The 144,179-nt window shown below is 42.1% G+C and overlaps 1 protein-coding gene across 1 annotated transcript; it reads left to right on the top strand.

Annotated features, from left to right (window-relative positions):
* The first annotated feature begins 67,245 nt into the window (after positions 1 to 67,245).
* LOC126126130 (protein angel homolog 2-like) lies at positions 67,246 to 120,868 on the top strand. The gene is made up of 5 exons (XM_049915139.1): positions 67,246 to 68,034; positions 73,317 to 73,341; positions 73,786 to 73,799; positions 83,794 to 84,042; positions 120,569 to 120,868. The coding sequence occupies exons 1-5, from the start codon at positions 67,246 to 67,248 to the stop codon at positions 120,866 to 120,868; spliced, it is 1,377 nt and encodes a 458-aa protein (XP_049771096.1).
* The last annotated feature ends 23,311 nt before the right edge of the window (positions 120,869 to 144,179 follow it).

Raw genomic sequence — 144,179 nt, 5'->3', positions numbered from 1 at the left:
AAGTGCTTTTGAGTAACACTGTTTTACACGCATGTGCTTGAAACAAAACAGTAATGCTCCCACGAATTATAAACAAATCAATTCTCAATCATCCAACTGCGAGTTTTAACATTTATCCGCTAACGTCTCTAGCGAGCGAGGTGGCGCAGTGGCTAGCACACTGGACTCGCATTCGGGAGGACGACGGTTCAATCCCGCGTCCGGCCATCCTGATTTAGGTTTTCCGTGATTTCCCTAAATCACTTCAGGCAAATGCCGGGATGGTTCCTTTGAAAGGGCACGGCCGACTTCCTTTCCCGTCTTTTCCTAATCCGATGAGACCGATGACCTCGCTGTCAGGTCTCTTTCCCCAAACAATCCAATCCAATCTAACGTATCTAATAACTGTTCTGCAGTGCTCCTGTATTCAACAGATCTCGTCTTTCCGTTGCAACTGAGTGATCAGCAACATACGAAAATATTTCGAAAAGCAATACTGCTATCCTTGCGGAGTACAATGCATGGACTAACTGTAACAATTACCACCATACTTTTATACATAGAAATTGAATGACCAAGAGAGTTTTGGTCAACTAACCTTCAACGATGGAAAGAAAAATGAAAGAAACTAATAAAAACTTTTAATTTACTGTATTTCTAAAATTGATGATTTTAATGCTGACAAGCTTTACACAGACATAATTATTTCACAATGTCTATACTCAATAAACACGTTTCATGACACAACAAAGATAAGAATATGACTCTGAGAGTATGCGTACATAAACGTGACAAAATCCCTCCAGCGGCACTGCGCGGGGTACCCGCGTGGTCTTCAGCGCCTTGTCACGGTTCGCGCTGCTCCCTCGGGCATGGGCGTGTGTATTGTCCTTAGCGTAAGTTAGTTTAAGTTAGATTAAGTAGTGTGTAAAGTTAGGGACAGATGACGTCAGCAGTTTGGTCCCATAAGATATTACAACAAATTTCCAAAATTTTACCCACAGTGTGCAAGCAACCAACAACTAGGCGCAGTGAAAAGGCAAATTATCGAAAAATCTTCAGTTAGTACTAACACTCCTTCAGCGCTTCTAGCACGATTACGGCACACTGCGACCTTTCATGTCGTGTGGCTTCTCTCCACCGCAGCATCGTCCGACCGCTTCTGACTCCCCTCGACAACTGCTCGCTCGCTACTACTCACGATAACAATATGTCAGAGTTTGTGTTTTCACACCGCAGAGTCATAGACGTCCAACTTACATACTTTAGAATCTTATACGTGACTGAAATATAGGCGATACATGCTGATGTAAACGCAAAGATTAACCATATGCTTCTGCGAAAATAAAATAATGTTTGAAATAAAATTGTTTATTGATTTACAACTGAGGCCGATCTTTGAATTACGAAACCAAATAATACTCGCCTGTCACAGAGGCCAAGTTTTAAGATAAATCAATTAGTCCCGAGGAATATCCAAAATTTTATTTAAAATTTTCTCAAAAAACCACGTTCTACAGTACACATCAGCAAATATCTGATTCGGGAAATAACATATACGTCTGTGAACCTGACAGGCGAAAGAAAAGAATGTAACATCTGTAAACGCAAAAAAAATTTAAAAAAGTTACATACCCAGCATACGAAGCAGGAAAAGGGAATCGCTATTTCACTAAAATGCGTTGGCAAAGAAAGCAAAAAATCTGTGAAGTAGACTGAGGACGTTACCAACTACACTTATGAGAAACCAAATCCCAGGCAACCGAAGGGCTTAGAGCAATTACAGTAAGTGTTCACTTAAGGCCTACCTTTCAGACAGTTGAGCAGAAAATTCTAGGACATATGCACGGAGTACAAATTAAATGTGCACACCAAGTGAATGACAGATAATGCACGGACTCCAAGCCACAACAGAAACATGAGTGCATACAACTATGTCCATGTGGCCTGCCAGTATAAAAATAATAAACTATATATAGAAGTCCCTTAAATACAGGAGATAACAGATAGAACACGCATATGCCTTCTGAAATTAATACACTCTTACAATTAATTTTTTTTTTCGCCATAATGCTGAACCACATAAAGGTATCAGGCCCTGTAGAACGATCAGAATAAGTTTACTGTCCAATAGTAAACGATGCTCAGAAGTCAACTGTACAAGGGGACTGTTTCCTTGCAAATCAGGAACAAGACTTAATGTCCACAATACTGGAGCTCATCGTCGTTCATGTATCAAGCCAAAGGGAATCATGGACGGTGTATCAGGCCACGTCCACCAGCCAAGACAGCAGGAACACGCCCGAAGTCCAACTCCAGGACATGACCCCGTCACCGCAAAGACAGCTGTGACTCCCAGAAAACCACTTGTGAGCAGTGCGCTCGCTGAAACCATTCTCGAACCGCCAAATCGCCACCGCACGAGACGCCAAGGAAACGGCAATTAAGAAACTCTTGGCAAAGAGTTTCTGCAAGCGTAGGAATCGATATTACACCCCCTAAGGCTTAAGTACTAACATGTAGCATAACTCGAACCTGTTTCCTTCGACTCCGTCGCTCGACGTCTCTACCCGCAATACCACGCTAAAGAGATGCACTTTGGCACAAATGAATCGCTTATTTGTTAAAGGACGTAAGTCGGTAAAGTAAAGTTTTGGGAAATCAGAAAGAAATTTGAGAAATCTTTCCAGCTATAGTGGGTCAGATATTGGATTCATTAATTTATTTGTCCATGTACAGTAGCACTCAAAAGTGTTTTGACAAACATATTAATAGGAATAAATAAACACAAATGAAAATCAGTAATTTATTTCATTGATGGACATTCAATGTTCTACAGAATAGTGACAAAGTAGCCCTTGTTCGCAACATAACAGAGTGTAATTTTTTTAATGAGGACAATGCTGGAGCTAAGTAGTTTGACATTGTTGAAAAATTATTTTTAGCACATAATTATCATCTAACGTAGTAATAAAGTCAATATTTTGTGGGATATCCCTTGGCATTCATGATAACTTCACATCGCGCCGGCATTGAGTCAACGAAATTTTGGAATCTATCCATCGCAATTTTGTCCCACTCATTTTTTAGAGCTTCAAAAAAATCGTCACTGTTCGAATAATTTTTTATTCTTATTCTGCGATCTAATTCCTCCCACAGATATTCTAAAGGATTCAAATCCGGACTTTGACTTGGCCATTCCAAAATATTGAGATACGCTACGCCATAATCTTTTCTTAGCTTTGAGTGGCTTAACAATAATTTCAGGGCTGTGGAGTCTTTGTGTTAAAAGTAGCGTTCATGTATAGTCTTGAATAAATAAGGTATAGTGTAGTAGTGTGTAAGGTCTTTTCCGTATCAAATATTGTTAGAACAGTCGTTAATAGAACTACGGTAAATACTTTCCAGAGAAAGTTTAACACAGTGCGTCGCTCAGGCATGGGTTGAAGGATTCAAATCTAGCTATATTACACATGCTGTGATGAAAAGTTTGACGTAGGATGGAAAGAGATGTGGGGTCAGAATTATTGAAGACAAATGTCTGTATTGCGTTTTACAGCTACAGTAAAGCACACCTACAAATCAATGCCTCTTTGAGCTGGCGCTAGGCATGGTTGAGTCACAAGTCTTGCGCACTCTGCATTGTCTGCCGTTTCGGACGCAGCACCCTTCGTCAGCAGAGTGGGCCGAATGTGCCGTAAAGGCCACGCCACGCGCCTTGCGCCGCGCGCCACCATGCAGATATTCGCCCCTTATGGCCGCTCGTAACTGGGGCAGGCGCGGAATCCCGAGGCAGCGGCGGAATGAAAATCGTCTCCGCTCTGTCACAGCGGAAGCTGGGAGCTCTTCGCCTTAATGCAGGCACAGCACTCATAAGCGCGCAAATTTCACTGACAAATCGCTGCGCTTAACGATTCATCTACCTGGATACCAGTACCGAAAGGAGGATAGTCTTAACAGGTACAGATGCTGGTGCACTAAAGTAATGTTTAATACCGTAATTAACGCGTTTGAAATGTTGCTTTGGACTGGTGGTTGTGTTACAAGTCAATGTTCGTCCAGTGTGTGAATAACATGTTGAACAATTTGAAATGTGGCTGCTGGGCTCATTCGTCACTGTGATACGGTAGTTGTGCTCACGTATTTACTGGCGAAGGTTTATTCCGAAAATGCACGCGATGGTTTCGACTAGTTGGATCTCGACGTTGCGAGGATTTGCATCTGTATCTCGGCTAGAAAGTTAGCTGATAAGATACGGTCACGTTCGTGAGACGCTCGGCTTACTGAGAAGTCACGTCCAAATGACTTATCATGCGCTGCGAGCGCGGCAACCGACTACTTTTTAGACGACACATGAATTTCCTTATTTCTGTTAATATAGCTTGCGTGTTATGAAGTATGCCATTTCAAAGCAGCGGCGAACTGAAGGTTATGACCAAAACGGCACTCTTGGTACGATTTCTTACAACTAAATTTCATCTAATGGCACATCGGTGGTAAAAGCCTTAACCTAGCATGAATGATAATAATTGCTTATTCGTGAAAGGACATAAATCAGCTTTTGATGAAAATGCGTTACTGGCGGAAACCGTTCCTTTGATTGTAGACACATCGTTTGGTATTGAAAGAAACTACGTTTAATTCTTACAATGGTACGAACAAGCCTGATCTTGTTTTCATTTATTTATGATACATCTTAAATCGGCCAACTTATGTCGCTTCATAAATAAACAACAAAGGTCACCTTTCAAGTACCGTGTAAAGAATGGAGATCACAGGCTGAACTGCACAAAAACGCGTTTCTTCAATTGTACCATGTGGCTGATAAGAGGGTGAGGAGAGTATAGACTTCATCATTTGTGGGAAAATTGCCAACGGGCAGATGCAGTCAAAGAATCATCTGCTTCACTGCAATCCGGGTAAATTTAATGTTCACGTAACTACATCGACGGTATACTAAATTTCAAAACACTATGGCCAAAACTGCACAAGCGAACGTGCTTCTCAGAAGATCCTAAACCCAGTGCAGTTCCACGATCCAGAAGCAGAACTCCACCATATCACGCAGTTTGAATACAACTAAGCCACTAAATGCATAGTTACTGCTTCAAAAAATATAGGGATTTAAGAACGCACGGTTATGCGTTAAGGTACATGTTTAATTTGAATGTTTCGTATGTAATGCCAATTGAATGAGTCTATGTTAAAGAAAAACTCTCTATGCATCTTGATAAAATTAAGGAATTCTCTAAAACCACGAAATACATAACAAATGAACATCAAGACTTTTACAGAGTTCTCCTCTAATGCCCCAACAACAGTTCTTCGGCGTAATTATATTTTATAGCTTACTAGAATTCGGTAAATTATATTAGGTATACCTTATGCCATTTGTTTATTCTAAAAGAAATGAAATAAAGCATTAATCATGGGTATCCAATATTATTCAATACTTTTTTGTAAAATATGTGAGATTATTTATGTAGTGTCAAGAAAATTTTTAAACTCTACAGTTTTTTGTAATTACACTGTATTCTTCATAAATAAAAAGTTCCCCTTAAACCACAGCGGCGCTTAAAAGTACAGGGCTATTACAAATGATTGAAGCGATTTCATAAATTCACTGTAGCTCCATTCATTGACATATGGTCATGACACACTACAGATACGTAGAAAAACTCATAAAGTGTTGTTCGGCTGAAGCCGCACTTCAGGTTTCTGCTGCCAGAGCGCTCGAGAGCGCAGTGAGACAAAATGGCGACAGGAGCCGAGAAAGCATATGTCGTGCTTGAAATGCACTCTCATCAGTCAGTCATAACAGTGCAACGACACTTCAGGACAAAGTTCAACAAAGATCCACCAACTGCTAACTCCATTCGGCGATGGTATGCGCAGTTTAAAGCTTCTGGATGCCTCTGTAAGGGGAAATCAACGGGTCGGCCCGTAGTGAGCGAAGAAACGGTTGAACACGTGCGGGCAAGTTTCACGCGTAACCCGCGGAAGTCGACGAATAAAGCAAGCAGGGAGCTAAACGAACCACAGCCGACGGTTTGGAAAATCTTACGGAAAAGGCTAAAGCAGAAGCCTTACCGTTTACAATTGCTACAAGCCCTGACACCCGATGACAAAGTCAAACGCTTTGAACTTTCGGCGCGGTTGCAACAGCTCATGGAAGAGGATGCGTTCAGTGCGAAACTTGTTTTCAGTTATGAAGCAACATTTTTTCTTAATGGTGAAGTGAACAGACACAATGTGCGAATCTGGGCGGTAGAGAATCCTCACGCATTCTTGCAGCAAATTCGCAATTCACCAAAAGTTAACGTGTTTTGTGCAATCTCACGGTTTAAAGTTTACGGCCCCTTTTTCTTCTGCGAAAAAAACGTTACAGGACACGTGTATCTGGACATGTTGGAAAATTGGCTCGTGCCACAACTGGAGACCGACAGCGCCGACTTCATCTTTCAACCGGATGTTTCTCCACCGCACTTCCATCATGATGTTCGGCATTTCTTAAACAGGAGATTGGAAAACCGATGGATCGGTCGTGGTGGAGATCATGATCAGCAATTCATGTCATGGCCTCCACGCTCTCCCGACTTAACCCCATGCGATTTCTTTCTGTGGGGTTATGTGAAAGATTCAGTGTTTAAACCTCCTCTACCAAGAAACGTGCCAGAACTGCGAGCTCGCATCAACGATGCTTTCGAACTCATTGATGGGGACATGCTGCGCCGAGTGTGGGAGGAACTTGATTATCGGCTTGATGTCTACCGAATCACTAAAGGGGCACATATCGAACATTTGTGAATGCCTAAAAAAACTTTTTGAGTTTTTGTATGTGTGTGCAAAGCATTGTGAAAATATCTCAAATAATAAAGTTATTGTAGAGCTGTGAAATTGCTTCAATCATTTGTAATAACCCTGTATTTTGACAACATAAAATTCGTTATTATTTCTCTTAAAATAAAACACTATTGGACAGTGTCTTCAGTATAATGGAGAGCAGTATAACTGTGATTATCTGAAGGTGTCACGTTGCGACTTGCTTGTTTACACTTAGCGCTGCTGGACGAATGCGACTTTCAGTGCGCACAAAAGTATTTTGACACGCAGTTGTTTGCTCCGTTAATTCGTGGACATTACTTGCTTCTTAGTTCTGGTTTCTACTGATATTTAATTACAATGAATATTCCAATATGCCAAAACGTAAGGAATATTCCAGTGACTTCAGAAACGCCGTGATAAATGCACTAAAGCAAAGGCTGAAACAAACCGAAGTTGCTCATATTTTTGAAGTGTCTCGTCAGCGCGTTGGTACATGGAAGATATTGTATAATAAACGAAAGATTGTCGAAAGTAAGTTTCTCAGTGAACGTACAAAGAAAAGTCTCGTAAAGTCGATCACATCATAAAAAAGTTATCAGCAAGTAATGTTCCCAAGTCAGCTGTAATGATACAAAGACAATTTAAAGGAAAAACATAACGTCGACATTCATGTTTTCACTGTCAAACGACGCTTGAAGCCCTTTGTAGTACATGGATGAAGACCGACGACAAAGCCTTTAGTGTCTACGAAAAACAGGAAGACCCGACATGAGTTTGCAAAACGGCACAGATCATTGTCAATTTCGGACTGGTCTAAAATTCTGTGGAATAATGAGATCGAATTTAATTTAAAATCAACTGATGGTATCAAGTATGTTTGATGTCCTATAAATAAAAGATATGACTTTCGGTATCAAATTCCTACGGTAAAGTATGGAGGTAGCAGCGTTATGGTTTGGGGATGTTTTTCACGCTCTGTAGTTGGAACGTTACTTCGAATTGAAGGTGATATGGATCGGTTCGTTTACGAAAAAGTTCTGAAAACTCAAATACTACCGTTAGCTAAACACCACATTCCAGATGGATGGTATTTTCACAAGATGACGACCCCAAACACAAGTTCAAGTACATTAGTAACTTTTTGAATGCTGCTTGCAGAACAGCGATGAGCGCCCACGAACATTCTGCTGCAGTCTGCACAGTAAAAAGAAGTGAGTGTTGTTCAGTTACACTCTTTACATAATACTTTACATGGCATTTACTAAATACTTTACATGGCAAGGTCAAGTATTTCAAAGAAATCCACTACCTGCATTATTCTGTACCAGTATCAGTTGACTAGTAGCACTTTACGAGATAAAATGACGTCAAAAAAAGTATGTGGCGCTAAAACTTCACGAAAAGATTAAAGTTATCGAGGTGAATGAGAAAGATAAATTCTCTGTGAGTGAAATAACGTTGCGTTTCAAAATCGTTAAAACACAAATTTATTATATTTTAAGGAATTAAGGTAAGAAACTGGATGAATGGATGAAATGGAATGGGCAAGTGAAAAGCATTGCCAAATATGTGTAATATTAGTAACACTACACTTTGGGAACTATTATCGTGAAATAAATCTGTATAATGTATTCCTCGTGCCTCAAGTAGACACTGTAATTAGTATGAATGTTTAAAGTCATTCTATCTCAGGAAAATTTATATGTCTGTTACCATTGTTGGTGATAACATAATTTAAAACAGAAGTAACTGGAAAATAACTAAGATCAGAAAAAAATCAGTCATAATCACCACTGATGTAACACTGTTTAAAACTAATGTAATTAGAAAAAACACAGAAAAGAATCAAATTAAAATATGAGTCTAATTATGAAATTACAAAACATAAGCTCTCTACCACACTCAATTTAAAATATGTTTTACTAAAAGAAGTTATTTTCATTAAAGTTAGGAAACATGGCAGCAACAACTTATCTTCTGTATTTTACGAATAAACCACTAATTTCTAATATCTGTTGTTACAACTATGTAACTGACTATTTTCATTCCGAATGATACTGCTTTATAATGAATTTCATATATTATGTAATGTAATTTTATTTTGCGATTTATTCAATGATATTCTTGGTAGTTCTGTCTTAACAATTACATCATTTGTAGAAAAACTTACATAAGGCCCATTGTTGTGTACCCACTCATCTTGTGGAAGAGCTGAGATGAATGTAAATTACTGATCGGAGTGCTTTATGTTAAGAAGAAAGGAGAAACTTTGAAGGTAGTAAAAGAAGACGTGGCTAAAACTAAAATCAAAGTAAGGCAAACAGTAGAAAAAAGAAAGCTTGAGAGTAATATGTTAAGTTTTTAAAAATTAATTTCACTAAGTCAGTAATAGGATTGAGGCACTGGAGTTTAGGACACAAAGGTTAGAAACAATTGCAAGAAACTTCATTGAATAGTCAAAGATGAACCACAAACCATAAATAAGAAAGTAGATGAAACACATAAAAGTTTAATAACAATCTATCTGAAATTGAAAGTGATTTTGGTGCATGTGTTCCCAATATTTCAAATGTAAAGTCAATTGTAGGTTAGCTTGAAGAGAGTACCATAGCTAGAAAGTTTTAAAGTAATGACAATATTAGTTGGAGTAACATTAATATCAAAAATTTTCCAGGTGATAATAACACTCATCCTGTACATATCATTTATCAATGTTAAGATAATTTTTCCACCAATATGTACATAACATGACAATCAAATTTTTTAAAAAATAGATGTTAAGGCACTATCATGAGTGGACCAGATTATTAATCCAGATATGAATTTTGTAGCATCTGAAAGATGCTGCATGAACTAATTTTAGCCAGAAACTAACCAATCTAGAACAACATCAGAATTTTTTAATTGACCTTGTTTTAAAGGTGGCAGAGGCCGAATCAAAACCTTTTGTGAAGAACAGTTTAACACATTAGTGTACCTTGAAAAACCATTACACAAAATGATTCGAATTGACACCTTTAAAAGGTCATTACCACATAAAATTCAATGAGGTTTCGTCTATCAGCCAGATGATTTTATAGAAGAATTTTTAAGATAAATTAGATATGGCTTGAGAAAAAATGACATACAGGGAGAGATAAGGCAAAATGAATTTCATAGGAATGGCGATTTTTCCAGTGATCACCATGGAGATGGGTATAGGAGGAGGGATAACAGAAACAATTATTCAGATAATTATAATAGTAATGGGAGGGATGATAACTGAAATGGTAGGCATAGGGATGAAGAGAGGTCATGAACAACAAAAAATGTAATGTGGAAATGGTAATGAAAGGAATTATGGTAACAAGAGTACTAAAAATAGAAGAAGTCAGAGAAACTAAGATGTGCCTCGCTAGTGGCCCGTTGGTTTGAAACAAGGAATGATAGATACCAAAATCATGTTAACAGTAATTTTAGAAGAGAGAGATGTAATTATTATAGCACAAACCACAGTGGAGACACCAGTAGATCTCTTCCAATGAAGAGAACAGAATTTAATAGATAATTTTGGGAGGATATTGTAGGAGGGATGAAAGAAGAAGATACTAGTAAGAAAAAACCTGAACTATATCATGGTAGCGATATTTCGACAAATTTGTTTAAAAACCAAGTAACAGTAATGAAGTTGTGATTAGTGTTAATAATAATGAGAATTGTGATGAGTATGTATTGTAAGATTAATGAATAATTCTGACACAGAAGTGGCATTGGGTTAGAATGTCTAGAGGCAAAGAGTCACATACTTGGAGGGGAGTGAAGAGAAAGTAGGGAGTTGTTTAAAAGATTGTGCTATGAATCGTGTTCAGAGTAATGATAATGATGATAGTATTAATGACGATTCTATTATGATTATTGAAGTAGCTGATGATGATTTGGACACTACTGATGATGTATATGTAGATGAAAATGATGTATTTCCTGATGAATTTGTAAAGTTCATACAAATTTTTCTTTAATAATGATCATATTGATGACGCTTTTCTATGTGATGAATTAGATGAAATTATTTATGTGGAGTTTAAAGATCACAGTTCAATGCAGAATGAAGCTAGTAGTGTTACTGTAGGTTCAGATGGCGACTCTATGGTAGTTAGGGGAGACCAAGATAATTTGCTTTTGGCAGCTGATGTCAGTAAGATTTTGACCAATTTTCTGATAAATGATTTAGTTAGTAATGAAATATTGAAAGAAGCTTGTAAATATTATGAAATGTTGGTGATGGAAATAAAATGCAAAAAAACTTTCAAGGAAATTTGTCAGAATACGCATCCTGGTAATGAAATAAAGTTTGATTCAAACGAGAGGCCATCCACTCATAATGCACAAGGATGGTTTGAGATTTTCTCAGAATCACCATGAGAGGTCAGCACAAGTGCAATGAGTTGTCCACATGATATTAATTGGACTGTTGCTAGTGAACACATGCCACATCAGTGGTATAGGAAGAGAGCTCTGGCAGCGATGTGGCTCTGTTGTTGTTCCTGCATAGTGATTTGTAAAGATGGTAAAAATCGAGATTCGAGTAGTGATTAAGTACTTCGTAAAGAAAGGCATGAAAGCAAAGGACATTCATGCCGATTTCCAGAGTACACTGGAAGACTCTGGTCCTTCATATTCAGTTGTTGTCAAGTGGACAATAGAATTTAAATTTGATCGGGAGAGCTTAGATGATGATCCACACAGTGGTTGGCCAAGATGTGTCACTACTCCAAAAATCATTGCAAAAGTGCACAAAATCATCAAGGATGAATGCCGATTGAAAGTGCGTGAAATTCTTCATGCTTTTTAGATGTCATCTGAAAGGGTACATCACATTACAACTGAAGAATCAGAAGTGAAAAAATTACCTGTAAGATGGGTACCACTACTCTTCTGCTGGCTCGAAAACGCATGAGAAAGGACTTATTGGAACAATGTTTGGCCCATTTTAGGAGAAACGAAAAAGATCATTGCGCCGGTTGGTGACCACAAACGAAACTTAGCTTGGGCGCATTACTATACTCCACAGACAAAACGACCGTCAAAGCACTGGAAACATGCTGATTCTCCGCCACGAAAGAAGGCAAAGACAACTCCTTCCACAAGAAAGGTCATGGCATCAGTGTTCTGTGATGTGAAGGGGATTCTGTTTGTAGATTACCTACCCACTGGTCAAACATTTACTGGAGAATACTATGCTAACCTTCTGGACAAATTGCAACAAAAGATACGCGAAAAAGGCCAGGTTTAAAAGGAAGAAAGTTATCTTCCATAAAGACAATGCGCACCGCCATGGCACAATTACACGAACTAAGGTATGAATTGTTGCCACAACAGCCTTATTCACCTGATATGGCTCTGTCAGACTTCCATCCCTTCCCAACACCTGAAAATTTTTTTTGGTGGACAAAGATTCGCTTCAAACGAAGAATTGATAGCCACAGTTGCAGGCTTGGAGGAACCGCATTTTCGAGATGGGATCAAGTCACCGGAACATCGTTGAACCAAGTTGATATTTACACAGGATCTTTTGAAATTTATGAAAACCCACACCTTAATGGTTTCAGGCTTACCTACACAAAATCCAAAAAGCTGGATGGACTTTGAAATGTAACACCATTTAAACAGTATAGGCAATCCGACTGAGTTGTTACCTTTAACACACCTTTTTTTATAAATTTTTATGTTATTCGAATTTGGAATTTTCTTCAGTCATATTTGATCATTTCCACCCTCAGGCATACTCTTTACGCATTATGCATGTGCTAAAAGCAGGGCCCTAGACATGTGACTTTTGCTTCAACATAAACACAGTTTCTGATAATAAATTCCTCTCTTTTCCTGTTCATTATACACTTCTATACACACACAAAAAATAATGATTCATACATAACTTGCAACATATGGTTGACATATGCATTCTATCTATTCACACACATAGCTATGTGAGACAATTAACATTATTTCCACTTATGCTATCAATCTGTTTATTATACCAAAATTAGTATTACTATTGGGTGTGGACTGCCTGCATATGCTGCTTGTGTCATTGATGAAAACTATCCCTGATTTTCATTCCTTTATGTGTGACAAAACTAATTATAAATCATCTGTACCCACCTACCTGAATGTCTAGTAAACTACTTGCAACGTCTCTAGTTCACGTGTTTACGTTTGACTCTATAAACCAATGCTTGTCATCTTATATATTAAACATGTGACTGTGTTCTGCACCAAATTGCTTACTGCTTACAATTGCCCTAAAAAAACGAAAGCTTGTTGCCTGGCTCATCAATGCATTACACACATGATTTTGTGAATTCTTCACTACATTGCTTATTGCTCACCTGCCTCTGTAATCCAATACTTGTGGTTTTGTCTATCAATATTATCAATACATTACACACTTAATTCTGTGGATACTTTACTACATTGCATAGCAATAATGCTCACTTGCCTCTATGAATCAATACTTGTTGCTTTGCTCATCAATTTACACTCCTGATTGTATGGATTCTGTACCACATTGCTTATTGCTCACTTGCCTATATAAACCAAATCTTCTCACCTTGTCTAATAATCTATTACATACATTATTGTATGAATTCTTTACCAAAGCGATTATCGCTCACTTGCCTTTGCCGGGAAACACTTGCAGTTATGCTGAGCAGTCTCTCAGTTTAATGCATATGTGGTTATATGATACCAGCAGCAATATTCTTATTACTCATATTGTTATAAGAACTTACTCAAAGAAACATACTAAGTATGTTAGACCATTATTTAGCTCTTCAAACTGCCTATATGAACCTATACCTGTAGCTTTCTGTAACATCACTCTGCTAATTACACAGTTACATAAAACTGCATTTGTCAAGATGTTTAGATTTACATAACTTTGCACCTATATGGAACACCCATTACCTGTATGAATATTTGATTGTATTTTTGCCTCTTTTATTATGCGTTTAAATTTATGAACATTCACATTTCGTTTTCACATATTACATACAGGTGTCATATCATATACACATACCCACACGATTATTTGTATGTATTTAAGATTGCAATGGTGGGAGATTTAAATATGTTATTGCTTTATGTGTCATGCCACATTAGCACAGAATTACAAGGCTATAAACAGTGAAATATTATGCTGTACACAATGTTTTGACCTAATGTCCAAATGTTTGTCAATGGATGAAACATAAACAGCGATGTAGCACTTATTTTCTTACTATGAGCAGCTAAAAAGGTTTACTACTATTGATGTTATGTGCAACAATATCTTGAAGTGTTGAAGTTTTACTTCCACTGTGCATGCATTTATTTGTTAACACTATTATTATTATTATACCTTCAGATGTCTTTACTATCGTAAGAGACTGAGGAATTATTATACATATAAACTTGTACTATACAAAAATATAGAATTTAGTAAGAAATAACTTACCATGCTGCACTGAAAAATTTGTTATGATGCGATGGAAAATATTCATATTTAGTAATTGTACACAGTTGTGAGTGAAGAATGAAAATATTACACTGAGAAATTGCAACATAATTTGCACATATATTTACTTGTGAAAGGTGACTTTCCTTGACGTTAATATTTTATGGCTGAGGTACAGATATATTCTGAAATATAATTTTGATGATATTTTCTTGTGTAGCAGAAACTTCAAACATGTCACTGCACCTCTACATTCCTCATAGCACAAAGAGTGTATAGAAATACTTAGTGTAAAAGGAAGATCTACAAAGTGATTGGTGTCTGTGCTGCTTGGGATAGTGGATACGAAGTAAGTACAATACTCAAAGAGGTAGAGTTTCATTTGATTTGAGATATATCTAATCAATAATAATAATCATAAAGACAGAAGTATGGAGAGGTTTTAATTTTGCACATGACAAGAAAATTTTTTAAAAAAAATTAAAGACTTCGCTATGCAGCAGCATCACTTTTGAACAAGGAAATATTAGGATCTAATGAGAAAGACTCTTGAGGTACCCACAAAGATAGTTCAGCAATTGGAATTGAGGGTATTGTCATTCACATATATATACATTTGTTTTTTGTTTTTGTTGTTGTTTATGAGCTGTATTTTGTAAATTAGAAGTATACTTCATAAGTGTGTAAACCATTGATTTAGACACTTCATTAGCAAGAGAGTTGATTATTGTGATATGAAAAGATAAATCATTCTTGAAATTTTGAATGTTGTTGTTGTTGTGGTCTTCAGTCCTGAGACTGGTTTGATGCAGCTCTCCATGCTATCTATCCTGCGCAAGCTTCTTCATCTCCCAGTACCTACTACAACCTAAATCCTTCTGAATCAACTTGGTGTATTCATCTCTTGGTCTCCCTCTACGATTTTTACCCGCCAATACTAAATTGGTGATCCCTTGATGCCTCAGAACATGTCCTACCAACCTGTCCCTTCTTCTAGTCAAGTTGTGCCACAAACTTCTCTTCTCCCCAATCCTATTCAACACCTGCTCATTAGTTATGTGATCTACCCATCTAATCTTCAGTATTCTTCTGTAGCACCACATTTCGAAAGCTTCTTGTCTAAACTATTTATCGTCTATGTTTCACTACCATACATGGCTTCACTCCATACAAATACTTTCAGAAACGACTTCCTCACATTTAAGTCGATACTCGATGTTAACAAATTTTTCTTCTTCAGAAACGCTTTCCTTGCCATTGCCAGTCTACATCTTATATCCTTTCTACTTCGACCATTGTCAGTTATTTTGCTCCCAAAATAGCAAATCTCCTTTACTACTTTATGTGTCTCATTTCCTAATCTAATACCCTCAACATCACCCGACTCAATTCGACTACATTCCATTATCCTCGTTTTGCTTTTGTTGATGTTCATCTTATATCCTCCCTTCAAGACACTATCAATTCCGTTCAACTGCTCTTCCAAGTCCTTTGCTGTCTCTGACAGAATTACAATGTCATCGGCGAACCTCAAAGTTTTTATTCCTTCTCCATGGATTTTAATACCTACTCCAAATTTTTCTTTTGTTTCCTTTAGTGCTTACTCAATATACAGATTGAATAACATCAGGGACAGGCTACAACCCTGTCTCACTCCCTTCCCAACCACTGCTTCCCTTTCATACCCGTCGCCTCTTATAAGTGCCATCTGGTTTCTGTACAATTTGTAAAAAGCCTTTCGCTCCCTGTATTTTACCCCTGCCACCTCTAGAATTTGAAAGAGAGTATCCCAATCAACATTGTTAAAAGCTTTCTCTAAGTCTACAAATGCTAAAAACGTAGGTTTGCCTTTCCTTAATCTTTCTTCTAAGATAAGTCGTAAGGTCAGTATTGTGTCACATATTCCAACATTTCTACGGAATCCAAACTGATCTTCACCGAGGTCGGCTTCTACCAGTTTTTCCATTCGTCTGTAAAGAATTCGCGTTAGTATTTTGCAGCTGTGACTTATTAAACTGATAGTTCCGTAATTTTCACATCTGTCAACACCTGCTTTCTTTGGGATTGGAAGTATCATGTTCTACTTGAAGTCTGAAGGTATTTCGCCTGTCTCATACACCTTGCTCACCAGATAGTAAAGATTTGTCAGGACTGGCTCTCCCAAGGCCGTCAGTAGTTCTAGTGGAATGTTGTCTACTCCTGGGGCCTTGTTTCGACTCAGATCTTTCAGTTCTCTGTCAAACTCTTCACGCAGTATCATATCTCCCTTTTCATCTTCATCTACATCCTCTTCCATTTCCATAATATTGTCCTCAAGTACATCGCCCTTGTATAGACGCTCAGCCATTTTGCACTTCCAGTCGATCTCATTTTTGAGACGTTTCTATTCCTTTTTGCCTGCTTAATTTATTGCGTTTTTATGTTTCCTCCTTTCATCAATTAAATTCAATATTTCTTCTGTTAGCCGAGGATTTCTACTAGCCCTCGTCTTTTTACCTACTTGATCCTCTGCTGCCTTCACTACTTCATCCCTCGAAGCTACCCATTCTTCTTCTACTATATTTCTTTCCCCCATTCCTGCTATTTGTGTCCTTATGCTCTCCCTGAAACTCTGTACTACCTCTGGTTTAGTCAGTTTATCCAGGTCCCATCTCCTTAAGTTCCCACCTTTTTGCAGTTTCTTCAGTTTTAATCTACAGTTCATAACCAATAGATTGTGGTCAGAGTCCACATCTGCCCTTGGGAATTTCTTACAATTTAAAACCTGGTTCCTAAATCTCTGTCTTACCATAATATAATCTATCTGATACCTTCTAGTATCTGCAGGATTCTTCTATGTATACAACCTTCTTTTATGATTCTTGAACCAAGTTATGCTGTGTGCAAAATTCTACCAGACGGTTTCCTCTTTCATTTCTTTCCCCTATCGATATTCACCCACTATGTTTCCTTACCTCCCTTTTCCTACTCTCGAATTCCAGTCACCCATGACTATTAAATTTTCGTCTCCTGTCACTACCTGAATAATTTCTTTTATTTCATCATACATTTCTTCAATTTCTGCGTCATCTGCAGAGCTAGTTGGCATATAAACTTGTACTACTGTAGTAGGTGTGGGCTTCGTATCTATCTTGGCCACAATAATGCGTTCACTATGTTGTTTGTTGTAGCTTACCTGCATTCCTATTTTCCTATTCATTATTAAACCTACTCCTGCATTACCCCTATTTGACTTTGTGTTTATAACCCTGTATCACGTGACCAGAAGTCTTGTTCCTCCTGCCACCGAACTTCACTAATTCCCACTATATCTAACTTTAATCTATCCATTTCCCTTTTTAAATTTTCTATCCTACCTGCCCGATTAAGGGATCTGACATTCCACGCTCCGATCCGTAGAACGCCAGTTTTCTTTCTCCTGATAACGACATCCTCTTGAGTAGTCCCCGCCCGGAGATCCGAATGGGGGACTATTTTACCTCCGGAATATTTTATCCAGGAAGACGCCATCATAATTTAACCATAGAGTAAAGCTGCATGCCCTCGGGAAAAATTACGGCTGTAGTTTCCCCTTGCTTTCAGCCGTTCGCAGTACCAGCACAGCAAGGCCGTTTTGGTTAGTGTTACAAGGCCAGATCAGTCAATCATCCAGACTGTTGCCCCTGCAACTACTGAAAAGGCTGCTGCCCCTATTCAGGAACCACACGTTTGTCTGGCCTCTCAACAGATACCCCTCCGTTGTGGTTGCACCTACGGTACGGCCATCTGTATCGCTGAGGCACGCAAGCCTCCCCACCAACGGCAAGGTCCATGGTTCATGGGGGTAGGATTTGTAACGTAGTCAACATATAATATTACGGGGATATTGTCTGGGCCTGATGCCTTCTTGGCCTTGGCGTCTAAGGATCTTAACTGTTTTAAAATCCCAGATATACTAAACGCTATGTCAGCCATCCTTGCGTTTGTTCGACAATTGAAAGGAGGAATGGTGCTGCAGTCCTCTACCGTAAACGAGTTTTTGAAAGCTAGGTTTAGAATTTCGGCCTTCTGTTTATCATCATCCGTTACATTACCAGTGCTGTCAGCGAAAAAAGATATTGAATTATTTGTAGTGTTTATAGATTTTACGTACGACCAAAATTTTTTGGGGTTATTTTTAGAGTCTGCAGATAAAGTATTGCTTTCAAATTCGTTAAAAGAATCTCTCATTGACCTTTTGACACTGCTTTCATTTCGCGTAATTTCTGTTTGTAGCGGGGCAGTGACTAAGTTTAAAACGACTGCGCAAGGTTCTCTGCTTTCTCAGAAACCTCCTAGTATGTTTGTTTTACCATGATGGATCCTTTCCCTCACCTATATTTTTGCTAGGCACATACATCTCTAGCACATGGTAGGCTATACCTTTAAATTCCGTCCAAAGACGCTCAATATCTTTGTGTCCCGTGGTGAATCAGGAACAATACAGGGCCTATAACACTTCCTTGGGGAACGCGGGATATTACTTCTGTTTTACTTGATGATTTTTCGTCTATAACTACGAATGGTGACCTTTCTGACTGGAAATCTATCGCACCAAAAGCCTATATACAACAAAAATCAGTGTTAGTTAAAGAATAGTGTAGGTATCTGTCATGGGGAGTATATATTTTTACCGAAACAGAATCTGACTGTGGCTTTACCTGCAATAATTGTGAAATAGACAGCAACAAATATTAAAGAGTGTTCTAGAATATACTATCATACAGCTATAGGGATCCGGGAAAGTCTTAGCAATGTTACTACGTGGCAAATAAAAGGTAGTAAATAAATTCCTTAAGGCTTTTGCTATCTCCATCAGAAATTCTCAAAGAGTCTTTTAAGTCTAAAATTTTCTTCGTTTTTGCGATTGGATGTTGAAAAGTGGTCAAAACTTTGCTGGAGAATATAAAACCATATTTATCTCACACCACACATGTATCAGGTGAAATTTGAATACCAGTCTAGAGATAGCTACGTATGTGGCACCAGCTGTGAAATGTCACAAAAGTTTTTCACATTCATCCAGCACAGTAGGACACCATCCATCTGGCAACTATGCTGGCAGGCCCAGTATCCACAGTTCCACCATCTCTGATCGCCATCTTGGATTATGTTGTCATAGGGCTAGTGAATACCCAGTAGGACAAGTGGCTATCTTGGATTTCATGCTTAGAACAACTGGGCTGATCCACCATCTTGAAGTTTGAATTTCCAGCCAAGTTTTGAATTTCCCGCCATTTTATACATGGGGCAATTGGCCTACATGCCAGGGGGTGGGGAGACAAATGATTTGGGGAGACTGGCAACAACGCAAGATGCCATTGGGTGATGTCATCGGTGATGTTATCGGCAATCTGGCAACAATGCAGACTGCACCAGTAGCAGTTAGCCTCACTACTCCTGTATTCTGGTCGAAAGAGGGTGTTTATGATAGAGATAGTGTTGTTTTGATTTGAACAGTAGCTACAGCATCGCCATAACATGCATATGTCATTCTTAAATTGAGTTTGTGAGAACAGACACCAATGCGTATGTTAGGCCAGGGAAGCTGTCATGACAGTCTTTGTTTTCTATATGCATTGCGCTTTCCTTAGTTTCATTTATATCACCAATGAAAATCTCTTTTTCTTCATTTTGGCGAGATATTTTGAAGTTCAAACATGTTTGTAGGTATTGTTTTGTTATTTTATGAACAAAACAATGAACATCACGTTTTGTGACTTCTTAGGGTTTCCCGGCGTAATAATTGAAAGTCTCTTCGGATTTGCTGCCAGGTCCTTAAATCAACTGGATTCAATATTTCGGCCATCCAACTGTGCTCTATCTTCAGGAGAACGCTGCTGAGTAACGCTGAAAACGTCTCGTCTTGTTTAACTATTATTACCGGTTTCACTGAATTTGAAGATAGCTCAGTTCGGCCGAAACCGGTAATGAAATAGAAACATGATGTGTACTGTCTTGCTCATGAAATGTTTGGAAGAGTTAATAACAGGAATGCCCCCACACAAAACACTATTATTCCTGCGAGGGTTCCAACACCTTCATAGTTAAAACACTAACTTATAAATGTATGACCACGTATTAGCTGTACTGATTGATAGAATCACTAGTCAAAGCTGATAGGCAATTCTTACAAACTAAGTTTAATGCATGTTTCTAATGACACCGATGAAAAAGTTACAGAGATACCTTCTAAAACTAATTTATTCGACTGAACTAAAAATTATTCACAGCCGCTGACTTCTCACCTGGCAGAAAATCCTGCGCCCCAAATTGCTACAGCAAGTCAGCACTTCTCTCTAGTGTTCTCGTCCTCTGCCGCCATTAAAGATTAAATTTGACGCTTCAGTTGGATTTCACCAGGGAGACAAATTAATTTAGTGCCGTCCGCTGCGATCTGACTCCAGAAATGCGACACAGTCGTTGGCTGTTTCTGTAGTTGGGAAGCAGTTCCACTGGAAATAAGATTATTCATCGGAAATATATTATTCACCCTCCACGAACAGTGTGCCAGAATGTCATTTAGCTAAGCGTACAGAAGGCCCTTGCTGGAAGGGCTCCAATCAATGCCGAGTGATTGTACGATTCCCTAGACGAACACTTTTACAATAAAGCGTTCTTGGTAGAGCATAGTAAACGCGGCTTACTTCGTTGCGACAGTTGTTCGTGGTTTCTGACACTGAGGCTAAAGCGCATTGTTCGATAAATTTCCATTCCGATTCTACAGACGAATTACTTGGAAGCCTTTTTTATAGTGAACAAACACGTGACAAATCCTGCGACCGCTGTAAGGCGATAAATACTTCTGAAAGTTTCCCCGGAAGCGTAAATTGCAGTTATTTCATTGTTTCCTCCGATTAAAAGTAACATAATGCAGTCGCTGATTTTTTTTTTTCATAACAAGCACCATGAATAAAATCAATTAGTAACTGAACTATTTTTATTATCTATGCGTCCACTCGGATTTAGATTTCGATGCAACAGATGATGCGTTGGTTTCTTTAGACAAAAGAACTGGCGTCGTTTGTGTCGTTTGGTAAGTTGTGCCAATTATTTGAGAAATTTAAATGGGTACATTTGATGGAGGTATGCAAACCAGGTGAATTGGGTGGGTGCCAACGTTACATCGATATTGTTTACGCAATTGACAGTAATTAAACCTAGTGAAAGGGTAGGGGAAGAGTCCAACGATGGTCACGAATTCTTATACTCTATTCATGAGAGAACAAGGAAATTACAGAGCTATATCAGCCAAAAACAGAAGAAAAAGCGGTTATCAATAACTTATACAGAAACCAGAATTCACTTATAGGAGTTGAATTATGACGTACTACACCTTTATTTAGTTACCTAAATACCGTGTGATTCAAAAAGAAAGAACAGATTTACGTTGTCTATTACAGACAAACTATAGAAGATAGAAATACGTTGTGCATTTCACTGGATAGAGGGAAGTTCAAAGTTCTGACACAGCAGCGCTGCTGTCTGCTTGTAGAAACATGGCGACTACAGCACAACACAAATCATTTTCTACGTTGGAATTTGGGCCAAGTCAGTCTATTATAGAATTGCAACGTGCACTCCCCCGTCGCTTCAGCAGAAGTCGCCTCTGCAGAAGCAGATTTATGACTGGCATACAAAATTCTTGGAAGTTGTTTGCATCTGCAAAGGGAAGAGCAGTGATCGGCGGCGCACGTTTGCTGAACACGTCGAGCGCATCCGAGATGCGTTCACGCGGAGCCCCCGGAAAAAAAAAAACCCTCTTTCGTTGACTCTACCACACACAAACGTAGCAAAGATATACAAAAGAACTTGAAAATACATTTGGCAAAGGTCATAGGATAGCGAAATACACATATACAGAGGACGATAGCATCGCGTACTCAAGATATAAAGGCAGTTCATTGGCGGAGCTGTCATTTGTACTCATGTGACTCATGTGAAAAGGTTTTAGACACGATGTTGGCCGCACGACGAGAATTAACAGACTTTGAACTCGGGGAGTGGTAGTTGGAGCTACATGCATGGGACATTTCATTTCGTAATGGGTTTTATTTTTTATTTTACTCGTCTAGTTCTTTAGGAACAAATTGAGGAGCATATCTCCAAGGTCATGGGAAGCGTCAGTACATGAAATTACAACACAAAAATAATTACAGATAAAATAAAGTGTTCATAAACCCAAAAAAGACAAGCAATAAGTTTAAGTGAACGCAATCAACAATATACATAGGAATCAGCTTAATTTTTCTAGGAACTCCTTGACAGAATAGCAGGAGTGACCCTTGAGAAAACTCTTTAGTTTCGATTTGAAAGCGCGTGGATTACTGCTAAGATTTTTGTATCCTTGTGCTAGCTTATTGAAAATGAATGAGGCAGTACACTGTACACGCTTCTGCACAAGAGTCAAGAAAATGCGATCCAAATGGAGACTGGATTTCAGCCTATTATTAACTGAGTGAACGCTGCCAATTGTTGAGAATAAGCTGATATTGTTAACAAGAAACGACAGTAAAGAATATATATATATATGTATTGAGAGTCCAATGTCAGAATACCCAGACTAATGAAGAGGGGTCGACAAGAGGTTAACGAACTTAATACCACTAATTTCCCGAGCCGCCTGCTTCTGAGCCATAAATATCCTTTGAGAATGGAAAGAGTTACCCCATAAGCAGATGAAAATAAGCAAAGTAGACTACTGTACCAGATCACCTCATTCATCTGATACGGAGTTTATACCTTGACCAAGAAGCCACAGTGAGAACTGTGTATGGAACAACGAAATGGATGAAGATTCAGAAAGGGGTCCGGCAAGGCTGCGTACTGTCACCATACTTATTAAATCTGTATGCAGAACATGTTATGAGGAATGCGAGGCTAGATGAAGGGGAAACAGGAATTAAAATAGCTTGAATAAATGTAAACAACCTCAGGTACGCGGATGATACGATCCTGTTGGTAGAAAGTGAAAAAAGAACTGAGAACACTCTTGCTGTAGGTGAAAGACGAAAGTGAAAAGGCCGGTCATAGGCTGAATGTGAAGAAAACGAAAATTATGGCAACTACACCTACCAATTCGTGGGATGTAGCAGGAGAAACCATGGAGGTAGTGACCACATTCAGTTATCTCAGTTCCCAGATCTCTGCTGATGGCGACTGCAGCCATGAAATACGGAGACGCCTGTTGCTCGGTAGACAGGCAATGTCAAACCTTGACCAGGTTGTAAGGTCCAGAGATATAACATTAGCAACAGAGATCCGTATTGTGAGGGCTATGGTCTTTCCAGTTGTGATGTACGGATGTGAGACCTGGACCATTAGAAAGGCTGAACGGCGAAGAATTGACTCCTTCGAACTGTGGTGTTGGAGGAAACTTCTTAGAGTTCCATGGACTGCAAAGAGAACCAACAGATCAATGTTGTTGTTGTGGTCTTCAGTCCTGAGACTGGTTTGATGCAGCTCTCCATGCTACTCTATCATGTGCAAGTTTCTTCATCTCCCAGTACCTACTGCAACCTACATCCTTCTGAATCTGCTTAGTGTATTCCTCTCTTGGTCTCCCTCTACGATTTTTACCCTCCACGTTGCCCTCCAACGCTAAATTTGTGATCCCTTGATGCCTCAGAACATGTCCTACCAACCGGTCCCTTCTTCTCGTCAAGCTGTGCCACAAACTCTGTAAGTAGGCTGTTTATGTTTTCTTATTGGCAACGTCACATAGCTCTCTGTATGAAAATCATTGGCTGTGCTGTGTGCAGTCTGTGGCTAGTTTGCATTGTTGTCTGCCATTGTAGTGTTTGGCAGCGGCAGCTGGATGTGAACAGCGCGTAGCGTTGCGCAGTTGGAGGTGAGCCGCCAGCAGTGGTGGATGTGGGGAGAGAGATGGCGGAGTTTTGATATTTGTAAGAATGGATGTTATGAACTGCTATATATATTATGACTATTAAGGTAAATACATTGTTTGTTCTCTATTAAAATCTTTCATTTGCTAACTATGCCTACTAGTAGTTAGTGCCTTCCGTAGTTTGAATCTTTTATTTAGCTGGCAGTAGTGGCGCTCGCTGTATTGCAGTAGTTCGAGTAACGAAGATTTTTGTGAGGTAAGTGATTTGTGAAAGGTATAGGTTAATGTTAGTCAGGGCCATTCTTTAGTAGAGATTTTTGAAAGTCAGATTGCGTTGCGCTAAAAATATTGTGTGTCAGTTTAAGCACAGTCTTGTATAAATTGTTCTAAGGGGACATTTATGTAGGATTTTCTTGGAAATAAATAATGAGGTAAGAAATATGTGAAATAAATACAGAAAGCATGCTTGGATAGGATTTTTTTGGTGGAAGCAAAGGTTGAAATAAGACGAACGATCTATGGAATGAAGTTTTGGGTTGGACTGCAGTACCAAATGTTACACTGAAAACGAACCCTGTCCTTTCCTTTTGTGTTATCCCACTACGTGTTTGTGTACGCTTATGTATTTGTTTTCTTCCTGTCTCTGTGTAGTTTCATAGAATTTTTTCTTCTTATAATACTAAGCTACATTCACTATGATGAGGAATACTGTTCTCCTCAAATATAATTGGCATTAATAATATGTTATTTACCTTGTAAATATGCTTAGACATTATTTATTCTGTTTTGTTTTAATGCTCATGTGTGAAGTTGATGTTTTAAAAGTTATTCTGATCTTTTATGTACACTCCTGGAAATTGAAATAAGAACACCGTGAATTCATTGTCCCAGGAAGGGGAAACTTTATTGACACATTCCTGGGATCAGATACATCACATGATCACACTGACAGAACCACAGGCACATAGACACAGGCAACAGAGCATGCACAATGTCGGCACTAGTACAGTGTATATCCACCTTTCGCAGCAATGCAGGCTGCTATTCTCCCATGGAGACGATCGTAGAGATGCTGGTAGTCCTGTGGAACGGCTTGCCATGCCATTTCCACCTGGCGCCTCAGTTGGACCAGCGTTCGTGCTGGACGTGCAGACCGCGTGAGACGACGCTTCATCCAGTCCCAAACATGCTCAATGGGGGACAGATCCGGAGATCTTGCTGGCCAGGGTAGTTGACTTACACCTTCTAGAGCACGTTGGGTGGCACGGGATACATGCGGACGTGCATTGTCCTGTTGGAACAGCAAGTTCCCTTGCCGGTCTAGGAATGGTAGAACGATGGGTTCGATGACGGTTTGGATGTACCGTGCACTATTCAGTGTCCCCTCGACGATCACCAGTGGTGTACGGCCAGTGTAGGAGATCGCTCCCCACACCATGATGCCGGGTGTTGGCACTGTGTGCCTTGGTCGTATGCAGTCCTGATTGTGGCGCTCACCTGCACGGCGCCAAACACGCATACGACCATCATTGACACCAAGGCAGAAGCGACTCTCATCGCTGAAGACGACACGTCTCCATTCGTCCCTCCATTCACGCCTGTCGCGACACCACTGGAGGCGGGCTGCACGATGTTGGGGCGTGAGCGGAAGACGGCCTAACGGATGCGGGACCGTAGCCCAGCTTCATGGAGACGGTTGCGAATGGTCCTCGCCGATACCCCAGGAGCAACAGTGTCCCTAATTTGCTGGGAAGTGGCGGTGCGGTCCCCTACGGCACTGCGTAGGATCCTACGGTCTTGGCGTGCATCCGTGCGTCGCTGCGGTCTGGTCCCAGGTCGACGGGCACGTGCACCTTCCGCCGACCACTGGCGACAACATCGATGTACTGTGGAGACCTCACGCCCCACGTGTTGAGCAATTCGGCAGTACGTCCACCCGGCCTCCCGCATGCCCACTATACGCCCTCGCTCAAAGTCCGTCAACTGTACATACGGTTCACGTCCACGCTGTCGCGGCATGCTACCAGTGTTAAAGACTGCGATGGAGCTCCGTATGCCACGGCAAACTGGCTGACACTGACGGCGGCGGTGCACAAATGCTGCGCAGCTAGCGCCATTCGACGGCCAACACCGCGGTTCCTGGTGTGTCCGTTGTGCCGTGCGTGTGATCATTGCGTGTACAGCCCTCTCGCAGTGTCCAGAGCAAGTATGGTGGGTCTGACACACCGGTGTCAATGTGTTCTTTTTTCCATTTCCGGGAGTGTATTTACTTATGTCATAATTCCTGTAACACTGATGTATATGTTAGTTCGATTCTTTTGTAAAGCCTGTACTACAAATGTTATCTGTATTGTTATGTTCTTTAATGATGTATTTTGTACCTTTGTAATTGTATTCTTATGTTATAAAATTGTAATTGACACCAGTTCATCAAATTAAGTAACTTGTAAGTTACAGTTCACTGCACACGTTTCTGTTGGTCATAGTATATGGACAATATGTGAGAAGTAGGGACTGTTAGTGTTTGCACGTGTGTTAATAATTCAGCAAGGGACTGGATAACAGCATTTCTGGTTCTAAGGACAATTCCAAAAACTTTGTGAGTGCACAAGTGGTGGTTTATTGACTTGCTATATTCTCTGCAAGACTCTTCGATGGTGAATGTGCACCTGCACAGTCGCAACAGATGGCTGCTGGCCGTCTCTACATGGACTACAGTGGGTCTGCATCTTCGATGGCCCACCAATACCATTATTTCTACAAGGACTGCAGAGGGTCTGCGCCTCTGGTGGCCCACCAATACCACAATCTCTACCAGGACTACAGTGGGTCTACTATGTGATGACCTACCTACCAATATTCATCAACTTCGACTGACTCTGCGGTGGGTTTGCACTGTTGTGGCCCATTACCTGTCTGCATGTCAAGAGTCAGCACTGTCTTTCCGTTGGAAGGACAACACTACTTCTTCAAGACTGCATGGAAATCCACTACTTCTGTGTGCAATTTCTTTTACTAATGAGACTTTGTGAAAAAAACTGTAATTACTATTATGATGAATGATCCGGACTATCTTTATGGACTGTGAGAAAATTTTATCTTTTGACCAACATTGTATCAATAAGTGTGTGCATTTGATTTCTTTGTTATTGTAATTACGATTATGAAAAATTTTTTTCAAATGTGTATTGGCCACTGCCCAAAACAATTTGTAAAATTTATTGTGGGGAGCATGGGGGCTATGTAAGTAGGCTGTTTATGTTTTCTTATTGGCAACGCTAGATAGCGCTCTGTATGAAAATCACTGGCTGTGCTGTGTGCAGTCTGTGGCTAGTTTGCATTGTTGTCTGCCATTGTAGTGTTTGGCAGCGGCAGCTGGATGTGAACAGCGCGTAGCGTTGCGCAGTTGGAGGTGAGCCGCCAGCAGTGGTGGATGTGGGGTGAGAGATGGCGGAGTTTTGATATTTGTAAGAATGGATGTTATGAACTGCTATATATATTATCACTATTAAGGTAAATACGTTGTTTGTTCTCTATTAAAATCTTTCATTTGCTAACTATGCCTACTAGTAGTTAGTGCCTTCCGTAGTTTGAATCTTTTATTTAGCTGGCAGTAGTGGCGCTCGCTGTATTGCAGTAGTTCGAGTAACGAAGATTTTTGTGAGGTAAGTGATTTGTGAAAGGTATAGGTTAATGTTAGTCAGGGCCATTCTTTAGTAGAGATTTTTGAAAGTCAGATTGCGTTGCGCTAAAAATATTGTGTGTCAGTTTAAGCACAGTCTTGTATAAATCGTTCTAAGGGGACGTTTCAACTCCTCTTCTCCCCAATTCTATTCAATACCACATCATTAGTTATGTGATCTACCCATCTAATCTTCAGCATTCTTCTGTAGCACACATTTCAAAAGCTTCTATTCTCTTCCTGTCCAAGCTATTTATTGTCCATGTTTCACTTCCATACATGGCAACACTCCATACAAATACTTCCAGAAACGACTTCCTGACACTTAAATCTATACTCGATGTTAACAAATTTCTCTCCTTCAGAAACGCTTTCCTTGCCATTGCCAGTCTACATTTTTTATCCTCTCTACTTTGACCATCATCAGTTATTTTTCTCCCCAAATAGCAAAACTCATTTACCACTTTAAGTATCTCATTTCCTAATCTAATTCCCTCAGCATCACCCGAATTAATTCGACTACATTCCATTATCCTTGTTTTTCTTTTGTTGATGTTCTTCTTATATCCTCCTTTCAAGACACTGTCCATTCCGTTCATCTGCTCTTCCAGTCCTTTGCTGTCTCTGACAGAATTACAATGTCATCGGCGAACCTCAAAGTTTTTATTTCTTCTCCATGGATTTTAATACCTACTCCAAATTTTTCTTTTGTTTCCTTTACTTCTTGCTCAATATACGGTTTGAATAACATTGGGGAGAGGCTACAACCCTGTCTCACTCCCTTCCCAACCGCTGCTTCCCTTTCATGCCCCTCGGTTCTTATAACTGCCATCTGGTTTCTGTACAAATTGTAAATAGCCGTTCGCCCCCTGTATTTTACCCCTGCCACCTTTAGAATTTGAAAGAGAGTATTCCAGTCAACATTGTCGAAAGCTTTCTCTAAGTCTACAAATGCTAGAAACATAGGTTTGCCTTTCCTTAATCTTTCTTCTAAGATAAGTCGTAAGGTCAGTATTGCCTCACGTGTTCCAATATGCCTACGGAATCCAAACTGATCTTCCCCGAGGTCGGCTTCTACCAGTTTCTCCATTCGTCTGTAAAGAATTTGCGTTAGTATTTTGCAGCTGTGACTTATTAAACTGATAGTTCCGTAATTTTCACAACTGTCAACTCCTGCTTTCTTTGGGATTGGAATTATTATATTCTTCTTGAAGTCTGAGGGTACTTCGCTGTCTCATACATCTTGTTCACCAGATGGTAGAGTTTTGGCTCTCCCAAGGCCGTCATTAGTTCTAATGGAATGTTGTCTACTCCCGGGGCCTTGTTTCGACTCAGGTCTTTCAGTGCTCTGTCAAACTCTTCACGCAGTATGGTATCTCCCATTTAATCTTCATTTACATTCTCTTCCATTTCTATAATATTGTCCTCAAGTACATCGCCCTTGTATAGACCCTCTATATACTCCTTCCACCTTACTGCTTTCCCTTTTTTTGCCTAGAACTGGGTTTCCATCTGAGCTCTTGATATTCATACAAGTGGTTCTCTTTTCTCCAAAGGTCTCTTTAATTTTTCTGTATGCAGTATCTATCTTACCCCTAGTGAGATAAGCCTCTACATCCTTACATTTATCCTTTAGCCATCCCTGCTTAGCCATTTTGCACTTCCTATCGATCTCATTTTTGATACGTTTCCATTCCTTTTTGCCTGCTTCATTTACTGCGTTTTTATGTTTCCTCCTTTCATCAATTAAATTCAATATTTCTTCTCTTACCCAAGGATTTCTACTAGCCCTCGTCTTTTTACCTACTTGATCCTCTGCTACCTTCACTACCTCATCTCTCACAGCTACCCATTCTTCTTCTACTGTACTTCTTTCCCCCACTGCTGTCAATTGTTCCCTTATGCTCTCCCTGAAACTCTGCACAACCTCTGGTTTATTCAGTTTATCCAGGCCCCATCATCATCATCATCATTTAAGACTGATTATGCCTTTCAGCGTTCAGTCTGGAGCATAGCCCCCCTTATACAGTTCCTCCATGATCCCCTAATCAGTGCTAACATTGGCGCCTCTTCTGATGTTAAACCTATTACTTCAAAATCATTCTTAACCGAATCCAGGTACCTTCTCCTCGGTCTGCCCCGACTCCTCCTACCCTCTACTGCTGAATCCATGAGTCTCTTGGGTAACCTTGCTTCTCCCATGCGTGTAACATGACCCCACCATCTAAGCCTGTTCGCCCTGACTGCTACATCTATAGAGTTCAGTCCCAATTTTTCTTTGATTTCCTCATTGTGGACACCCTCCTGCCATTGTTCCCATCTACTAGTACCTGCAATCATCCTAGCTACTTTCATATCCGTAACCTCAACCTTGTTGATAAGGTAACCTGAATCCACCCAGCTTTCACTCCCATACACCAAAGTTGGTCGAAAGATTGAACGGTGCACAGATAACTTAGTCTTGGTACTGACTTCCTTCTTGCAGAAGAGAGTAGATCGTAGCTGAGCGCTCACTGCATTAGCTTTGCTACACCTCGCTTCCAGTTCTTTCACTATGTTGCCATCCTGTGAGAATATGCATCCTAAGTACTTGAAACCGTCCACCTGTTCTAACTTTGTTCCTCCTATTTGGCACTCAATCCGTTTATATTTCTTCCCCACTGACATTACTTTCGTTTTGGAGATGCTAATCTTCATACCATAGTCCTTACATTTCTGATCTAGCTCTGAAATATTACTTTGCAAACTTTCAATCGAATCTGCCATCACAACTAAGTCATCCGCATATGCAAGACTGCTTATTTTGTGTTCACATATCTTAATCTCACCCAGCCAGTCTATTGTTTTCAACATATGGTCCATAAATAATATGAACAACAGTGTAGACAGGTTGCAGCCTTGTCTTACCCCTGAAACTACTCTGAACCATGAACTCAATTTACCGTCAACTCTAACTGCTGCCTGACTATCCATGTAAAGACCTTTAATTGCTTGCAAAAGTTTGCCTCCTATTCCATAATCTTGTAGAACAGACAATAACTTCCTCCTAGGAACCCGGTCATATGCCTTTTCTAGATCTATAAAGCATAATACAATTCCCTGTTCCACTCATAACACTTCTCCATTATTTGCCGTAAGCTAAAGATCTGGTCCTGACAACCTCTAAGAGGCCTAAACCCACACTGATTTTCATCCAATTGGTCCTCAACTAATACTCGCACTTTCCTTTCAACAATACCTGAGAAGATTTTACCAACAACGCTGGTTAAAGAGATACCTCTGTAGTTGTTACAATCTTTTCTGTTTCCATGTTTAAAGATTGGTGTGATTACTGCTTTTGTCCAGTCTGATGGAACCTGTCCCAACTCCCAGGCCATTTCAATTATCCTGTGTAGTCATTTAAGGCCTGACATTCCACTGTATTTGATGAGTTCCGACTTAATTTCATCCACCCCAGCCGCTTTATTGCACTGCAATCTATTGACCATTTTTCCCACTTCCTCAAATGTGATCCTATTTCCATCATCATTCCTATCCTATTCTACCTCGAAATCTGAAACATTACTGATCGCATTTTCACCTACATTGAGCAACTCTTCAAAATATTCCCTCCATCTGCCCAAGGCATCCACAGGATTCACCAGCAGTTTTCCTGACCTGTCCAAAATACTTGTCATTTCCTTCTTACCTCCCTTTCGAAGACTGCTAATTACACTCCAGAATGGTTTTCCAGCAGCTTGACCCATAGTCTCCAACCTGTTTCCAAAGCCTTCCCACGATTTCTTCTTGGATGCTGCAATTATCTGTTTGGCTTTGTTTCTTTCTTCAACATAACTTTCTCTGTCTACCTGGGTTCTGGTATGTAGCCATTTTTGATACGCCTTCTTTTTCCTTTTACAGGCTGCCTTGACTGTATCGTTCCACCAAGCTGTTTGCTTCATCCTACTTTTACACACTACTGTCCCAAGACATTCTTTAGCCACTTCTAGTACTGTGCCCCAGTGCCTTGTCCATTCCTTTTCCAATGACTGTAATTGACTACATTCAACTAACTGGTACCTTTCTGAGATCGCTGTTATGTACTTGTGCCTGATTTCCTTATCCTGAAGTTTCTCCACTCTTATCCTCCTACATATGGACCTGATCTCCTGCACTTTCGGCCTCACAATCCCAATTTCACTGCAGATTAAATAATGATCAGTGTCATCAAAGAATCCCCTGAATACACGTGTGTCCCTCACAGCCTTCCTGAATTCCTGATCTGTTATTATATAGTGACAGATCTGGTTCCCCTGACTTCCAAGTATACCGATGAATGTTCTTATGTTTAAAAAACGAGTTTGTTATTACTAAGCCCATACTGGCACAGAAATCCAAGAGTTGTTTCCCGTTCCTGTTGGCCTCCATATCCTCTCCAAATTTACCCATAACCTTTTCATACCCTTCTGTTCGATTTCCAATCCTGGCGTTAAAATCACCCATGAGCAGAAAACTGTCCTTGTCCTTTACTCTAACAACTACATCACTGAGTGCCTCATAAAAACTATCCATCTTATCTTGATCTGTCCCTTCACAATGCGAATATACTGACACAATCCTAATTTTCTTGCTATACACTGTCAAATCTATCCACATCAGTCGTTCGTTTACATACCAATAAGGTATCCAGGTCCCATCTCCTTAAATTCCCACCTTTCTGCAGTTTCTTCAATTTTAATCTGCAGTTCATAACCAATAGATTGTGGTCAGAGTCCACATCTGCCCCTGGAAATGTCTTACAATTTAAAACTTGGTTCCTAAATCTCTGTCTTACCATTATATAATCTATCTGGTACCTTTTAGTATCTCCGGGATTCTTCCATGTATACAACCTTCTTTTATGATTCTTGAACCAAGTGTTAGCTACGATTAAGTGACGCTCTGTACAAAATTCTAACAGACGGCTTCCTCTTTCATTTCTTACCCCCAATCCATATTCACCTACTATGTTTCCTTCTCTCCCTTTTCCTACACTCGAATTCCAGTCACCCATGACTATTAAATTTTCGTCTCCCTTCACTATCTGAATAATTTCTTTTATCGCATCATACATTTCATCAATTTCTTCATCATCTGCAGAGCAAGTTGGCATATAAACTTGTACTACTGTAGTAGGCGTGGGCTTCGTGTCTATCTTGGCCACAATAATGCGTTCACTATGCTGTTTGTAGTAGCTTACCCGTACTCCTATTATTTTTTATTCATTATCAAACCTACTCCTGCATTACCCCTATAATATTGGAGCAAATAAAATCAGATCTCTCCTTGGAAGGTCTAATGTTAAAACAAAAGCTGACCTACTTAGGACACACAATGCGAAGACACGCCTCGCTGTAAAAAACATTAATTCTGGGGAAGACTGAAGGGCCGGCTGGTGTGGCTGAGCGGTTCTAGGCGCTTCAGGTTGGAACCGCGCGACCGCTGCGGTCACAGGTTCGAATCCTGCCTCCGCCATGGATGTGTGTGATGTCCTTAGGTTAGTTAGGTTTAAGTAGTTCTAAGTTCAAGGGGAATGATGACCTCAGCTGTTAAGTCCCATAGTGCTCAGAGCCATTTGAACCATTTGAAGATTGAAGGAACTAGAAGAAGAGGACGTCAGAGGATGAGATGGATCGATGGCATCACAGAAGCAATGTGTTCCAAGCCAGAAGGTCTACGGGAGAAAGTGCAAGACAGGAAAAAGTGGCGTGATTTGGTTCATGAGGTCACGAAGAGGCGGAACCGACTAAACGAATAGACAGAGAGAGAGACTACTTTTCGTGTCGAACTGTCACCTACTTCAGATGCCGCTCGAATAGTAAAAATGGCAGCATTAAGTCTTTGAGAAGGATTCTGAACGTGGGCTTTCCACGACAGTTTACGATCTACCTGAACACATGGGAATTTGAACCGTTCAGTTTTACTAATGATATACCCACACTGTGAAATTAAAAAGTCGGGCTTTCTCGAATTATGTGTTAGAAACTGCAGAAACTGAGTCTTACTGTGATTTAGAGTTAGCTCATTTTCTATAAGCCATAAACCTATGTCTTGAACTGCACTATTTGAAACAATGCCAATGTTGCACACAAAATCCTTTACTAACAAGCTAGGGTCATCAGGAAACAGAAATATTTTAGAACCACCTGTAATATTACAGGACACATAATTTATATAAATAAGGAACAGGGTTGGCCCCACACTGACGCCTGGGGCACCCCTCACTTAATCATGCCTCAGTCAGACCACACATCGTAGCCACACTCAGCACCGTGGAGAATGACCTTTTGCTGTCTATTATTACAGTAAGAGGTGAACCAATTGTAATAGTTTCCTTAGTTAAATAAAAAAAGATGCCTACCATTCGAAACCTTTTGTTTAATCCATCCAGTACCACACAAGGAAAAGAGAATATGGAATTTTAGTTGTTAGACCGCTTCTAAAACCGAGATGCACATTTGAAAGCAAATTATGTGAAAGTCAATGATTACTTGTCCTTACATACATAGCCTTTTCAATAACTTTAGCAAACACTGATGGCATAGAGATATGTCTAAAGTTGTCTGCAGTATCAAAAATGGCTCTGAGCACCATGGGACTTAACTTCTGAGGCCATCAGTCCCCTAGAACTTAGAACTCCTTAAACCTAACTAACCTAAGGACAACAGACACATCCATGCCCGAGGCAGGATTCGAACCTGCGACGGCAGCGGTCTCGCGGTTCCAGACTGAAGCGCCTAGAACCGCTCGGCTACACTGGCCGGCTGTCTGCAATATCCCTGCCTCCCTTTTTATGAAACGCATTTACTACCGACTACTTTAATTGCTCAGGAAACTGACCATTTTTAAAGGACAAATTATAAATATGGCTAAATACAGTGCTAACATGCGCAGCACAGTACTTCAATATTCTTCTAGGCAGTCCATCATATCCATGAGAGTCCTTAGTCTTCAGTGATTTAATCATTGACTCAGTCTCCCCCTTGTCAGTATCTTATATGTTGTTGGAGCCAATCGTATACAATTCTTCCTACAGGGTAGGGGCAAGTTCACGTAACGGCGATGGATGCAGAAAGCGATCACATACTCTTCTGTCCAAAGTAAACAAAAAAGTGTCATTGCATTGCGACCTGTTGACTGTGGCGGTCAGGGGAGATGAGACAGTTCATCCCAGTGTTCACAAAACCAGTCATGGGTGACGCGAGCTGTGTGAACAGAGGCTCTCCCATCTTGGAGAACAACATCACCACTGGGGAATCAACACTGAACCACGGAACGGTCTGAATCAGCCAAAACGTTCCTCTAATAATCTGTGTCAGTAACGAGTCCTTGCCGAGTAGGTATGGGGCATAACTGCCCAAATCATCACCAAAGCCGCGTCATGTTTCGCTTTTGGGACGTAAACCCAGCCAAGGGTTGGAAGCAGTATGATACGAGACTCATCCTACAAAACGACTTTCTCCCATTGCTCCATGGTCCAGGTTCTACGGCTTCGGCGACACGTTTTCCAGTTACGGGCATTCGCACCATTGATAAGTGGTATTGAAATTCCAGCTCGCCTCGCAGTTCCCTTCACTTCGTTTCGATACTGTCAGAGTTCACGAGTGCGACACTCATTTCTGCTTCGACTGTTGCAGCTGTCGTCTTCTTGTTTTTTCTCACAATCCTCTTCAGTGACCATCTGTCCCATCTGTCACGATTACTCAGCACACACTTTCGCCCGCGTTAGTGGATGACGTTTCTCCGCTTCACCTGCATGCAGTATGAGTGTTCGATACGGTGCCTCTCGAAAAACCAAACACCTCGGCTCCTTTGGTTACGGAAGCACATACAATACGAGCACCAACAATCTGGTCGCGTGCGAATTCACTTAGCTAGCACATAATACAATCTCAATTACACAAAACGCTGTTCTCATCACGGCTGACGCAGCATATTGGGGACATTGCGCAGATGCCGTCCGTGGTCAAACACAGTACAGCAGCGCAACCTGAAGGGTTGGCTAGCATCCGCATTTATGTTCAATTACGCATTTCTCTCGGTGATTCCATATTTTTGTCCAACCCCAGGCCAGCAGGCTAAGATGGAATAAAAATAAATACAGTCCCGGCGGGCGGAAAATACAAACTGATACTTTTCTTTGTCCTGGGAACATAATACTGTCTTACAGCGAAACAGTTTTTGCCTTGACATATACTACTGGCCAATAAAATTGCTACACCAAGAAGAAATGCAGATGATAAACAGATATTCATTGGACAAATATATTATACTAGAACTGACAGTTGAATACATTTTCACGCAATTTGGGTGCATATATCCTGAGAAATCAGTACACAGAACAACCACCTCTGGCCGTAATAACGGCCTTGATACGCCTGGGCCTTGAGTCAAACAGAGCTTGGATGGCGTGTACAGGTACAGCTGCCCATGCAGCTTCAACACGATACCACAGTTCATCAAGAGTAGTGACTGGCGTATTGTGACGAGCCAGTTGCTCGGCCACCATTGACCAGACGTTTCCAATTGGTGAGAGATCTGGAGAATGTACTGACCAGGGCAGCAGTCGAACATTTTCTGTATCCAGAAAGGCCCGCACAGGACCTGCAACATGCGGTCGTGCATTATCCTGCTGAAATGCAGGGTTTCGCAGGGATCGAATGAAGGGTAGAGCCACGGGTCGTAACACATCTGAAATGTAACGTCCACTGTTCAAAGTGCCGTGAATGCCAACAAGAGGTGACACAGACGTGTAACCGAGGGCACCCCATAGCATCACACCGGGTGATACGCCAGTATGGCAATGACGAATACACGCTTCCAATGCGCGTTGACCGGGATTCGCCAAACACGGATGCGACCATCGTGATGCTGTAAACAGAAACCTGGATTCATCCGAAAAAATGACGTTTTGCCATTCGTGCACCCAGGTTCGTCGTCGAGTACACCATCGCAGGCGCTCCTGTCTGTGATGCAGCGTCAAGGGTAACCGCAGCCATGGTCTCCGAGCTGATAGTCCACACTGCTGAAAACGTCGTCGAACTGTTCGTGCAGAGGATTGTTGTCTTGCAAACGTCTCTATCTCTTGACCCAGGGATCGAGACGTGGCTGCACGATTCGTTACAGCCATGAGGATAAGATGCCTGTCATCTCAACTGCTAGTGATACGAGGCCGTTGGGATCCATCACGGCGTTCCGTATTACCCTCCTGAACCCACCGATTCCATATTCTGCTAATAGCCATTGGATCTCGCCCAACGCGAGCAGCAGTGTCACGATACGATAAACCGCAATCGCAATAGGCTACAATCTGACCTTTATCAAAGTCGAAAACGTGATGGTACGCATTTCTCCTCCTTACACGAGGCATCGCATCAACGTTTCACCAGGCAACGCCGGTCAACTGCTGTTTGTGTATGAGAAATCGGTTGGAAACTTTCCTCATGCCATTAAGTTGTAGGTGTCACCACCGGCACTGGCACCGACCTTGTGTGAATGCTCTGAAAAGCTAATCATTTGCATATCGCAGCATCTTCTTCCTGTCGGTTAAATTTCGCGCCTGTAGCACGTCATCTTCGTAGTGTAGCAATTTTAATGGCCAGTAGTGTATGTGGGGGTGGGTCTGGTGCTTCACTTACACAGAGGTGACAAAAGTCATGGAAAAGCGGTATGCACATAAACAGATCACGGTAGTGTCGCGTAGACAAGGTATAAAAAGGCTGTGCGTTTGCAGAAATTTCATTTATACTCTGGTGATTCATTTGAAACATTTCAGATCTGATTATGGCCGCACGATAGGAATTAATAGAATTTGAAAATGGAATGGTAGTTTGAACTAGACGCATCTGACATTCCACTGCGGAAATAGTTACGGAATTCATTATTTCGAGAGTCACAGTCTCAAGAGTGCGCCGAGAATTCCAAATTTCAGGCATTATATCGCACCTCGAACAACGCAGTGGCCGACGGCCTTCGCGTAATGACCAAGAGCATTGGCGTTTGCGTAGAGTCGTCAGTGCTAACAGACAAGCAACACTGCGTGATATACCTGTAGAAATCTATGTGGGACGTACAATGAACGCTTCCGTTAAGACTGTGCGGCGAAATTTAGGGTTAATGGACTACGGCAGCAGACGACCACCACAGCACATCACCTGCAGTGTATCTGCTGGGCTGGTGATCATATCCGTTGGACCCTAGACGACGGAAAACCGTGGCCTAGTGAGATAAGTCCTGATTTCAGTTGTTAAGAACTGTTGACAGGGTTCGGGTGTGGCACAGATCTCACGAATCCATGCACCCAAGCTGTCATCACGGAACCAAGCTGTTGCTGGTTCCATAATGATGTGGTTGGCCTGCTGGTCCAACGGAACAGGTCATTTACTCGAAATGGTGACGTTCGGTTTCTTGGAGACAACGTGCACCCATTCATGAATTTCATGTTCCCAAACAACGATGGAATTTTTATCGATGACAATGCGCCATATCACCGGCACACAACTGTTCGCGATTAGTTTTTAAGAACATTCTGGACATTTCTAGCGAATAATTTGGCCACCCAGATCATCCGACATCTATCCCATCGTACGTTTGTGAGACACAATAGGGATATCAGTTGGTGCACTAAATCCTACGCCGGCAACACTTTCCCAATTTTGGATGGCTAGAGAGGCAACATGGCTCTATATTTCTACAGAGGTTTCAGTGACTTACTGAGTCCATCTGACGTCGTTTTGCTGCACTACGCCGGGCAACAGGACGTCGGACACGATATAAGAAGGAATCCCACGACTTTTGCCACCTCAGTGTATGAGGTTTGCCGGCCGGTGTGGCCAAGCGGTTCTAGACGCTTCAGTCTAGAACCGCGAGACCGCTACGGCCGCAGGTTCGAATCCTGCCCCGGGCATGGATGTGTGTGATGTCCTTAGGATAGTTTGGTTTAAGTAGTTCTAAGTTCTAGGGGACTGATGACCTCAGATGTTAAGTCCCATAGTGCTCAGAGCCATTTGAACCAATTGTAAGGGGTTTAAAAGGAAAGGAGTATCCGAACATCCCAGCTCACTGTCCTGGCTGTTGCATAAAGATTAAACTGGTCTCCTATTGCAGGCCGATTTCGCTCTGGCGTCACGTTTGGTCACAATAACAGTGGTCATACGTGATTAAAATTAAAGACAGGACTGGCAGCTACAGACTCAATTAAACCGATATATTGTTTCACAGAGAGCCATGAATACCTTTCCAAGACTTTAATAAATAAGAAAGTACGGAAACGTTAGGTAAAAGTCCGGTTACTGTATAGAATTGATGGTTGGCAGACCACCAAACAGGCTCGGTCAATAAGGAAAAGTAGCACATAAGAAGTCAAGATACATATACGATTATTTAAGTTGAATATGACAAACTGAGGATGAGCTAGAGAAAGCTGGTAATTACGGTTCACTGCAGTGGAATGTCGGAAAGTACCTTTTTGACGTCCGTGTTCCAAATACGATATTAAGTAATAGAGAGAGACGCCGTCTTAATTACGAGATGTCCAACTGTCGTGACTGCTGAACAACAAATTGTAAAATGTTTTGGTCTACAAAACCGGCAGCCTTGGCACAACTTCTGAGACCTTAGGCACTCAGGTAAACTACATGACCCATAAGCTGTAGGTCCACGTGGCGTGGAGGTTGACTATACCAACTGCGGAAAATACGTGTTGCCTGCAGAAGAAAACCAACAAACAGAGAGGGACCATTAGCTGTGGGCGCTATTTAAAGGCTCCAGACTAAAATGTAAAAGCATTTTCGGATCAGAGAGGGACTACCTTTTATAGCCGATCTAATTGAGTTTACTGTCGCAGATTTGGGGAAAACGCTCTCACCTGTTAGGTTGCCAGACACTGAAGTCTTCTGACTACTGCAGCCGCCTGTATAGTGTATATGTTGCAGTCAAAACCAGTTTTTAGTTAGAACTCATTATCTCTAGTTAAAACTATTTTATATTGAATGCTTCTGTTACAACTAGAATTTGCTAGCTATAACAAGAATTTGCTGCTATAATTTTTTTGAATTTTAGGGAAATCCAGTTTAAAGTTTTAGCATTAGACGTAATTAGTGATAGCTAGAGAAACTTGTCTGAAAGAAAGAATTCAATCAAAACCAATTTAGTGTTTATTCGGATTAAAAATGATATTTGTATTGTTTAATACAATATAATCACACGCTAAAGAAATATTTTAATGAACATCACAGAATAAATAAAAAAGCCATATCGACACTATAAATTAAAAAAAGAGAAATGAAAATAATCACACATTAAAAATACACTGATGAAAGAAAAAATCACAACACCAAGAAGGACTTGAGTGAAATAAGCAAAAGTTGATAGGCGTGTTTCTACATCTGAAAGATGAAATCTATTCCAATTTCCCGCCAGTCGCATAAGAGTGGCGCTAGTAGAGGCACTATGGGGGGGGGGGGGATTGGGGGGGGGGACAAATGAGGTTTGCTTTAAATATACGCTGTAACGGTCGTGGGGGTTAGTTACTTTTCAGACTGGACCTGATGAGTTGATGTTAGTCAAGAATGCTTTTAAGGCGACAAAGATGCCATTACCAGCACTTCACTGAGTTTGAGCGCCGGCCGCTGTGTCCGAGCGGTTCTAGGCGCTTAAGACCGGAACCGCGTTGCTGCTACGGTCGCAGGTTCGAATCCGACCTCGGGCGTGGATGTGCGTGATGTCCTTAGGTTAGTTAGGTTTAAGTAGATCTAAGTCTAGGGGACTGATGACCTCAGATTTTAAGTTCCATAGTGCTCAGAGCCTTTTTTCTGAGTTTGAGCAAAGTCATGTAATAGAGCCACGACAAGCTGGATGTCCCTTTTGCTTTACTGCAGAAATACTTGGCCCGAATGGTTTCTGGCAGTGAGAACCACGTGAATACCTGCTCGCAAGAAGTCCAGGACTCCGGACTGCCGCCGGCCGGTATGGCCGTGCGGTTCTAAGCGCGTCAGTTTGGAACCGCGTGACCGCTACGGTCGCAGGTTCGAATCCTGCCTCGGGCATGGATGTGTGTGATGTCCTTAGGTTAGTTAGGTTTAAGTAGTTCTAAGTTCTAGGGGACTGATGACCTCAGTAGTTAAGTCCCATAGAGCTCAGAGCCATTTGAACCATTTTTGAACTCCGGACTGCCACGTGGCACTACCGTGAGGGAAGACTGTCGTGCTCGGCTTATGGCTCTGGTTCATCGTACTGCTCATGCTACAGCAGTTTGAGCAGCCAGTCGGCACCACTGTGACACAAAGAACTGTTACAAATCGATTACTTGAAGAACAGTCCCGATCCAGAAGCCCTGTGGCGCGCATTCCACTCACCCAAAACCACCGCCATTTGGGACTTCAGTGCTGTCAAGAGAGTGCTTAGTGGAAGGCAGGGTGGAGATCTGCTGTGTTTTCTGATGAAATCTGATTTTTCCCCGGTGCCAGTGATGTCAGTTTGTTGGTTAGAAGAAGGTTGCTTGAAGTCTGCAACCAATCTGTCTGCATGGACACTCTGGACCTACACCACGGCGTACTATCTGGGGTGCGATTACATATGACAGCAGGAGCACTCTCGTCGTTATCCCAAGCACCATGAGTGGAAATTTGTACGTCAGTCTAGTGATTCGACCTGCTGCCATTCATGAACAGTGTTTTCCAAGAGCACAACGCTCACAAACATACCGTTGTTATAACCCAACATGCTCTACAGAGCGTCGACATGTTGTCTTAACCTGTGCCACCATCAGATCTATCTCCAGTGGAGCACATATAGGACGTTATCGGCCGACAGCTCCAGCATCATCCACAAACAGCTTTAACCGTCCCTGTGTTGGCCGACCAATTGCAACAAGCATGGAACCCGATCCCACAAACTAACTTCCGTCACCTGTAGAACACAATACTTTGAAAGTCATGCTGTCAAAATCTGTAATTGTTATTAGCTTGCTACGGTCGCAGGTTCGAATCCTGCCTCTGGCATGGATGTGTGTGATCTACATTTACATTTATACTCCGCAAGCCGCCCAACGGTGTGTGGCGGAGGGCACTTTACGTGCCACTGTCATTACCTCCCTTTCCTGTTCCAGTCGCGTATGGTTCGCGGAAAGAACGACTGTCTGAAAGCCTCCGTGCGCGCTCTAATCTCTCTAATTTTACATTCGTGATCTGCTCGGGAGGTATAAGTAGGGGGAAGCAATATATTCGATACCTCATCCAGAAAGGCACCCTCTCGAAACCTGGCGAGCAAGCTACACCGCGATGCAGAGCGCCTCTCTTGCAGAGTCTGCCACTTGAGTTTGTTAAACATCTCCGTAACGCTATCACGGTTACCAAATAACCCTGTGACGAAACGCACCGCTCTTCTTTGGATCTTCTCTATCTTCTCCGTCAACCCGATCTGGTCCTTAGGTTAGTTAGGTTTAAGTAGTTCAAAGTTCTAGGGGACTGATGACTTCAGATGTTAAGTCCCATAGTGCTCACAGCCCTTTGAACAATTTTTTTTTTTTGTTATTAGCTGGTGAAAGACGTACGGAAATGCGTAAAGCTCTGTCTCTGACAATATTATCGTTACCTACACTTTTCTCAAAAAATTTCAAGACAATCTAGTGAAATTTTACCGTTATCATAAAATGTGGTATGTAGCCGTACAACTTGTATTATGAAAACCCGTATTCCGACGTGTCAATATTCAAACATTTTCTGGAACCTCCTAGAAAGAAATTAATCACTCCTGCTACAAATCATGAAAAATCATTTCTCTAGCATCTGTCCGCGATTTCAAAAATATTCTCCAAACAATCTTACTGCAATACTCCTGCACGCGCGAGACAACTTACTTCGTCTCGCCGCTGCATCTGCATAAATACATTGTATGCAGCTACGAGCTAAAATAATTCAGAAGCAATACTGCGATTCATGCAGAATACAATGCATGGACACAATAACTGATGCTAACATTCCTTTGTTTTATTTTTATAGAAATTAAATAATCATGGAGGTTTCGTTCAAGAAGCTTTAAGAAGTGGAAAAAATTAAAGAAATCAAAAAAACTTTTAATTTACTATATACTGAAAATTGAAGATTTATACACTGACACACTTTACACAGACCTTTCCTTTCCTCTGACAGTTTGATTAGCAAAATTTCTATAATCAATAACCATGTATCTGATCACAACAAAGATCTGAATATTACTTACAATTTACGCTCTTTGAAATCTGACAAAATCCCTCCAACATCCATGTTCACATGCTTGCATTCAACATTCTGGCGGTTACACCGGTCGTTAATGCACCAGCACTACACATTTTCAGTGGCTTATATCGCACTTACGTTAACCTCTGATCTTGCAATGTTAGTCACTTAATACACTACTGGACATTAAAATTGCTACACCACGAAAGTGACCTGCTACAGACGCGAAATTTAACCGACAGGAAGAAGATGCTGTCATATGCAAATGATTAGCTTTTCAGAGCATTCACACAAGGTTGGCGCCGGTGGCGACATGTACAACGTACTGACACGAGGAAAGTTTCCAACCGATTTCTCATACACAAACAGCAGTTGACCGGTGTTGCCTGGTGAAACGTTGTTGTGATGCCTCGTGTAAGGAGGAGAAATGCGTACCATCACGAATCTGACTTTGATAAAGGTCGGATTGTAGCCTATCGCGATTGCGGTTTATCGTATCGCGACATTGCTGCTCGCGTTGGTCAATATCCAATAACTGTTAGCAGAATATGGAATCGGTGGCTTCAGGAGGGCCTCGTATCACTAGCAGTCCAGATGACAGGCATCTTATGCGCATGGCTGTAACGGATCGTGCAGCCTTGTCTCGATCCCTGGGTCAACAAATGGGGACGTTTGCAAGATAACAACCATCTGCACGAACGGTTCGACGATGTTTGCAGCAGTATGGAATATCAGCTCGGAGACCTTGGCTGCGGTTATCCTTGACGCTGCATCACAGTCAGGAGGGCCTGCGATGGTGTACTCAACAACGAACCTGGGTGCACGAATGGCAAAACGTCATTTTCTCGGATGAATCCAGGTTCTGTTTACAGCATCATGATGGTCGCACCCGTGTTTGGCGACATCGCGGTGAACGCACATTGTGAGTGTGTATTCGTCATCGCCATACTGGCGTATCACCTAGCGTGATGGTATGGGGTGCCGTTGGTTACACGTCTCGGTCACCTCTTGTTCGCATTGACGGCACTTTGAACAGTGGACGTTACAATTCGGATGTGCTATGACCCGTGGCTCTACCCTTCATTCGATCCCTGCGAAACCCTACATTTCAGCAGGATAATTCAGGACCGCATGTTGTAGGCCCTATACGGGCCTTTCTGGATACAGAAAACGTTCGACTGCTGCCTTGGCCAGCACATTCTCTTACCATTTGAAAACGTCTGGTCAATGGCGGCCGAGCAACTGGCTCGTCACAATACGCCAGACACTACTCTTGATCAACAGTGGTATCGTGTTGAAGCTGCATGGGCAGCTGTACCTGTACACGCCATCCAAGCTCTGTTTGACTCAATGCCCAGGCGTATCAAGGCCGTATTACGGCCAGTGGTGGTTGTTCTGGGTACTGATTTCTCAGGATCTATGCACCCAAACTGCGTGAAAATGTAATCACATGGCAGTTCTAGTATAATATATTTGTCCAATGAATACCCGTTTATCATCTGCATTTCTTCTTGGTGTAGCAATTTTAATGGCCAGTGGTGTATGTTACCTAGATGAGCATATCCCCACAATTTCATTACAATACATTAATTATTTTTTGGTGTTGCGATTTTTTCCGTCAGTGTACATTAATTAGTTCGAAATGTATGATCTGAGGTTTTCTCGACACACAGATATCTTGAATATTTCTCGGGTATTCAGCAGGGTAGCGTCGTCCAAAAGGCACGATATTTCGGCAAGCGGACTTCTTGCCATCTTCAGGCGTTCTTGGAGTCTGATGGGTCTGATGGATGCCGACTTTATATAATCTCCACCCCTCTCCCGCAGCCACCGTCTGGGCGCTTCCGAGCGGTCCGCGGCCGGTGGTGGGGGATGGGCGGCGCTGGGTGGTGGGGGAAGGGCGGTGCTTGGTGGTGGGGGAAGCGCGGCGCCCCGCAACACATCATGGACCGCTGTCCTTTCGCGGCTACGGCTGCTTGCGGAACTCTGACGTCGTGGTGACAAAGCTTATTCTTCTTCTTCAGGTGTCCTGACAGGAGCTGATTTCCGTGTAGACTGTCGCTGTGTTTTAATCATACTCAAAGCTGGATCCCAGGCTCTGCTTAACTGGTAACCGCTGTATTTATTTATTAGTTCGTCATGCAACCGGATCTCCACTACTTCTTTGAGGATACAGTCCCAGAAGGTGTTCGAGTGCTGTAACACCTTTGTGCCATCGTAGGTCATGTCACGTTCGTGTGAGATGCAGTGCTCTGCCACGGCGAACTTGGTGCGTTGTCTGAGTGGCGTTTATGTTCACTACATCTCTCCTGTACCGTCCGGATTGTCTGGCCTATATACATTTTGCCGCACTGGCAAGGGATGCTGTAAATTCCCGGTTTCCGGAGTCCTGAGTCGTCCTCGAGTGATCCTAATAATATAGGTTTGTTTATAAATAAATAATCTTCTGCTACCAGTCACGATTTTTCTTTATTTTACTATTCGCACGACGCGTATCGAGAAATAATTCCCATTTTCAAGTGCGTTTTTGTGTGTATTAAGCCATTTCTTTTGATGTTGTCAGTGTGTGTGAGCCTGCTTAATTTTGTTGACTTTTACTGTAATAAATAAAGGACATAAAATGGATTTGCTTGAAGAACTGGTGATACATTCACATTACAGAAAATATGTGAAGATAAAATATTAAATGAAAAACTTGAAAGTGAATCAGTGAATTTCTTCAGATGTTTCGATAATATACTTAAACGTAAATAGTAAAATATAGAAATAAGCACAACTGTAAAATCAATATAAGTAATTTATGAGTCAAATTGTTAAGATAAATAACCTCTGCACAAAAGCATATCATAATCTGTGGAAGACCTATAACGTTCTCTCTGTGGACTACCTGTAAAAAGATCTTTGTAACTGTTTTGTTTATATAAGATATGTTTGATGTGTAAAGTGTACAACAAGTTGTGTGTGATGTTAAGTGTGTGTGGGACTCTACACAAATGGACTATTAGAAAACTGTAAGTAAAGATTCTTCTAAATTTTAGCCACTAACCTCACAAAAAGAATTGATACCCAACTAAAATATCGCGTGTTTCTTACGTATTACAGTAAAAGTCAACAAAATTAAGCAGGCTCACACATACTGACAACATCAAAAGAAATGGCTTAATACACACAAAAACGCACTTGAAAATGGGAATTATTTCTCGAAACGCGTCGTGCGAATAGTAAAATAAAGAAAAATCGTGACTGGTAGCAGAAGATCATTTATTTATAAACAAACCTATTGTTTCTACAGTCGGAGGCTTTTAAAAACCATTTATAATGGATCAAATTAGATCCTAATAATGTTTTCGTTTTGGATGGAGGGCAAACACGCACTTGACATTATATTTTCTGAGTATTCTGCCGATCTTTGCCGATGTGTTCCCGACATATGGTATAATTGCCGTCGCAACCGGTTTGTCTTCGTCCTCGGTTGGCTGCGGTTTCGGCTTCTTCGGTCTTACGGCACGTTTTATCTGCCGGTTGTTATAACCGTTCGTGCGGGACACGGCATGCAAGTGCTGCAATTCAGCTGCTAGGCTGTCACAGTCCGAGATTTCGCGTGCTCTGTGCATCAGTGCGCCCAGAACACCCTCTCGCTGTGAAGGAGCATGCAGCTGGAGCCATGCAGGTACAAATCTGTATGTATCGGCTTACGGTAGACGCTGTGTGCTAGTGTGCCATCTGGTCTTCGTTTGACGAGCACATCCAGAAATGGAAGCTGGTTGTTTTCTTTTATGTCCATCGTGAACTTGATATACAGAGAATCAATTTCTAAATTAGTTCGAAAATTTACGAAACTAGCTTACGTCTTAACAAAAGACTTATTATTATTTTCATTTACATTTTTTTTCTCAGACTTAAGTCTGGTTAAAAATGGAACGTGACGCGGACCTTGATCAAGCGTGACTTCCTTGTAACTGTATGGTATATGTTATATTGCATTTAGGAACTTTCGGGTAATTGAACATGTATCAATAATTACAGATTTTTGTAGTTGTATATATATAAGTTTGGATGTAGCTGTATTGCATTGATGTACTGGTGAATATTGTGAGGTATGACTCCTGTAGTTGATAGTATAATTGGTATAATGTCAACTTTATCCTGATGTCACATGTCCTTGACTTCCTCAGATAGTTGGATGTATTTTTCAATTTTTTCTCCTGTTTTCTTCTGTATATTTGTTGTGTTGGGTATAGATATTTCAATTAGTTGTCTTAATTTCTTCTTTTTATTGGTGAGTATGATGTCAGGTTTGTTATGTGGTGTTGTTTTATCTGTTACAATGGTTCTGTTCCAGTATAATTTGTATTCATCATTCTCCAGTACATTTTGTGGTGTGTACTTGTATGTGGGAACGTGTTGTTTTATTAGTTTATGTTTTATGGCTATTTTTATTATTATTATTATTATTATTATTATTATCATTATTATTATTATTATTTCAAAATGCTAAGCCTTGTCTCCGCAGCCACAGCTTATCTCTTCAGCAGTCCTTTTCATCTCGATGTACGAAGAACATCCCATCTTCCTGATCATATTTTGTTTTTTAAATAGGATGCTCTCGGTCGTCAACTCGGTTTCTTCGCTATGATCTCGCCTCCGAAAATGTTTTGTAGCCGAATATCATGTCTGATTAACTGTCCAACAAGTTTTGCTTTGCATTTTGTTATAACTCCTGTACCCTGTAGAAGAATCTCTTTCTAGCGGAATGACGACATGAGAAGCCTCGCCCATTCAACTGTCGGACGTTAGGCTCCAGAAATCCATAATCAGTAAGGATACTGCCACGGTTTATGCGCATTAGATAGCCGAATGGGCTTTAATCTGTTAGATTCCCGTTGGTTTCCACTTCTCTATGCCGTTGGGGTTGGTGACTCATCCGCCTGCAACGATAGTTTCCCAACCCAAGGGCAATGGGGTACCGTGCTTCTATCCGCTCATCCGCACTCCAAGGATACTGTTGGCACTTGGTAGTGGTTGCCTCCTCATTCCAGGAGAGATTCGGTTAAAAAAAATGGTTCAAATGGCTCTGAGCACTCTCGGACTTAACTTCTGAGGTCATCAGTACCCTAGAACTTAGAACTACTTAAACCTAACTAACCTAAGGACATCACATACATCCATGCCCGAGGCAGGATTCGAACCTGTGACCGTAGCGGTCACGGTTCCAGTCTGTAGCGCCTCGAACCGCTCGGCCACTCCGGCCGGCAGAGATTCGGTCTCACCCCCATTGGCCTCCTCAAGAGATCCCACTCCCAAACACTTGGAGGTGTAGGTTGGATTTCTCCCCTCAACGAAAATGAGACCATACTTCTCTAGTGGTTTTGAGGAGCAATGAAAAACAAACATAAAATAAAAAACTGCAAACAGCACAGGATATTGCAAGGAAAACTATCGTGGAGTATCAAGTTATACATGATGTCTTTTTCTAACAAAAGCACCTTTTTGATATGCACACCTTCTTATACAAATAGCAAACAAATCCTTCGCCTGACCCCAAGCCGCCTGTCTTGGTAGCAGTTCTAAAAAAGATAAATGTCTCTCTGGCACTTCGTCTAGTAGAAAGAATTTTTGTTTGGACATGTCAAATTTGGACCTCAAAAAGTACATTTGCTAACTTATTTAACAAGCAGTTAAGTTGTTAACAGAAGCTGTAAGTGGGCTGCTCCTGTGTTGGCAGCGCTGTGTAGCGCTTTGCATTGCACCTCTGACAGCGCTTTCTTTGTAAGAGACTTTGTGGCTGGTCACACACGTTGTTGGAAGGTAATCGCTAGTAGTGTTGGGCAGTTGGAAGTTAGTCGCCAGCAGTGATGGAAGTACTGTTGGGCACTTGGAGGTGAACAGCCAGCAGTGATGGATGTGTGGAGAGAATAGCCAGAGGTGAAGGAGGTTAGTGGTTTGAAGTGTTAGCTCGAGCGGACGAGTTGGACGTGTGTCCGTCATGGAAATGTATTTTGTCAATGATTATATAATCTTCTGGAATTGGATGTCACGGACGCTTATATATTATATGATTTTCGAACTGGTTGCCACATTATTAAGGTAAATACATCCTTGCTCCGGAACAAAATCTTTCCTTTGCTAACCATATCCCTATTAGAAGTTAGTGCCTTCAGTAGCCAGAATCTTATATTTAGCTGGCAGTATTGCCGCTCGCTGTATTGCAATAGTTCGTCTAATGAAGATTTTTGTGAGGTAAGTACTTAATGAAATGTACAGGTTATTGTTAAAATTCTTTTTTAGTCAGGACCATTCTTTTGAATTAATTATTTGAAGTCAGGTTGTAATTTTTTTTTGAGCAGTCAGATTCCGTTGTTCTGGAATATTGTGGGTCAGTGTTGACATGATAAGAATAAGTAAAGAGAAAGTAGGCTCGGTACGTTCAGTTTTACTCAGCTGTTTCACAATTAAATAACGTAGAAGTTTCAACTTCTCAGTCATTCTGCAGTTTATGTACAGTCACACTCATTTAAATAATGAAGTTTCAAAGCTACTACACAGTATGTATATGACAATAAAAATATTAACATTAAAACTTTAATGAATTACTTTCCTACTTAGCAACATTAAACGTTAGCACATTTCCAGTCCTTTTGAGCCAAGAACCCATTGAAAGTGTTTGCCACGACATCCGTCCCTAATTACTGAAATCAGTTTAACAACGCATGCCTACAATACAATTTATTGATTATCCGATATTTCCAATCTTGTGCAAATCCTGTTCATTCCTTTAAAGAAACGCTCCAGTATTATTGTGGAGATCTGCTTTTGCTCTGTTGACATCAGGAATTGGTATAATTATGCTATCACTGATTTCTGCAACACCTTGCATTGAATCCGAAACGAGTTTCATTCTCTTGGCCTGTTTTGTCAAGTTTTCATGAGCTTTTTGTCCAGCTGCTCTTATAAGGGATTAGCTACGGCTTCTGATCTTCGTCACTAGCTGGCATCAACTGAATCTCTGCACTCGTACTAGCTACAGCTTCTGGGTGTTCTTGTCTGGTGTCTGCTGTAATTAGAGACTGTGTCCACTGCTGCTAGCTACAGCAGTTACCTCCTCCGAGTCATGTAATATTTTCACATCATAAGGTGCCTCATTTTCTGCATCTATCACATTAACTTCATTTAACGCCTCTTCGAGATCTTTTCCTTTCATCTTCTTGCCCCCCTCACCACCTACTTCACACTCCCTTTTCCCCCATTTCTTTTTCGCTTCCGCTGCTGTTTCTCGCTCAGGACACGCGATCGACTGTATACCATAGTTGCGCTTTGCTACTGGCAACTCCTCGCACTTATATGACGAACAACGAACTTTAATCCTTTAACAAATTAAAACAGCAACTAACGTTATCTCTCTTGGCACATAAATACATCGATTTTCCTGGAGGAAAACGTGACCTGCACTGAGATTCATAGCAGTATTTACGTCCAGCTCGGAAAAATCCACAGTTTGCCGCTCCATTGAGAATGAAGCCAGTGCTCGAGACGTGACTTCAAAGGGGCCAAAAGCTGTTAGACGGAAAGAGAAAGAAGACGAGCGAGGCTGTTTGCTTAAGGTAGCGATCGATGGCCTCAGCTTTTGGTTGCTACTGCTGTGGGTGCCGCGACTGGGTGAGTGGTTGGGGTGGCGGGGTGGGGGGGGGGGGGGGGTAGGAAACTTTCCACAGCAGATTTCGCGCTCTGCGTCACGCGAGATAGCGCGATACGCGGGTTCATTGTACCGACCTCACAAGGGCTGGCGACCTTCAGCTGAAGCCAAATGCGTTAGCAAGGGCATGAGACGCACACTTCCTTTTAAAAGCAGTTTCTGCTGCACTGACAAAAATGGAAAATGTTACACCATGAAGCATTGGCCAGATATTTATCAAACTTCATATAAATACTTATTACATTAAGGGTATTAAATTACTAAAATTTTAGAAACCATTCTTTCCCTGGAGGTTTAACAGCGATCGATGTAAAACATTAAAATTCAATATAACAGTCTCCATCGCAACCTATGTTTATTATAGATGGCAGCCAGTTTCGGTCTATAATTCAGACCATCTTCAGGCCGTAAGCACCGTGATGGAGGCTGGTGGTGATGGACGGAACAAGACCCATAAGGAGATGGACCTCAACTGCAGTTGAAGTTATCACTTCTGATGGTATTAATGAGCTTTTATAACAATGCCTCCTATATTACAGTAGTTGGTGCAAAAGAGACTATTGTGAATAAAGGAATGGTCTCAATAGTTTAGACTCTGTAAAATGGTTATTTTTCTTTAATAAATATGTAAATAAAATTTTGGTAATAGTAGACTAACCTTTGGAACAAGTACATGCTTCAACCGGATTTTCACATTTTAATAAATATTTAATTAGTAGCATGTAGTCTAACACTTGGTTTTCAACACTAACTTATTATATTTCTTTTAACAGTAGCTTATTTGATTCATTTTTCAGAATGTTTCTTGCCAGGACCAGTCTGTCAGTTTTTACTCTGGAGATTTTCAGAGTACGGTGAATAAACGTTCACCAGCCTTTGTCATCAACAAATTATAATTCTGGGATGCTGCTTATACTTATTCATTTATCCACTATACTGGAGATCAAATTTGATACAATGTACTTGTCAGATACAGTCATAACCATTAGCATGCACAATACTCGTAATATACTGGAGTAACGATTGAGGTCCACCAAAATGTAACATTTAGCTCATTATGCCATCTTATAGAGGAATGGAAGTACTATAGTGTAACAAAGCTTGTTTTTTTGTGAAAACAATAAAGTGCTCCAAAATCTGTGCGAAAGTTTTGAGAAAAACGGTCAAGGTTCACTCGATGCTGAAGAAGAAGGATCAGGATCCGTTTCCTACGTACAACTTTTTCTTCTCCTTCTATGTTTAACAGACTTAAAGGAGATATCGTATCTAAAGTGCATCAACATGTACAGTCACTGAGAAGCCGCAAATAACATTGTAGCATTCATGATAGCAAACTATTATATTTAATAGGAGCACATATTATTCGAAACTTAATGTGTTATATTCAGAGAAAAATACTCCAAATCCTGTTTCATATGAAAAATATCAACTAATATTTGTGACTAACTACAACATAAGCTGTGCGTACTGCAGAACCGGCACGTGTTCAGTGTGTGACAAATTTAGAACCGACAGTTTTGATTTACAGATAAACAACGAGAAGGGTGCAACTGAGATACAAACCATGAATAAGCAGAAACAACATCTAAGGACTTACAATAAATTATATGAAAACAGACAAGTTTTACGAGATTAAACATTCCAAACATTTGAAACCCAAAAATATGTGATTAAGAAAGCAATCTGTATAGAACAACAGAAGAATCACCTGCTTTCCAATATTTCAACAAAAGAAGAATATACCGCAGGCAGATATCATTTTATTCATTCAATATTCATTTGCTTTCTTCTGCGAAATCCATATATCATAAACATGACAGAACACTTTCCAACAAAGGACCTGATGAATGCGTTCATAATTGTTCTATTTCTGTTCGGAAGTTTTGCCAGACTGTGCGTGAACTCAGGATATTCCGTGGTTCGTGTTCTGGACAGAATACAAACACTTGAAGGTAACGTTTTGGGGCAACTAAGATGGCCGCCCATTGGTTTCAAGTTTTTGACGTCATGACAATTCCTCTTATTTTTTTCCTCCATGGTATTAACAAATATACATCATATTATACTATAAGCAGAGATTAAAACAATCGCTGTAGACCTATAAACTGTCGCTAATGTATGGGCATAGACCATACATAACACAGACTGCCAATGTCCCATCTCTGCCGTGTTAACGCTTGAAACAAAAGTGTGTGGAGCTGACAGTTACCGTTTATCTCATTTATAGCTGAAATCAAGCACTGTTTTTGTCATTTCAAAGAACTGTAGTATTACTCTCACACATGTAGTAGTGCAGTTAACCTAGTTTCTCCGAAATTCCTGATAATAAAGTAGTTGTTACCGTTTTTACATCTGGTCAAGTTGAAAGGCATTGACAGTTCTGCTAACAAGCCACGGGTCTAGTGCAGCAGAGGATACAACCCGTCGGCTTTGAACAATGACGTCATTCCTTAGTCATAGATCGTAATGTCTTCACTTCGAGGCATAGATAATAAAGCAGTTCTGTGTTCTAATAAGCACTATCATTAAAATAATTGAATGTAAATCTAAAAGCGATCGCTTGATATTGGGTGCATCATTTTACTGATTGCTTAATGAAGTAGGATCAGTTTATTCTATGTCGTGAGATTTTTTTTTTTTTTAAGCCAAAAAACTCTTATTACGTACTGAAGGGAGCTAGAACACTAAGAAGAATCGCTTCTCGGCTTTTGACAAGATATTGCTTAATAAAGTAGGATCAGTTTATTCTATCTCGTGAGATTTTTTTTTAAAAAAGCCAAAAAAACACTTATTAGGTACTGAAGGGAGCTGCTTAATAAAGTAGGATCAGTTTATTCTATCTCGTGAGATTTTTTTTTTAAGTCAAAAAATCGTTTCTTTACCGATTGCTTAATGAAGTAGGATCAGTTTATTCTATCTCGTGAGATTTTTTTTTTAAAAAGCCAAAAAAACTCTTATTACGTACTGAAGGGAGCTAGAACACTAAGAAGAATCGCTTCTCGGCTTTTGACAAGATATTGCTTAATAAAGTAGGATCAGTTTATTCTATCTCGTGAGATTTTTTTTAAAAAAGCCAAAAAACACTTATTAGGTACTGAAGGGAGCTGCTTAATAAAGTAGGATCAGTTTATTCTATCTCGTGAGATTTTTTTTAAGTCAAAAAGCACTTATTACGTACTGAAGGGAGCTAGAACATTAAGAACAATCGCTTCTCGGCTTCTGACAAGATATTGCTTAATAAAGTAGGATCAGTTTATTCTATCTCGTGAGATTTTTTTTTAAAAAAGTCAAAAAACACTTATGCTTTTGACAAGATCAATGTTTATCTCTCTCGCATTCCTTTGTTTCTCAACATTCTCCTCAGCTCTTTCATCTCTCTAATACATGCTCTCTGGCGACTTGTGACGTCATTGTTCAAAGCCGACGGGTTGTATCCCCTGCTGCACTAGTCCCCAAGCCACAGAATGACTGTTCTTTAATGAATACCTTTTTTTTGCACTGTGAATTCTTGCAGTCATCGCTTCCAAAGAAGTGGAAGACAAAATAACTGTTTCGAATGTAGCATTAGTTTTCCAAAGATTCCACAAGAATATGTGTGAAATCCTTTAGTAAGCTTTCGTAAGAAAGGAAATTCATTTATGTGCATAATGTCAGATATTTAGACAACATAAGCACGTATGTTTTCTGACGTTTGCTTAATCCAGTACATATACCTAAACGATATCAAGATAGGAAGTGTAATATACTACGAAATGTTTAATCTACTGGTGTAGTGAGTTAGATATCAGCGATATGTCGTCTTAATATCTTAGTCATTCACCAACTTTTACTTCCAAGGACCAACATCCACACTATCAACTTATGGAGATATCTCTGCAAGTATTGTAAAGTAATTCAACTTACACAACTGAGATTTTCGTCACTTTACCTAATCTGTAGGATACAAAACAACTTTCTAATCTGAGCGTGTGTGAAAATTTTTACTTCAGCATCTAGTAAAAAGCACCACATTTGATCTGTAATAAAAATGTCATAAACTGTCCACTGTAAATGCCTATTGACATTCTCGGCTTCGTACCCCAATTCCTTGACCGATTAACTTCCAATTTCTCTTCAGTGTTGTAATAAACATTTATGTGGATATAGACCATATATTTCACTATACACCTATAATGTATAAACATTTATGTAATATATAACAGGAGAGATTGTTAGCAAAAGTCTCGAAAAGTTTTTGAGCTACGTATTTCAAATTTCTGCAAGATACATTAACAAAAATTCAAACAAACATTCACATTTTTTTTTAAAATAATGATGTACACGTTTTCTGTTCAATCCGACTGCGAGAAAGAAAATGGTATGTTATGCACTGCTGTGAAAACGCGTGGCTTCGTTTTCTTTCTCACAGTCAGTTTCAGTTACGACAGTAAGGCGTTTAAACCGTTAGACAAACCCGTTTATATATAACTACGAGCTGTTTTGTAGTTATGGCTTATCTGCTTATGATTAGAATACTACTACGAACTCTGAATCGACTGATACTTTGTAATTCTACCTTTCTCAGATAAAAACAATGCGAAAGCGAAATATTATCACTGAAGCTACTAGCTTCACAGAGCCAGCAGCAGGAGAGGTCTCCCGTACCCCGTATACTAATCATCCCAAACGATTTACCCATTCATTCTAAGCTACTTCAGTTTCCGATCAAGGTTTGACATATATAGCAACTGTGAAGCATTGGGGGGTTCGTTAGTTAGCGATAAACAGTGTCATTACAACATAGTAAGAATGTCTGCTGAGCAGAAAATAAAAGAACGAGAAAGCTATAAGATCAGTGTTGATACTGAAAAGTTGTTTATTTCGAAGTCATGATTAGGTCACGTGTTTGAATGAAGATGGTCAGCTGGTAAGATGCAAGTCAGGACGGTGAAAGTACAGTGAGTTTTTGGTCGACAAGCGTAATTCTCTACTGCAATAGAAACGACAGTTCGTTGTTGCTGGTACGTTTTCTGTTTTCAGCTTTACCGGTGCGGTCCAAATGGAAACAGTGGAAAATTATTTACGAACTGAATTCTCCATTCAAGAACGAACGATAACGGCTCCGCGCATGACAAAGTGGGCCGATTTCCGACGGGGAACGGCCACGTTACGTTGTAGGAGCGACTCAAATACTGCATTTTGTGGAAAACTCGGGGACGAGATATCTGTGCAGAAGAATGCCTAACATTCGCCTAGGGGGAAGAGAGAGAGAGAGAGCGTTTCACCGATATCTCCAGGGAGCGTCACCGGCCCTGGCGCGCGTTTTACAAGGCAGGGAATCCCGCGTCTCGTTGTTTTCTGGGCACAAAGGAGACAGCGGGAAGAGCTTAAAGGAGGAAGGGAGGGGTTGGGGGGGGGGGCGGTGAGCGATCGAAGAACCCGGCCGAGCAGCGACAGCGCACCCCCTGGTCCCAGATGGGGGCGCCGCTGCTGGTCGCTATATATTGGATCGTCTGTGAGCGAGACCTGGGGACAGGCCGGAAGACCCTCGGGCAGCTAATAGAAGCCGGACTCGCTTCTCGGGCCGCTAAATTAGGACGGCTGGCCGTGCCGGTGATCTGATCTTCCGACCGTCCGGGGCCTCGCGGATTCCTGCAGACGCCGGCGACGCGGTGGCGTTTCGGCCGGACTGAATTGCGACCTCCCTATAAAGCTCCGGGCGGCGATGGCCCACCACAGGGCAGGCGAGTCTCGAGCACCGCGATGCGACGTTGTTCCTCCGGCGTCTGCTGCCAGCGCCACTCTACGGACAGTTCGTTCCGCTTCTCTTTTGTCCTGCCCTTTCACTCGGAAAGACTGTTTTTCTTCTAAGCCTCGATTGGGCGTGTACAGCTGACGGTTGGACCGCACGTAAGCTCGGGCCATAGTTTTCGTACAGTAAATATCATTTTTTACAACAATTTATTTTCTGAAAGAATAAACCGCGATTTAACTGTATATTCCTGTATTTATGTTCTGTACTATCTATATTTCGGTTTTTATGAGGTTATTGAGTTCAATGGTAAAAGTTACTAACCATTAACAAGTCATATCTGTTAAGGAACTCCAAAGCAGGTAAACAAGACTAACACATGACAATATATAACCATTAATGTGACGTCAACGAATGTGGAGTCTAGAATAGAAAGTAAATGTCAGTTTATGTAATATATCAGTACAGATATATATAAATCCCCATCTTTTTTGGAGTCTACATTCTATGACGTCAATTCAATATATTTTTATCTTAAAGTCATGCATCAGACTTGTTTACCTGCCGCGTGGGATTAGCCGAGCGGTCTTAGGCGCTGCAGTCATGGACTGTGCGGCTGGTCCCGGCGGAGGTTCGAGTCCTCCCTCGGGCATGGGTGTGTGTGTTTGTCCTTAGGGTAATTTAGGTTAATTAGTGTGTAAGCTTAGGGACTGTTGACCTAAGCACTTAAGTCCCTTAAGATGTCACACACATCTGAACATTTGAACTTGTTTACCTGCTTTGCACTGCCTTAACAGATAAGACATTTTCATGGTCTAAGAATTTTTAGCATGTTGTTGTTGTGGTCTTCAATCCAGACAAAGGTTTGATGCAGCTCTCCATGCTACTCTGTTCTGTAGAAGTCTCGTCTCCAACAATCTAATCCATCCTACATCCTTCTGACACTACTCAGTGTATACATCTCTTGACCTCCCTCTACGATATTTACCCTCCACGCTTCCCTGCAATGCTAAATTGGTGATCCCTTGATGACTCAGAATGTGTCCAACCAACTGACCTCTTCTTCTAGTCAAGTTGCGCCAAAAATTCTTCTTCACCACAAATCTATTCAGTACCTCCTCATTGGTTACGTGATCTACCCATCTAATCTTCAGCATTCCTCTGTAGTACCACATTTCAAAAGCTTCTATTCTCTTCCTTTCTACACTGTTTATCGTCCATGTTTCACTTCTGTAGATGGCTAGACTCCATACAAATACTTTTATAAAAGACGTCATGACACTTAAATCTACACTCGATGCTAACAAATTTCCCTTTTTCAGAAGCGCTTTCCTTGTCATTGCCAGTCTACATTTTATATCCTCTCTACTTCAACCATAAATAGCAAAACTCCTTTACTACTTTAAGTGTCTTATTTCCTAATCTAATTCCGTCAGCATCACCTGATTTAATTCGACTACATTCCATTATCCTCATTTTGCTTTTGTTGAAGTTCATCTTATATCCTCCTTTCAAGACACTGTCCATTCCGTTCAACTGTTCTTCCAAGTCCTTTGATGACTCTGACAGAAATACAATGTCATGAGCAAACCTCACGGTTTTTATTTCTTCTCCCTGGATTTTAATTCCTACTCTAAATTTTTCTTTGGTTTCCTTTACTGCTTGCTCTACATACAGATTTCAAAACATCGCGGAGAGGCTACAACCCTGTCTCACTCCCTTCCCAACCACTGCTTCCCTTTCATGTCCCTCGACTCTTATAACTGCCATCTAGTTTCCATACAAATTGTAAACAGCCTTTCGCTCCCTGTATTTTACCCCTGCCACCTTCACAATTTGAAAGAGAGTATTCCAGTCAAAATTGTCAAAAGCTTTCTCTTAGTCTACAAATGCTAGAAACGTAGGTTTGCTTTCCTTAATCTATCTTCTAAGATAAGTCGTAGGGTCAGTATTGCCTCACGTGTTCCAATATTTCTACGTTCTAAACTGATCTTCCCCGAGGTCGGCTTCTACCAGTTTTTCCATTCGTCTGTAAAGAATTCGTGTTAGTATTTTACAGTCGTGACTTATTAAACTGATAGTACGGTAATTTTCACACCTGTCAACTCCTGCTTTCTTTGGGATTGAAATTATTATATTCTTCTTGAAGTCTGAGGGTACTTCGCGTGTCTCATACATCTTGTTCACCAGATGGTAGAGTTTTGTCAGGACTGGCTCTCCCAAGGCCGTCATTAGTTCTAATGGAATGTTGTCTACTCCCGGGGCCTTGTTTCGACTCAGGTCTTTTAGTGCTCTGTGGAATTCACACAGTATCACACCGCCCATCTCACCTTCGTCTACGTCTTCTTCCATTTCCGTAATACTGCCCTCAAGTACATCGCCCTTGTATAGACTTTCTATATACTCCTTCCACCCTTCTACTTTCCCTTCTTTGCTTAGAACTACCATATTCATACAGGTGGTTCTCTTTTTTCGAAAGGTCTCTTTAATTTTCCTGTAGGCGGCATCTATTTTACCCCTAGTGATATATCCTTCTACATCCTTACATTTGTCCTCTAGCCATCCCTGCTTAGCCATTTTGCACTTCCTGTCGATCTCATTTTTAAGACGTTTGAACTTTTTACTGTACTCGACATTTGATTTCCAACGATTCCCCCTCCCCCCCCCCTTGCAGTCTTCGTCTACATCTACAACATCATCTACATGTTCACTCTGCAATTCACGGTTAAGTGCCTGGTAGAGGTTTCATCGGACTACCTTCAAGCTATTTCTCTACCGTTCCACTGTCTAATGGCGCGCGAGAAAAACGAGCACTTAATCTTTCCCTGCTAGCTCTGATTTCTCTTATTTTGCAACGATAATAATCATTTCTCCCTTTATAGGTTGGCGCCATCAGAATATTTTTGCAATCAGAGGAGAAAGTTAGTGATTGAAATTTTATGAGAAACTCCTGCCGAACGAAAAACGCGTGTCATGTCCGTGTTACTCTCTCCTCTATTCAGCGATAATACAAAACGAACTGCCCTTCCGAGCATTTTCGATGTTCTCCGTCAGTCCAGTACACCAGAGGAGGTCGGAAAGGCTTGGTTAAGCAGTCTCTTTAGTAGACCTGTTGCACTTTGTAAGTGTTCTGCCAATTTTTGGTTTGCTTTACCCACATGTGATCGTTCCAGTTTCAGTTATTCGCAATGGTAATCCTTGCGTATTTAGTTGAATTTACAGCCATTAGATAAATTTTCGTGATGTATCGTTCAACCGAAATTTAGTGATTTCTTTTACTACTTTCGTGGATGACTCCACACTTTCCATTAGAGTCAACTGCCCCTTTTCGCATCGTACAGATATCTTGTCTAAATAATTTTTCAATTGATTTTGATGTTCTGTGGCTTTACAAGACGATAAATGGCAGCATCATCTGCAGAAAATCTAGGAGGGCTGCTCAGATTGTCTCCCATTGCATTTATGTAGATCTGGAACAGCAGAGGCCCTATGAAACTTCCTTGCGGAACGTCAGATTTCTTTACATAAGCAAAATGATAATTCCTTGATGACTCAGGATGTCATCTGCCAACTACTCTCACCTTTTTGTCACGTTGTCCCATGAATTTCTTTCTCCCCATAATTCAATGCAGTACCTCCCAGGAATGATTATGGAAACTACAAGAGAGTCACACTGGTACCACAAGTGCCAAGTTGTGTGAAAAGATTCTGAAGAGCAGAATCCGAACATAGGTTAAGTCCAAATTGAGAGAGAACAGCGTGGCTTCAACCTGGCAGGTTAACTGTTGACCTCAGATTTGCAGTAAGGCAGTACCACTATGAATTTTTGGAAGATCTTCTTATGGCCTTTCTCGATATGGAAAACTCATTTGATAGCATCTGTAGAAAAAACAAAGATCTGAGAAGTGCTAGAAAAGAAGGGAGCGGAAAAAGAGACATTATGCAGAGTGGAGCAGATGTGCTGTGGAAGTATGAGCTGTGTGAAAGTGGGAAATGAAAGGATGGACTGGTAAGCAAGTGGTGTGAAACAGGGCTTACATTGACACCTTTCCTCTTCATTCGGGTCTTGGATGAAATAATGACTAAGATGTCAGAAAAAAATGGAAAATACGAAATAAATGCCATTGTGTTCACGGATGGGTTGATAATCTGGGGAAAACAGGTACGAGGAGATTCAAGAACAGCTGTGTTCTTGAGAAGAAAGTGTGAGACAGTATCGAATGAAATTTAATGCAAGCAAATGTGAGATTCTTGTTACAACTAGAAAGAAAGATAGACCAACTCCCACAATAAAGATTGAAAGTGAACAATTGGAGAAGGTGGACAGAATGTCCAGAACTTGGGAAGTGTGAGAGAGGAAAATGGAAGAAATGAGAAAGAGATCAGTGAACGTGACAGACAGGCAGAAGCATTCCTGCAAAGTGTTAGGAGCCTGGTTTGGAGCAAAGACGTACAAAAAAAAAAAAGCAGGGAACCAATATACAGAAGCTACTACATCTGAATACTGACCTAAGCATCTGGAACATGGATTGTCAAGAAAAAAAATGTAAGTAAATTACAGGCATGTGAAATGAAGTTCCTCAGAAGTAGGATTGGAGTAACAAGGAGCTATAGAATGACGATAAACGGGTAAGAACAATAATGAAAGAGGAATCTTTGTAGCGCAGGATACAAACATCAAGGATAAGTTGATATGGACATTTAAAAACAAAGCAAAAGAAGAGTATTTACAAGAAGATACGTGAAATGAAGGTGTGAAGGAAACGACCAAGAGGAAGAGCAAGGGGTAGATGGCTGAAAGGTGTGGAGGAGTGTGCTGAAAAAAAGAGGTTATGACAGGACCAGGGTGAACACCTGAAGATGGTGGGAAAACAGAACTAGATGGTGAGGCTTATGTTGCAAACAGACCCAGGTAGTAGTCAAGATCATCTCCCCATCAGTTATTCGATCTACCAATCTAATTTTCAACATTATTCTGTAACATAATATTTCAGATGCTTCTATTCTTTTGTTGTCTGAATTATGACGCATGTTTCACTTCCGTACAAGGGTACACTCTATAGTCTATACTGTTACCTTCATAAAAAACTTCCTAACACATAAATTTATATTCTGCGTTAAAACTTTTTTTAACAACAATGCCTTTCTTTCTACGACCAGTGTGTATTTTATATCCTGTTTATTGCTGACATCGTAACTTATTTTGCTGCCGAAATAACAGAACTAAACTACTACTCTGGTATCTCATTTCCTAATCTACGAGGGACGTTCAATAAGTAATTCAACACATTTTTTTCCTCGGACGATTTCGATTGAGAAAAATGCGGAATTTGTTATGGATCATCGTGGAATATTCTCGCATTAGTCCCTGTAGTTTCATGAAGTTCCGATAGGCGGCAGCGCTATATATAGTCTTCAAAATGGCGTCTGCAACAGAGGTTCGTTTCAAGCAGAGAGCTGTCATTGAATTTCTTTCGACGGAAAATCAGAGCATCGCAGATATTCATAGCCGTTTGCAGAATGCGTAAGGACACCTGGCAGTGAACGAAAGCACAATGAGTCATTGGGCGTGTTGTCTCTCATCACTGCAACAAGGTCGCCCATACCCGTTCCATCTCCCCGTGTGCCGACCGGCCGCACACACCTGTCTGTGACTCCTGCAATGTTCGAAGTTGTGGGCACTCTCATTCGAGATGGTCGATGAATCACAGTCAAACGCCTTGCTGCTCATCTGGGCGTCTCTCTTGATAGGGCTGACACACTTGTCTACCATTTCAGGTATCAAAGGTGTTTGCCTGCTGGGTTCCTAGTCACCTAACAGAAGACTATTACGAGCAACGAAGGACTATCTGTGCGCAATTGCTTACGCATTTCGAGGCTGATCGTCACAATATTTTGTCGAACATCAACACAGGGGATGAAACATGGGTTCATCACATGGAACTGGGAACAAAACAGCAAACCGCCTCTTCTACGAAGAAAAACCTCAAAGCTCCACTGCACCCTTGGACACTGAAGATGTTATTCTGTTTGATGTCTTCCCTCTTGGTGCAACGATCAACTCTGAAGAGCATTGTGCTTCTCTCAGGAAATTGACAACGCAAGGTCTCACCCAAGTCAGCGCATGCGATAGGATCTCATAGAATTTGATTGGAATGTGTCTCCTTCTCCACCCTACAGCCTGGATCTCGCATCTTCCGACTACCATCTGTTTGTCCCAATGACGGATGCACTCCATGGGAAGCAGTACGTGGACGATGGGGAGGTTATTGATGCAGCAAGTTGTTGGCTACCAAATCGACCACATAGTGGTAACATGCGGTCATACAGGCCTTCCCAGTAAAGTGGCGTAAGGTCACCGCATTGAAATTAGATTATGTTGAAAAACGGGGTTTCGTTGCCAAAAGAGTGAGGAATAATATGGTATATTTGAATCCTAAATAAAACCAACCTGCTTTCAGAAAAAAGTGGTGCGTTACCTACTGGACGCCGCTCGTATAAAGGGCAGTCAAATAAAAACGTAACAAATGGAAAATAAAAAAGTAAACTGTTTATTATTTCAAGACTAATCACCATAACTGTTAACACATTTATGCCACTGTGAAACGAGACGGTCAGTACCATCTTGGAATAATTTTTGTGGTAGCACAAGGAACCATGATTGTACACAGGCATGTAACTCCTCGTTCGAGGCAAATCAACGGTCAGGAATATCTTTCTTGAGGGCTCCAAAAATACGAAAATCGCATGGGGAGAGTTCGGGACTGTGTGGAGGATATGTCATGGCTTCCCAGCGAAAATTCTGCAGTGTAGTCGAAACAACCTTCGCAACATGTGGGTGTATTTTAATCTGCGAGATAATAATTCCATCGTCAACTTATCTGGGGGTATGGACCTAATGGTGCGCTTTGTAGAGGTAAAATATTGTGGACGTGAAGTAAGTCCATATTAGGATTTCCGGGCATGGACTAATCGGGATGGTGAATAGAGCTGGTGGAAGTTATTCCAACTTTTTGAGGAGATGTGTAAACTTTATCAGCTAGCATGCGATACAGGGGGGACAGGGTATATGAATACGAAAGTTGAGGCAGATTCCACTACCTTCGAGAATTTGGAGGGAGTCGTCAAACATGGGAAGAGTGAAGATCTTTATAACATTTGTGTGGGTGAGGACGGGACTAGGTAAGGTGTTTTTAAATTGTGCTCCCAGTGACTGAGGTCAACTGGCTGTTGTACGAGCGTCTACTTCAGCTGATGGTGTTGTCTAAAGATGGCGTAAGTGCAGGCCGAAACCGGTCATTAAAAAAAAAATACCATCGCGATCTAGACTGTTTCTTCTCAGATTTTATATAGATTACAAGATCGCTGCTTCCCGAAAATATTACCAAAAAATTTGTAGGTAAGGTCTTGCTGTGAAGTATGATAATCGTGATATCTAATCCTTATGTTCAGCCAGCCATAGTCTTAGTCTATTATGGGCTTTATTGTACTGGAGGAGGTATAGATTCTCGTTTAACTGAGGGTTAGTGCAAGGCTTTTAGTGTTTCAGAAGAGATCCATTGATGGAACACATCTCGAGGCATCAGTGAATTGTCAGTTTGAAAATGGCGGAAGTTCGGGTTCAAATGGCTCTGAGCACTATGGGACTTAACATCTATGGTCATCAGTCCCCTAGAACTTAGAACTACTTAAACCTAACTAACCTAAGGACATCACACAACACCCAGTCATCACGGAAGTTCGGGGGAGGGGGTTAAATCATTGGGGGGGGGGGGGAGAGGAGAGAGAGACCAAGGCTCGAATACAGTAAGTAATTTCAAATATATGCAGGTTGCAGTAGCTACTCTGAGATGAAAAGGCTTGCACGGGTCCCCTAGTGTGGAGCGGTGTATCAAACCAGTGTTGCGACAGATGAACGCAACAACAACAACTGGACAGTTGTGGACTGTGAGGTAAAATACTTTTTTAAAAAAGTGAGCTCGAGGGCTTTTACGAGACTGATGTAGAGGTAGCACTGGTGGAGTTGGAGAAATAGAATAATGGAGGTTGGGATGAACAATAACGGCAGTGGTACCGTCATTATGTTACAGGAGGTATGTGAGAGTGGAATCATTTAGGAACGTCAGCTCTGTGTAAAAAATAAAGAAGTGGCACAGGACGAATTCTTCGGACAAGTCTACAGATGGATGGAAATTGCGTGAGGAGGTGTTCCTTATTGTTACAGAGGATGGGCAGTTACTTAGAATGGATGCAGTTAAGTAAGTGTAGCGGTTTGGAAGCTCACAGTCACAGTGTTTGAGCAGGATGACAGAATGTTACAAGCTGCACCGTAGTAGTCTTCTGATGTCTGTTGACAGGAAGAGGGAATATAAGTGTTTGTTGTATTGTTTGTGTAAGAGGTGAAGTAAGTGTAGGAGCTGCGCATAAGTGGAACTGTTGGGAACATACAGGGTGATGGGACTGGGAGAAGTTTTTCAAGGTACTTTTGGATAAGTTTGGAGAGAATGGACTCAAAGATTTGCTGAAAAATGAGGCAAGTCCGTTTGGCCAGTAGGAAGAGGTTTCATAGGATGGTGGTTGTATTTTAGGATGAGGAGTTTTCTTTTAAGGTCATATCGAGGTGCAAAAGATGTTGCACATTCTTGTGAGGTTTTCTAAATAGAAAAGAAGAATGTCTTTAAAGTGGCAGTATGTGGTAGGTCCATGATTTGGGACTGTTTTGCGTTTCCTTGCAATATTCTCGTCTACGCTGGCTGGTGTATATAAACTGTTTATGGTGCGGAGTGTAAGTGTTAGAAAAAAAAGGTAGCAGCAGTAATGTCTATACACTAATGGACGTATGGGGTCATTCTGTGGTCAAAGGTGAGATTACCAAGAATACTGCATGAGCTTTGCAGGGATGAAACCACAAGGTTGGCTGTACTGAGATTGTCACGGAGAGGTTGACTTTCGTGGCGAAGTGGGTAGTGTAGAGCAGATCGTGGCCTCTGAATTGCTCGAGTGCTTTCCGGTATTTACTTGAGCTGATGGGTAGTGTTGTGTCGGGTTTAGTGTATGTCTGTCCGCGGTCCCGTACTCAGTAAACTGTGTGTGTGTGTGTGTATGTGTGTGTGTGTTTGTGTGTGTGTGTCCAATTGCTCATAGGGCACGTTAATGTGGTACGGTCCTGGGTCTGGAGTAAAGAACCGTAGAGCAGTCGTGAATCTCTAAGGTTTTCGTGAGTTTGTGGATGTGTGTATGCGCTAAGACGGCTTTGGGTATACGGTGAGGAGTTTGCTAGAGGCGCTGCTGTATCTGAATATTTATGCTATTTTATTTTATCTGCATTACGGATATGCTTTTAATGAATTACGCGTAATGATCGAAGAACATAACTTCGAAAAAACAGATAAACATATCTGCACGCTACTTCTACTGTAACTACTTCATGGCTCGTACATGGATGAATTCACGCTCTCACCGCATCTAACAAATTATGGCATACTTCAAATATGGTTGACATACGGTTAATCGACTTCGAATTTCTTGTGAGTATTGGCGCGCGCGCACACACACTCACACACACACACACACACACACACACACACACACACGTATCCTTCTAGTAAGGTGGTGTGGTTTTTATAAATATTTTGCCTCCATTTTGCTCTATCTTAGTACACATATTGTCTTGATATTGTCTCCCAGTTTTCTCCTCTAATCTTCAGATCTTCTTTAATTCGATCAAGGCATGTTTTCCTTGGTCGTTCTATTGGTATCTTCCGCTGCTCATTTCTACTTAAGTATTGCTTTGGGATACAGCGCAAATTAAGAATACGGTACTTGATATCCTCATCAATACCGTATATGATAAAGGATCTTTTATATTGCCCTGTTTTATTTTATCGAATAACTAGATACAACTTGTTTTTCGACCTAACAAGTTTCAATAGCGGGGGCTTACATCTGTAGTATTCATGAGTTACGACACAGTGTCGCATTTCTGTTGTAAGGATGCAGTTAAAGTCTTCAATAGGACACAAAAACTTTTTTCGTAGTAAATTATAAATAACTGACATTTTGTCTAGTTGTTTTGAGGGTATATTGTTATACTTAATAACCTGTGCTTATGATATAATGTCTTGCTGTGTGACCTGAGCTATATAGAAATAGTTCATAATAAGAAACAGCACGGCTAGACATCTAGGAGACCACATGATTGAATTACGTACCAGTCGTCTTGTACCTTTTGTCAGCGTTTAACGCCAGCTGGTTGTATCATGAACTTTACTTTCCGTTTGCCCTCAGAGAGTAAGATTTATCCACCAGTTAATGAAGAAAAACTTCAATATTTCAAAAGTGCTGCTTTAATGAGACGGGTAAACAGCGCCTTTTATGGTATTAACAAAATTATAGTTATTAAGGATTACATTCGTTGAAACATTAAATATAAAATTGGATATTGTTACTGTTGCGTTAGGACACGGAGTTTTCTTAAGACAGAACTATAATCAAAGGACAAAGATTTGTCATCTTTAAGTGCTGAAGTACTTTCTTCGTCTTTTTAGGAGTTCGAGTACGAGAATATCATCTCCAAGATGGAGGTAACAGAGATATTGCGAATAATCTGTTCCGTAGTAAATGCTCTTTGCAATTATACCGTACATTAAACATCTTTGATTAGTCAGCGGTTTAGCAGAAAACTGAACAGCTGGTGCTAGTTATTTTGCGAAAGGATCGCCAAAGCGATCAATACGTGAAGTTCGTGTAGCATTCATGTTGTTATGGGTTCCACTGAAGCAAATACTAAAACAAATTGCGAGTTTGTTAGTGAAGAACGTGAAAATGAGCCACTGCAGAATGAAACGGAAACAGTGACATCACGACAAGAACTGCATGAAAGTAAACTTACTGATGTTCAGCAGGCTGAAAATACAAATAAACAGAATGGGGAAGATTCTGAAAAACACGTGAAGCAGCCAGAAACAGCGGCCGGTAGGAAAGACAGCATAGCTACGAATACGAATTCTGTAGCAAACGCAACGACGTTCGAACGTGTTTGGGAGTTCACAGGTTACCAGAATCGTGCTAATCCTTGTTCAGGTAAAGTTCTGTTCAGTATAATGAGCTATAATATTCTTTCGCAACGGACGCTTGAAAATAATCCAGAAGTGCTTCATAGCTTCAATCCTCAGTCGGTTATGTGGGAATTCAGAGGCCCTAAACTGGCAAAGGAGATCTACGATCTGAATGCAGACATTATGTGCTTTCAAGAAATGGAGATCGACAGCATGGATATGTTGAATTACATGAACGATCTTGGCTATCTCGGCATAATGAAACCAAGGACTCCGATGGATATGGACGGGCTGACCATCTATTACAGGCCGAAATTGTTTCGGTTAGTGGAGTACATCAGTGCTGACTATGTCGATCCGCTGGTGGGCATTGTGAACTGCGGACTGATAGTGAAACTGGCTCTTGTAACATCTAGTGATGTAGAGCGATACCTCGTTGTCGCTAACGCCCATCTGCCACACGGTAACGAGTCATCCAAGACAAAAATTTTACAGGTATGTTAGAAAATATTTTGTTTATTATTTTCTCAATGAATTATAAATTTTTCTCTATTCTTCCTTTCGTCATGAATTTTATCATCCTTTTCTGGTAAAACCAAACAACATAGATGCTGCTCACTAAAATGTAGTTATTGTACTAACCGAAAGTGTAGTTCACAGAGAAGAAAGTGACGTCATGGTATGGTTATATATTCCCATATTCCCTGTTACCGGTGGCCCGAACGTGATGCTCACTTTATCATAATGTTTTTATGTTCTTTCGGCTAAAGCCAAGATCACGTAAAGGAACGAAATATTGTCGTCAGGCTGCTTATCTTGTAAATTTTTTCATGTAAATTTTTATGACTGAGCTGTGTTTGAGCTATGTTTCTGAGATGGATCTGAGGAACAAACCTGACATTTTCTAAGACTAGTGCAAGGAAATAGCCTGAAAACCATACCATAAGTAATCTCTGCCATGGTCTTTTCTCTAGAAATATATTCTTCTAGTAAATTATTATAACGTGTTTGGTAGTTCAATACCATTTATATTTTGCTGTCTGTATCACGTGTGAGATTTTTGAGAAAATTCTCCGTGACTGGGAGAGAGAGAATTATTGAGTAATGTGACTCGTTACCTATAAATGTAGTGTATCATTTAAATTTTTACTCTCTAAGTAGGTTTTGTGTTAAGCGGTATAATGTTTGACACTTCGTTAGAGCCCTCGAAATAGTTTCCATATCAAGTGTAACAAGCTTCCACAGGATAGCCATTCAAAAAATCCAGCTATTTCGTTGGTCATAGAATTAATGCTTTAATACTAGTTGGTAAGAAGATGAAATAGGCTAAACTGAAGGAAATAATTTCATGGGCAGAACTGCATTGTCATCAGTCAAACCCTCGAGTTCACATATTCACAAATCTTCAAAACTCAGAATTTGAATTGTATCGGATAGCTGATTCATTAGAGGACGAAACACACTTGTGGATACGTGTTAGAGCAGAAATGAAAATTGTCCCTTGTTCGTTTTAGTACCTGACATATGCTATGCTAACAGTTCAGGCGCAGAATAAAAGCTTTGCTTACTGAAAGCACATCACAGATTTACAGACAACAAATAGAGGGTGTAACATGATTCTTGACCCCTACTCGAACGTGGGTTCTCGGTATTTTTAATGTCAGCCCTAAGACTGAGGAGTAATGCTGAAGAGAATTTCGAACGGCGAAACCCCTTCGTTGAAGAATTAAACTTTCTTAAGATTCTACAGATAAACGTCAGTCTGTTTCCTGCCAGCACAACAACTAGATTTATGTGGTCGTTCCACTTTAAATTACGCTTTATAGACACTCCTAAATAGTAGGCATATTACGTTATATTTATTTATTTAGCTGGTATGCTGCCACTTTTACTATCTGGGACTTACAATCCTCAGCCCTTCCTGCATATTGTAACAACTTTTAACATTCTGACCACCTTGTCTAACCCTAGGTCTTGTATAAACAGCCTGGCAGTCAAAAACGTTTCGGGGCTGGGTTCGCAAATCAAGATAGAAAAGGTGACCCCTCCCCTCCCAATCAGAGTATAACGCACAGAACGCTCATGTAACCATGTGAAACTTTCAGAAAAGTACATCTTTGGAATGTTGTTCAACTCACGCATCACACTGGCTTGAATGTCGGTTACGCTGTCAAAGCGCTGACTCTTCATGTGAGTTTCTGCACTGTGTCGTTCTGTGGCAGGTTCGTATCGATAACACGAAGTCTCGTCACCCGTGTTGATTTTTTCAGAAAGAAACTGTCACCTTTTTGCAATTCAGTCAAGCCGCGCTGGAGTCAACGAGTCCTTGTTTTCCTTTGGGAGTCCAGGTGTGCTGGACAAACTTTGCGCCACTTTTCTTTTCTTCAAATCGTCTGGATGTGTCTTCAACACATGGTTTAGAGATGTTGCTCCCTTGCGAATTGTGACACAACAACTTTGAGAAATTACGGCCGCCCGTCCACTACTTAACAATTTCTGCTCACAACTGACTCGTGGAATGCACGTCTATTGTTTACAGTCGTTAATTCAAGCAGCCACCGTAGTTACAGTGCTGATTTCTCTTGTACTGCAGGAATAAAATCAATCTCGGAACTGTTTGGACGGAAGGTGTACTTTGAACGTATCACATAAAATTTTTTGGTGGCGGATACCTCATACCCAACAAGAAAAAAGTTCATATGAACATTTAGTTTTGAAGTATTAATAGAATAACAGTTTACACAGGTATCAGGCCAGATTCTTGTTTCTGCTCATTCATATACTCGTTGGTCCATCGACTGTCGAGTGGGGGAGAGTGTTGTACCTAAAGGACAGAGTACCTTGGAACACGTGTAGCTTTTTGGTCGGTCTTTCAGTGACTGATTTTAGAATCACATGAACGAATGCTCATTAGGACCACCATAATCAATTTACGCCATTTTCTACATTTTTTGATGTTATTACACACGAGGTTGCGTTTTGTGCAGCATTTGAAAATATTTCGGGTTCTACACATTTACATACTGTAAAATACGTTAACACTATTTAAGGGATATTGTTAATTCATCAGTTACAGAATTTTATTATGCCTAAAATGCTATATGCTTCTAGAACTATCTATATAACAGTGGACAGGTAAACTGTACATCGTTAGTCGTGCACCATCTTCTACTTTGGAACAGGAGAAAGTCTTCTACCGCATAACATGTGATAGCTGCAAACTAACTGAGTTTCTTTAATGTCCTAACAATTTTATCTGTCTTGAAAATGGAAGTTTGAGGTAGTTTCCGATAGTTGCTACTTCAAAATGTATTTTTTGTTGATAGCTTTGCTTAATTTGATTTCACATACTGACTATTGGCGCTTAATAGGGTAATAATGTGTCGCATAGACTATTAACCACAGTATGGAACATGTTTTCGCATTTGGAAAAACCTTTGTTTTCCGGATTAATTTTTGTAAGTTCAAAAAAAAATTGTGACACGTGAATAGTGAATTCCATCGTTTCAAAAGTCGGAAGTTTTTATAGTGTACCAAAGTGCAACACTATCCCCTACTTTCAAACACATCCAGGCGGTGATAAATTTTTTCGAAGGTTTCAATGATAAGATGAAGAACCTTTGTATCAGGTGTGTATTTTCATAATTTCCTTTATTCGGCGATTCTGCGGAAAACCTCCTCATTCCTTATCTTCTCAGTCCACCTAATTTTCAACTTTCTTCTGCAACAGCGTACCTCAAACACTTGGTTAACTCTTCCTTTTCTATTTTGCATGATTCATTGACGTACGCCAGCCGGAGTGGCCGAGCGGTTAAAGGCGCTACAGTCTGGAACCGCACGACCGCTACGGTCGCAGGTTCGAATCCTGCCTCGGGCATGGATGTGTGTAATGTCCTTAGGTTAGTTAGGTTTAATTAGTTCTAAGTTCTAGGGGACTTATGACCACAGCAGTTGAGTCCCATAGTGCTCGGAGCCATTTGAACCATTGACGTACAATTCTGTGTTACAAACGTACGCTCTAAGAATTTTTTTCTTCAAATTAAGACCTCAAATTGGAATGTATACCGCAGAGACAGGCTGGACAGTGAAGGGGGAGGCGTGTTTATAGCGACAAAAAGTGCAATAGTATCAAAGGAAATTGACGGAGATCCTAAACGTGAAATAATTTGGGTGAAGGTCACGGTTAAAGCAGGCTCAAAACGGGTAATTGGATGTCTCTATAGGCCCCCTGGCTCAGCAGCTGTTGTGGCAGAGCACCTGAAGGAAAATTTGAAAAATATTTCCAGAAGATTTTCCGACCATGTTATAGTTCCGGGTGGAGATTTTAATTTGCCGGATATAGACTGGGAGACTCAAACGTTTATAACGGGTGGCAGGGACAAAGAATCCAGTGAAATTTTTTTAAGTGCATTATCTGAAAACTGCCTTGAGCAGTTAAACAGAGAACCGACTCTTGGCGATAACATATTAGACCTTCTGGTGACAAACAGATCCGAACTATTTGAAACAGTTAACGCAGAACAGGGAATCAGCGATCATAAAGCGGTTGCTGCATCGATGATTTCAACCGTAAATAGAAATATTAAAAAAGGTAGAAAAATTTTTCTGTTTAACAAAAGCGACAAAAAGCAGATTTCAGAGTACTTGACGGCTCAACACAAAATTTTTGTCTCAAGTACAGATAGTGTTGAGGATCAGTGGACAAAGTTCAAAACCATCGTACAATATGCATTAGATGAGTATGTGCCAAGCAAGATCGGAAGAGATGGAAAAGAGCCACCGTGGTACAACAACCGAGTTAGAAAACTGCTGCGGAAGCAAAGGTAACTTCACAGCAAACAAACATAGCCAAACCCTTGCAGACAAACAAAAATTACGCGAAGCGAAATGTACTGTGAAGAGGGCTATACGAGAGGCATTCAATGAGTTCGAAAGTAAAATTATATGTACTGACTTGGCAGAAAATCCTAAGAAATTTTGCTCTTATGTCAAAGCGCTAGGTGGATCAAAACAAAATGTCCAGACACTCTGTGACCAAAATGGTACTGAAACAGAGGATGACAGGCTAAACGCCGAAATGCTAAATGTCTTTTCCACAGCTGTTTCACAGAGGAAGACTGCACTGTAGTTCCTTCTCTATATTGTCGCACAGATGACAGAATGGTAGATATCGAAATAGATGACAGAGGGATAGAAAAACAATTAAAATCGCTCAAAAGAGGAAAGGCCGCTGGACCTGATGGAATAACAGTTCCATTTTACACAGAGTGCGCGAAGGAACTTGACCCCCTTCTTGCAGCGGTGTACCGTAGGTCCCTATAAGAGCGTAGCGTTCCAAAGGATTGGAAAAGGGCAAAGGTCATCCCCGTTTTCAAGAAGGGACGTCGAACGGATGTGCAGAACTATAGACCAATATCTCTAACGTCGATCAGTTGTAGAATTTTGGAACACGTATTATGTTCGAGTATAATGACTTTTCTGGAGACTAGAAATCTACTCTGTAGGAATCAGCATGGGTTTCGAAAAAGACGATCGTGTGAAACCCAGCTCGCACTATTCGTCCACGAGACTCAGAGGGCCATAGACACGGGTTGCCAGGTAGATGCCGTGTTTCTCGACTTCCGCAAGGCATTCGATACAGTTCCCCACAGTCGTTTAATGAACAAAGTAAGACCATATGGACTATCAGACCAATTGAGTGATTGGATTGAAGAGTACCTAGATAACAGAACGCAGCATGTCATTCTCAGTGGAGAGAAGTCTTCCGAAGTAAGAATGATGTCAGGTGTGCCGCAGGGGAGCGTCGTAGGACCGTTGCTATTCACAATATACAAAAATGACCTTGTGGATAACATCGGAAGTTCATTGAGGCTTTTTGCGGATGATGCTGTAGTATATCGAGAGGTTGTAACAATGGAAAATTGTACTGAAGTGCAGGAGGATCTGCAACGAATTGATGCCTGGTGCAGGGAATGGCAGTTAAAGATCCTTCATCATTTTGCTACAATATAGCAGAACAGCAACTGGAGGCAGTTTAATTCCATAAATTATCTGGGAGTAGGCATTAGGAGTGATTTAAAATGGAATGATCATATAAAGTTGATCGTCGTAAAGCAGATGCCAGACTGAGATTCATTGGAAGTATCATATGGAAATGCAATCCGAAAACAAAGGAAATAGGTTACAGTACACTTGTTCGCTCACTGCTTGAATATTGCTCACCAGTGTGGGATCCGTACCAGATAGGTTTGATAGAAGAGATAGAGAAGATCCAACGGAGAGCAGCGCGCTTCGTTACAGGATTATTTAGTAATCACGAAAGCGTTACGGAGCAGATAGATAAACTCCAGTGGAAGACTCTGTAGGAGAGACGCTCAGTAGCTCGGTACGGACTTTTGTTGAAGTGTCGAGAACATACCTTCACCGAGGAGTCAAGCAGTATATTGCTCCCTCCTACGTAAATCTCGCGAAGAAACCATGAGGATAATATCAGAGAGATTAGAGCCCACACAGAGGCGTACCGACAATCTTTCTTTCCATGAACAATACGAGACTGGAATAGAAGGGAGAACCGATAGAGGTACTCAAAGTAGCCTCCGCCACACACCGTCAGGTGGCTTGCGGAGTATGGATGTAGATGTAGATGTAGATATTAGTGGACTTCTCCTGGCCAGGAATGCCCTTTTTATTAGTGCTAATCTGATTTTACGTCCTCCATTCTTTGTCTGTCATGGGTTATTTTGCTTCCCAGCTGACAGAATTCCTTACTTTTGTCTACTTCGTGATCACTAATTTTGTTGTTCAGTTTATCGCTACCCTCATTTCTGCTACTTCTCATCACTGCCGTCTTTTTCTGTTCACTCTCAATCCATTTGCTGTTCTCATTAGATTGTTCGTTCCATTCAACACACTCTGTAATTCTTCCTCACTTTCATTGAGGTCAGCAACGCTGTCAACGAATCTAATCATTCGTTTCTTATCGTCCAGAATACTGATCCCACTCTTGAATTTCTCTTTTTTTTGTATCTGTCATTGTTTCTTCGATGTACAGATTAAACAGCTGGTGTGACAGACTGCAAACCTGTCTTACACACTTTTCAATTCGTGCACTTCGTTCTTGGGTTTCCACTCTAATTGTTCCCGTTTGGTTTTTATACATATACATATATATATATATATATATATATATATATATATATATATATATTGTATATTACCTGTCTTTTCCTATAGATTATCCCTGTTTTCCCAGAATTTCCACCATCTTGCACCATCTGACATTGTCGCACGCTTTTTCCAGGTCGACAATGAACGTGTCTTAATTTTTCTTCAGCCTTGCTTCCATTATCAACCGCAACGTCAGAACTGCTTCTCTGCTGCCTTTACCTTTATTAAAGCCAAACTAATCGTCAGCTAACAGATCCTCAATTTTATTTTTTTCTCTTCTTCTGTGAATTATTCTTGTTGGCAGTTTCGATGCATGAAATGGCTCCGAGCACTATGGGACTTAACATCCGACGTCATTAGTCCCCTAGAAGCACTATGGGACTTAACATCCGACGTCATTAGTCCCCTAGAACTTAGAACTACTTAAACCAAACTAACCTAAGGACAGCACACACATCCATGACCGAGGCAAGATTCGAATCTGCGACGGTAGTGGTCGCGCGGTTCCAGATTGAAGCGCCTAGAACCACTCGGACACAACGGCCGGCGATGCATGAAAGGTTAAGCTCATTGTTGAATAGTTCTAGCACTTACCAGCTCTTGCTGTTTTCGGAATTGTGTGGATGATTGTTTTCCGAAAATATGATGATACGTCGCCAGTCTCATAGACTTTACACACCAACCTGAATAGTCGTTCTGTTGCCAGTTCCCCCAATGATTTTAGAAATTCCGATTGAGTGTTATCTATTCCTTCTCCCTTATTTGATCTTTATGCTTCAAAAGGTCTTTTAAATTCGGGCTCCAATACTGAACCCCTGTCTCCTCCGTATCGACTCCTATTTGTTCTTCTGTTGTGGTATTAGACAATTCTTCTTCAATGGGCTATTGCCGCCTATACGTTCTTCCCTCTTGGTTTAACAGTGGCAATACCAATGAGCTTTTAATGTTAGCCGGCCGGAGTGGCCGTGCAGTTCTAGGCGCTACAGTCTGGAGCCGAGCGACCACTACGGTCGCAGGTTCGAATCCTGCCTCGGGCATGGATGTGTGTGATGTCCTTAGGTTAGTTAGGTTTAATTAGTTCTAAGTTCTAGGCGACTGATGACCTTAGAAGTTAAGTCGCATAGTGCTCAGAGCCATTTGAACCATTTTAATGTTACCACGTTTGATTTTAATTTCACAGAAGTGTTTTTTGACTTTGCTGTATGCTGAGTCAGTCGTTTTTTTTTTCGGTTTCGTCACATTTTTCCTGCAGCCATTTCGTCTTGCATTCCCTGCACTACCCATTTATTAACTTGCTAAATGATTTGTATTGATATATTCCTGCCTTTCCTTGAACATTTCTGTACTTTCTTCTTTCTTCGATCGCCTGTAGTATTTCTTCTCTCACCCAAGCTTTCTTCGCACTTAGCTTCCCAATACCAATATTCTTTCCGACATCAGTGACTGGACCTTTTACACGAGCTATGAGTTTTTTTATAAACAGTAAACATTCAGATACGATTTCTGAATGAGAAATCAACATAGAGGGCTTAAACCGTACTTTCATTGCTATAGAAGCATGTAGCATCCTTCATGCCAATCCTACATTTTTTTCATGCCGCATTAATAGTTTTGCGATTTTAATGGCCAGCTGTGTCCTTAGATGTGAAGTGCTTTGGATATGTGTGCCCTCCAATTACGATGGAGAACCTGCAGTCTGAGCCATTTTCCTCCACAGAATACGACTGAGGCAGGAAGAGCGGTTTCCTTGTTTGCAGGAGAATTTGTACTAACAGAAGTCAATCAAGTAAGGTATGTATGTATACATATATACGATTAGTGTCTGTTCTGTGGACTATGTCTGACGGAAGAGATGCCATTCGGATGACACGGCTGGAGTATACATTGTATATGCATTAGAGGAATGACAAGGAAAGGGAGGAGAGGGTGCGTGGGAAACCAATGACTTCCATCTGCATATGGCGTTGGGGAAATTCAATGGCGAAAGTTGAGAATTGGTGCCTAAGCGGGATAAAACGCGGATTTACTGCTTCCCACGATCGGTTACCTTAATTTTTTTTTAACGTTCCCGGCGTCCAAAGAAAGGGGTAAGGGGCAAAGTGGGTAGGGGTCGCAGCCATGTCCCATTCCCACATTCTAGGAACCAAGGAAAGCATAGGGGACATGATGGAGTAGAGGTACGACGAACATTGTGTATTTATTTATTTTCCCTTATTTCTGTAACATCAGCAGCACCGAGAATAGCAGGAAACCGGCGTCGCGAAGAGGAGGGCGCAGCAAGGCGTCAGAACATTTCGGTGACCAGAGAATATAGCGGTTGTAAGTGTGAAAGAGGCGTGGATCAGCTCTTCTGACAGGAACACCCCAGCCCTGGGATTGATTAAGGAAGACACTGCAAAGGAAATTGGAGAAAAATTGTCTGTGTTCTGGATTGCGGACAACTGCACAATGGTGTTCATTAAAGAACTTTAAGGAACTGCCAAAAATCAAGGATACTTCTTTCACCGACAGCAAACAAGTAGTGAGCTGCGGTCTACAAATCCACTTCACAGAGCGGAGTTCGTCTTCGCTTGCGGGAAGTATCCCGCGTCCGGAAAGAGGAGCGGATGTGTAGGTATCTGACGAGGAGTCGTACGGGTAATTAGCGACAACATCTGTCCCGCCAAGAACCAGACACCTCTTGCCCATCTGCACACCAGGCGGTGCTCTTCTGTGTCCAAAACATTACAGGCGACACACAACGGAGTGTCTATGAGGTGAATCCTGTGAAGGTGTGACCAGCATACTTGCTTTCCATTGACAAGGTACCATGCAGACTGGACGTCAGTGTCAATATAAGAAGCGCCCACCGATAGCCAAGTGGCACGCCAGTCGACGTGGGGATGCTTTCCCTCAACCACATTCGGTGACCAGTGCTGCTGTAGGAAGCCATAGATCGCTGCGCTGTCAGTATCACAATACGGACGAAGCTCTGTTCGGGGAAAAAGTGGCGGAAGTAGAAGAAGGGCGGCGGGGCTTCCGAAACTGAATAGGCGCTGAGTGAGAGTATGGTGCAAGGGTCTCCAGCAATAGGCTGGTAAGGCACATAGGACAACTGTACCACAACGCCGTGTGAGAACCAATGAAAAGGGCTACCGCTTTGTCAGGGACGTGATACACACCTAAACCGCCCCTGCACCGCGGGACGATGAGGGTCTCATATCTTAATTTGAACAGAAAACGGTGCCAAACAAATGAACCCAATGCCGGTAGCATGCGATGGGGTATTGATAGAAGAATAGGGAGTGGCTGTACCTCGTGGGAAGGCAGCTACCAGAAGCTTCGCCGTAGATGGTAACTCCCTGACCTCAGCACCGCTTCGAAGAACGATGACGAGATCGTCTGCACCAGCAGTGATTCTGAATACAGCTGAATACACAGTCAACGAGAGATATCCCAGAGAGGCGTTGATGGAGGCCGCATACCAATGGTGTCATGGCTAAAGCATACATCAGTGCAGAGAGCGGGCAGTCTTGATGCGCTGATCGACGGATCGAGAAGGGACGAGTGAGAAAGGCATTGTTAAGTTCACAAGACACAGCTCCACGAAGGAGACGCATTATAACGTCGACGGTAGTATCAAAGTAGCCTATATTGCCAAGCATCCCTTCCAGGTAGTCATGACAGATCTGATCTAACGCCTGGCTGAAGTCAAAGAGTTTCCGAAAGTCCAGGCGCACGACGAGCGTGAGCAAGAGCGATTATGTCCCGAGAGTGACAGAGGGCAGTGCTGATGTTATTGGCACCTCCAAAAGAAATTTGATCGGGGGAAACCATTTACCGAGCTGTCCGTTTAAGCCTCGAAGTCAACAGCCGGGTAAAGATCCTTGCGCTGCTGTTCAGTAACGTCAAGGAGCGGTAATCGCATATCCGTGAGGTACCCCGAGGCTCGTGAATGGGAATGAGAATAGCATCGAGGAAGCCGTTTGGATTCAGCACGAAAGGTGACGTAAGGTCCTGATAAATTTCCGTACACACTGGCGCCAGACGGGTACGAAATGTCCGATAAAACTCCAGTGGGCGGCCTGTTCGTAGAACCCGCCCGTATAGCATCATGGACTTCGTTCTCTGCGACGTTAGCAAGGAAATCCATCGTCACATCCACAGGAACCGAGCCAAGGTGAAGTCTGGAGATCACCGTAATGTTGGCAGGGTAGGGATGTTGTTGGGAGTACAGCATAACATAACGTGCATGGAGGGCAGGCCAGATATCCCGTTGGATATCAAACCGCTGCCCATCATCGTCGTAAGAACATTTACCAAAGTCCTCCGGGGTAGCGTCGTTCCGCTATGACATGATACATAGATGAAGTCTTGCATTAACCCATAATGTGTGCACGCCCTGACCAGAGCTCTTTCAAGGTGGCGACGAGAGAGGGATGTGAACCGCGCGGGGTAACCGCGCTGTCTTAGGCGTCTTGCCACGGTCGGCGCGGCTCCCCCCGTCGGAGGTTCGAGTCCTCCCTCGGGCATGGGTGTGTGTGTTGTCCATCGCGTAAGTTAGTTTAAGTTAGATTAAGTATTGTGTAAGCTTAGGTTTGGTCCCATAAGATCTTACCAATTTATTTATTTATTATAAGAGGGATGTGAGCTGTCCTTGGCACGAAGCACTATCGCCTATCGCTCTGGCGAATACGGCGTCACAGTACATTCCCAGAGAATGGTGAAATAGGATTCCTGAGTCCGTCGCCGTCACGCTGTAGCCTCCCTTCCATAACCAATAAAGGCCTTGCAGAGGACAGGCTTTCCACAGAGCACCCACCAAGACAGGGCAAACTGATAGGCATCACGGCTTCAACGACAAGCTGTCCACGTGGTCTCGATGAGCTGCCAGCAGTCGGGTGAAGAATCTACTTGGCTGTGGTACTGGAGAATTGTTGCTAGCGTCGCGCATGGAGAGTGACGTGGTAGTTGGTTCAGAATGGTTCAAATGGCTCTGAGCACTATGGGACTCAACATCTTAGGTCATAAGTCCCCTAGAACTTAGAACTACTTAAACCGAACTAACCTAAGGACATCACACACACCCATGCCCGAGGCAGAATTCGAACCTGCGACCGTAGCAGTCCCACGGTTCCGGACTGCAGCGCCAGAACCGCACGGCCACCGCTGCCGGCGTGGTAGTTGGTCTTTGAGTGCCTCGGTGCAGTTGATCAATGCATCCTGCTGACCCAGGAAGAGATTCATGACTGTATTTGAGAGGAAGGTGGAACGTTCATGGCGGCAACCCGATCCAGATGGCGCATAGACATTGACGATGCTGACGCCACTAAACCTGAGAACCATACCTCTGACATCAGGGAAATAGGTATCTGCATCAGCGAGGAAACCGGCACGTAAGAGGATCGCCACGCCACTACCACTAGGGGAAGCATGAGAGACGTGTGCTGTACAGTAAAACCATAGGGAGCACAGAATTTGCAACGCGCGCCTCCAGAAGGAAAGCAACTTCAACGTCAGCAGCATACAGCTTGTCATGGAGTAAAACCAGTTTGGCATAAGTGAGTGGTGTTGACACTGACCATGGCGATGCGATAAGTCTGGATAGCTGTCATCCTCAGGAGGACAGGCGATTCAGACACGGGGGAAGCACAGGGAATTCCCTGTTAGGCCCCCATGGAAGGGCACTTCACTGTGATGGGGAGGGAGCCAACCTGACCAAGGGGCGTCCAACTCTCTGTACACTTCCAGAACGTCCATCCTCATCATCGACGTCGTCCCTCCAGGAGACAGACGTCTCACTGGACCTGTTCAGTGGAACACTATCAGAGGTGATCCCACAGGTAGCGCCAGACATAGAAAGGGAGGCAGTCGCATCACACGCTGGCGGGGAAAGGTAGGTGTCGGGAGGTGGACGCTGATTCGACATGGAGGCGCGGAAGAGGACAGCACTTCATCAGTAGCAGGGTCGTCCTACTGTGCAGACATCCGTTGGAGGCAGTCATCAAAGGGGGTATGGCGTTGTCTCTTCCGTTTTCTCGGTAACCGTTGCTCCCTAACATGCGGTTCCATGTCGGACGGAGGGGGGCTATCGTCCGACCTGTGCCCAGATGGCCGTAAAGCGGAGGTAGGTGCAGCTCCATGATGAACAAAATGGTTCAAATGGCTCTGAGCACTATGGGACTTAACATCTGAGGTCATCAGTCCCCTAGAACTTAAAACTACTTAAACCTAACTAACCTAAGGACATCACACACATCCATGCCCGAGGCAGGACTCGAATCTGCGGCCGTAGCAGTCGCGCGGTTCCGGACTGAAGCGCCTAGAACCGCTCGGCCACCACGGGCGGCCCATGATTAACAACCATGAGATCGAGACAGACAGCTTCTGCCTGCTGTCGGTCATCGTTCATTTGTATTACCTCTGGCAGGAGTGTAGGAGAGACAGGAGAAACTCAATTGCGTCGTCGAGAGGAGTCGACGTCGGCACCGAGTGATTCAGAGGGGCCCAGCAGGCAGCCCCACCGCGAACGTGTAACGTAGAAGTGACACAATGGGCGCTGAAGGAAGATTGGCGCCTCCGATCCGCCTCTGAATCAGTCTACGTCGGAGACGTTCAGAACGGACATGGCCTTCCCGGCCAAAACCTGAACAGGTGCGCGGCTGGCCATCGTACTTGACGACAGCGCTGCAACCAGCAAGAACCAAGGCACGTGTTTCCGTAGTTCAGTTTTCAACAAACGGACACCACTGAGGACACGGAAGGTCTCAAGTGTCTTCCACGCCTCAACCACGTGCCTGACGACGTTACCGTAGGATTTAAAGGCGGGCACCACTATGTCTGACGGAACTTCAAACGGGAGTTCGAAAACCCGCAACGAAAGGAGGCCAAAACCAGCATTATTAGCCACGACAGTCCCTATATATCCGTCAGAGTATCGGAACCTGACAGCGTTAGCGTGGCGCCGCACAACGTCGTCGCACAGCTCGTCATTCGTGAGGTTTATGTACATAGTAGTACTGAGGATCTAAAAATGAATTCCGAGAACATCTTGTGGCGGGAGACGCACTTCATCCCGTATAAAACGCCTTCGGTCGTTCGTGAGCCATAGGAAAAGTTAATTTAATTGTGGCTTGGCGGTAAGAAAACGCCTTGATGGTCGATGAAGTCGAATTCTGAGACAAGTCGCTAGGCAAGTAAACAAATGCGTTCGCTCGCAAGTAGCACAACAGGTGAGAGGCAAACAAGGCGTGTGCGCCTCACCACAGCCAAAGGCCGATTGTGCAGTTGAGTTAACCACTGCGCCGTTCGGGATACATTGTGCCACTTTGGCCATCCGGACACGGCCCCTGACCAACCTAAATTTCCGACTCATCCCACGCTGTAGTGCACCGTCCTTCATCCACCAACTCCCTGCTCGCAAATTATTGTTTGCCGTAGGAATTTAGACAAGTGCACCACACTGAAACCAACTCGGCACAAATTTTCAACTTTCACCACTGCATTACCACAATGCTCTTTGCGGCTGGAAGCCACTAGTATCCCACGGAGCCTTTCCCTTTCTTTCCCCTTCCTATATTTGACTACCAGATGTACCGGTATGAAATGAGTGTTTTTTTGTGAAAATGAAACACTAATTTTGAATTGAAAAGTAAAAATATTTTATTCAAAGTACTGACCATTGCTTTTTTCTATACATTTTGACCACCTTTCTGTCAGTTTGTGGACACCACGCCAATAGAAATGTTCGTCTTCTGAAGCAAACCAATCAGTCACCCAATTTTCGACTTCTTCGTATGAATCGAAGTGTTCCTCAGCCAATGCTTATCCCATTGACGAAAACAAATGGTAGTCGGAAGGGGCCAAGTCTGGTGAATACGGCGGCTGGGGTAGCACCTCCCAGCCAAGTGTTTTGATTGTATCCAGAACCAGTTTTGCTTTGTGTTCAGGTGCATTGTCATGTAAAAAATTTACTTTTCCATGTCTTCTTGCCCATTCTGGTCTTTTTTCGATCAATGCATAGTTCAAATTGATCATTTGTTGCCTGTAGCGATTAGTATTCACAGTTTCACCGGGTTTTAGAAGCTCATGATACACCACACCTTTCTGATCCCACCAAACACAGAGCATTGTCTTCTTGCCGAATCGATCTGGTTTTGCAGTCGATGTTGATGGTTGTCCCGGATTAACCCAACATTTTTCCCGTTTAGGATTCTTAAAGTAAATCCATTTTTCATCGCCAACAACAAATCGATGCAAAACTGATTTTCTTTCATGTATTAGAAGCAAAATTTGACAAATTTTTTTCGGTTTTCCATCTGTCTTTCATTCAATTCATGTGGCACCCATTCTCCACACTTTTGGATCTTTCCCATAGCTTTCAAACGGTCATAAATTGTTTGTTGTGCAACATTTAGCATTGCTGCCATTTGCTTCCGACTCAAAGTATCATCTTCATCCAATATAGCTTGCAATTCGGCGTCTTCGAGCTTTTTTGGGGGTCTTCCACGTTCTTCATTTCTTGCAACAAAATCATTATTTCTGAACCGTTGAAACCATCTTTTGCATGTTGCTTCTGATAGATCATGATCGCCATATGCCTCGACAAGCATTCGATGCTGCGACTCTGCAGCACTTTTTTTCAAATGAAAACAAAAAATTAATGCTTTCCACAAATCATCACTTTCTGGTACAAAATTCGACATTGTTAACACGATGAAAACATATGACGTTGTTTGTTCCATGACTTGATGTGTACTAAATATCTTTGACAGATGTCATACCAACCAAACAAAAAAAAAATTAAGGCTCGTTCACAACAAATGTTCCCTGTCGACACATTTGTATCTTAACGCTCATTTCATACCGGTACACCTGGTACAATCACTTAATGGACGCGTACCATCAAGTGATCTTTGAGGACGTGCAGGTTGATGTATTTTTCTGGACACTACGCAGTCCCACTTGGCAATTATTTACTGGTGGGGCTTTTGTTATCGGGGACGGACATGTGAGTGCGGTCTGTGAAATGACCGGGGATGAGCCGCAGGTCTGAGCGTTGTGGTCCACAGTACGCAGTGCCACGTGGCCTGTCCTGTCCTCTTGCAGGTGGAGCTGCTGCTGTCGGAGGTGGAGCGCTTCGCGGGCGCGTGCCCCGTGCTGGTGGCCGGCGACCTGCAGGTGGAGCCGTTCTCGCCGCTGTACCGCCTGCTCACCATGGGGCTGCACCCGCGCGACCAGTCGCCCCGCCAGCAGCGCCGCACCGCCCCCCGCTGCTCGCCGCTCCCCGGGCCGGTCGCCGCCGTCCGGGAGCCCGCGCTGCTAGCGCCTCAGCCGCCTCCAGCCCGCTCCTGGGAGGTGAGTCCGGGCTGCCCCTAAACAGCCAATAGAGCTTTGAATACTTCGCTCCACAGAGCAGTGTGCCCTGTTTTGTACATTGCTCACAGATCAAAATTGTACTCTGGACCACGTCTCGAACCCGAACTTCTTCGGAGATTTCACTTATTGACCAAGCTACCCAGGCGTACAGTTTGTACAGAAAGCAGATGGCAATTATAAGAGTCGAGGGGCATGAAAGGGAAGCAGTGGTTGGGAAAGGAGTAAGACAGGGTTGTAGCCTCTCCCCGATGTTATTGAGCAAGCAGTAAAGGAAACAAAAGAAAAATTCGGAGTAGGTATTAAAATTCATGGAGAAGAAGTAAAAACTTTGAGGTTCGCCGATGACATTGTAATTCTGTCAGAGACAGCAAAGGACTTGGAAGAGCAGTTGAACGGAATGGACAGTGTCTTGAAAGGAGGATATAACATGAACATCAACAAAAGCAAAACGAGGATAATGGAATGTAGTCAAATTAAGTCGGGTGATGCTGAGGGAATTAGATTAGGAAACGAGACACTTAAAGTAGTAAAGGAGTTTTGCTATTTAGGGAGTAAAATAACCAATGATGGTCGAAGTAGAGAGGATATAAAATGTAGACTGGCAATGGCAAGGAAAGCGTTTCTCAAGAAGAGGAATTTGTTAACATCGAGTATAGATTTAAGTGTCAGGAAGTCGTTTCTGAAAGTATTTGTATGGAGTGTAGCCATGTATGGAAGTGAAACATGGACGATAACTAGTTTGGACAAGAAGAGAATAGAAGCTTTCGAAATGTGGTGCTACAGAAGAATGCTGAAGATAAGGTGGGTAGATCACGTAACTAATGAGGAGGTATTGAATAGGATTGGGGAGAAGAGAAGTTTGTGCAACAACTTGACTAGAAGAAGGGATCGGTTGGTAGGACATGTTTTGAGGCATCAAGGGATCACAAATTTAGCATTGGAGGGCAGTGTGGAGGGTAAAAATCGTAGAGGGAGACCAAGAGATGAATACACTAAGCAGATTCAGAAGGATGTAGGTTGCAGTAGATACTGGGAGATGAAGAAGCTTGCACAGGATAGAGTAGCATGGAGAGCTGCATCAAACCAGTCTCAGGACTGAAGACCACAACAACAACAACAACCCAGGCGTCACTCAAGGCCTGCTCTGACAGCTTCACTTCTGCCCGTATATATCACCTTCTTCCCAAATTTCGCAAGAAGCTGCTTATCTTACGGGATTAGCAGGCTGGAAGGAAGGATATTCAAGTGAAAACGCTTGTATGAGAACCAAGTCTTTCACGACACCACAGTCGTACAAAATATTCTCAGATCTCTTGCCGCCTCTGAACTGACGCGGCATGATGTCCGAGAATGTTTTATACAACAAAACGGGTTAATCACAACCTAGGAATTGTTGGCAGAATCGACCTTTCACTCTGCAACGGAGTGTGCGTTATTTTGAAACTTCTAGATACATTTAACCTGCATACTGGTACAGTACTCCAACCTGGAACCTTACCTTTAGTGGCAGTGTTCTTACCGACTCTTCTGTCCAGGAAACACACACGAGTTGCTCTCACAGTTTCACAGCTGCCAGTACATCTCTCTTGCTTGCCATATTTCACTCATTCCCAGATTGAGATCTTTCACTCTACAGCATAGTGTGCGATGACATGAAACTTCCTGGCAGATTAAAACTGTGTGCCGGACCGAGACTCGTACTCGGGACCTTTGCCTTTCGCGGGCAAGTGCTATGCCAACTGAGCTACCCAAACACTACTCACGCCCTGTCCTCACAGCTTTACTTCTTTACACAGCTTTACATGGCTAAGCCATGTGTCCGCAATATCCTTTCTTTCAGGAGTGCTGGTTCTGCAGGGTTCGCAAGAGAGCTTCTGTAAAGTTTGGAAGGTAGGAGACGAGATACTGGCAAAAGTAAAGCTGTGAGGACGGGTCGTGAGTCGTGCTTCGAGTCTCGGTCCGGCACACAGTTTTAATCTGACAGTAAGTTTCATCCACTCATTGTTTGGATTAGTGCTTCTGGAAGAAAACATGCTCCAGTGAAACAGCTTAGCCATACGGCAGTGGTTGTTTGCAGCTCTAAACTTTCATTTCGCAGCGGAGAGTGCGCTGTTTTAAAACTTCCTGTCAGACCGAAAGTCCAGCCCAGAATGTTGTCTTCCTTGAGCAATACCCTCACCGGCTCAGTTATCGGGGCACGACTCACGATCCATTCTAACAGTTGTAATTTTGTCACTCCATCTCGCCTATTTTCCAAACTTGCCGAAACTCTCCTTCATATTATGCCGAGCTAGCACTCGTAGATTAAAAAATTCACATTCTGGAGAAGTATTCTCACTGTGGAGAAACCGCATAGCATATTTCATCTTCGAGTCCTTCACGGATGTGTAATCAGAACATAACTTTCCAGAAAAAGCACTTCAATCTTTTTAGGATGTGATATTAAAAAAGTGTTCCTCGTTTGCAGAGCTATTTATTCTTTATTATGTATTATCTAGTGTCGAGACGACGGTAGAATCGGACTGTGAGGTAGTAATAGATCAATAGCCAAGTATCTGAAGAAGATTTATGTCGCGTTCATCTCCAAACTATGTTGGATATAGAATAGATGAAGACGGACTATACAGGATATAGAGAGTACGAACTTTCTAGGAAAAGAAACAGCTACTGACATCCAAAAATATAAACCCTGAGCCTAGAAAAAATTCACGAAGCATCATGTGTGGAACATACCTCTGTCTGCTTACGAAATGTGGACAATGGGAAAAACAGTGAAGAAACGCCAAGAAATCTTTCAAACACTGTGTGAAGTAGACTGATGAAGGCTAGATAGCCTTAGAGAGTAAAGGAATGTAACCATCTGCAGAGAGTCAATGAGAAAAAAGTCCTAATAGAGAACTTACTGAATCAAAGATACACACTGAAGTGACGAAAGTCATGTAATAGAGATATGCACGTATACATATGGCGATAATATCGCGTATACAAACTAGAAATGGGCAGTGCGTTGGTGGAGCTGATATTTGTACTCAAGTGATTCACGTCAAAAGAATTCCGACACAAGTTGTCAACAAGGCACTGTGCAGGCTTGTGGTGATCCCATAATGTTGCAGGCAGTGTTTACATGGAACTGAATGGGTTCTCTGATCCAGCTGAACCGATCATTGACTGGAAATTGCTATGTTCGGCTACTTGCAGAGCATTTGTAGCCATTCATGGACTTCATGTTCCCAAACAACAACAGCAGCTGTATGGGTGACAATGCACTAAGTCACTCGGCTTCAGTTGTTCGCGAGTGGTTTCAGGAACATTCCGGACAATTCGACATGAATCCCATGGAACATTTATGGGACATAATCGAGAGGTCAGGTCGTACACAAAATCCTGCATCGACAACACTTTCGCCATTATGGACGGCTTATAAAGGCAGCATGTCTAGGGGCAGACGGCGCGGTAGCTCAGCGTGTCCGGTCAGAGGGTTAGCTACCCTCTGTAATAAAAGAACTTGCTAACCAGACCAAGAAGAAACTAAACAGGGGCCATGGAAAGTCCGCAACAACGAACAAAATAAGATACAAAAAAAAAGGAGAAAAAGGTGTAACGTCTTTGATTAGTACTCCAAAACATCCTCGGTAACGGGTTCGAAACCCGCCATCGTTTATATTTTGATTAACAATCAGCATTGGCGGCCGAAGACTTCCGGCATAAGAAGTCACGCTCATTCTGTCAACGGCCTAGTCAAAGAGGGCGGACGAGCGGACAGAAGTTCAGGGCAATCTCTTGTTCTTGTGGTTGGAAACTGACTCTAAAGTCGAAAGAATCAGGAATGATCAATGGCATGAGCATACAAAAGGCAATGGAAATCACTGCATAAAGATCATAACGTGGATCCACAGGACATGTGGCCTGTTATTGAAGAAGTGTCATGATGATCTCTCCACTGACACAAGATTCCGGATTAGTTCCCCATTCTAATCTTTGGGATGGGACTGGCAAGAGGGAGGTGACCGTGAGAAAAAGATAGAATACCCAACGAAAGGATAACTTTCTACTAGACGGGGCGTGAAATGTCAGAAATTTGAACGTGGTAGGGTAGCTATAAAACCTGAAAAGGGATATGCAAAGGCTCAATCTAAATACAGGAGGGGTCAGTGAACTGAAACAGAAAGGAGACAAAGATTTCTGGGCCGTTGAGAATAGGGTAAAATCAACAGCAGCAGAAAATGGTATAGCAGGAGTAGGATTCGTTATGAATAGGAAGGTATTGCACAGAGTGTGTTACTGTGAAGCTATTTCAGGTATACATGCTGACGTCGCGAATTCAAGATGGAGAGATAGAGTAAGTATGTGAGGAGTTGAAAGGGTAATACAGTACTTAAAGGGAGATGAAAATGTAACAATCTTGAAGGACTGGAATGCAGTTAAAGCGGAAGGAGCACAAGAAAATGTTACAGAAGGGTATGGACTTGGGACAAGGAATGAGAGAGGAGAAATACTAATTGAGTTCTGTAATAAATTTCAGCTAGTAACAGCGAATACTCTGCTCAAGAATCACAAGAGGAGCAGGTACACTTGGAAAAGGCCGGGTGATATAGGAATATTTCTGTTAGATTACGTCATGATCAGGCAGAGATTCAGAAATCAGTCACTGGATTTTAATGCGCACCCAGGAACAGATATAGACTCAGATCACGGTGTAATAGTGATGAATAGTATGCGGAAGTTTAAGAGATTAGTCAGAAAGAATCAATACGTAAAGAAGTGGGATGCGGAAGTACTAATGAATGACAAGATACACTTGAAGTTCTCTAAGGCTATAAATACACTCCTGGAAATGGAAAAAAGAACACATTGACACCGGTGTGTCAGACCCACCATACTTGCTCCGGACACTGCGAGAGGGCTGTACAAGCAATGATCACACGCACGGCACAGCGGACACACCAGGAACCGCAGTGTTGGCCGTCGAATGGCGCTAGCTGCGCAGCATTTCTGCACCGCCGCCGTCAGTGTCAGCCAGCTTGCCGTGGCATACGGAGCTCCATCGCAGTCTTTAACACTGGTAGCATGCCGCGACAGCGTGGACGTGAACCGTATGTACAGTTGACGGACTTTGAGCGAGGGCGTATAGTGGGCATGCGGGAGGCCGGGTCGACGTACCGCCGAATTGCTCAACACGTGGGGCGTGAGGTCTCCACAGTACATCGATGTTGTCGCCAGTGGTCGGCGGAAGGTGCACGTGCCCGTCGACCTGGGACCGGACCGCAGCGACGCACGGATGCACGCCGAGACCGTAGGATCCTACGCAGTGCCGTAGGGGACCGCACCGCCACTTCCCGGCAAATTAGGGACACTGTTGCTCCTGGGGTATCGGCGAGGACCATTCGCAACCGTCTCCATGAAGCTGGGCTACGGTCCCGCACACCGTTAGGCCGTCTTCCGCTCACGCCCCAACATCGTGCAGCCCGCCTCCAGTGGTGTCGCGACAGGCGTGAACGGAGGGACGAATGGAGACGTGTCGTCTTCAGCGATGAGAGTCGCTTCTGCCTTGGTGCCAATGATGGTCGTATGCGTGTTTGGCGCGGTGCAGGTGAGCGCCACAATCAGGACTGCATATGACCGAGGCACACAGGGCCAACACCCGGCATCATGGTGTGGGGAGCGATCTCCTACACTGGCCGTACACCACTGGTGATCGTCGAGGGGATACTGAATAGTGCACGGTACATCCAAACCGTCATCGAACCCATCGTTCTACCATTCCTAGACCGGCAAGAGAACTTGCTGTTCCAACAGGACAATGCACGTCCGCATGTATCCCGTGCCACCCAACGTGCTCTAGAAGGTGTAAGTCTCTAGAAGGTGTAAGTCAACTACCCTGGCCAGCAAGATCTCCGGATCTGTCCCCCATTGAGCATGTTTGGGACTGGATGAAGCGTCGTCTCACGCGGTCTGCACGTCCAGCACGAACGCTGGTCCAACTGAGGCGCCAGGTGGAAATGGCATGGCAAGCCGTTCCACAGGACTACATCCAGCATCTCTACGATCGTCTCCATGGGAGAATAGCAGCCTGCATTGCTGCGAAAGGTGGATATACACTGTACTAGTGCCGACATTGTGCATGCTCTGTTGCCTGTGTCTATGTGCCTGTGGTTCTGTCAGTGTGATCATGTGATGTATCTGACCCCAGGAATGTGTCAATAAAGTTTCCCCTTCCTGGGACAATGAATTCACGGTGTTCTTATTTCAATTTCCAGGAGTGTATCACAATAAGGAATAGATCACTAGGCAGTACAATTGTAAAGGAACTGACATCTCTAAAAAGATCCATCGCAGAAGTTGAAAAGAAAAACATAGTTACAAAGAAGGTAACTCCGAAGAAACCATGGGTAACAGTAGAAATACTTCAGCTGATAGATAAAAAAAGAAAGTACAAAAATGTTCAGGATAATTCCGGAATTCAGAAATACAAATCGCTGAGGAATGAAATAAATAGGAAGTGCAGGGAAGCTAGGATGAAATGGCTGCATGAAAAATATGAAGAAATCGAAAAAGGAATGATTGTCGAAGGGACTGACCAAGCGTACAGGAAAGTCAAAACAACCTCTGATGAAATTAAAAGCAAGTTTGGTAACATTAAGAGTGCAACGGCAATTCCACTGTTAAATGCTGAGGAGAGAGCGGATAGATGGAGAAAGTACATCAGAGGACTCTATGAGGGGGAAAATTTCTCTTATGTGATTGAAGAAGAAACAGGAGTCGATTTAAAAGAGATAGGGCATCCAACATTAGAATCAGAATTTAAGAGATCTTTGGAGTACTTAATATCAAATAAGGCAGAAAAGGTAAATAACATTCCATCAGAATTTCTAAAATAATTGGGGGAAGTGGCAACAAAACTGCTATTTAAGTTGGTATGTAGAATGTATGAGTCTGACGACAAACCATCTGACTTTCGGAAAGATATCATCCACATAGTTACGGAACTGCAAGAGCCGACAAATGCGATAATTATCGCACAGTCAGCTTACAGCTAATGCATCCAACTTGCTTACAAGAATAATATACAGAAGAATGGGAAAGAAAATTGAGGACGTGTTAGATGACGATCAGTTTGGCTTTAGGAAAAGTAAAGGCACCCAAGAGGCAGTTCTGACTTCGCGGTTGATGATGGAAGTAAGACTAAAGAAAAGTCGAGACACGATCATAGGATTTGTCGACCTGGAAAAAGCGTTCGACAATGCAAAATGGGGCTAGATGTTCGAAATTCTGACAAAAACAGAAGTAAGCTATAGAGACAGACGAATAATACACAATATGTACAAGACCCAAAGGGAATATTAAGAGTGGACGACCAAGAACGAAGCGCTCGGATTAAAAAGGGTGTAAGACAGTGATATAGTCTCCCCCCCCCCTTACTGTCCAACCTGTACATCGAAGAAGCAGTGATGGAAATAAAAGAAAAGTTCAGGAGCGGAATTAAAATTCAAGGTGAAAGGATATCAATGATACAATTCGCTGATGACATTGCTATCTTGAGTGAAAGTGAAGAAGAATTACATGATCTGCTGAATGAAATGAACAGTCTAATGGGTACAGAGTATGGATTGAGAGTAAATCGAAAAAAAAGCGGGATTCAGAAACTTGCAGAAACAAAAAAGAGCTGTGAGATATAAAAATACTCATAATATGGTCACCTACCTTACGCCAGACAAACCAATGCATAACTGTTACAGTAACATAACACATGCATACTTGGAATCGAAGATAAAAGACTACAGATACAGAAAAGTTTAGAATATCGGAAACATAAGGGTAGAAAATCTAAGGACTTGAGTTAATAAGAAAGTACACAAACATAGGTGAATCAAGGTAACATCTATGAGACATTTTTTGTTATTTCGTTGTGTTTTCTTTGGCTCATAGGTGTTATCTTGGTTTACCTACATTTGTGTACCTTCTTATTAACTCAGATTCTTAGGCTCGTACTGAGACATACAGCAATAGCACGAATCGTAACTAATGTGTTTAGAGGGATTACTGACTGGTTTTTTGCAAACGGTCTTGTTCTTAGTTTTAAGAAAAAACATGTTGAATTCTGCATATAAAAGAGTACAGCACCAGCATAAATGTACATCATGAGTAAGAGTTAGTAAAAAAGGAAAAAACTTCAACATTTTAGGGTTTTTAGACCAACAAGAATCAAAATTAGAAGCAGTACTCATTTTCAGATTCGCTTTGAATACTTTTGCACGTCGTGTTATAGCAGTATTTTGAGAGAGACAAATCGGTAAGGGAATATAAGCTTTTCTTCATTCCGTAACGTCATATGGGACAGCATTCTCGTGTAACTCAGCTGTAGGAAACAAAGTTTTCATTGCAAAAATGCGTGCCATGAGAATAATGTGTGGTGCCCGTCGTCAATCATCTTGCAGATAATTCTTCAAGTACTCAGGTGTTTTAAGTACAGTCTCACAGTAAATATTCTCTCTCATGAAATTTGTTGTAAGTAATGATTTGAGTTCAGTACGAAAAAGACGTTCATAACTACAGTACTACAAGAAACAATGAATTTCATTACGCTTCATTAAAACTGATTTCAGTTCATAAAGGGGAGACAATGCTGCTACCAAAAGCATTGACCACTTACCCAGTGATGTTAAATTCCTGATAGAAAACAAAGATAAATTTCGAAGTAAACTGAAGAAGATCCTTCTGGATAACTCCTTTTATTCCACAAGAGAACTTTTATCTGGAAACTAGCAGCTTACCCAGGACAATAATTTGTACATTCTTCCTTGTATTATTACGAACAATATTGTTTTCTGTTATGTGAACTCATCTGCAAACAATCAACAATCAGCTATATTTAACGTCATTATGATATACAGGGTGAATCATCTAAAGCTAGCACAGTAAATATGGAGAAATGGAAAGTACTCGTATTGTTGATGTGCGGTTTTCACGGAATGGGTTGGTAGTCGGGAGCTCGTACAGTTAGTCAACAGACATATTGGAAAAATACCTAGAAAGTGTATTTCTCTATGCAGACGCACATTTCTTAAATGTAACAATGCCTGTTGACATTCATAAACTAAAAGTAGGGTAAATTAGAATGTCAGTGGTGTTTGTTACAGGATTCTATTGCCACTCGATTACGAGGTATCGTATTTTGAAAAGTTACCACAACGACACTTGTACAATACCTGTGGCAGCATCCACTAAAGAACAACACAAATTCGTACATTAGTTCTGTGGATTCTGACCAGTAACAACACAATTGACCATCACAAGTGGTGTTGAAAATGACCACCAGACAGCAGCGACACATATCACTGCAGTGGAGATATCCGAGTAGGATGCAGTAACATGTCGTTGCATACACTGGGTGTCATTGGTATTCCTTGTAGAAAGCGTCTTTCAGCATTCGCCACAGAAAAGAGACTACAGACGTCAAATTTGGCGACGCGTGGGCCAAAGTATAGATGCTCTGCGTCCAATCCAACGATTTGGAAACAATTCGTGAAGACATGCCGTGATACATGGTGCTCTATGGGCTGGGCCGCCATCATATTCCTTCTAGTCTGCAGAGGAACGTCTTCTACTTTCCGTGGAAGATGGTCTGCTGGGAGGCGGCGTTACTTGCGCGCCTTTATTGTTCCGTCTATGAAAAACGGGCCTATGAGCACTCCAGGGATGCTGACATTCCACCTGACGAAGCCAACGCGGATTGTCAACAGCCAAGTAGTGCATGTTTAGGCGGTTTACCTAGCCATGATTCGTACATGTGGCTTCGACACTAAACAAGCCACGTGGTACATCTGGAGTATCCTCCCTTAATGCCTGTGTACAGAAGTTAACACGATACTCATAATCGTTTCCACGCAGTTCTTGGTGGAAAAAGATGTGACAGGGATGGAACCTTTGTTGATGGAGAACACATGGAACACTAACTTCACTCTCCCACTTCCTCGTGCGATCGCGATGGAGCTAACATGCGAATCAACTGCAACAGCAGCAAGAACATTAATTTCCTCCTCTTCTGTCTTCACTTGTTTCCTTCTGTTACGTTGGTAGTGTTACACTACCACTTTCACATAATTGGTTGAAGAGGTTGATATGTAATTGTCGAGATGGTTGACATCTGTTGGGATATTTTGCTACATAAAGCGTACTAGAACGAACTGCATTTTTACTGTACTCTCCATACTCCAAGAGCACGTCGGCTTTTCCTGCACTGGTAAATCCCATTCTCCACTTATAACCTACTACTTGGACTACCACAAACTAACTGAATACTAAGTCGAAATCCAATCAAGGAACACACAAGCACATTGTAAGCAAACGTAACAACAAACAAATGGCTCTGTGCGCTATGGGACTCAACTTCTAAAGCCATCAGTCCCCTAGAACTTAGAACTACTTAAACCTAACTAACCTAAGGACATCACACACATCCATGCCCGAGGCAGAATTCGAACCTGCGACCGTAGCGGTCGCGCGGTTCCGGACTGTAGAGCCTAGAACCGCTCGGCCACCCCGGCCGGCAAACGTAACAACATTCTGCCTAGTAACCACCTAAGTTGAATGACACAAACAAGTGTCGATATGGACACTTTGCACAATACGGTATCTTGTAAACGTTTCGCACTAGACTTCTGCAACGAACACCATTGATATTCAAATTTATCTTACTTTTAGTTTGTTAATGTCAATAGGCATTGTTCCATTTACATGGTGTATGTTTGCACAAAAAATACACTTTCTAAGTATTCTTACGATCTGTTTATTGGCTAACAGTATAAGTCCCTGACTACTAACTCATTCCACGAAATAAACATGTTAATAGAACTTTCCACTTCCGGATTATTTTCGGTGCAAGTTTTAGGTGATGCACCATGTATAAGAAAAAGTGTTACATAGAATATGTTGCAACCAACCGATAGAGTATATCCTTTTTTGTGATGTAAAATCAAGGCAGCGGTATCGTTAGTTAAGAAAAGTTTAGCAGTTTTCCTGATTTTTATAAAAAATAATGTGTAGTGCGTAACCACATCATTATAATACTCCTGTCACATTGCTGTCGACTTTGTCACCAAACCAGAAGCAGATCTTTGTTTTCCTCTTCCACTATATTTAGTACCCCTCCATCTCGTGTCTGGTTTTGCCTCAAAACTTTTGGGTTCGCATGCCCGCGTACAGGCGGCATCAGAAGTACGTTTACAAAGTATTGGGGGGAGGGAATTCCTTAAAAAAATCTGTATAATCAAAACTAAAAAATTCCTGTATATTTGAGTTTTTAGGTAAAGAACATTTTACAGAGAGTTCTCAAATCAGAAGTTTATATTAAATGTTTAAAATATCTCTCGCTTCAAGAAACTGGATACAAACGTATTTAGCTGTGTCAGCAGCTGCATGAAAGATGTTGTTGCTCTGTAAATAATATTAAATTTCTAGTTTCATGCTAGCGATGCGACACAGACACACAGACAAGAATTCTCCGTTGAAGAGTCGGCTGTCATCCGAGTGTACTGAAAACCCAGCCAGGTACTTACCAAGCTCGTTTTCGCCCTTATTTTCGCATTGTATTGGATTATACTGTTGTAACATAAAATGACATCATCGTGTGTCACGGTTATGTAGAGCCGCAATTGGCTGCCACGTAGATGCGGCAAAGTAATTTTGGACCATGTACGGGACCGGTATCGATCGTGTGCGTACTGTATTTGCTCGCCGAAATACTCGCAGTGCTGTGTGTAGGAACCGTTTGTAGCTGTTTATCAACGAGACGCAATAGCTTTCATACTACGCGAGTCGTAGTAGCGTTAAACACACAGCTATTGTTGACAATTGCGGTTTGCTGGTTCATGAGGATGATGTACAGGGATAACAACAGCTACAATTGCAGTGACAGCTTAGCGTTGCCAATTCGTATGCACTACGATCATTAAACTGCACGGTGTATTTTAATGGGGGTATCTGCAAATTAATTACTTGAAAACTAACTTCAAAATCTGGAGACTTGTTGATATTAGAAAATTGTCCAGCTCTGTCACGTAATAATAATTTATTAAATCCCTTGACCCGAGAATGGAGGAAACGACAAATGAGCAAGGAGATTTTAGTAAAAAAGAAAAAAATATTGCTCCTTGCGCCATTTCAAAAATGTTTTTTCAGTGATAAAAATCAGGATATGATAAACAATAAAATGTAATGAATGGCCTTTGGAAGACTCGCTTTATCCTTTACTGACTTATTATAAGACGTGTGTTTACTACCTACTTCAATGTAATACAACCCTGAGTTATGCAACAAGTACGAGCAACTCTTTCTTCGTTTCTTCTTAACTATTTCTTTCATTTACCTTTCATTGTTCTACTTCCTTTGCACCGTACTAATTACTAATAAATAGGCTGGCTTCCATATTAACGGGGATGCCGATCACTGTCACCAGAAGACATTACAAGATATCACATGCATGTAGGACGTACGCACTGAATACCACTGAAATCGTCATAGAGAATATCGAACCTGTTATCATGCAGTTACGGTTAACTATTGTAACCGAACAATGTTTTTATGGCAAGTCGAAGTAGAGTTACTGAGTACATAAATAAAACACCGTTGTGGAAAATTATTATGTACTACTGAAACAATCTGGGACACGTATAATTACAGTTCAAGCTCTTTGAAACGCAGAATTGACTCACAAAACAAGCGGGGAGACATCTGAATCTCTGGACAAAAAACAATTGTCACTATTTTTGCGAATCTATTCTTTCAACCTGTTCGTAATTTTGAAGAAATCATGCACGCTGATACAAAAGATCTTCACACTCCTACCACAAACAAAATGCCTTCCCCTTGCTTAACGAATTTAGGAATCAATATCCATTTCACAGGTCTACACCATTTGTTACTTGCAGTTCGTTGACTAAAATTACGTCATTTATGATTCCTTATTCTTGTAGTTAAAGGTTTCTGCATTACATTACATAAGGAACAAAAGTTAATATTTCTCCACATTTGAAGTAAAGGATGAACGTTAGAGATAAAGTTACGTGACAACGAGCACGTAGATACGGAGCACCCTACTCAAAGGAATCTAGGTAGACTTCAATTGGTTCCCGGGACGGAGATTTCAACACCGATTCGTCGTAATGCGAGACCATAATTGCAGCACCTTTATCTGTCATCATATTTAGCTCTTGCTCTGCACATCTCAACCATAAATTTTTCTAGGTCCACTTAAAATTTGGAAAGCTTCTAACAGGTGATGCTTATTCATATAAAAGTGGTCTGTGATCGCAGTTCGTTTCATCGAAGTCTTTTAATACTGCTTGTTCCTCTTAATGGAGCTACCACCTCAATTTCATAACTGGTTCAAGATATGGAAGCAGCAAATGATAGTATGAATTGTTTCTGTAGTTTCGGTTTGCTTTTAATATTAGTAAATGTTTCAATTCGCTGGATGTGGAGAAAGTACGACCATTTAAAGGGAAAAATGTGGTTTTTCAACAGCTCCTGATAAGTACGCTGTCTACGAGTAGTATGTCTCAAGGTTGGAAGTGAACCTTTTCGTAAAAAGAGACGAATATATGAAATACGAAGGCCAAGTCTGTCACCATAGCAAACTCTGGGTCCTGAAAATAGCCGAGAGTTTATGTGAGAAATCGGCAACAAATTGTAGTTTGGTGGCAGACTTCGACTCGATGTTTAGCGCAGTTGTATTTGCTGTTAACTTCGCTCCCAAATCCACAAATGTAAAAATGTAAGTGCTGTACGGCCTCGTCGGGTGAGAGGTCGATCACAGATTCAACCAACTAAGCTGGAAAGGTTTTCTCTATTCGCACCAGTCGGCGTGCCTCGGCGCCTCTGCTTTGTAACGGATGGATGTTTTGTTTCGCGCCCAACAGTCTTACGTAAAGGACGGCGCTGAATGTATGCAGATTGCAGCGTCGTATTTGCGTTGTTGTTGATGGCAGGAGAGAATGAGGAAGGTGAAACGCTGTGACACAAAAAGAGCTGGGAGCCCGACGTACCCCGATGTACGCCGACGTACCGCTCAGACGAACGGGAGGTCACCCTGGATGTTCATGCAATAACTGCCTGAGACAATGCGATGGGCACTAATGTATAACATACAATTTTCGCTCATATTATTTTGTCCAGAAATTCGACTCTTACACTTCTCCTTCTCTCTTGAAGGAATACCGGTATTCGCAGCAAAGACCCAGAGCTCACGTGTCTCATATATAGCACTCACCGATCCGATACACCATGCTAAGGAGTAAGAACTGATCGATAAATGAAGTGGAGGAAAGGTAAATTTTCGGCAACACGCGGAACGTACATCGGAAAGATAGATTAGACTGTCCAGGAAGAGGAGGGAGAATAGTGACAGTCAGAAGCATTAGGTTAAGGTTGGTTGGTTGGTTTGAGGAAGGAGACCAGACAGCGTGGTCATCGGTCTCATCGGATTAGGGAAGGATTGGGAAGGAAGTCGGCCGTGCCCTTTCAGAGGAACCATCCCGGCATTTGCCTGGAGTGATTTAGGGAAATCACGGAAAACCTAAATCAGGATGGCCGGACGCGTGATTGAACCGTCGTCCTCCCGAATGCGAGTCCAGTGTCTAACCACTGCGCCACCCCGCTCGGTCATTAGGTTAAGGGAGGTCCAATATGAACCAGGTTGCAAACTACACTGAAGAGCCAAACAAACTGGCACATCTGCCTATTATTGTGTCTGGCCCCCACAAGCACGCAAAAGTGCCGCAACACGACGTGGCATGGATTCGACTAATGTCTGAAGTATTGCTGGAGGGAATTGACACCGTGAATCGCGCAGGGCCGTCCATAAATTCCTAAGAGTACGAGGTATGGAGATCTCTTCTGAACAGCACGTTGCAATGCATCACAGATATGCTCAGTAATGATCATGTTTGGGGAGCCGGCGACCAGCGGAAGTCTTTAAACTCAGAAGAGTGTTCCTGGAGCCACTCTGTGGCAATTCTCGACGTGTGGAGTATCGCATTGTCCTGCTGGGATTGCCCAAGTCCGTCGGAATGCACAATGCATATGAATGGGTGCAGGTGAACAGACAACATGCTTACGTACGTGTCACCTGTCAGACTCGTATCTAGACGTATCTGGAGTCGCATATCACTCCAACTGCACACGCCCCACACCATTACACAGCCTCCACCAGCTTAAGCAGTCCACTGCTGACATGCTGGGTCCATGGATTCATGATGTTGTCTCCATACCCGTGTCGGCCTCGATAGCTGAGTGGTCAGCGCGGCGGTCTGTCACACCAAGGGGCCCGGGTTCGATTCCCGTCTGGATAGGAGATTTTCTCCGCCCAGAGACTGGGTGTTGTGTTGTTCTCATTATCATTTCATCATCTTCAGTGGAAGGCAATGGGAAACCACTGGAATCACTTCCCTAGACGCTCATGCGGTGGACCTCTCTGACGCGGCTTCCCACATGACCAGACCTGCCGTAAGACAGAACACAAAGTTTAAGTTTCCTTACCCGTAAACGTCCATCTGCTCGATGCAATTTGAAATGAGGCTTAAAGGACAAGGCAACATGTTTCCAGTCATCAACAGTCCAATGTCGGTGTTGACGGGCCCAGGCGAGGTGTTGAATGGTTCGCATGCTGACACTTTTTGATGGCCCAGCATTGATATCTGCAGCAATTTGCGGAAAGTTTGCGCTTCTATCACGTTGAACGATTCTATTCAGTCATCTTTGGTGCCGTTCTTACAAGATCTTTTTCCGGCTGCAGCGATGTCCGAGATTTGATGTCTTACCGGATTCCTGATATTCACTCGTGTAATGGTCGTACGGGAAAATCCCCACTTCATCGCTACCTCGGTAATGCTGTGTCCCATCGCTCTTGCGCCGACTATAAGACCGCGTTCAGACTCACTTAAGTCTTGATAATCTGCCGTTGTAGAAACAATAATCGATCTAACAACTGCCTCCAGCACTTGTTGTCTTATACAGGTGTTGCCGATGGCAACGCCGTATTCTGTCTGTTTGCACGTCTCTGGATTTGAATACGCATGCCTATACCAGTTTCTTTGGCGCTTCAGTGTAATACGTATTTGTGAATTTAGCTGAATAATCAGTTGTCTCTGCCGATCAAGAGATTACGACACGTCAGTGGTCGAGTCGCTCAAAGATAGCGTCAGCTTGGTAGCACAGAAATACCCCGATCGTAGAACTAATAATGAAGAGATTGTCTGACAGCTGCCTCGAACAACTAGTCCGACAATCCACACAAGAAGGAAGAGTAACTACTAGTTACAAATAGACCCTATCTTTTCGAAGGAGTCACTAGTGAGAGAGGAATTAGTGAACATAATGGTGTTACGGGAACAATGCCTAACAAATGCAAAAGGGGCTTCAAGAGCGCATTTGTGTTTGCTCTAAGTGATAGAGGGCTGCTATTAAGTTAGTTAAAGTACGAACTGAGAACATGTAGTTCGTATCTGTGAAACGCAGAAGAATTGTGGTTAACTATTACATCCTGCTGCGAAGCCATGGCACAACTACATCATGAGGTCATTCCTGATCTTATAAGGCGCCAGTTGTTCAAATGTGTGATTTATTTAGTTTGAAAACCAGAACATGTTTACGGAAGACATAATCCTATTATCTAGTTCTAAAAACAATATCCCGTAGTTCAGAATATTTCACTCGCAAATATAAAAATATGGGGTGCCTGTCTATCAACGAGGGTTGGATCTTCAATAGTGGCAACTATATATTTACAGTTCGTATAAAATAGACACATGTTTCAAAGTTTTAGTGACTTCCAGAGTAGTCAGCAGCACTGTGTATAACCCGTTGCCAGCGATGTGGAAGTCGTGGGACACTCTTAGCAGTGCCAATTGTGTGGACAGTTAGAGTGTCGCGGTCCATTGCCTGACGAATTTGTAGCAGTTCTGAAGCGAATGCAGTGAAGTACTTCCTTCAGTTTAGAAATCGAGTTGAACGCACGAGGGCTTAAGTCTGGGAAGTGCGGTATGTGGTATAGCACTTAGCAGCCTCATCAGTGAAACAAATCATTTTTGGAACACAACCTACGACCAGTTTAGAGAAAGAAGTGATGACACTTTCTGTAGGACCTGACCATCATTTTGCAGGACAATGCTAAGGCACATACAGTGCAAGCTGTTATTGATTTATTTAGAACTTTTTTTTTTTTCACTTGCCGCCCTGATTTTACGACCCACCACCTAAGTGCTTAAGGTGGGTCTATTTTGACCACTTGGCCGCTACGACCGGTGTGCGGACACTGATGTAGTTGATGAAACTCACACCAGTTCCCGCATCCGGTCGCACCGTTGCCCGTGTCCCGCCACGTGGAGGCGGGTCTGTGCTTTTTTTTTTTCTTATTTCTTTCTTTACTTTGGCAGCTTTCCCAAAACCGATTTAACAAAATTTTTACAAAAATAAATTTTGAATTAGAAGAAGGAAATACAAGGAATAGTTTAGACTGAAGAGGAGAAAAGACGATAGGAAAGGAAGAGATGATAGTCCCACCACCGTAGGGGACTGAGGATGAGCGCCTTGGGATTTATCTTCAAGCCTCTGATCCTCAGTCCCCTAACCTTAGCCTAGGAAGTTCTATTCTATTCTATTTATGGCGTTTGATATCTCTATTTATGTTCTATCTGGTTACTTGTATACAGGTTTAGAGTGCCGTGGTAGCTGATGGCAATTGCGACGGTGCGCCGACACTGTTTATGTCTAATTTTATACATTAATCTATTGTCAGTTTTAGGTCTACTTATGTAAGTCTATTGCATGTCAGTTGTTTTATATTGAGACTTAGTTTAGTTCTTCCACACTATGGTGTCTGTCTGGGTGCTGCATATAGGTTTATTGTCTGTGTGGTCTTCTGTTCCTGTACTCTTTGTGGCATTCGTCAGAAATTTTGTCTGTTAGTGCGTTCAGTATGTCCCAAAGTTCAGGTGTTCTGATCGCATCGTATATGTGTTCCTCTGTCTGTAGGTGTTGTATCCCAGGTGTGTTCCTGTGCTGTCTGTATTTCCCGCAGAATAGGATTGTGTGTTCGGGGATTCCCATACCTCCACATGTACACGTTGATGTGTCTCTAAGACTCACGCGATTTAAGTGCGTGGGATAAGGTCCGTGGCCAGTCAAGAAATGCACCATGCCGCGGCTAGGATCGGCATGTTTCATTCTTAATCTTTCCGTTATGTTCGGAAAAAATGTATAGACTCTCCGTCCCTTATCACTTGTGCCCCATTCCTGTTGCCATGTGTCGATTTTCCATTTTTTGAGGTCCCGCTTATTGTTCAGCGGGGAACCAGTCAATATGTTGACCTGGTCTAGTCTACCCATCTTTAACCAGTACAGAGCGGCCCGATATTTGATTGTGATATCTATCGGGAAGATTCCTAGCACAACACACAGTGCTTCAACTGATGTAGTGCCGAAGGCTCCCGATAGTCGCAGAAGGACGCTTCTCTGCCCTCGCCTAACCGCTGTTCTGTTTGTGGCGAGGTTGAGTCTGTGCGCCCATGTACTGGCCGCAAAGCTTAGCACTGATTCGAAGAGTGCGCAGTGGTAAGTTCGTGTGACTGACAGAGGAAGTCTGTATTGTCCTGAATTAATCCTTGCCAGTTTATGTAGTAATTTTTCTGCCTTGTTTGTTGTTATTCTGATGTGTTCATGGAAGTTCAGCTTCTCATCTATGTATACGCCCAAGTAGCGGGTTACCGTCATTCTCTTTATGTTGTTGTTCTGTATTTTAATAGATGGATTGCGTCTGAGTTGCCCTTTGAGCAGTGTGTATGTTGTTTTGTTGCCCGCTATCTTGAGCTTGTTTGTGTTGCACCATTGTGTTATTGTTTGCAGTGTGCCACTCGCCTTCTCCTCTAGCTGGGCTCTTGTGTTTGCTGAGATAACCACCAATAGGTCATCTGCATAGGCGACAGCACCGTCTGTCCTCATATCCTCCTCCAGCAGTTGCAGGAGAGGTTCAAAAATTATGTCCCAGAAGATGGGTCCACAGATCGATCCCTGCGGACATCCCTTGGTAATTTTCCTTACTACCTTCCGGTTGCCCACGCGCCATTCCACTATTCTGTCTCTGCAGTAGTCTAAAAGACTGTTGTATAGGGCTGCGGGTACTTCCATCTGGCGTAACCTCAGAAACAGTGCTGGCCACCACAGGTTGTCAAATGCTCCTGCGATGTCTATCATGATTGCCAAAGAGTATGTTTTATCTGTGTTTTGTGTAATTTCTAAAGCTCTGTTTATTGCATCATTGATGCTTTTCCCTTTCCGAAATCCAAACTGGTGGGGATTCATTCCAAGTAGGGTTCTGTGAGCCTGCAAGCGGTCACACAGTAGCCTCTCTTGGATTTTTGCCATGGTGTTTATGAGGCATATTGGTCTGTAGGATTTCGGATCTGATTGGTCTCTGTCTGATGATTTTCGTATGATGACTGCATTTGAGGTTTTCCAGACTGTCGGTACACGGCCTAGCCTTAAGGCGTCGTTTAGTAGTTCTGTTAAGTATGGGGTGATCTGTGGTGCTAGCCTCTTAAGCACCTCTGCATGGATCCTGTCGGGTCCAGGTGCTTTTTTATTCTTTAGCTCTCTTATCGCTACCGCAACTTCCTCGTGCGCAAAGGGACAGGTGACGGCGTCGGTGTTATACTGTTCATGAAGTTCTTGTCTGAGTGTGATCTGTTCCTGTGTGTCTGAGTCTGTGGCATCTTCCGGGAGGAGTTTGTTCAGCAGATATTGTGCTGTGTTTCTCCACCCCACTGTCATTGTGCCGTCATCCTGCCGTAGCGTGCTTAATGCCAATGGGGTCTTTATTTTTTCTGTCAGGATCTTGTATTGTTCCCCCCAGATATTCTGTTGTGTGTGTGTGGTCAAGTAGCTCTCCCAATGTTGTTTCCTGGTCTGAAATAATGTCTTTTTGAAGAGTTCTTTGGCTTCCCTATATGCAGCTAGTCTTATTAGTTTGTCTCTTTGTATCCATGTCCTCTGGTATAGTTTTCGTTTCCTTGTCATGTCACGTTTGAGTCTGGTTAATTCGTCTGACCATGGTGTTTCCCGTTGTTTGCTATGTGTGTGCGTAGGTATTGCTGTTTCTTGTGCTGTTTTGGGTGATTTGTGTCAGTTTGTGTGCTCTGTAGTCGACGCTTCCCTGTATGTTGTATATATTCTCATTTTGAACAATTTGTTGTAGTCTGTCCCAATTCGCTCTTTTAAAGTTGAAGTGTGTTGTATTGTGTGTGGTGCGGTAATTGTTTGTTGTAAGACTTATTTCTATTATGTTGTGATCACTTGTGGTCAGAGAGTCGTGTATGGTCCATCTTTGCAGTCGTCCTAATGTTCTGTCATTCGCCAGAGTAATATCGATTTTGGTGGCAGATCCGTCTGCACCTCTGTATGTAGGTGTAGGTCCGTCTTCATTTATAATATGTAGTTGTGTCTCCTGTATGACGTCGTTGACTTTCCGTCCTCTGTCGTCCGTTCTGTCCGAGTGCCATAGTGTGGATTTAGCGTTGATATCTGCACATATAATTAGGTTCTTATTTCTAGAATACTCAGCAATGTCTTGTATCATATGTAGGTATGGCTCTATGTTGTCACTGTACTGTGCGTATAGTGATGAGACCACCCATGTGTCTCGACCCTTAGTTATTTCTGCCGTGGCCAGATGACCGTTACATAGCTGCGTAATCTTAGTGATATTTAAAGTTTTGTTGAGGACAACTATGGCAGCCTTGTAGTTTCGTCTGTCTGAGATTGTGACAGCGTCCCAGGGTAGGTTGGTTAAGTTTCCCTGGGTTGTCACATACGGTTCTTGCAGGCAGATAATATCCGCCTGCAAGTCCAGAGCTACTCGCGGCAGTTCTGCACTATTTAGAACTGCTGAATACCCTTCGTTGAAGCTGCTCACTGCCAGGCAAGTCGCAATCTTCACAGTCTTCGCACCAGAATGCAAATGCTTGGGTGCTAACTTCTAAACACACGCGTTCAAACTTTCATTTGAATTTGGTGTGTTTCCTCCCAAGCACCGGTACAATAACTCGTCCTCGGAAAGAAAAAAACTGGTGCGTGAAAAAAGACTGATTTCAGGCAGGTGCATTTTTTTGTTCAATCGCGAATAACAAACATTTCCGTTCTGTATTAGGAAAAAATCTTTTCAGTGGTGGATTGTAAACACTTTTATGGATCCAAAATTGCGATTAAAAAAAAGTCGATTTTTTGAACCAAAAGATAGTAAACCTCCCCTTAAGTTTAAAGAATCTGTATTCGAAGAAGAGTGTGCCGTCATTACGCTGTCACCATCGTGCAGGACGCGGATAAATATATGGGAACACATTACCATGCCTAATTCGGAGTGGGAAAACCGTTGGCATTCAAAACAGCTTGCAGGCGCGCCGGAAAGGATAAATACAGGTCCTTCATGGTTTACAAGAGTATCTTATACCATTCTTCCTGGACAATAGTGGCAAGTTCAGGTAACGATGACCGAGGTGGCGACTGAGGTAGCGGTCACATAGATGTCCCTCCAAAGTATAATAGACTACAAAGGCTCTGTAATATTGAGAGCTGTTGACTGTGGTGGCCAGTGCTCTCAGGACCAGTCCTGGGTGATGCAGGCTGTGTAAACAGTGGCCCTGTCATCTTGGAGCACAGCATACCCATCGGGTAACAAACATTGTATCACGGTATGGACCTGATCAGCCAGAATCGTCAAATAATCCCTGACAGTAATGCGACCCTGCGGAGTATCCATGGGGCCCATGGAGTACTACGATACGGCTGCCCAAATCATCACTGATCCTCTACCATGTTTCACTCTTGAGACGTAAAATCGACCAGTTTGTGCTAGCAAGGATCCCGAATGCGACATTCAGTTCCGTAGTGACTTTTGCAGTGGTCGTACTCTTTATTTTTCGTCACAATCCTCTTCAGTGACGGCCTGTCGCGATGAGTCAACAAGCACTTTCGTCCGCATTGTGACTTGGCGGAAGATGTTATGCCACTTTCTCAATATGCCGTATAAATCTTCGGTGCGGTACGTCTTGAAACGCCAAACACTTCGGCTTCCTTGGTTATGGAATCACCCACCACATGAGCGCCAACAATTTGATCAGTTCACTTAGATCCGATATAATGCATTCACAGTTAGAAAGAACGCTGTTCTGAGTACGGCTGACAGTTGCAACATACGAGTACATTGCACAGCATACGACTGTACTGGGCACTACACCGTGAAGTTTGAATAGTTTGGCTCGAGCCCGCCAAGTGCTGTGGCACCAAAATATATGTACTTGTTACGCTCAGCTTGATTGAATAGCCCAGAAATGTGGCTGGTCTCAATGTCTGGCTTCGTTTTCGTCATAAGGTGCCAGCTCACACCTGTAGTAAACTCAATTTTTAAGTTGAAATACAACAAAACAATGCGGGCAGGTACTCCGATGAATTTTAAAATATTGAGTCACTCACGTTGATTTACAATTTGAGCAAGTACTTCATTTTTCTTCAAATTATTCACTAAACAGTCAAAATGCAGTCTGATGGGTTTTTACGTAAGGGCGGCCTTTAATAACTGATGCTACAATAGTTCATTATAAAATTCATATGCCGCAATCACCACACTCGACAGTTTGTTCACAGTTCGCAAAATACACTGTTGTCTGCTGTCCTAATCCACTATATTGCGCTCAACTTGATCGTTTTCAAACGTCGCTACATGCATACTTGTTCCCGAACGTGGCTGCCAACCCACTACCACCTTCCAGAAGGGCGGCAAATCCGGCTCTTAGCGTCGCTCACACTCCCTGTCATCAAAGATGGCCGCCCTATCCAACCCTCGAAACGGCTGCCTAACTCAAAACAATGCTTGACAAAACTTTCGAATATTCTAAAACTAAACACAAAAACACTTATGACGTATTGAACAACATGGAAATTTTTTGGGCAATATCAATTTAAAGTCCAATTTTTTGAATCTGCCACAGTTTTTCACAAATAATGTTCTTATTGAGTGATATTGCTTTTCCCGGTTTTCGATACTTAACATAAACAAACAAACAAAAATACATAATTAGTTACTCATCTACCTCTTTAGACTTTGAAATGCTGCAGATAGTTTCGTTTCTTTAAATTTATTTATTAGCAAAAACACAGTTTCTCTCAGTCGAGTCCCATTTTCCGACCTCTCATTCAAAATTGGTACATGTTTTGCTAAATCGGCTATCATTGCCCGATGCAGCTCTACTACCCGCATCCGTAAACACTTTGTTCATATTAATCGACCAAAGCATTGCCGATATATTAGCTTTTGAACTTCCATAAATTTACAATTTTTAAGACAACAGTAACTTTTAAACTACTATGTGTTTTTGTGGCGCGTCTAGATAATTTAGCTTTACATATTTTTCTGCCCATGAATGCCAACTCGCACCTCTGTGTCTCTCTTAGTTTTGTTTTTATAAACTTTTCTCTGGCATATAAATTTTTCAAAGCGCACAAACACGGCCATACACGTCCCTGCCAAGCGCTCGGGTTTTTCCAAAGCCGCGTAACGTTAGCCGCTCGCCACGGCCCTGTAACAACCGCCAGCCACGTGCTCTGTGGCGTAAAACTGCCGCTCTAAACTCCCGCCACAGCTTGTACGCTCACAAGATCCAGTTCGTCATCAAATACAACAGCGCAATCTGTAGGCTTGGCTACCATCCGCTTTTATGTTCAAGCATTTATTTCTCATACTGCGTCCACATTTTTGTACTACCACTGTATATCTCTCGCAGAGATCATGTTAATAAGATAAGAGGAATTATGGCACGTACAGAGACCAATAGACAACCCATTTTTTCCTAGCCCAATACGCGAATGGAACAGTTTACAAAATGAGCGCCTGCTCATGTGGACTCGTTTGCTGCTTGACTCGCTGCAGAAGACATTCCAGCTTGGTAAAGGTGACTGTTAACAGAGTGACACGGTTCGTGAGTACACAGATGCAACCAGCAAACCACAGAAAGTTGAGGAAGACATACCAGTAACCTAAATATGCTCCAATGAGGAAACCATGTCAGCCCTTCGTGACTTTCGAGGCTCTTCAAATGTGAGGAGGCAGCAAGTTATATTGGTAGCCAGAGAAAGAGGAGTATGGGGGGAGTAGATAACAAACTGTTTCACTAAATCAACCTAGAAAACTTTTTGTGGCCGTTTCTTGAAAAGGGAGGTGGTAGACTTCCCTGCTCATAGTTCTCCCAGTAAGAACTTGTGCACCGTCTCTAATGGAATCGTAATCAACTAGTCGTTAAACCTTTACTTTCCTTCCATCCTGGGCGTGCGTTTCTAGGCGCTTCAGTCTGGAACCGCGTGACCACTACGGTCGCAGGTTCGAATCCTGCCTCAGGCATGGATTTGTGTGATGTCCTTAGGTTAGTTAGGTTTAAGTAGTTCTAAGTTCTGCGGAACTGATGACCACAGATGTTAAGTCCATCTACATCTACATCTGCATCTACATCCATACTCCGCAAGTCACCTGACGGTGTGTGGCGGAGGGTACCTTGAGTACCTCTATCGGTTCTCCCTTCTATTCCAGTCTCGTATTGTTCATGGAAAGAAGGATTGTCGGTATGCCTCTGTGTGGGCTCTAATCTCTCTGATTTTATCCTCATGGTCTCTTCGCGAGATATACGTAGGAGGGAACAATATACTGCTTGACTCTTCGGTGAAGCTATGTTCTCGAAACTTTGACAAAAGCCCGTACCGAGCTACTGAGCGTCTCTCCTGCAGAGTCTTCCACTGGAGTTTATCTATCATCTCCGTAACGCTTTCGCGATTACTAAATGATCCTGTAACGAAGCGCGCTGCTCTCCGTTGGATCTTCTCTATATCTTCTATCAACCCTATCTGGTACGGATCCCACACTGCTGAGCAGTATTCAAGCAGTGGGTTAACAAGCGTACTGTAACCTACTTCCTTTGTTTTCGGATTGCATTTCCTTAGGATTTTTCCAAAGAAGCTCAGTCTGGCATCTGCTTTACCGACGATCAACATTATATGATCATTCCATTTTAAATCACTCCTAATGCGTACTCCCAGATAATTTATGGTATAGTGCTCAGAGCCATTTGAACCCTTCCATCCTTTATTTGTGAGCGAAACAGTAAAATAAATTTGTTGGTATAAAGTAAACAACGTAGTTTTCTTAACGCCGTTCGATGTTTCATGAAAATGTGGTATGTTTATAGGTGCATTACATGTTCCCACTTCCCGCCTTCTGAGGGTAGATACAGCATTGTCGAACGTAAGCGTTTTGGAGGTGCAGGTGTTACGGTGATGCGGAGTATGTAATGTTGCAAGGGCGTATTGACCTGCAAAGCTCTGAATTCGGTGGAACCAAATCGAATAGCCCAGATGGAGGAGCTCTTGGAACGATAGTATATTCGGCGGATGGACTGGCTTGCCCGTTTCCCCCGAAGTAAATCGCGCCCAGAACATATGGGATGCGTTGAGAAAACATATTTCAGCACGCCCATATACAACAATGACCATCCAGTATTTATCAAAAGTGCAGTGGAGCAGTGGAACGCCTTATCACAAGAAACCCTCACCAACCTTTCGGCCAGTTCGGGAGACTGGTACAGAACATGCATTGTCGTCTATGGTAATCAGACACCGCATTAAAAACTATGTCTCGTCTTTTGCACAGTGGCCTAACACTCCCGGACTTCGTTTGGACGGAATCCTCAGTGCGCCAGTCCTACTGAAACCTGGACAATTCTTTACGAGTTAGTTTCGGACTATATCTCTAACGTCGATCAGTTGTAGAATTTTGGAACACGTATTATGTTCGAGTATAATGACTTTTCTGGAGACTAGAAATCTACTCCGTCGGAATCAGCATGGGTTTCGAAAAAGACGATCGTGCGAAACCTAGCTCGCGCTATTCGTCCACGAGACTCAGAGGGCCATAGACACGGGTTCCCAGGTAGATGCCGTGTTTCTTGACTTCCGCAAGGCGTTTGATACAGTTCCCCACAGTCGTTTAATGAACAAAGTAAGAGCATATGGACTATAAGGCCAATTGTGTGATTGGATTGAAGAGTTCCTAGATAACAGAACGGAGCATGTCATTCTCAATGGAGAGAAGTCTTCCGCAGTAAAAGTGATTACAGGTGTGCCGCAGGGGAGTGTCGTAGGATCGTTGCTATTCACAATATACATAAATGAGCTTGTGGATAACACCGGAAGTTCACTGAGGCTTTTTGCGGATGATGCTGTAGTATATCGAGAGGTTGTAACAATGGAAAATTGTATTGAAGGAGGATCTGCAGCGAATTGACGCATGGTGCAGGGAATGGCAATTATGTCTCAATGTAGACAAGTGTAATGTGCTGCGAATACATAAAAAGATAGTTCCTTTATCATTTAGCTACAATACAGCAGGTCAGGAACTGAAAGCAGTTAAGTCCATAAATTATCTGGGAATAGGCATTAGGAGTGATTTAGAATGGAATGTCATATTAAGTTGATCGTTGGTAAAGCAGATGCCAGACTGAGATTCATTGGAAAAATCCTAAGGAAATGCAATCCGAAAACAAAGGAAGTAGGTTGCAGTACACTTGTTCGCACATTGCTCGAATGCTGCTCAGCACTGTGGGATCCGTACCAGAGAGGGTTGATAGAAGAGATAGAAAAGATCCAACGGAGAGCAGCGCGCTTCGTTACAGGATCATTTAGTAACCGCGAAAGCGTTACGGAGATAAACTCCAGTGGAAGACTCTGCAGTAGAGACGCTCAGTAGCTCGGTACGGGCTTTTGTTGAAGTGTCGAGAACATACCTCCACCGAAGAGTCAAGCAGTATATTGCTCCCTCCTACGTATATCTCGCGAAGAGACCATGAGGATAAAATCAGAGAGATTAGAGCCCACACAGAGCCATACCGACAATCCTTCTTTCCACGAACAATACGAGACTGGAATAGAAGGGAGAACCGATAGAGGTACTCAAGGTACCCTCCGCCACACACCGTCAGGTGTCTTTCGGAGTATGGATGTAGATGTAGATGAAGTGACCCTCGAAAACAAGAAGCATTTTTACTAGTTTCGCAATAGATTCCAACAACTGAACACATTAATTCTCATCCCATTCATCAAAGTTACTTTCGTACTATTTTACAATGTCGGTATCTGACGAACACGATGAGGTATTTGAAGTATTTTTTTCTTTTTTAGCTTCTCTGTCTGTTTTTCTCTTTGCTGGTATATCCCTTTGATGACTTTTTTGTGCCTTGTTTCTGTTTCCTTCCTTTTCTTATCCCTCTGCAGCTTCAGTGTTCTCAGCAGAGTTTAGCCCTTTGAATAATTCCTGCCTTCCTATTAAAATTCATGGTTTTATCAATAGAAGAAACAAGTGATATTTATTCTAACCATTTTGTCTTGTTGGCATAGGAGTAGACACTTTTGAGGCAGTAATATTGAAAGTTTTAGGTTTAGTAGGAGCGGAGTCGAAAGTTGTGTCACAGAAGGAATTTTGTTTGTGCAGATAACTCCTCTCTTTGATTTGTTGGCATAGATATACCTTCCGACAAGTAGGTATAGTCTGCGACTGCTCCCATCTACAAAACATGGTTCAAATGGCTCTGAGCACTATGGGACTTAACCGCTAAAGGTCATCAGTCCCCTAGAACTTAGAACTACTTAAACCTAACTAACCTGAGGACGTCACACACATCCATGCCAGAGGCAGGATTCGAAGCTGCGACCGTAGCGGTCGCGCGGTTCCAGACTGTAGCGCCAGGAACCGCTCGGTCACCCAGGCCGGCCTCCCATCTACAGTGGGATTATGTTTGTACGTTGAGGCTAAATTTGTTTTCCAGCTGTCTCACATTAAAACAAGTGCTTCATCTCTCCCGATTTTATGGGACAGATGGATCAACGTTGAAACGTCCCCTTAGAAAAATTGTTCAAGACTGTGCTTAAACTGACACACAATATTTTTGGCGCAACGCAATATGACTTTCAGTAATCCCTACAAAAGAATGACCCTGACTAACATTAACCTATACGTTTCACAAATCACTTACCTCACAAAAATTTTTGTTACTCGAACTACTGCAATACAGCGAGCGCCACTACTGCCAGCTAAATAAAAGATTCAAACTACTGAAGACACTAGCTATTGATAGGCATAGTTAGCAAATGAAAGATTTTGATAGAGAATAAACAATGTCTTTACCTCAATAGTGTTCAAAAATGATAATATATATACAGCAGTTCATGACATCCATTCTTACAAATGTACTGTTTCTGATGGACACACGTCCAGATCATCCGCTCTCAAAAATGCGCCATCTCACTTCCCCACATCCACCACTGCCGGCGGCTCACCTCCAACTGCGCAACGCTACGCACTGGTAACATCCAGCTGCCCAACACTACAATAGCCAACAACAATGCAAACCAGCCACAGACTGCACACAGCACAGCCAGTGATTTTCATACAGAGCGCTATGTGGCGTTACCAATAAATTACACAGCCTACTTAGAGAGCCCCCATGCTCCCCACAAAAAATTTTACAAATTGTTTTGGGCAGTGGCCAATAATGATTTGATAAAATTTTTCATAATTACAGTAACAAAGATATCAAATGCACACACATATTGATACAATGTTGGTCAAAAGCTAAAATTTTCTCACAGTCCATAAAAACAGTCCTGATCATTCATCACAGTAAAATTGCAGTGTTTTTTTTTTTCTCAAAGTCAGAGCAGTAAAAGAGAATGCACACGGAAGTAGTGGATTTCCATGCAGTCTTGAAGAAGTAGTGTTGTCCTTCCAACGGAAAGACAGTGCTGACTCTTGACATGCAGACAGGTAATGCGTTACAACAGAGCAAACCCACAGCAGAGTCAGTCGAGGTTTTGAAGAATATTGGTAGGTAGGTCATCACAGAGCAAACCCACTGTAGTCCTGGTAGAGAGTAAGGTATTAGTGGGCCACCAGAGGTGCAGACCCACTGCAGTCCTTATAGAAATAATGGTATTGGTGCGTCATCAAAGGTGCAGACCCACTGCAGTCCTTGCAGAATTAATGGTATTGGTGGATCATCAAAGGTGCAGACCCACTGTAGTCCTTGTAGAGACAGCCAGCAGCCATCTGTTGCGACTGTGCAGGTGCACAATCACCATCGAAGAGTCTTGCGGAGAATATAGCAAGTCCATAAACCACCACTTCTCCACTCACAAAAAATTTGTTGGAAATGTCCTTAGAACCAGCAATGCTGTTATCCAGTCCCTTGCTGAATTATTAACACACGTGCAAACACTATCAGTCCCTACTTCTCACATATTGTCCGTATACTGTGACAAACAGAAACATGTGCAGTGAAATGTAACTTACAAGTTACTTAATTTGATGAACTGGTGTCAATTACAATTTTATAACATAAGAATACAATAACAAAGATACAAAATACATCACTAAAGAACATAGCAATACAGATAACATTTGTAGTATTAGGGGCTTTACAAAAGAATAGAAATAAACATATACATCAGTGTTACAGGAATTATGACATAAGTAAATACATAAAAGATCAGAATAACTTTTGAAACATCTACTTCACACATGTGCATTAAAACAAAACAGAATAAATAATGTCTAAACATCTTTAGAAAGTAAATAACATATTATCAGAAAAATTCTACAATGAAACTCTCACCAGATAAACACATAAAGACAGGAAGAACACAAATACCCAAGGGTACACAAACACATAGTGGGATAACACAAGGAAAGGACAGGGCTTGTTTTACTGCAGTATTTTGCAAACAAAACTTTCTTTACTTCTCGGATAACTCCCTTCGTTCTTCATTATTTCCAAAGTGTCCTATCTATACCTGCTTTCTGTACTTTTTTCGTATAACTTCTCAATGCATTTCTTCCAATTCATCGCAACTCATTCTCTTATATAGTCTACCCCTCTTAAGCTAACTTAAATCTACTGAGCTCAGATGCATAAACTAAGGGATGAGGCAGTGCAGCAGCACAAAACAATTAATACAAACAGCAATAACAAAAAAATGGAAATTGGCAAAGCAAGCAGCAGTAAATGTAATAACTTATATCTAAACATGACAAACCCACAAGCAGAAAAAATAGCACACTGAAGACAACAATGCAGATAAGGGAAATGTATAATCACATCTTAATGTCTATGTAATTAAAGTGGAGCACCACAAAAACTAATTCTACAAAAAATTACCAAGTACTTGAAAAGAAAATTATATATGTAGTTACTTCTTATTGTTCTTTCCATTCCAAGAGCTCCTTTTTCGAAGAATGTGGATCAAAAAATAATTATTTAATAGATCTGTTGACAGAAAGTGTTCACATATTTAAGTTTATTTTATAAAACCAATGCTGCAACACAGCTGGAAAACAGATATCCAATGAAATAAGGAATTATGCAAACCAAAGCATAAAAACATCATCCAATAGCTATGTGGCATTTCGTAAGTCAGTAGCTCTCAACTCTCTTATAAAGACACTTGTCATAATCACGTTTGCAGATGTAAGAATATTTCCCATCAATTCATAAGCATTTCAGTAAGTAGCACAAAGTAAGGTATGTTTCCAAGTAATGAGCGTGTCGTATTTGCGATGCATTCTACAATGGAATGTCAATAGCGAGGTTAATGGTCTCTTCTTTTTTTTACATAATGGTGCACAGCTGGTTGCCCATAACACATTACGTCAAGGTCACTTAGCTTTCTTACCGAAATATTTACGACACCAGTTTGCTCTACAGTGACAGTCTCATATCAAAAATTGCATTACAAATGTGTAGAAGCAAAATCCTATAAATATAACAGTGTCCAAAAAATTTTCGTCGGCGTTGTGATACATTTACGCATATACATACATTTCATAACTCTTGAAGTACGATTCTTAGTTTCCAACATCCCTTTTCACAAATCAGAGTCCCTAACCACTACTCATTATGCCTAACCTTATTACACATATACATATTCGTCGACATTCTTCAATACTTCATCATTACAAATATGTAGCATAATCAGATTCCTCACATAACATCAGCTTATTGATCATAAACATACCTCAACAGCATAATACACATCGTCGTCATAAAAATAACATCATAACACCTCAGTCAAATCTCAAAAACGTCGTAACTTTCTGCAATAATTTCAAAACCTAAAAAAAATTCTCTGCTCATTTCAATAGTGTCATCTACCTCACCCGTACTTTAAAAATCATGATCCCATACCAAATGCATCATTCAGAGCTCTCATAGTATCACAATGGTTCCGAAAAAATATGAACAGTTCACAAAGTACAGACAAAATACAATTTAATAAGTGTGAAGTTATCCAACTGTGTAATTGCGTAAACATCCCTCACTGACGTAATTAAAAAAAAATGTTTGTTTCTCTGTTAAATAATCAGATAGCTGTGTAATTCTGTTTTAGAGGAATATGGTACTGATGTGTAAAGTTGTATAAGCAAATACCATATTAGCTAGGGCTCCTTGTGCTTGCCAAACACATGATACACAAAGTAGGCGTGTACCCCCCTGAGGATTAATGTAACTATACCCTCAGGTGTTACAGATTACAGCAATGGAATGAATTGTATCACAGAAAACTTTCTTTATAATTCAAAAATCTTGAAAAATAAATGGTTCAAGTACAAAATTAATCACTCAAATGCGTGTCCTGCAGCGCTAAATGTGTCTCTTGCTGTAAGATAATTCTGTGGAACTGACGTAGTTATCGTCCTCTGTAAGCAAAGTTCTGCTGAAATCAATGTACTTACCTCATAATAAACGAAAGTGAAATGCTTTGCGTATAGATATCGTAGTTATTACGTACCTTACCATGATCAAGAAAGTACTATAATTTAACATATTGTTGTGCTACGAAAAAGGCTGTCTCATTGTAGATATACCACAAAAGTTACTACTAAAACATGTTTTACTTTCCAGAATAATACAGAAAAACTGTGCAGATATAAAACAGATACAGCGCAAAAGCAATAATATAAATTGTGTCACTCATTAGTAGCGTCGTGATATAATCGTGTAGCTGTCAAATAAACTAACCACTGTGTCATCTGATATCTCTCAGAAAATACTTTAAATCCAGAATGTATTTTCAAGTAAACCAAAATGCTGCATTAAAATCTCATTAGCAGTATCGGTACATGTTCTAAGTAAGTGAGCCTTATGGTTGTTACGTAATGGTGCCACTAACAAGCAAGAATGTACACACACACACTGTGTCATCTGTTCGCTAAAACAATGCACTCGTAAATATTGTCTAAATATGTTCCCTAGGCTCTGGACTGAATAGTTAACTTCAAAACATTGTTGCATGTTAACAGTTTCTCAGGGTGACAAATTGTACTAGTAGCGTGAAGTGAAAAATTTTATGGCAAAGACTAAGTGAAAAAGCAGATTATCTCTCAATAAACGGTTTTACATGTGAAATGTGGTGCAATCCTTTACTCTTCCTAGTACGCAGAGGTTCAACTTGAACGCAATTATCATGCGGTATACGGCGGTAAGGAATGCTAAAATTTTTCTCAAGGTTAGCGTCTATGTTATTTTTCTCTGAGCCAGCCGGCGCACGTGGCTGCCTGCAGTGCAAGTCATTGTCTGTCTCTTTGTTGGCACGCGATGCGATTGGGATTTGGAGATCTAACTTCTACAAATTCACCTTGTCGAGAGTGCCCTGCTCTGTTTGAATCCCGCCAGTTCTGATAAAATTCAGGTCTGTCGTTACGATTATATCGTCTGTCGTCATGTCGGTAGATTCCATAATTTCTTTCTTGTCAGTCACATGGTGAAGAATTTCTCCCTGAATCGTAACTGCGCCCTGGACCGTTGCGTCTAAAGTTATTCTGTCTTCCTTGATAATAATTATTTTGATTCCCATATTGTCTGTTTCTCTGATAGTCTCTGTGATAGTCACTACCGCGGAGAGGTGATCTTTCCCTTTAATTATTACTACTCTGCCAACGGTTGTCATACGGGTGATGTCTGTATTGGTCACGATTTGTGTTGTGAGAATAGCCTTGTCGTGTCCAGTTATTATTTATTTCATCGCGGAATTGCGACGGATGTGACCTGTAATTGTTGTGTTCCTGTTTTCGCGTTCTGCGATTGTCAGTGTCAATTTCTAATTCTTGTACGAGGCCCTGAAAAGCTTCAATGTCGTCTTTGTAACATCCTGCCAAAATAATATGTCGTGAATGTTCAGGTAATTTGATTAAGCAAATGCGGATGAGTTCTGAGGGGCTGTATCGGTTTGACAGGTACTGGTTCTTGTGCAGAATGTCTTCAAAATATTTCACAAGACTGGAAAATTCAGATTGTTCGAATATTTTTGGCGCAACGCAATCTGACTTTCAGTAATCCCTACAAAAGAATGGCCCTGACTAACATTATCCTATACCTTTCACAAATCACTTACCTCACAAAAATCTTCGTTACTCGAACTACTGCAATACAGCAAGCGCCACTACTGCCAGCTAAATAAAAGATTCAAACTACTGAAGGCACTAACTACTGCTAGGCATAGTTAGCAAATGAAAGATTTTGATAGAAAATAAACAATGTCTTTACCTCAATAGTGTTCAAAAATGATAATATATATACAGCAGTTCATGACATCCATTCTTACAAATGTACTGTTTCTGATGGACACACGTCCAGATCATCCACTCTCAAAAATGCGCCATCTCACTTCCCCACATCCACCACTGCTGGCGGCTCACCTCCAACTGTGCAACGCTACGCGCTGTTAACATGCAGCTGCCCAACACTACAACAGCCAACAACAATGCAAACCAGCCACAGACTGCACACAGCACAGCCAGTGATTTTCATACAGAGCGCTACGTGGCGTTACCAATAAAAAAACCTACACAGCCTACTTACAACGTGACTTCTGTCGGCAGGTAGAGAACTCGGTAGTCGTTCTATGTTAGTTTGATTCCTATACACTTGTTAAGCTCGCAGTACAAATAAATAAATAAATAAATAAACTAAAAAATTCTCATCAATACTACGCCTAAATATTAAAATTACGTTGTTTTTGTTGTGGTCTTCAGTCCTGAGACTGGTTGGATGCAGTCCTCCATGCTACCCTATCCTGTGCAAGCTTCTTCATCTCCCAGTACTTACGAGGTGCATTCAAGTTCTAAGGCCTCTGATTTTTTTTTCTAATTAACTACTCACACGAAATTGATGAAACTGACGTTACTTCTCGACGTAATCGCCCTGCAGATGTACACATTTTTCACAACGCTGACGCCATGATTCCATGGCAGCGGCGAAGGCTTCTTCAGGAGTCTGTTCTGACCACTGGAAAATCGCTGAGGCAATAGTAGCACGGCTGGTGAATGTGCGGCCACGGAGAGTATCTTTCATTGTTGGAAAAAGCCAAAAGTCACTAGGAGCCAGGTCAGGTGAGTAGGGAGCATGAGGAATCACTTCAAAGTTGTTATCACGAAGAAACTGTTGCGTAACTGTAGCTCGATGTGCGGGTGCGTTGTCTTGGTGAAACAGCACACGCGCAGCCCTTCCCGGACGTTTTTGTTGCAGTGCAGGAAGGAATTTGTTCTTCAAAACATTTTCGTAGGATGCACCTGTTGCCGTAGTGCCCTTTGGAACGCAATGGGTAAGGATTACGCCCTCGCTGTCCCAGAACATGGACACCATCATTTTTTCAGCACTGGCGGTTACCCGAAATTTTTTTGGTTGCGGTGAATCTGTGTGCTTCCATTGAGCTGACTGTCGCTTTGTTTCTGGATTGAAAAATGGCATCCACGTCTCATCCATTGTCACAATTGACGAAAAGAAAGTCCCATTCATGCTGTCGTTGCGCGTCAATATTGCTTGGCAACATGCCACACGGGCAGCCATGTGGTCGTCCGTCAGCATTTGTGGCACCCACCTGGATGACACTTTTCGCATTTTCAGGTCGTCATGTAGGATTGTGTGCACAGAACTCACAGAAATGCCAACTCTGGAGGTGATCTGTTCAACAGTCATTCGGCGATCCCCCAAAACAATTCCCTCCACTTTCTCGATCATGTCGTCAGACCGGCTTGTGCGAGCCCGAGGTTGTTTCGGTTTGTTGTCACACGATATTCTGCCTTCATTAAACTGTTGCACCCACGAACGCACTTTCGACACATCCATAACTCCATCACCACATGTCTCCTTCAACTGTCGATGAATTTCAATTGGTTTCACACCACGCAAATTCAGAAAACGAATGATTGCACGCTGTTCAAGTAAGGAAAACGTCGCCATTTTAAGTATTGAAAACAGTTCTCATTCTCGCCGCTGGCGGTAAAATTCCATCTGCCGTACGGTGCTGCAATCTCTGGGACGTATTAACAATTAACGCGGCCTCATTTTAAAACAATGCGCATGTTACTATCTCTTTCCAGTCCGGAGAAAAAAAATCGGAGGCCTTAGAACTTGAATGCACCTCGTACTGCAACCTACATCCTTCTGAATCTGCTTAGTGTATTCATCTCTTGGTCTCCCTCTACGATTTTTACCCTCCACGTTGCCCTCCAATGCTAAATTTGTGATCCCTTGATGCCTCAGAATATGTCCTACCAACCGATCCCTTCTTCTTGTCAAGTTGTGCCACAAACTCCTCTTCTCCCCAATTCTATTCAATACCTCCTCATTAGTTATGTGATCTACCCATCTAATCTTCAGCATTCTTCTGTAGCACCACATTTCGAAAGCTCTATTCTCTTCTTGTCTAAACTATTTATCGTCCATGTTTCACTTCCATACATGGCTACACTCCACACAAATACTTTCAGAAACGACTTCCTGACTCTTAAATCTATACTCGATGTTAACAAATTCCTCTTCTTTAGAAACGCTTTCCTTGTCATTGCCAGTCTACATTTTATGTCCTCTCTACTTCGACCATCATTTTGCTCCCCAAATATCAAAACTCATCTCGTACTCGTTTCGTAATCTAATTCCCTCAGCATCACCCGACTTCATTGGACTACATTCCATGATCCTCGTTTTGCTTTTGTTGATGTTCATCTTATATCCTCCTTTCAAGACACTGTCCATTCCGTGCAACTGTTCTTCCAAGTCCTTTGCTGGAACTACACGAAATACTCTTCGCCTTACGAGAACGGAGAATGTGATTTTTCTCCAGGCCGAACACGAGAATGACACGAGTACTTCTGCACCGTGTTTGTTCACAAAAGAGTTTACCGGTAAGTAGCGGGTGCTGCTCTCCAGCGGCGCATTGGCGAAATACGCCACTGGTCCGTCTCACACAGTAGCCTAACTCTCCCAGACTTCCGTTTGTACGGAACCCTCAGTGCGCGTCTCCTACTCGAACCTGGCCAATTCTTTACGAGTTAGTTTCGGGCTGCAGTGTGCTGCGTGCGTGTGTGCAGGTGACGCGGCTGGTGCGGCCGGTGCGCGAGCAGCGGCACGAGCTGCTGCTGCGGTCTGCGTACCGGCACGGCCGGCCGGGCAGCGACGGCGCCGAGGTGTCGCACCTGCCGGCGGGCGGCCGCGCCTGCTGCCCCGACTTCATCCTGTACAGCGCCGCCGCCGGCGCGGGCAGCCTCGAGCTGGTGGCGCGCTACAGCCTGCCCGCGCGCCGGCACGCCGCGCTGCTGGCGCCGCTGCCCAGCCACAGGCACCCCTCCGACCACCTGCCGCTCGTCGCAAACTTCGCCGTCGAGCTGTGATGTCACACGGGGAACTCTGTCTCAAGGTGTGGGTACTCTCGTGCAACAACAGACACTTTTTATCGGGCCATGATTCGACGCCAGTTCTGCTACGTTTAATCATTCGTGTAAATTAATTCACTGTTTACCCATCACTCCTTTACCTTCTCACCTGTGGCAGTATTACGGAATGTAATACCCTTTAATACCCTATATATTATCTATAGATTCCGTACCTGGAACAAACGTCCACAGTTTTTTAGATGTGTCAGTTGAGATAAAATTCTCGAGCTTCCGACAGCAGTCACCACCATCTAACAAGTAGACGCCGACTACTATTTTTACTGCATTAAGAAGCTAGTTTTATTCTGCCTCCGAAAGCCAAGAATAAATTAACTACAGTACTGCCTGTAGTATAAAAATGTTTCTTTTATGGCTCATAGCCATGCAATTGTCGTTTAACCCTCTTCTTGCACAACGGCTTTATTTTACTGTAATCTGACTGTGCATTGCTGTAATCTGTTTGCTTATTGCTAACAACATGTTCTACAACATGCCAAGACTTTTTTGTTATAAATACAGTCATTTATCACAAAATTACTTTTAGTCAGCTATGACCTTCTTCAGACCTAAGTGAATCCAGTGCATCACATAATTCGTGTCATGGCGTATACAGATGATAGAGTCACATTAATCAGCCATACAAACTTCTTCAAAAGTCTAAAAAAATTTCTGATGGTCATGGGTACTATTAGATTACATTATGAAGCTTGTGCGGCTGAGTAACGTGTCTGTGCCATCTACAAACACAATGACAAAAATTATGTAACGTACTGGATTCATTCTGATCGGAAGATGGTCATAGCTCACAGAAATTAATTAGGATTAACAAAATTATTGTGATCCATTACCTGCTTTATAACAAAAAGATCATATCTTGGATCCTGTGATACCTTATTACGAATATGTCGTAACTCCTGGACATACAATGTCTCTTGTTCAGTACTGAATCTAATTGTCTTCATGTATAAAGTGTGTCTTGATACGTCCCCTACGCTAGAAGATAGGGTTTTCGGAGCATGACAATAATGTTCTCAGTTTTGCCCGTCTCAGGCAATCGAATGTTCGTTGAGTGCTTCGCTCCTGTCATGATAGCGTCACTGTAATTTTTTGTCAAGATATTTATCCGAAGATAAACACGTTAAATAAGAAGCCCGCAATTCCATTCGTTTTTAAATTATGAACCGTTACCAGCCACTGATATTGTACAGAACTAGAAGCAATTGCTACATCTTTGTCAATCACATTACACACTTCGGCGATCACTGAAACCAACGCACTACTTTGCCTTTAATTCAGTCGTAATACTCGCGTGTTTCTTGTTCCCTGATTTCACATTCCTCAAATTCAGTCGTTCCTACATCATCCTCTTTTCAGTCGCTACTCTCGACTGACTGTAGTTGCCTTGCCTTTCCTCCAGACTGCGACGTTTGGAACTGCCACTAGTATCCAATTTACCACACGGTCTCCAACTGCGTGACACCCTCTGATCACGTGAACACTGCAAGAGGGTTCACAGGAGCAACGTGTGTTTCTCTTGTGGTAATATGACGAGCTCATTCCTTTTCTCAGCAATTAACGTTTATCATGCTACTTTTACATACAAGGAATTAAATATAGAGGATCTAAGTCCTGGACCCAATTCATGTATATTAACTTACACATTCAAAGCACATTCAGATATTAATTTGCTTATTGAAAGTTATTCATTTATGTGTTAATGAGAACGTGAGATTGCATCTGACGTGTCACAGGAGATGGTCATCTTACAGTCTCCCTTAGCAGTTAAAAACTTTTGACTGCCGGAACAGGGAAGGTGTCTGTTTACACAAGCGAGACAGCAACGTCCAAAACGTTCCACACCCGTGCCGAATTAACGCTTGCCCAGGATGTTTCCTCTGTTTTCGTTCTGTGTCGAAAGGTCGCCCCATGCCTTACTAATTATTTACCTCTGTTCTCCTTCGAAGTTACTTCACAGTAATCGAGATAAGTTCTCACTCACTCAAACGCCATTCTGTGGCCATTCTCCAGGCAACGTCCTGCACTGGTAAACTCGTCTGTGGGGGTAGTTTGAACAGCGTACATACTGTCCCATTTTTCATGGAATACCGTATACATACAGCAGTCTACTACCAACGTCGTCTTTAAAGAGGTGTAATATCCGTGGAACTCCGCAGTGGACCAGAACACCAGTTTCTGGAGAACGCCTGCTAAGATGCTAGCCGACGTGGCTGTCGAAAGCTCTAGAATCTTATCTCAATTGACGCGGTTTGCAAAACCAACAACCTTTCATTCAGCCAAGCTACTGCGGAAGACTCAAAAGATGCCGTATTTCCTTACACATACAGCAGGGAGGGCGTTACACTTGCAAGCACACAGATGGTGATACTGACAGATGTAGTAAGAAGAATATGTCTGTTTCACGGTGAAGAGGATTTTAGAAAAGCTCGCAGTACGAAGGGTGTATTTCTTTTTAAATGGCTTTGTGCTATTCAGATCGTGTGACTACAGAAAAGAATAATGTACGATCAAGTAATTTTATCTGTACTGATTTATCTGTTTGATTTGTTATTATGTCTATGAATGAAAGAAGCTAACGTAGACCATGAGATATTAATAAAGTGATTTAAATACTCAAAAAAGGAGGGAAATCTTACTAGTATCTTCAAGTAGTACACCTAATGGACAAAAGTCATGAGGAAGCAAGCGGACGTGATGTCTGTCGCTGGATGCTAAAGACCACATAGTGGAGCTGTCTCGGTACTGTCCGTGTAGAAAGAAGCTGGTGACGCCTCAAATTCAAACTGGTGGTGGTCTGGCTCACAGCAGAACGTCGATCGGAACATATGACTGTGTGGAGGCAACGTGCCGTCTGTTCGTCAAACACTTCTGGTAGTCTTGTGCAGCGGTATAGAGGTTTGGAAATATTGTCTCTGCGATATTTAACGTCCACTCTAGAATCCTGAGCCGCTACAAGCTGCCATGACCACCACACATGCGTGTATAACACACTACTAAGATGCCGTGTCTACACACTCACCATTCCCTGCATGTTGACGCAATATTAAGGTGCCATATATGGCGCATCTTCTTTGCCAGCCTTTCCATGACTTTCGGTCACTCACACACTTCATCTCTTATCTCTTCTCTTCTGCTGTAGTGGGTGTCAGGGATATAAGTGGAGATAGTGTGATCATTAGTACCTTACTTCACTGTGTTAGTTGTTTTTTCTCTGCATCTGAACAGTCTTCAATCACATCACACAATTTACTATCTGATGTTTTCTGTATGGTTATAATCATACCGCTAAGTGCACTTCGCCTGTCTATATAGAATAACAGTTTTGTGTCAAAGCGTCCACCCTTAACATTTGACCTGCTGCCCAGGGGAAAATAAGCATTAATGGCTTCCTTGTGCCATGTGCAATTTGGTGGTACTGGTCAACTTAAAAACATACTATTACTAGCAGCTATAAGTAATAGTCTGCAGATGAAGTAAATATTGATGTAACGTTAATCAGCTCACTGTCCTCAGTACCCAATGAAAGTATCTGCACTTATACCGCCAAACCTGTATGTACAAATTGAATTTCCCTGCTCGCTTCTGTCTGTAAGTTCGGGCTAATCTCGCGAACAAATGCAGGGACTTTTATTCGGGTTTGACTAGCAGACAGACTGATTCAGGAGGAAGTCGTGCATATAAGTTTTATAAATATTTCGTGACAGTTAGTTGAACTAACCGCCGTTACGAAGACGATGGCATTGGCAGCCCCATGGTTGAAAAGTGAAAGTTCTAACCTGCTGAAGCATTCACCTCTCGTCAGAAGCGGAATGTGGTTCGGACTCCATGTTAAACCGCAGATGTTATTTTCATGAGCAGAGAGAAGTCGTGTTGGTGGTCTAGTGCTGAAACGGGTGCTTGGTAGAAGGAATGTCGTGGGATTGACTCCTGACTCGAACAAGAATTTTTTTTTCTTTCCTTTTCAACCAAGCACTCAGTTCTCAATGATATGGAAATTCGTCAAAAACGGAAAGCGTTTCGAATCTACTTTAAACTGTAGGTCGCCATTTCGTGGTTGTATACGTGGCTGTGCAAACGCTGTTATCCAAAGTGACATCCAATTGGAACACTTACACCAAAACATTGAGCAATACGAAAGAATATATATATATATATATATATATATATATATATATATATATATGCATTCTCCTTCTATACGTGTTGTAAATTAAAGTTCCCCTACCACATTTTTCTGCCTTTATACGAAGGATAATCCCAGAAACCACTGTAGGGATTTCGATCTATTCTCCAATGCATACGCTGATTCACGAGAAAGGTTCGTACACATAATCTATAAATTTTTGGTGCAAGTTGTTGAACTATGATGAATTATAGTCCCCTTGCACCGTTTTTCTGTCTGCACGAGAAGGCTGCTCTCAGGAACTACTGTAGCGATTTTAATAGTCGCGGCACGCTGGCGTGTCCGCACTGTCAACATTTAATTAGCAGCCGCAGAACCTTGGATGCCAGGTTCACCAGCAAGTAGCGTGTGCTGCTTAAACTGTTCAATTTATATGAAAGTGACCATATTCAGTTACCTAACGCTCTTCCCTGATTTTTAATCACAACTCTAGGCAATGCCCCGTAAACAAAATTGTCGCCACGCCAGACAAAAAGAGATCGTTCGGCCATAGATACTCACTAGGGAAACTCCCCATCGGACCGCCCTTAGATTTAGCATACAGTTTAGATCAGTGCGTTCTTGTTCGAATATTTATCACGTGCAGTGACTTTTCGGTAAACAAGGTTTCTAAAGAAAGGGTATCTGAAAATACATTAAATTCAGTAGAGAAATTAATTTCTGTTTAATAGCTTGCGATCTCAGAGTACAGTGAGAAATGTGCACAGCAATTTGTGGTGTTTTTTATTCTCCTATGGTATACTTTGTATGCATTTCAAACTCATTAGCGCCATTTGAGACCTTATATCCATCTTATACACAGTACGATACGGCTAGGGACTGTGCTAGTTGTGAGCCGACGCATGGAGAGTTGGCTGCTGTCCGTAAACAGCTTTAAGCTGCGTTGGCTACAGTCGACGAGCTTCTAGCTAACTCTCAAAGTTGCGGTGACGGCGGAGCACCAGTGACGAGACCTGCGACTCCTCTGGTACCACTGGAATCCCTTGGTGACCGGGACGTCGCAGCGGCTTCTGATACGCAACATCTGACCGGTCCGTCCATAGTAGGTGGCAGACAATGGTTGGTTCGCGTGTCACTGGGCGGAAGGCGAAAGAGGGAGCACGCCGTGCGGCTGGCTCTCCATTTCTTAGCAACAGGTACGAGGTGCTACCCAGTGTTGATGATAACTCTGAGCCAGCAGGGGATGCCTCTCCTCTTGGGCCACCGGTCAATTTTCCTGTCCAGCCTGGACAACTACAGAGGGTGGGTATGGGTGTCATTGAGAACTCCGATGTTAGGCGGGTGATGGAGCTCCTCAGGGAGATAGAAGGCAAGGCGGAAAAGAATTCCAGTGTGCATTCGGTGTGTTTGCTGGGAGGTCTCATCCGTGATGTGGAGGAGGTCCTGCCGGCGACTGTCGAGCGAACTGGGTGCAACCGGCTGCATTTAGTGGCAGATATCGGCGTGAATCACGCCTACCGCTTGGGTTCTGAGGCCATCCTCGGCTCCTTTCGGCGGCTGGCTGATTTTGTGAAGGCAGCTAGCAACGCACGCGGGGTGCAGGCTAAGGTGCCTATTTGTAGCATCGAACCCAGGGTTGATCGCGGTTTGGAATAGAGTGGAAGATCCAAACCAGAGGCTCAGACGACTTTCCGATGGTATCGGATGCGAATTTCTCAACCTCCGCTATTGGGTTCAGAACTGTAGGGTTCCCCGTAATAGGTCAGGCATGCACTACACGCAGGAAGCGACTGCTAGGATAGCAGAGTACGTGGGGCGCGCACATCGGGCTTTTTTAGGTTAGAGAACCCTTTCCTTAGGATCAAAGGCGATTTGCCTGTTACATCAGCCACAGTGACCTCAGACGATCTTAGTCCTCGCAGATCAGAGACAGAAAAAATTAATACTATTTTAGTCAACTGCAGGAGCATCCAAGGAAAGGTCCCAGAAGTAGCCTCGCTTACTGAAGGCTGTAATGCACAGACAGCATTCGGAACAGAAAGCTGTTGAAATCAGACGTCAGTGACAACGGCACAAAATCGACAGATGTAAAGGTAATATCCGGAGTACCACGGGAAATGTGATAGAACCGTTGCTGTTTACAATATTGAAACGTAACCTTCCTATTAGCGGTAGTATAGTTAATGTTAAAATTCGAACTGGTAGGAAGATTAACGTCGCTTGTCATGTCCTATAGCTCATGCAAGCTACCCTCTGTACCAATGGTTTAACAAATTCGTGTGGTCCACGAAATTACAGGCCCTGCGAGTTATTGCCGGGTATTAATAATTTCTGGCGGGAAGGTTTAACCAACCAGTAAAAATTTGAACGCAAGGGATAACGCAATATATATTTTTTTAGAACCACTACAGAAGACACCTGTGCAGGGCTTAATAGGGAGCATATAGCCATTATTTACTTTTATGACCCAGCATTCAACTGTGGTATTGAATCTCACCTATTCTTTATGATGAAGGGAGGAAATAATCAGTTGAGGGCATAGGTTAATTGATATTCATTCCATACCGATGGCATTTCAATAACTAGCCGTGTGTCTGTTGGAAAATACATGATTACAACTGGTCTCTCTAGTTAATATGATTCACTTTCGCCATGTAATTATGGAAAGGGAGAGGGGAGCGCAGACCTGGCTTCGATCTAATTTTATGCAGGCACAAAGTTATACCTAAACCCATGCTTATCACAATCAATTACTACAGGTCACGCAGAGCAAGTTCAGCAAAGACACTACAAGCGAAGTCGGTCGGAGTGGAAGAGAATTTACCTAAATATTTCAATTTTCGTTAAAACGTACTCTGAATAAGGGGTAGCAAGTGGTGCACTTTACTATGAATGCCAGTTTTAGTTTAATCTTGCTTTCAGAAGCACCACGTTACTGAGCTGGGGGGTGGGGGGGGGGTTGGTTCAAATGGCTCTGAGCACCATGGGACTTAACAGGGGGGCGGGGGGGAGAAATATGGACACACAAGATTATTCCTTCTCTATCTTACAATCACTCACTGCCGTATGGTTATTCACTCGACTTCTAAACATTTTCAGATCGAAACTGCAGATTACCAATGTGGCAGTTGCTCCAACCGACTACGTGGCGGGAAAGCAAGTATACAAAGGGCACATATGAAAAATAAATAAAAAATACCCCAAAATATTACTGTAAAAGAAAATGAGTGAACTTCCGTTAAAGATAGAGCAATAATGCGACCGTGAGCTAAAGGCCCATGGTGCGTGGCCTGATCAAGGAACAAACGCAAAGTTCTTTCTGAAACTGGACTAAATTATAAAAATAAACTTCCCCATGGGGGTTTGGTGGTAATCTCTCATCTGATTTCAATATCTGGACCATATTAACGAGTAGATTTGATACCTTTGTTAACATTACCAAAATCGAGAGCTGCGTCTCCACGTCTGTCCAGCGCCGCTACCCAGGAGCAAGTGGACCTGCGCACACCTCGCCTAACCGTTGTTCGTTCAAAAGGTGGTGGAGGGAATGCTTCGCCAACCTGACAGAGCCAATACTCGTGCTTTCGTGACCTCTCTCACCTGACTTGCACACTATCTTTGCCAAACTTGTTCACGTTTAGGGGCTGGTACTATCCTACCACAGAACTACTCTACTCATGCAATGCTATGACCTCTGACCAAAACTTTCTGCTACTTCACATAATATCTCATTCATACAGACCAACGTTGTATAAGGGAGAGGATGCAAGAAAAAGTGGCACACATGAAATAAAAAAACCAATGAATAAATAAATAAACACCGCTTTGTCCATTCTTTCCCGCTTGTTACCCAATGATTTACTACTACATAGTAAAAACACTCTCCAGTACCAGAATTTATTGAGAAAAGTATGGAACGGGACAACCAGTTCCGTTTCAATATATATAAATTATCTAGTAGAAAGCGTTGGATGCACTTCAAGGCTGTTCGCAGATGATGCAGTTGTCTATATCAAAGTAGCAACGCCAGAAGACAGTAAGAATTTGCAGAACGACCTGCAAAGAACTGATGCATGGTGCAGGCTCTGGCAGTTGACCCTGAACGTAAACATACTGCGCATACATAGGAAAAGAAATCCACTACTGTACAGCTACACTGCTGATGACAAACAGCTGGAGAAAGCGTCTGCCGTAAACTATCTAGGGGTAACTATCCAGAGCGACCTTAAGTGGAATGACCACATAAAACAGATAGTGGGAAAAGCAGACACCAGGTTCAGATTCATCGGAAGAATCTTCAGAAAATGTAACTCATCCACGAAAGAAGTGCCTTATAAGGCGCTTGTTCGCCCGATTCTTGAATATTGCTCATCTTTCGGGGGTCCCTGTCAGGTAGGACTGATGGAAGAGATAGAGAAGACCCAACGAAGAGCGGCGCGTTTCGTCATGGGATCGTTTAGCTGGGAAGAGAGGGTTACGGAGATGCTAAACAAACTCCACTGGCAGACGTTACAAGAGAGGCGTTGCTCATCACGGAGAGATTTACTATTGAAATTTTGGGACAGCACTTTTCAGCAGAAGTCGGACACACATATTACTTCCCCCCACATAAATCTCGCGTATTGACCACGAGCAAAAATTAGAGCCAATACAGAGGCTTACCGACAATCATTTTTCCCACGAACTAATCGCGAGTGGAACTGGGTTGGAGGGAGTAGATAGTGATACATCCTCCACCACTCACCATCAGGTGGTTTGCGGAGTATGATTTGGATGTAGATGTAGTGGTAAAATGACCCAGTGGACAACCCGTCAAAAACTGCACAAAGATGGAGTATGAAACCAGAAAGAAGGTTACTGAACTGTGAAAAAAGAAGAAAAATAGAAAGGCGATCTATGCACAAGACGTGCAACATCGGGTGAGTTGTGAGAATCACTGCGTCGTGGTTTTGTGGTCAAGGTGTTGGGTTACAAAGTGGGAAATGCGTGCTCAAATCTCCCTCACGCCCCATTTTTTAACAAAATTTTGAACTTCCCATCCGTTCATTGACGTGTCTGTTCTCAGTCTGTAGTCTGACAATTATCGTACTATATACTGGTTATATAATATGAGACATGTGGTAAGAACATATCACTGTAGCAAGTAAATGTGATGAATAATGAGAACAGGCGAGATGCCATATATACCCCTCACAGAAATGAAAACAACAAATAACGAGTGTGAACTACGTTACAACGAAGGAATCCAAATTTTGAAGCTTCCAATTCGGAATGCATCGGGGAAATATGCTGTACAGAACAAATGGGAGGTACGTACATGTGGAGGTCTCTTCCCTGCATCTCGCTGTGCAAAAGGACATTACACGCGACACAGACACAAATTTCATACAGCGAACAGACTCTTCAATGTCCTGACGCATAGTTCATAGTTTTGTGAAAAAAATAGATATGGTGCACTGTGGAGATTTGAACACGTATCTTCTCCATCACAGTCCAGCAGAGTGACTACATAACCACGACGCCATTTCTGTTCAGATCCGCTCATTGTTGCACATCTTGAGCTTGAACCGTTCACTGCTTCGATTTTGCTTTTTTTTTTCACAGTTCATTACACCTTCTTCCTGTTTTCAAGATTCATCTGTGTTCAGTTTTTGACAGGCTATCCACTGGGTCATCTTACCATTAAATCTGGAGGGGGGCGGGATGCAATGGGGAATTTCCCTTGTTAGTAACACACGTGCGAAGTCGGGGAAGGTAGCTAGTTGTACGCAAAGGCTTTTTACTTGAGTGCCTCCTTACTCAGTGCTACTTTTCGATTAAAATATTACCTGACTGATACATAAAAAGGCGAGGTGTGTCATACATTTCCCGTATGCTTCAAGTTTTCACGTGTGTTGGCACGCTACAGTCTATTTCTCCTCATTACCAGTTGTCCACCAAGAAACTCCAGTAATTGTTATGCACAGTATGATGTCCACAACGTATCATAGGCTAAGAATAAGACAACGGAGATTAATTTTTCATTTGCCTGTGCTCATGGAAAGGTAAATGAACGGAAAGTTGTAAAAGTTTGAGAGAATATGATAATTTTGATGAACTGAGGAAGATCAAAGATCGAAACTGTGCTTGGCTGACTACGGTTTGTTACCAGTGGCTAGATACTCCCACCTTCTGGATTTATGGACTAATTCTGCGTTCCCGATAAACAACATCAAGCATAGCAACCACTCAGGTTCTGCCGGCCGGGGTGGCCGAGTGGTTCTAGGCGCTCCATCTGGAACCGCGCGACCGCTACGGTCTCAGGTTCGAATCCTGCCTCGGGCATGGATGTGTGTGATGTGCTTAGGTTAGTTAGGTTTAAGTAGTTGTAAGTTCTAGGGGACTGATGACCTCAGATGTTAAGTCCCATAGTGCTCAGAGCCATTTGAACCATTTAGCACCAACTCAGGTTCCACTAAAACCGAAACATTCGGACGCAACATTTCTCTGTTGCTAGTGGACTATTAAGCCACAAAATGGGACACTTCCCCGAGGTAAGCTTGAGGTATGCAAACTTTTTACGTGATGCCATCTGTCTGGTTTTCTCAGCATGACAGATTAATGGTATTCTTACAGGTTCTCTGCAGATCTGATTCTTTTTTTTTTCTTTCATTTTATGCAAAATATTTAGACGGCCGCCCATCCGACTTCTTCAGTTGCTGCGAGTTTAGTTGGTATGTGCACTCCTACTGAGATTACAGTCTGTGAATTACCGCCTGTCTCGCACCGCTGTTTATAGCTTAGTTTCTCCGTTCCCTACGACCACTACGCTGTTTGATCCTCTTTTGTTTTTCAGACCCTTCGAAGACATTCCGTGAAACGCAAATTCTCTCAGCATAACCCAGCTCTGGTGGATGTGATGGCGGGCGAAATCTTAATAAACTCAGTGTCAGACTCCAAGCCTTGTTTAAATTGAAACCTCCGTTCCTGTTTATTAATCTTTTCTGGTGACATCCTTATTTTGATAGACGCCTTTATTATGGTGTCCCAGATACTCGGTGTTTGCAGCAGGATTCTGGTGTCATCGTATTTCATGTTACGACTACGTACGACACAGTGCTCACTGACAGCTGATTTCCTAGGGTGTTTTAATTAGATGTTTCTGATGTTCTTCAACTTTTCTGATAGTCTACCTCACGTCAGACATGGCGCATTCGTATGGAATGCGACACATATCCGACTTTGAGAGTCATAGATCGTCTTTAATATTACGGATATTAGGGTAGCGGGATCTGTGCGCCGGAATTCGGCAGTTTTTTAAGATTAGAGGGTCTCTGGAACGTGCAGAAACGGCTAATCGTCTTCAGAAAGGATAGATTAAATGTAGTTGGTGGTGAAGTGTTCATTGCTGTCAGAAGTAGTCTACCTTGCAGTGAAATTCAAGGGATAGTTCCTGTGATTTAATATGAGTAGAGGTTATACTTGACAAGAGGATAAATTAATGTTTGGTTTCTTTTAACCCCCCCCCCCCTCCCCGACTCAGATGATACAGTTGCTGAACAGCTCAAAGAGAACTTGAGAGACATTTCAAATAGCAAATAGATATCCCACTAATACCATTATAGTTGGTGATAACTCGAATCTACCCTCGATACGTTGGTGAAAATACATGTTTATAGTCGGTGGTACGCATAAAATGTCGTCCGAAATCCTACTGAGTGCCTTCTCAGAACATTATTTTGAACTACTAGTTCAGAAGCCCACTAGTAGTGTAAATGGTTGGGAAAACATACTTGACCACTTACCAACAAATAATCCTGATCAAATAAGGAGCATCATGACAGATACAGGGGTTAGTGAGCACAAGGTTCTTGTCACGAGCCTGAATGCCACAACATCCAAATCCACCAAAAATAAACGCAAAATACATATATTTAAAAATGCAGACAAAAATTCGCTTGCCGCATTCCTGAGAGAGAGTCTACAGTGTTTCTATTTAGACTATGTAAGCGTATGTCAGATATGATTTAAATTTAAAGACTTAGTAGCGACGGCAGTTGAGAGATGTATACCAAATAAATTAACAAGAAATTGTAATGATCGGCCATGGAGCACAAAACAGGCCAGAACACTGTTGTAGAAGAAAAGAAAAAAACTATCCCAAATTTAAAAGAACTCAAAACCCTCAAAATTGGTGAAGTTTTACAGAAGCTCGAAATTTAGCGCGAACATCAGTGCGAGCTGCCTTTAATGGCTTTCACAACGAAAAACCCAAAACCCAAAGACATTCTGGTCTATGTAAGATACACCCGTGGCAAGACACAACAAATATCTTCACTGCGCGATACCAAAGGTGATGTTATTGATGTCAGCGCCACTGAAGCAGAGTTACTAAACACGGTTTTCTGAAATTCCTTCACAAAAGAAGATGAAGCAAATATTCTAGAATTCTAGTCAGGCACAACTGCCAACATGAATAACTTAGAAGTAAATATCCTTGGTGTAGCGAAGCACCTTCAAATACTTAAGAAAGGCAAGGCTTCCACTCCATATCATAATACCAGTCAGGCCCCTTGCAGAACAGCCTGATACAATAGCTCCATACTTAGCAGTCATATATAACCGCTCGATCGTAGAAACATCTGTACTCAGAGACTGGAAAGTTGCGTATATCCAAGAAAGGAAGTAGGAGTAATCTACTGAATTGCAGATGCAGATCATTAACGTCGATTTGCAGTAGAATTTTGGATCATGCACGGTGTTCGAACATTGTGAATCACATGGAAGAAAACGATTTAGTGACACATAGCACAAATTAGAAAATATTGTTCTTGTGAAACACAACGAGCTCTTTATACTCACAAAGTAATAAGTGCTGTGGACAGGGGACGTCAAACTGCTTCCATATTTTTAAATTTTCTGAAGGCTTTTGACACTGATCTTCACAAGCGACTTGTAATTAAATTGCTTGCCTATGGAACGTCGTGTCAGTTGTGTGACTGGATTCGTGATTGCCTGTCAGAAAGGCCACAGTTCGTAATAATTGACGGAAAGTTATCGAGTAAAATATAACTAATATGTGGCGTTCCCCAAGGAAGTGTTATACAGGCCCTCTGTAGCTCCTGATCTACGTAAACGATTTAAGAGACAATCTGAGCAGTCCTCTTGGATTGTTCGCAAATGATTCTGTCATTTACAATCATGCAATGTCATCAGATGATCAAAACGAAATACAAAATGATTTAGACATCTTCATGGCAGAAAAAGTGGCAATTGACTCTGAATAATGAAAAGTGTGAAGTCATCCGCACGAGCGCTAAATAGAGTCCGCTAAATTTCAGTTACTCGATAAATCACACGAATCGAAAGGTTGCAAAATCAGCTAAATATTTTGGGATTAAAATTAGGAATAAATTAAATTGGAACGATCACGTAGGTAATTTTATGGAGAAAGCAAACCAAACACGGCGATTTATTGGCAGAACAGTTAGAAAATGTAACAGACTAAAGAGACTGCTTACATTACGATTGTCCGCCCTCTGCTGGAGTATTGCTATGCAGTGAGGGATCCGCATCAGACAGGACTGACGGAGGACATCGAAAAAGTTCAGAGAAGGGCAGCTCGTTTGTATTATCGCGAACAAGGGGAAAGAATGCCACGGATGTGGTACAGGAATTGGGGTGGCAGCCATTAAAACATAGGTGTTTTTCACTGCGGCAAGACCTTCTGATGAAATTCAATCACCAGCTTTCTCCTCAGAGCGGTTGACGCCCATCTACGAAGGGAGAAATTACCGTTATAATAAAATAAGAGAATTAAGAGCCCAAATGGAAAGATTTAAGGGTTCGTTTTTCCCGCACACTGTTCCAGAGTGGAACGGTACAGAATTAGCTTAAAGGTGATTCGATGAATCCTCTGTCAGGTATGTAATTGTGAATTCCAGAGCAGTCATGCAGATGTATAATACGAGATGTTGTCATGACTTAACAGACTTTCGACATCCGCCATGTTAGCAGCCACGAACATTAGTTTCTGGTGGAAATGTTTCGGCAAGAAATGCCAGCTTGCGTCACTTACATGTGTACTAGTCATTATGATTATAGTTTAAAGCAGGCATGGGCAACGTTTGATGACTCGCGGGCCTGATTCACGTACTTGGTTAAGTTCATGACGCGACAGCAACGCTCCCAGCGCATAATGCCCACGCTGTAGTGTCCGTGGCTTTAATGTTAATGAAGCATCGATTCGAGTCGCACCCTTGTCCCGATGTGCCAGCAAATTAGGCCTCAAAAGTTTCATTAAAATTCATCCGGAAATTCTTCCGTAGGCCGGATTGAAACCAATAGCGGGCTGCATGCGGCCCCGCGGGTCGCCGGTTGTCCAACAGTGCTCTAAGGTGTAAAGGAATCACATTCGTAAGTGGACTCGTTCACACAGTAATTTCTTTTGTACACATGTATTTTATTTGCTCTGGTTACGTTTTCTGTAGTGGTTTTATTTCTGTAATTTGACTTCAGACCAACTAATACTACAACTCGAAGTGGGCTCTGGTTGAATGCTATAAGAAAGAAATACTGCAGATGGTCCTCCTCATTTTCGGGAAGAGGAAATAGACTGGACATCAATTCCGTCATTCTGTATTAAGGAAAATGCTGGATTACGAAAGAAGACTCTTCACATCCCATACTTCGCTTCGTTGTTATTTGAACCGCGTATCGGTAACGAAAAGAGAGTTACATCAACAAGCCCAAAAGCGTCGTATTACTGGATCAAATATGCCTTTAAGACCAGGAAAACGGCCAACAGTGCCTTCCTGAGATTACAAAATTCACGAAACCGCTCTAATGTTTACTATTTAAAAGAACTGTTGCGTGGACACGATAGAAATTGGGGACAATAAGCAGTTTTAAGCAGTATTCTGCTAATGTTTTGGGGTCTGCTAACATGACGGCATCGGCTTCAAAGCAATGTACACCGTGATTTCTGTAGCGCCACATTCCCTTATTATGCAGCCGTGATTACGAAGAAAACTTTTATCTTATTTGAAGAGAACTACATACACTGGACGGCCGGCCGGTGTGGTCGTGAAGTTCTAGGCGCTTCAGTCTGGAAACGCGTGAACGCTATGGTCGCAGGTTCGAATCCTGCCTCGGGTATGGATGTGTGTGATGTCCTTAGTTTAGTTAGGTTTAAGTAGTTCTAAGTTCTAGGGGACTGATGACCATAGATGTTAAGTTCCATAGTGTTCAGAGCCATTTGAACCATTTTTTTTATATTTGCCTCAAGGACTAAGCTAGTCATGTTGCTTTCCCCGTGCACGTTCCACTTATAGTGCCTGTCGCCTCTATAACAGCGGACATTTTGTGGTGCAACCATAGTACCATGTAAACCTTTTCTTCACTCTGCTGTAGCACATAATAGGATATGCTCTAAGGTAAAGTATAACGTACTGTAACAAAATAAGGGTAAACGAACTGCAGTCGTTCCGTGGAAAACATCTAATGACAGTGAAAGATTTCAGTTGATTATATAATGCACAAAGAGAGATTTCGAAAAATGCAAAACACTGAAGGTCCAGATGTGAACTCTGCCCCTAATTTATTGCCAATGAGCTGTAGGTTAAAACTGAAGAAACTATAGAAAGGCAGAAAATTAAGAAAGTGGGACATGAATAAAATGAAACTATTAGAGGCTTTTGAGGCTGTCAGCGGATGAATTAGGTAACTATTGACTGAAGCAGGGGAAAAGAACACAACAGAAGACAAATAAGTAGCACTGAGAGACAGAAGGGCGTAGAAAGAATTAGCGAAGAGACAATGACGAGTAGAAATCCTTGAATAATGCACCTTTTTTAACTGAAGAAACAAGGAAGAATAAACATACAGCAAGTGAAGCAGACGAAAAGGAGTAGAGCCATCTGAACATGAGTTTCACAGGAAGTGCAAAGTACCAAATCAGCGATGCATGGAGGAGAACAGCAAATCATATACAGCATTCGTCGCTATGGGTAAGATAGGTGCCACCTAAAGTAGAGTTTAAAAAGCGTTTGGAAAAGAGAGAAGCTTGTCAAGAAATTACATAGCGAAACAGTACTAAACAAATAACGAAAGGTTGAAAGGTGGAAGAAATGTATAGTAGAATTGTACAAGGGAAATGAACTAAGAGGAAGTAAATGAAGTTGAGGTAGAAGATATGATACAGCGAGAAGAATTTGACAGAGCGCTGACTCGAGTATGTCGCAACAAGGCCAATGGAGTGAAAAACATCACCTCAGAATTATAAAGATCCTTGGGAAAACATAATATTACAAAACTACTCCATCTAACATGCTAGATAAACACATTATGCGAAAAACCCTCAGAGTTAACCAAAAATTTACTAATTACTGTCTTAAAGAAGGAAGGAGCATACAGGTGCGAACATTCTAAAAACATCAGTGTAATAAGTGATGGCTGCAAAATACTGGGACGAATGATTTACAAAAGCTGGGAAAACTGGAAGTGGCCGAATTCGTGGAAGATAATTTTGGGTTCCGGAGAAATGTAGGAACGCACGAGACAATATTGACCCTACGACTTATCTTAGAAGGTAAAATGAAGAAAGGCTAACCCATAGCAGTTGCAGATTTAGAGAAAACTTTTGGCGATGTAGACGGAAATACAGCTTTGATATTCTGATAGTATCCGGACTAAAATACAGGGAGGGAGACGCTATTTACAACTTTCACGGGAACCAGCACCAGTTACCTAAGTCGGAGGACATAAGAGGGAAGCAGTAGTTGGGAATGAAGTGACACAGTATTGCAGCCTAAACTTACGTTATTCAATCTGTACAAAGAGTAAAAAAGTATTTGCGTCAAGGAGGAATCTGGGAACGGAATTAAAGTTCAGTAAGAAGAAACAAATACTTTGAGGTTTCTCCCAGACATTATAATCCTCTGAAAGAGGGTAAAGCAATTGGAAGATCACGTGATCGGAATAAACAGTGCCTTGAAACGAGGCTATAAGGGAATAGCGACTTAAATCTGACGTCGATGAAGGAAATAGATTAAAAAAATGAGACAGGAAGAGAAGTTTCTGGAATGTGGTGCTACAGAAGAAGCTGAGATTTGACGACTAGATCGGATAATTAATTAAAAGATACTGAACTGAGCAGCTGAGGGAAGAACTTCATGATATTTTTTTTAAATAGAAGGTACCCGTTGTTCGACACATTAAGGTATCAAGAACCACTCAGTTTGTTAATGGAGGGATTTTTTGCAGTGGGATAGCATGGCTTCATTACAGTATGAAAATTTAAGTCAATGTTGGCTGCAATAATTATACAGAGATAAAGAAGTTTGCACAGGATACACTAAGGTGGAGAGCTGCATAAGGCCAGTCTTCAAGACAAAGATCACAACAGCGACACTCGTTCCTCGTGGTACAAAACAGTAAAACGATTTTTTCCTAATGTAATAATTCAAAAAAGGCAAAGCCAACATCTTTACGTCTATACCAATTCCTAGGGCCGCTATAAACATACGAGACTTGTTTCCAGCAGTGTGACGTTGTTCCAGTGAGGTTATTGTTAAGTTAGTGAGGAAAATTTTGACAATTCTCAAGAAGGCTTAGCTCCGTCTCTAGGAAATTACAGTCATTTAGCATCCTTACATTAAATTACACAACCATTACGTACTTGTTATAGATGTGACATGGAAGCATCACTGCACTATCTGATAAACGAGCCATTAGTCGCTAGTCTACAATTAAACCATTCTCTATCATTTCTCTCACTAATGGTCCAGAAGAGTAGGCAAGATAAGCTGTTGTTGAGGTAAGTATCGCCAAATGTATCCGAGTCTGAAGTCCTATAAGACACGTAGATATAATTCGTTTGATTCTTAAACTGGTGGAATGCGGCTCCATTACAGAAAGAGCTAGGTAATTTTTCTGTGGATATCCCAGCTCTCTTATTCAACATGCGCGATACTCCTTTTGAAAATCACGCCCAAATATTCGCCAACTCCTCGTCTGGTGTTAACTGTCTTCGGCCATAGGTTAAATGATAAATGGAAAAGCAGTAGTATCTTTTACAACATTTCTACAAAACGAAGTGGAGAAACAACGGGTAGCTTACTGCGACCGATTGATTAACAAGATTCCAAATTGTCTTTCCTACGTACGAGAGATTATCGTTTGCAGCACAAATTAATATATATATATATATATATATATATATATATATATATATATATATATATATATATGTGTGTGTGTGTGTGTGTGTGTGTGTGTGTGTGTGTTTACATTAATTTGTGTGGGCATAGTGTTTGTAATTAGTTCACAATTATTAAAGGTATTTAAATCCGTCCTTGGTCCTTGCCACCAGCAAAAAAAACCGTATTATTATTCTACATCTACATCTACATTTATACTCCGCAAGCCACCCAACGGTGTGTGGCGGAGGGCACTTTACATACGACTATCATTACCTCCCTTTCCTGTTCCAGTCGCGTATGGTTCGCGGGAAGAACGACTGCCGGAAAGCCTACGTGCCCGCTCGAATCTCTCTAATTTTACGTTCGTGATCTCCTCCGGAGGTATAAGTAGGGGGAAGCAATATATTCGATACCTCATCCAGAAACTCACCCTCTCGAAACCTGGACAGGAAGCTACACCACGATGCAGAGCGCCTCTTTTGCAGAGTCTGCCACTTGAGTTTGCTAAACATCTCCGTAACGCTATCACGCTTACCAAATAACCCTGTGACGAAACGCGCCGATCTTCTTTGGATCTTCTCTATCTCCTCTGTCAACCCGACCTGGTACGGATCCCACACTGATGAGCAATACTCAAGTATAGGTCGAACGAGTGTTTTGTAAGCCACCTCCTTAGTTGATGGACTACATTTTCTAAGGACTCTCCCAATGAATCTCAACCTGGTACCCGCCTTACCAACAATTAATTTCGCACGCATACTACCAGGTATTTTACTGAAGTAACTGCTACCAATGTTTGTTCCGCTATCATATAATCATACAATAAAGGATCCTTCTTTCTATGTATTCGCAATACATTACATTTGTCTATGTTAAGGGTCAGTTGCCACTCCCTGCACCAAGTGCCTATCCGCTGCAGATCTTCCTGCATTTCGCTACAATTTTCTAATGCTGCAACTTCTCTGTATACTACAGCATCATCCGCGAAAAACCGCATGGAACTTCCGACACTATCTACTAGGTCATTTATATATACACTCCTGGAAATGGAAAAAAGAACACATTGACACCGGTGTGTCAGACCCAGCTCCGGACACTGCGAGAGGGCTGTACAAGCAATGATCACACGCACGGCACAGCGGACACACCAGGAACCGCGGTGTTGGCCGTCGAATGGCGCTAGCTGCGCAGCATTTGTGCACCGCCGCCGTCAGTGTCAGCCAGTTTGCCGTGGCATACGGAGCTCCATCGCAGTCTTTAACACTGGTAGCATGCCGCGACAGCGTGGACGTGAACCGTATGTGCAGCTGACGGACTTTGAGCGAGGGCGTATAGTGGGCATGCGGGAGGCCGGGTGGACGTACCGCCGAATTGCTCAACACGTGGGGCGTGAGGTCTCCACAGTACATCGATGTTGTCGCCAGTGGTCGGCGGAAGTTGCACGTGCCCGTCGACCTGGGACCTTACCGCAGCGACGCACGGATGCACGCCAAGACCGTAAGATCCTACGCAGTGCCGTAGGGGACCGCACCGCCACTTCCCAGCAAATTAGGGACACTGTTGCTCCTGGGGTATCGGCGAGGACCATTCGCAACCGTCTCCATGAAGCTGGGCTACGGTCCCGCACACCGTTAGGCCGTCTTCCGCTCACGCCCCAACATCGTGCAGCCCGCCACCAGTGGTGTCGCGACAGGCGTGAATGGAGGGACGAATGGAGACGTGTCGTCTTCAGCGATGAGAGTCGCTTCTGCCTTGGTGCCAATGATGGTCGTATGCGTGTTTGGCGCCGTGCAGGTGAGCGCCACAATCAGGACTGCATACGACCGAGGCACACAGGGCCAACACCCGGCATCATGGTGTGGGGAGCGATCTCCTATACAGGCCGTACACCACTGGTGATCGTCGAGGGGACACTGAATAGTGCACGGTACATCCAACCCGTCATCGAACCCATCGTTCTACCATTCCTAGACCGGCAAGGGAACTTGCTGTTCCAACAGGACAATGCACGACCGCATGTATCCCGTGCCACCCAACTTGCTCTAGAAGGTGTAAGTCAACTACCCTGGCCAGCAAGATCTCCGGATCTGTCCCCCATTGAGCATGTTTGGGACTGGATGAAGCGTCGTCTCACGCGGTCTGCACGTCCAGCACGAACGCTGGTCCAACTGAGGCGCCAGGTGGAAATGGCATGGCAAGCCGTTCCACAGGACTACATCCAGCATCTCTACGATCGTCTCCATGGGAGAATAGCAGCCTGCATTGCTGCGAAAGGTGGATATACACTGTACTAGTGCCGACATTGTGCATGCTCTGTTGCCTGTGTCTATGTGCCTGTGGTTCTGTCAGTGTGATCATGTGATGTATATGACCCCAGGAATGTGTCAATAAAGTTTCCCCTTCCTAGGACAATGAATTCACGGTGTTCTTATTTCAATTTCCAGGAGTGTATATTGTGAAAAGCAATGGTCCCATAACACTCCCCTGTGGCACGCCAGAGGTTACTTTAACGTCTGTAGACGTCTCTCCATTGATAACAACATGCTGTGTTCTGTTTGCTAAAAACTCTTCAATCCAGCCACACAGCTGGTCTGATATTCCGTAGGCTCTTACTTTGTTTATCAGGCGACAGTGCGGAACTGTATCGAACGCCTTCCAGAAGTAAAGGAAAATGGCATCTACCTAGGAGCCTGTACCTAATATTTTCTGGGTCTCATGAACAAATAAAGCGAGTTGGGTCTCACACGGTCACTGTTTCCGGAATCCATGTTGATTCCTACAGAGTAGGTTCTGGGTTTCCAGAAATGACATGATACGCGAGCAAAAATCATGTTCTAACATTCACTAAGCGTCTTCTCATTGGTCTGCAATGAAACATATTTACAGCGTTGATCTGCTCCCTGGACGCATAAACAGTTCGTTGCAAAAGATATTGAAGTGTGATCTTTTCTTACGCCATTTTCTCGCATGTAAGCAAAAATCAGAAAAAAATTGTTACTGGCTTCAATATCTTTTGCAATAAATTGTTTGTAGAAGTATAAAAAGGAAATCAAAATTGTTAAATTGTGTCATTCCAGAATACTGACAATGTGTCAAAGAAATAAAACAAAACTCGTTTGGTGCAATTATTAATCAGTGAATTTTGAATGTACCTACCCACTTCGCCATTTTTACAAGCTAGTTAACAGAAAAGGTCACACGACGACAGATCATACAAGCAATGAAGCTGGGGTATTAATTCGTGCAGTTTCACCGCCCGCTAAATGTGATGGAGGAGAAGACATTACCCAGGCGTCAGAGGACTTCCCCTTGTCTTAATTACCGTCGCTTCTGCTTCATCTTAATAAGAAAAATGGTCAAATAAAATTGTGATTAAGACCTAGTGACTGATTCAACGTTCTTCATTTAGTTTACCCCAGAAAAATTTTGCCATTAATTTGTCCACTGGCAAAAAATGATTTGCGTTTGATTCGGTGTATTTTAACCGTCAACATCACACAATTTTGACTACTGCTATGTGGGTCCGTTGATGCGAGTTGCCTACTTAACGCTTCTTAGTACGTGTCGACTGACCTCGCCGCCGACAAGATTTTAATGCCTAGGCTAAGCTCACTATTACGAATCTCAACGATGCAGTCTCATTCCCTGATGCCGTATATTAGACACCACTCCTTGAAAATAATCCTCACTCCGATCTCAGCAACGAACTAAATCTAGAGTGCGCATTTAAATTTATATTCCAGTAATATAACATAGTCTTGCGTGTTAGTACTTACAATTAACAAACCTGATCAGTTTATGTAGTTTGCAACAAAGAAGGTGCTTTATTATGCGAAACAGTGCCAATGTCTTTCAGCATATTTTTCAAACTTCACCCTCACTCAAAACTTGACACTAAAGAGAACTAAGAACGCTGAAGAGTGATTTATACTTTGTTTAATATCATTATGATAGTATTTATATCCAAATTAGATTCATTTTTTTCTTTTAATGAACTGGAAACACAGTGAATACGCTATGAAACGTAACCGCTTCTCTGTATGTTGACAGAAGCCGCATTTCAGTTCCATTGTCACATTTGTTTTTAAGAGATCGTGGCTGCCAATAAATTCACATCATATTCAAGTTTACTCTGGCGTACACTGTTTGAAACGCATTATTTAATTTGAAAAGCATTGGCTTTGTATTCAGCCAAAATTGGCTCGTCAGTATGAAATCCATCAAACCAACAAAAGTCCATTGCAAATGAAAAACGCAGAATCAAGCAACTGTAATAAACATAGAGCCATGCATTTAGCAGAGGGCTGCTGATACAGCCACGATCGTTGCATAAAAAATAATAATTCAGCGGAGTAAATACCCGATAACATACAAAACAGTACGTCACATCTCCAAAAGATATCTGTAATACGTAGTCGGTAAACAAACTCAGCATAATTTTACTTTATTGACACAGGTTCATTACTTACATATTTAGAGCTCATTTATACACATTCGATCATATTACAGTACATTTTCACAGAATGCTTGTTTGAGATGAGAGATTAATAAAAACTGCGAGAACTTAATTTCGCCTATGTCTAAGAAAAACTATTGAAGTGCTTTTCTTTTTGTGAAGGTGCCAGCAACCCATCAAAAGTTGTCATCATCCTCAGAAAAATAAAACTTTCTTGAGATAAAATTTCTTCTGATTATCGAAAAATCTACGTTTCCTCCCCGGTTCGAAAATGATATGAAGAGCTTTCCAGTTATTGTGGTAAATGAGAGACAAGTTGTATGAATCACAGCTGCTAACTATATTAGAGGGGTTATCAAAAAGTAATGGGAATTTTTGTTTTTCTTAAGGAATCTTTATTTGTTCATCAACATCAACTTTGTGCCTTTAAAGCAATCCCCCTTAGGCATAATACGGTTGTGCCAACGCTTTTTCCAATCTTGCAAGCACTTC

This window comes from Schistocerca cancellata, chromosome 1 (assembly GCF_023864275.1).
Source record: "Schistocerca cancellata isolate TAMUIC-IGC-003103 chromosome 1, iqSchCanc2.1, whole genome shotgun sequence".
In the NCBI taxonomy this organism is placed as follows: Eukaryota; Metazoa; Arthropoda; class Insecta; order Orthoptera; family Acrididae; genus Schistocerca; species Schistocerca cancellata.
Note: the sequence above shows the minus strand (reverse complement) of the source record. Positions and strands in the feature narration are given on the sequence as shown.

What these genes read in the sequence shown, in the direction of transcription:
- LOC126126130 (XM_049915139.1), top strand. Translation starts at nt 67,246, where the DNA reads ATGGGTTCCACTGAAGCAAATACTAAAACAAATTGCGAGTTTGTTAGT. An exon ending in CCAAGACAAAAATTTTACAG is followed by an intron (nt 68,035 to 73,316) that starts GTATGTTAGAAA and finishes CGAAGTAAGAAT; the next exon opens with GATGTCAGGTGTGCCGCAGG. An exon ending in CTCCAGCCCGCTCCTGGGAG is followed by an intron (nt 84,043 to 120,568) that starts GTGAGTCCGGGC and finishes GCGTGTGTGCAG; the next exon opens with GTGACGCGGCTGGTGCGGCC.